Genomic DNA, 144,179 nt, shown 5'->3' on the forward strand with positions numbered 1-144,179 from the left:
TTCTTCTTTCTCTCTGACTCTGCCAGTCCCAAGACCTGCAAGCTCCTCACTCACTTCTGCCCTCTAGGTGAAGGCAACTGCCAATCTTCCTAGGTAGAAGGAGTGCTTGTAGATAAATGCATACCACTAGTTATAATTTTATGTATTTCCACTTGACAGAATAAATAAAATAGAGCAGGAAGGCTATGGCCCTGGTATTTTATTTTAGATTGACATTCTGGATAAATAAACAGGCTACTTTGACCAGACCCCACAAAAGTCTGGGTGACTGGTAGGCACTTACTACTAGGGGCTGCTGCACCATGGCTGCTCTCAGAATTTTCCGGCTGCCTGACAGGAGGGAACAGCAGCATACCTGTGTCTGTTGAGGTGTCTTAACATCTTTGCTCCTAATAACATGCAGACTGAATAGCACAGGCTTGAAAACATTTCTTAAAAAGAAAATGGCAGGGGGTGGCTGGGGAGCTCAGTTGGCTGGGGTGAGAGCTCTTGGCGACGGGGTTGCCAGTTCGATTCCCACGTGGGCTGGTGGGCTGCACCCTCCACAACTAGATTGAACACAACGAGCTGCCGTTGAGCTTCCAGAGGGGTGGCCGGGTGGCTCGGTTGGAGCCCGAGCTCTCAGCAACAAGGTTGCTGGTTTAATTCCCACGTGAGATGGTGGGCTGCACCCTCTGCAACTAAAGATTGAGGGTGGCGACTGGACTTGGAGTTGGGCTGCACCCTCCACAGCTAGATTTAAGGGACAATGACTTGGAGCTGATGGGCCCTGGAAAAACACACTGTTCCCCAATATTTCCCAATAAAAATAGAAGGGGAAAAAAAGAAAATGGTGGGATTGACAGCTACCAAGAATTTAAAAATGCTCATATCCCACAAGGCTTGAGCAAGAAAAAGAATCCAATCAGAGTTATTTTATTTTATTTTCCAAAAAGTAACAACCATCAATGCCTACAGGCAATGGGAAATTTTGAGGGATAGAACCCTCAGCTTTATGTGACAATAGAAGGGAGTAGAGAGGTCAGCTGTATTTAGAGAGACAGACTGGGCTTCACCACTCATCAGATATGTGAATTTGGATCATTATCAAATTCCTCCAAAATCTCAGTTTCCTCATTCATAAAATGAGAAGAATAACAATGCTAGACTCATAGGGTTGTTCTAACAAATATTAATATTTATTGAACATCTACGAAGTACTAGGGACCGTCCTTGTTTGGGAGAATGTACAGTGTGAATAAATCAGATGGTGTCCACTCTCATGGAGCCCACAGACTGAAAGAAGACATAAGAAGTGTCCAGCAGCTACAAAGCACTCAATAAGTTAAACTGGTATGGTCAAGTAAATATTACTCATCTCACCAAATCATTACATTAGACCTTCAGTATCTCGAGTCTTAAGGCTTCCGGCCCTCAAGACCTGTACACAAACTCAAAGCCAAACCAGGGTGAAAAAAGTGAGGCACTGATCCAAGGTGCAAAATTTTAAGGGGGCACCAAAGAACTCTAATACAAAAATTTGTGCAAAAGAATCCATGATAAACAAAAATATTAAAAGGTTAAATAAAGACGGAATCACCATGATTGAATTTTCCTTTTGCCTGAGAATCCAAGATGGCTTGGCACAGAGCTGCACAAACTCATATCCAGAAGTACAAGTCTACTTGCTCTGTTTTTGGGTGTACATTACATGGTCCTAAGGCACAGATACATTTTCTCTCTTTTCTCTGAAGCATAACTATTAGAGAAAACTTTAATTGCTAAGCATAAGTTCAGAAAATCCCTTTTCCTCTTCCCTCCTCAGATGCTTCAAAAATGTAATTTTTGCTGTGTTTTTTATTTATTTTATTTTTTGACTCTTGCCAGAACGTAATCCAGAGAGCTTCCAATTGTTATTGGCAGGGCCTAAGAAAGTAAAAACATATAAATAATTAAAATGGCACCCCATCCATCTAGACATGCAGCCTTGGAGGCCTGTGGCCAGGGCAGGGTAAACTCACAGAGCTCACCAGCCAAGTGAAATTAACCTAGAGTTCAGACCTAAAGCCGCAGACCCTCCTCCTTTCAGATCCATGGGCCTCAGTGGGTCTCTTCCTCACTCTTACACATACACACACATGTTGAGTATTTAATTATTCGTGTTTACCAAATAACTGAAATACACCCTTTTAGGCAGTTAAAATAACAAAAGTCAAAATTATGTGTGTCACATTGAGTATATATATATATATATATATATATATATATATATATATATATATATGAATATATATATAATATATATTCATGCAGAAGACTGAACAAATAAATTTGTGTGTGTGTGTGTGTGTGTATGTGTGTGTGTGTGTTACAGGGAGAGCGAGCGCGCCAGCCCTCGCAGGGCACTGCCGACCAGGGTGAAGCATCTGGCTGACGTTAACACAGTGCAGATGTGGCTGGTCGTCTGGCCCAGCGACGTGCTCAGCTCTCCGCTGCCCCAGACGCCCCGATGACAGTGAGCAGCCTCCATATTGTCGTTGGCATTGCTAACAGCAGCAGACGCCGGCTCGGCCTCATATTTAACTCAGTCTGCAGGCTCAATTCATTAGAAGGAGATTTATGAGTGTTACAGCATTTTGCTATAGGCTGTGTTTCCAGGAGAGGAGCCTTCTGGGTTGTGGGCGGGAGAAGGGAGGCCTTCAATTTATCAAGTCCAGGCGGAGTTACGTGATGATGAAGAGCATTCAGGCAGATGAGGGTGCAGGGAAGGTACACGTGGCCCGTCAGTTTTCCCAGGGATTGAAAAGTCCACCTTAGAAACCAATAGATGGACTGGGTGAATTATTTATTGTGGGAAATTGTATGTTCATTATGAACCAACAGCCCCTGGGGCTTTCCTATGCGGGAAGCTTTGAGAGAAAGGGATGAACAGCATGATTCCTGCCTTCAAGGGGCTAATAGTTGCCTGATTATGAAATAATGACACTGTTTTGAGGAATAGTTTGTGGAATCAATTTTATGGATCGGCGTCGTCCCTTCTGTACATATTTTCACCAGTTGGGAGACAGGACTTGGCGTGGAAGGAGCATGGGGCTTGGTTCGGCCACCTAATAACTCTGTGACCTTAGGGTAGTGCTTCTCAAAGTGTGACCCCTGGCCAGTAGCATCAGCACCATCATCACCTGGGAGCTTGTGAGAAATGCCAATGCTCAGGCCCCCCCATAGACCTATTGAGTCAGAAGCTCTAGGGGTCCAGCCAACTGTTTTAACAAGCCTTCCAGGTGATTCTGAAACGTGCTCAAATTGGAGAACCATGGCCATAGGTAAATCTCTTTATCTCTCTGGTAGTATTTTCCTTATGCCTCCTCCCCCAAATGGTAAAAATGGTATGTCACAGTACAGCCTATTGTGTTGCTGGGATCAAATAAGCTAATCAAGGCACTTGCTAGCTAGTAAAGGACATTAACAAATGATCAATGAACAATTAATTATCACCCATGCAAAGCATAAAACATCTCTGAAGGAGATCAGCAACTTTTGGCCCTGATTAGGTTGTTCTATTTCAGGAATGGTATTCATGAAAAATGGCCAAGAAGTATCTTCCATACAAGTCCATATTTTAAATACTCATATGATAAAACTCATCATTCCTCCTCAGCAGGGTTGATTCAGTCACTGAGCATCTGCAGCATCTGGAGTAGAAAGGAGTCCACATCTTCAGAGACACAGGCCCAGCAGGAATGGGCACCAGGCCAGATGACTTCAGGCCAGACAGTTGGGAACCTTTTCCTTCAGAGTTCCTAAGGAGGGAGTGGTAGTGAAGTGAACCCAGGAGAGAAACATTCAGGAGAGCTTAGGAAAGTTACTCTAATCGCTTTGGAGGACATTAAATATACAATGGCAAATAGAAGAAACTTTCTTTTTTTAGGACACTGAGAAAAAGATTACATAGGAGGTTTATAAGAGACTAACTCTATTATTTAAAAAAAAAACCTACAGACAGTGAGTACTGAAAAAGGAGTATTAGGACAGAAATTCTCAAACTCGTCAAATAAGAAATTCTCTTTGTAATATCAATTTCTCACATGACAGTATTTTTACTTATTATTGTGGCAAAATATACATAACACAATTTACCATTGCAACCATCGTAAGTGTACACTCAGTGGCACTAAGTACATTTACATGACTATGCAACCATCACCACCGTCCATCTCCAGAACTTTTTTATCTTTCCCAACTGAAATCTGTACCCATTAAACACTAACTCCCATTTCCCCTTCCCCTGACCCCTGGAAACCACCATTTTACTTTCTGTGTCGATGAATTTGATGACTTTAGGAACCTCATATAAAAGGAACCATACAACACTTGTCTTTTTGTGACTGGCTTACTTCACTTAGTATGAGATCTCCAGCTTTCATGTTTTAGGGGGTGTCAGAATGTCCTTCCTTTGCAAGGCCTATTAATATTCCATTGTAGGTATATACCACATCTTGTTTATCCACTCACCCAACAATGGACAGTGTTTTTACTTTCAGTCTTACCTCAAAAGGCAGAGAAGAAATGAGGTATCTGTAGAATACTCAGCACAGGGCCCAGAACTCAGTATGTGCTCAGTAAATAAACATTAGCATTATTTAGTAACTCTTGAGTGAGAAAGGCATGTCCATACATGGATGCACAGCCACCTGGCCTAATTGGTCAGCCGCTGGATGGAGAGTCATTACCCCAGGCTGGTAGTCAGCCGGTGAGCTGACCTGAGACATCACTGCTCATGCCCAGCTTGAGAAAGGGGTGGAAAACGTGGCCTAAATGTGCATTTATAGAAAAAACAAATGTGATCAGGGCAATGTGACTGTTGATGTTAACTCGTATGTTGGAAGGCTCCCAGCAAAGCATTTTAAAATAGCAGAAATAGTGACTCCGTGGTGCAGACCTATCTGACAAATGTTTATGAGCATACACTGAGCTTGTGTCCACTGAGAGGTAGTTGGTGTCAATGTCGATGATTCTATTCTCAAACTAGTGGTCTGTTTATTTAAGCAATAGCTACTCTTATATATAAGTGGTGCATAGATGCTTATAGGATATACATGTTCAGTGTGCTGAATTTGGGAAGGAATCAATGTGTTTTTGCTTCCTTCTTTGTTCCAAAGGCTGCCTTATTAGGACCCTAATAAGGAGTTAAATTTTTATTTGACTAAAAAGGGATATAGCAAGGAAGCAGGGGCTACTAATGAGCAGACCATCAGTGGGCATTAGCCAGAATGCATGTGTCAATCAATAAACAATGACCATTATTATCAATTGAGCTGCTACAAGAGTCTCTGTGAAACCTCCCCGTTGCCTCCCTTGATAGGAAAAAAGAGGAACAGAGACATTAGCCACCAGGGTTCAGCACCCGTCCCATCCCCCCGGGAAGACCAGCTTTACCCTTTGGCTCCAGTTGCAGAGTGAATAGGATGCAGGTGTTGCTGTTCAGGGTCTGCTTACTAAGCAGAATGAAAAGGGAGAGAAAAGTTCAACTCCACATGTGCCGGGGAAGCAGATGGTTCCCCAGGGCAGCGAGGAAGTCCTGGCCAGCATTGTGCAGGCAGAGCTGTGTGCCAGGTGGAATATTTCATTAATATGAGCTAGTGAGGCAGCAAGAGAGCAATTAACATAATATTCACATCAAAGTAGTAACCAAGGGAACTAAGGGAGGGAGAAGTGGGGAGAGAGAGAAAAAAAGGGGGGGGGAGAGAGAGAGAGAGACGAACCCTCTTCCATCCCTGAAAGGATCACCAAAGAACATGTCCTTTCATTTTCTATGCTTTATTAATAAATAAGTGTACCAATGCAGATGTCTCATGTGTCTTATTCAGTACATCTGGGCTGTGCAGGTGAAACTATTCAGGGTTATCCCCCATCTGGACAAGTTCAACCACACAACTCATAAAAGTCTACATGCCTCACAATCTGACCCTGTGTGTCTCCTCATGAGATGCAGTGGAAAGAACATCGCAGAGGTGATGTTCTTGCCAAAATGTTTAACCTGGTCTGACAATCAGAGCTCGTCAGACAAACGCAGAATGCAGACATGCCACGAAAACACTGGCCTGGGCTTTTCAAAGAAATGTCATGTTGTGACATCCAATGTCATGAGAGATCAAAACAAACAAACCGACAACAATAACAACAACAAAAGCAACAAAAAAGGCAAGAGTTTGCTCCATAATAAAGACTGAAAAAGCATTCAACCAAATGCAGTGTAGGAACTTTGATGAAACAGTTCTAAAGGATATTACTTAGGCGATTAGGGAACTTAGAATATGGTTTCCATGTTTGATAATATTGACATTAAATTTCTTGGGTGTAATCATGTTATTTTGAGTATGTAGAAGAAATCCTTGTTCTTAGGAGATACAGGCTGTAATACTTAGCGATAAAGAGTAGTGTCTCTGATTTTTTCAAATGGGAGAGAGAAAGAGGGAGGAAGGAGAAAATGAGAGAAAGGGAGGGAGAGGAGAGAGAAAGAGGGAGAGAGAAGATATATGCATAGTGTTAGCAATGGTGAAAGGGTACACTGACTGGTATTCATTATGCAATTATTTCGAATTTTCTATAAGATTGAAATTTTCCAAATGAAAAGTTGGAGGGTAGAAACGACACTGTTTTCTAAGACACTTTTTAGTTCTAAAAAAGCAGGAATCATGGCCAGATCAGGCCCAGGCCTGGGGCCCCCCAAAGAATGTCAATCGAACCAAGCAAGCAGCAGCAGAAGGGAGAGCACTGGCCAGGAAACCCACAGTGGGGAGATCACAGGGCTCCCACACCCCTGGGCATGAGTGCCAGCTACCAATCCACTCACTGCAACTGCCAGCAACTCCAGACCTGGATGCAAAATTATGAGTGGCCCCAGATACAACTGCAGGGTCACACCTCTACACCATAGCTGATTCCATATGAGCCAAGAGACTATCTGCCTAATATGACTAATTGGGTTTTCTCCCCATCCACACCTTTTTATCATCTAGCAATCAAATATAAAGAATTATTCTAATTCAGGTGTTTGAACTACCTCATATGAAATTGGTCATCACTCCCTCCTGGAGTTTCCTGATTTAATTACCATGGAAGTTAAGAAGTCCTTGAAACTTTAGTTCAACAATGATTCACCCCCTATTCTAATTCTAATGCTGGGCCAGAAATAAACTTTAACAGTTATTAATGATGTGACTTCTTTCTTTTTAGTCCCTAAAAGCAAGAATTGGAAGAATTCCTTTAGATAAGCCCCTAGTTGGGGATGCCAAGTGTCCTACCCTGCTTTGGGGGATGTGCAATTCCCACCAGACAATGAGTCAAAATATTCCAGGCAATGTGCTTCTGTGTCTATACTGTTCCCTCGTGGAGAAGGAGGGAACTTCTCCTTACTTGTCCCCCTAGAGTTCATTTGCTCACTGTTCAAAATGCTTCTCAATCTCTAGCTCTTTTGTGATGGCTTATTGGGTCTTTCTGAGAGTCAAGTCTTATTATCTTTCCTGATTCCAAATCCATTTATTTGTATATACCTTGACTCTGCTACTCTAGAACCTTGCTCACTGCAATGAAACTCTCTCTCTCTCTGTCTCTGTCTCTCTCTGTCTCTGTCTCTCTCTGTCTCTGTCTCTCTCTGTCTCTCTGTCTGTCTCTCTGTCTCTCTCTCTGTCTCTCTGTCTCTCTCTCTGTCTCTCTCTCTCTCTGTCTCTGTCTCTCTCTCTCTGTCTCTCTCTCTCTCTGTCTCTGTCTCTGTCTCTGTCTCTGTCTCTCTCTGTCTCTCTCTGTCTCTGTCTCTCTCTGTCTCTGTCTCTCTCTGTCTCTCTGTCTCTCTGTCTCTCTGTCTCTCTGTCTCTCTGTCTCTGTCTCTCTCTCTGTCTCTCTGTCTCTGTCTCTCTGTCTCTGTCTCTCTCTCTGTCTCTCTCTCTCTCTGTCTCTCTCTCTCTGTCTCTCTCTGTCTCTCTCTCTCTCTCTGTCTCTCTCTCTCTCTCTGTCTCTCTCTCTCTGTCTCTCTCTCTCTCTGTCTCTCTCTCTCTGTCTCTCTCTCTCTCTCTGTCTCTCTCTCTCTCTCTGTCTCTCTCTCTCTCTGTCTCTCTCTCTCTGTCTCTCTCTCTGTCTCTGTCTCTGTCTGTCTCTGTCTCTCTCTCTCTCTCTCTCTCTCCTCTGAAGGGAACTCTGGCCTGGGGAATAACAGCGTGTTTGGCACAGAGTTGGTACTCAGTAGGTATCTGTTGTGCAGGGTGCCAGGCGAGGTCTCAGCTTCCACTCCCCACGTAAGAACGCAGGACACGGTGAGGCCCAAAAGGAACACCCACGGAGCCATAGGTAGGGGAGTCATACCACTATATTCTCGCTGGCAGCTGGGTTGGAGACACAGGAAGCAGGAGCCACACTGTTCACAACCCTTACTGCGCTGCTTGCAGGCTCAGCCACCATCTCCTTGCTAGCCCCCATTTGCTGCTAGCGTAGCCACCGCAGTTATATTAGTGGCCAATGGCTCACTGGTTACAGCTGACGGCCAACTAGCCACAGCTGATGGCCATCCAATCACAGTTGATGGCCATTTACTACCTGAGCCAGCACCTTTCTATGTGAGGCTGAGAGCCTGGAAACTGCTTTCTGGGGCTCTGTCCCCACAGTATCTATTGAATGAATGAGTGAGAAATCATCATGCATATCCAGAAGGATCATGTGGAATTGTAGAAGTGGGCCATAAGAAAGGATAACTTATTAATCCACCAGCATCTACCACTCACTCATAAGGATTAATATATCAGGTTAGCTGCTGTCACCTGGCACAGAACAAAGGCCTGAAAAACTGAGGCTTAAACAGAAGGGAGGGGCTTTAGACCTGGCCTGAGTTAGATGGGTACAGAAGGCATGCCTTAGCAGAAACCCTGCATGGCCAGGGCCCAGAGCCAGCAAAGGCTGCCAAAGCACAGACAATCCCCAGCCTCATCTTCTCAGCTACTTTTTCAATAGACTTTCTTTACAGCAACACTGTCTAAGAGAAATACAATGAAACCCCATATGTGATTTAAAACTTTGTAGCATCTACATTAAAAAGTCAAAAAGAAATGGGTGAACTTTTTAAAAACTAGTTTTATTAGGGTGATATTGGTTAATAATATTATATAAGTTTCAAGTGTACAATTCTATCATATATCATCCCTATATTGCATTGTGTGCTCGCCATCCAGAGTCCAGTTATTTCCAAAATACTATTTTAACATGTAATCAATGTAAACATAACTCAGATTTTTACATTCTTTTTGCATACTAAATCTTCGAAACCCAGAGTGTATTTATACTGAGACCACATCTCAATTCGGACTAACCACATTTCAAGGGCTCAAGTGCCACATGTGGCCAGTGACGACTGAACTGAGTGCAGAGGAGCTTGAGAGCAGAATCTATAGCAACACTGATTAGCCCTCAATTCCTGGTTGGGCAAAAGCAAGCAAGCCACAGGGTGGAACACGTGATTGTCCGGGAGTAATCAGCAGTCAGTCTGAGGAGTTTTTGGCTATGACAGAGGTTCAAGCTGATGAAAGACAACACGCACCAGAAGGAAGGAATTCAGGGCTTCTTTCAGTTCCATTTAACAGGCGATCATCACACATCTGTACTTGAAGCATTTATTCCCTTTTTTTCTTAATTCCTTACACATGCTGTGTATTGTACCCCTGCCGATATGGAAGCATAAGAAAATGACAGAAAGTGAGGTGTCGGATAACTTTATAAGGAACTCAATAATGTAAAACTATTGGAAATAATGTTCCCTTTCCATATTTGTACATAATTTCCAATCATTATGGAAGCAGAGGATTTTAAATCACAGAAAAAAAGGGCCAAAACTCAAACTCGAAAGAAAAACTATTCCAATTAAAATATATGTCAGCGTATGAAAATTCTTGCTGTTTTGCTACTTGCCAGTCTTCTTTTCATGTGAAATTATATAAGACACAATAGTTCTTGGCCAATGTTTTCTCGTATTTTTCACACATCTGTCAATATTTTCTTCAGCGAGCTCCTGGGCTACCTTCGTGTGGCTGTCCTGACAAGTCTGAACATCTTGGCCGTCCATTCCAAAATGTATTTTGCTCCTATGATTTGTTCAATAAGTGGTCCCTCCCCTTAGAGCTGACAATCGACCAGGAACAACCAGACTTAAGGCTATAGTCATAATCAGGTCTTGCCTGGCACCTGGGTTCTTTCTGTGAGGCCACTACAGACTTGAAGAAATTCAGAGTGATTGAGAGTTGGCTACCGCTTTCGCCTGTCCACGAGGTGCTAACAACCGCAAGCATTAGCCCAAATTTTACCCCACACAGAGACTTTGATTAAACAAATGTTTATTCACATGCAGGCCCACAATAGTTTAGATAACTAACTTGAGAGCCTGATGAAGGCGCAGTTCGCTATCTGTTTAGATGTCAAAGTAAATGCCCGCTTGCATGACAAGTTTACTTCAGAAAAGAGCACATTCGATGGACAGAATCTGTTGGCATCAGGCAATAAAAATGTCCTTGAACAATCAATCAGAAACACGACCACTGTGGCCAAGTCCCAGGACCATCCCTAAGGTGAGGGCTACAGGGCTCCTTTTTACAAGAATGAGGAGTGTTTTTCAAATTTTTTCTCCTGTCCACCTATCTTCCGTTAATTTCACTAATGATGGCTTATTACTAACATTCAACACACTAGTCAACAATCCATTGTTTTCAACAACCCCATTTCTGGTGGTTGTACGTTAATTAAAAGAATGGAGAGTTGATCAAGAACAGATAACAAGTGCTTATAGTGGCCACTTTTGGACCTCGGCGGTTTTTTTTTCCTTCCCAGTTTTATGAGGTATAATTGACAAATATAATAAAAAATGTGTATATTAATGGTGTACAAAATGATGAGTTGATATATAATATATACATATATATATTATAAAAAGATTACCATAATCCAGTTAATTAACATAGCCATCAGTCACATAGTTACCATTTTGTGTGTGTGTGGAGAGAACATGTAAGAGCAACTTTCCTAGCAAATTTCAAGTATGCAATACAGTATTGTTATATAGTCACCATGCTGCATATTAGATCCTCAGCACTTACTCAGCAATAACTGAAAGTTTATACTCTGACCAACATCTCCCAATTTTCCTCACACACAGCTCCAGCCCCTGGCAACCACCATACTAGTCTCTGTTTCTATGAGTTTGACTTCTATAGATTCCCTACATAAATGAGTTCATGCAGTATTTATCGTTCTATGTCTGGTTTATTTCACTAAGTATAATCTCTCCTGTTTCATTCATGTTGTCTCGAATGGCAGGATTTCTCTTTTTATGGCTGAATAATATGCCATTGTGCGTATATATCACATCTCCCTCATCCATTCATCCATTGATGGACCTCTAGGTTGTTTCCATAGCTTAGCTATTGCGACTAATGTTTCAGTGAACGTGAGCGTCCAGCGATCTCTTTGAGATACTGATTCCTCATCCTTTGGATAAATATCCAGATGTGGGATTCATGGATCATACGGTAGTTCTAGTTTTAATTTTTAGAGGAACCTCCATACTGTTTTCCATAGTGGCTGCACCAATTTACATTCCCACCAACAGTGCACGAGGGGTCTGTCTCCTCCATGTCCTCACCAGCATTTGTCTCTTATCTTTTAGATAATAGTCATTCTAACAGGTGTGAGATGATGTCTCATTGTGGTTTGATTTGCATTTCCCTGATTATTAGTGATGTTGAGTACCTTTTCATGGACTTTTGGACATTCGTATGTCTTCTTTGGAAATAAAATATCTATTCGAGACTTTTGCCCATTTTTTAATTGGGTTATTTATTTCTGATATGTTAGATTGGCATACCTGCTCAGGGGGCAACATTCCAAGTAACTGACATAAATAATTTCACACTGTCTCTGCTGATGGATTTTGAAGTACATTAGTGACACTGCAATATGCTCTTCTTAGGAAAGGGGGACAGGGTACTGGGGAAGCCGAGCAAAGGAATAGAAACTGGTGTAGTAGTCAGAGTTCTATGAGGTGACATATAAACTGAAACTTGAAGGATGAGTAGGAATTAGCCTCTGGATGGAGGAAAGCATATTGGGGTGATGAGAGTTGGGGGACCCAGAGATAGACCAAGTGATTTAACGGCCATAGGGTGTGAGGCAGGTGGAGCCACAGGGGCTCCCTGGTTTCAGAGGAAATAGCCTGACCTCCAGGACCCAGAACATAGGCACAGATTTCTATCTGCAAAAGGAGGTCTTCACTATCCCTGAGGGCTGGGATTCACTTCAGAGGCCCTACACTGTCTCCCGATGACATATGATAATGAACTTGGACTGCACTACCAAGGTGAAAAGTAACTTTTGAAATACATTTACAATTGCATCTATGCTTTGAATCTTTGAACCCCTGCTTCGTTTTATGTAATTTAAGTACTGAGTCACTTTTTAAACCCTTTCATTTGCTTCTCATCTCTGACTTACAAAAACGATGCCTTTGGTCATTAGAAAGAAATACATTTTTTTGAAACTGAATTTTTTTGCACATAAAGATTGCTTCTGAACGTGATACTTCTTTTCTTTAAAATTTTCAGCTTGATGATCATTTTCCCACCCTATGAAGTGAGGGTTGTGTGGGGAGGAGGGTCTGTAATTATCTAAAGGACAGAATTGCCTCCTACTTAGGCAAAGGGAGCTGGGTTTGGACAATGGGCTGAAATTGCTCCTCAGCCTCTCAGATCGATAATCAGATGTCGAAGATGCCTTCCCTTGTATTTTAATACCAAAGGACCAACAGTCTATGTGAGATATTATGATCTGCAGGTTTAATAGTCAATCATAGATCTTTTAGTTTGTTTCCCAAATCAATAAATACACGGGTACAGATGGGAATCAATATAATGACTGTAATACTTTAAGAAACCTGGTGACTTCCTTCACCTGCAATGGCCTGCCTTGCTAAATGAAAGGAATCACATAAGAAGCTGCTCTTGAGGAGCAAGGAAAAAGAATTTGCTTGTTGATACACAGGCTGCTGGGTCCCACCCCCAGAGCTCCTGATTCAGTAGGACTGGGCTGGACCTGAGAATTTGGATTTCTAACAGGTTCCCAGGTGATGCTGATGCTGCCAGTTCAGAGAACACCCTTAGAGAAATACTGAAAAAGAAAAAAGAAGAGAGACAGAGAGAATTTAATAAGCCAGAAGCCTCAAATGGCAGACCTGTTCTCTCTTGTGATGGTTCTTGGCTTTTTTTCTTGTCCTGTAGCAACTTGCCAACCATGTGGGTCTCCACAGGCAGGTAATCAGAAAAACACTGATGGTGAAGGGTTTGGTGTCACAGAGATGGACGTCCAGAGGCCCAGGCCAAGCCTGGGAGATAGCAATGGCTTTCCAGGGCAGGAAGGGTGTGGGGACAGAGCCAGGAGTGCAGTTTCCAGGCTCTCGGCCTCACGTGGAAAGGTGCTGGCTCAGGTAGTAGGTGGCCATCAGCTGTAACCAGTTAGCCATTAGCCACTAATATAAGTGCCGCAGCTATGCTGGCAAGGGTTTGTTTGTTTGTAGGTTGGCAGAGAAGCAGATGGCAGATTGCAGCTCCTGCTTCCTGTATCTCCACCCCAACCATCAGAGAGACTCTAGTGAGATGAACCCCCTATCCATGGCTTCGTGGGTGTTCCTTTTTGGCCTCACCATATGCTGCGTTCTTATGTGGGGAGCGGAATCAGAGAGCCTGCATTACACCCAGGCACCTGTAACAAAAGAATTGGAAACAGTGTTTGCCAACCTCAGGCCAGAAACTTCATGTTCTCACAGCCCAACACAGAGCACTGTGGGTCCCAAGCCTGAGGAAGAAAAGGCTGGAGGCAGAAACTTGAGTGAGAAAAGAGGATGAACCCCATTGGCCATGAATTCACAGAGTGATTAGGTTAAGTTTTTTTATCTACTCAATTTTCTCATCTAAAAATTGGAGAAATCTACTTGAAATGGGAGAATGCTTGCAAGTGCTTTTAAAAGTCCAAAAGAAGAAATGGTAACTCATTCAGTGATTACTCTTGGAGCTGAATAGCAAAATCCAAGTATCATGAATCAGGGGCATCTTAAGAACCCCAAGAGTAGGAACTCCTACATTGGATGGTCATTTAATCATCTGGAATAATTTCATAAAAACATGGGTCCCATGACCCACTCCCAAGAGAATTTCAATCTACTAAAAGCTCACGAGATTATTCTTATATCCTTCTTCCATTTCAACCCCGCCAACTCGTTGCCAAGCACCAGCATATCCTGGTCTCCCTTGTCTCCAAGCTCTCTTGCTCTCCTCCACCCAATCTGATATATCATATATATATTCATTTTTAATGGGTCAATATTGATATATCATTCAAGTCCACAGTTTACATTACATTAGGATTCACTTTTTGTATTTTACATTCTATGGGTGTTGACAAATGTGTAATGACAGGTATCCACCATTACATTATCATACAGAATAGGTTTACTGCCTAAAAGTCCTCTGTGCTCCACCTCTTCATCCCTCCCTCCTCTTCACCCCTGGCAACCATTGGTCTTCCTGTTGTCTCCACAGTTTTGACTTTTCTAGAATGTCATGTTGTTGAAATCATACACTATATAACCTTTCAGATTGGCTTCTTTCACTTAGCAATATGCTTTTAAAGTTCTTCCATGTCTTTTTCTGGCTTTATAGCTTTTTAAATTATTATTACTGAATAATATTCATTGTATGAATGTACCACTGTTTGTTTGTCCATTCATCTACTGGAGGACATCTTGGTTGCTTCCAAGTATTGGCAATTATGAATTCCTGTGCAGGTTTTTGTGTAGACATAAGTTTTCAACTCATTTGGGTAAATACAAAGTGTGTTGAAAATACCAAAGAGTTCAAATACCAAGGAGCAAAATGACTGGATTCTATGGGAAGAATATGCTTAGTTTTGTAAGAAACTGCTAAACTATTTTTCAAAGTGGGTGTATGTACCATTTTGTATCCCACCAGCAATGAATCAGAGTTCCTGTTGCTGAACTAGTATGTTTTAAATGGTACTTTGATCTAGTCATTCATTTGTTCAAAATTCTCCTGTAGCTATTTGCTATTTCACTATAAAACGCTGATGTACTGGGAACAGATCGCAGCACAGCATCTAGCTCACAACATATTTTGGCAACATCCTCCTTCCATAACCTAGGCTCCAAAATCCCCCCCATTAATCCAATGGGCTATTCCATTGGACACGGACAGTAGAAACACAACCCATGGAGAGCAGCTGCCCACAGGCACTGAGCATTTCTTCTTTCCATCTTTCTTCACATTGCTTAACAGCTTTTTGTTTACCTAATGTTATTTATCTTTCAAGACAAAGCTAAGGTACCATTTTCTCCTGGATTTCCCTAATCGCTCTCTCTTCTGTCCATCTAAATGCCAGCATCTCCTGCCATATTCGTGGTACCCTATTTAAAGTTTTTATGAGCATCCAGCTTGTTAAGCTTCTTAACAACTTTCTCACAAGACAGCCTTGTACCAGTGACTCAAAACTCAAGTAAAGAATGTTCCCATAAGTATGTGCAAAAGATAAACGTTTAAGTGAAAATTATTTATCTCTAAGGGAGGTAGTTTGATGGTCCTCTTTGAAAAATGCCTTCAGTATTAGTTTACACTCTCCAATCCCCAAGACTTCCAGAAAATTCCAGCAGGATTGGAGTAAGTGCATGGTTCCTTTTCAGCATAACATTTGTTTGATTGTATTAGTTAAGAACTGATAATTTTATTTTTTAAATCAGTTCTGCTTCTTTATGATGCTCTCTCACAGCATTCAATAAATATTTTTTGATCAGAGGTAGAAAGAAGAAAGAAAAAGTAAGAGAAAAAGAATCATATGAGCAATAAATATTAAATGATTAAATAATTGTACATGAAAGGGAAAACACTGAAGAAATTAATACATTGAGATTTTTCCTTAAGAAGTTCAAAGTACTTTTTAAATAAAAATGTCATAAATTCCTATAATATATCCATATAAGTAAGAGTTATTATCATCCCCATTTTCTAGGGTCTAGAGTTAAAACCTCATTTCCAGATATCCCAGAGAGAATTGAGATAGAATCCAGGCCTCACTTCCAAATCCCATGACTTTCGGGCTTATGACCAGACACTTGATATAGTAACGTAAATATTGGAACAGGCTCTGGTCATTATAGAGCACACAGCTCTAGTGATGGAGGGAGAAATTAACCTATACATGGAAGCATGTTTTTCACCCTTTATGAGAAAGACTCACACTGTGACTCTCTGCTGATCTACAATTACAGAGTCTTTGTTTGGGGGTCATTAAGTCTTCTCTTTTATTCATGGAACAAGGTAAACACTCCTGGAGAACAAATGTGCAACTTGTCAATATATAGTTTTCATTATGAGTGAGTGTATTAAAAACTTTACTATGGGAGGTTTTCTAGAGGAAAAGGAAGGAAAGTTTCTTATAGAGGGCAATGAGACACAGAGAGAGACAGACTTCAGGAAGAGGAGGCTGGGCAGGGAGGAGGCCAAACTCAGCTTCATAATTGTGCTGGCCCTTCACTGTGTTTGGATGACTCTCTATGGATTGTCCTCTGTTTTTTTCTAATCACAGACCAGCTGGAGTTGGGGCTGCTGAACGTGGAGCTAGGGTGGAGTGTCTTCAGAAATGTGAGCGATACCCCATGGGTAAGGTAGACTGTATCCCAAAGCCAGGTAGACAGCCCTTGGAGCTATTCCTTTACTTTACACAGCATGAATAATTGAGAGAAAGGCCTTTTAAAATGCACCATTAAAAATAATTACATCAATAAAACATATATACATATATATGTTATATATATATATTTATATATTTATATATATAGTGAAATATTAAATAGCTCCCCTTTAAGTGTATCCACACATAATTATGGGGATACATATCATTTTCTATTGTCTTGATTTTCATAAATGGGATCATACTATATTTATAGCAACAGCTAACATTTTGAGGGTGTTTATTTGGCACCAGTACGGTTATAAATCTTTAACATGCAGTAACTCATTTTAGTCTCACAACAACCCTATGAAGCATTATTTGTATCCTCATACAGATAAGAAACTGAAGAACACAGAGGTTAAGTGGTTTGTCCAAAGTCACGTAGCTGGAAAATGGCAGAGACAGAGTTTGAGCCACAGCTGTTTGATTGTAAAATTCTTGCTTGTAACCAAGTCAGACCATCTTTCCCACTACAAAAGTAAGTTCTATAACTTACTTTTTTTTATTTTATAATTAAAAAATATCTTTTGTAGATATACATCTGTATTAGTTTATCTCATCCTTTTTAATGGCTGCATAATGCATACAATTTCATGGTGTATATGCTCTGTATTTTATTTAATCATTTCCTGTTAACATTTAGATTGTTGATTTCTTTCCTCTTATGATTTTTCATAAGCATCCTCCATCCTTGTAAAGGGCTTGTGTGCACACACATACAGACTCCTAGAACTGTAATTGCTGGCAGAAGTTATGCAACTTAAAAGCTGTAATCAATAACCACCAAGTTGTCCTTCAATTAATGCTCTCACCTGCTGTGCACGACAATATCAATTTTCCCTCAGAAATAACTCTGGATGTGGTCAATCGTAGAATTTTTGATTAGCAGAGCAATTCTGAGTCATCACCAGCCTTTTCTCCCTTCTCTCAAGGAGGGAGTAGAGGAGGAGGTTGTGTGCATGTTTAAAGAAGACCAGACACTTCGACTTCTAGCTCCATACTGTCAGCCCCCCACTTTTACACCCCTGCACCCACATGCCACTTGCAGAAGGAATAAATTAATGGAGCTTTTTTTTTAATCCCATGAATTTCCTAATAGATTAATTCTTAAAATTGAGGGACTACATGCTTATAGTCAAGTATGTAAAGTGCCCTATGCTTAAGAGCACAACTCCAAGTTTTTTATGTAATTGCTCTATAACCATCACCAGATCTAGACACAGGACAGTGCCAGCACCCCAGAAGCCTTCCACACTTACTAGCTCTCTCCCCAAAGTAGCCACCATTTTGATTTCTATCACTGTGGATTAACTGCCTGTTTTTGAAGTTTATGTAAATGGAATTGTAAAATATGTCCTCTTTGTGTCTGGCTTTTATCACATAATATTGTTTGTGAGATTCATTTACTCGTATTTGTCACAGGATGTAGATGCTTATTCTTTTTTATTGTTATGTATATTTCATTGCATGGATATACCATAATTTAGCTATTCATTTGTGTTGGTTTCAGTTTGGGGCTATTCTTGCACATGTCTTTTATTGAATATATTGAGTAAAGACTGAAGATCGGAATTACTGGATCATAGGATTCAAGTATGTTCAGTTTTAATAGATACTTCAGCTAGTTTTTCAAAGTGATTGCACCAATTTCCACTACCACAGGCAATGGAGGTTGTTCCACTGCTCCCCGTCTCACCCATGTTTCATATTGTCAGTTTTTTAAAAAATTTGAATCATTCTGGTATGTGTGTACATTATGGTTTTAATTTGCATTTCCTTAATGACGAATGAAATTGAACACTTTTTCATATGCTAATGGCCATTTGGATATTTTCTTCTACTACGGTTTCAAGATTTTTTTGTAGTATTTCTTTTGGGTTATCTGCTTTTGCTCTTATTGATTTGTAAAAATTCTTTATATATTTTAGATCTGGATCTTTTGGGGGGATTTATATTGCAAATATCTTCTATCACATGTGGCTTGCCTTTTCATTTTCTTAGTGGTAACTTTTGATCAACAGAATTCTCAATTTTAATGTGGGCCAATTTATTTTTAAGTGAGTTTTTTGTGTAGGCATAAGAATAATTGGCCTCCCCAAAGTCATGAAGATATTCTACTATATTAGCTCATAGAACTTTATAATTTTCCATTGTAATTAAACCTAAAATCCAACTGGAATTAATTTTGTTAATAGTACAAAGGAGGGATAAAAGTTCACCTCTCACTCACATGCATTTCCAATACCCTCAGGCACCACTGATTGTAAAGAACATCTTTTCCCACTGCACCATCATAAATCAAGTGACAATTTATGCAGTGATCTGTTTCTGAATTTCCCATTCTTTTCCTCTGGCCTATATTTTGTCCTTGGGCCAATACCACATTTTCTTAATTACCTAGCATAGGTACCTAAAAACCTTGATATTTTGTGGTGTATACCTACCAGCTTTGTTATTCTCCAGGACTGTCTTTACTATTCTTGGCCCTTTGCACTTCCATATAAAATTTACAATCAGCTAATTTCCACAAAAATGCCTGATGGTTTTTAAGGAATTCCATTGAATCTACAGATTCAATTTCGGGAGAATTTGTGGGAGAATTGAAATGTTTATGATATTTAATCTTCCAAAACATGAGCAGGAGCTATACCTCCATATATTTAATTTTTCTTGAATTTAGCTTAATATTTTGTAGTTGTCAAGGTAGAGATACTGAGCACTTTTAATTCTTAGATATGTGACTGCTTAATGCTATTCTAAATGGCATTTTAAATTTAATCTTCTAATTGTTTGTTTAAATAAAACGAAGTTTTTAAAAAATTGACCTTTGAAACCTTGAGCAATTCACTTATTTATTCTAATAGTTTAATCTCTAGGTTCAACATCATAGCACCTGACAATAATAACAGCATCACTTCTTATCAATTTTATTATTTATTTATCAACTTATTTTTCTTCTGTTATTGCACAGGTTAGGACCACTAGTACCAAAATAAATACAAGTTTATTTTTTCCTCATTTCAGAGGGAAAGGCTTCAATATTTGATCATTGACTGGGATGTTTTCTGGAGGATTTTTTAGAGTTAATCCTTTAACATATTAAAAAAGTAAGCTCCTATTCCTAATTTTTATTTATCACAGATAGATGTTGAATAAAAGTACTATATATTTCACTTATTTGGTTTGTCTATTTTCTTCACTAGATCACAGCCTCTCTGAGAGCAGGAACATTTGTCTGTTTTGTTCTCCATAGTTTCTCCAGTGCCTAGAATAGATACCTGGAGAAAGGCTCTTGAGGTTGTAGGGTTAAGTGAGATAACGTATGTAAAGCAGCAGGCACAGTAACCCAAGCACAAGAGAACTTCAGGAATGGTAGCTTTTTTATCATCATTGTCCTGACTGTGTGATGGTGTCAGGTGACTTGTCTGTGGCTCACATTCCATCCAGAGGCCTGCCTGGGTTTGTCCACCATCAAGGCACCCACAGAATTGTGAAATGAAGTATCGATGTGTGCTCTCAGACACTAAAGCTTTCTGAAATCTTCCTTCTTGCCCCTATACCATCTGCTGCCCCAACACAGGGCCAGGAAGACGCCCCCAGACAAACCAGGTGCTGTCCATTTACATCTGGTTCCCAGGATGGTACAGGCTCACTAGAGAACTATAGCTGACACGCTGGTTTACAAGGTGAGGCTGGAGGGAAGATCATAAGGAGCAGAAGTTGTCTCCAAGAGAGTAACTATTTAATGTGGTGTGATACTGCGTGAGGTGGGTGTTTCTGGAAACACTCCAGGATAAAACTAAGAGAGACGCTTCGGGACTGGTTGTTGGAGGGTATCCCTGGCAAAAGCAGCAGGTCAGCACATCTTTTTTTCAAAATGAGAGTAGGCGCCTATATCACTTAGAAAGCAAAAAACTTAGGCAAGATAAAACACTGTTAACTGTTATTGATGAAACTTCCTGAACCAGCCTGGGATTGACCCAAATAGGACATCTTTTGTCTCTATGACACTGGGATATAAAGGAATTTCCAAGGATCTTGCTGTCTGGCTCCAAGAAGAAGAAAGAGCAGTATATCTAACTTAAGCTAATATGAAAATAAATGTATGCAAGTCAGCGAAGGAGCTGGGGAGAGTTCTGGAAGGTACATGTACAACAATTTGCCCTGCCATTCCTCTCAATAAGCCTATTCCTTAGAGCACAGTTTTTCAACCTCAGAACTAGTCACATTTTGGGCTGGATGATTCTATTGTGCGGACAGTTTTGTGTACTGTAGGAAGTTTAGTAGCTTTTCTGCCTCTACCCATCAGATGCTAGTAGCCCCCTTTCTCAGTTTCAGCCACCACACAAGTCTCCATATATTGCCAATGTCCCCCTGGGGGGCACAGTCACCTCTGGTTGAGAACCAGAGCCCTAGAGTGAGCTGAACATGAGAATCTGCTCTTTGCTCTGTCCAGCTCAGAACCCAAGCCCTTCTCATGTTGTGAGCATCTTACCACACTGAACACGATTCTAAGGTATGTCTCCTATTAATACTTTGTGGCTTGTGATTGCAACCTAACCATTTTACCTGGGGTGGATGAAAAGCTGGCCATGTTGATTTATTGAGAGATGTTCTTACCATGGAGACATCCTAGAGGACTTCTCAAAGATCACTTTGACTCTGTAGGATTTTTACCTTTTAGACCCAAACCTCTAGGTAAAATGTTACTCCATTGTAATAAGCCTTTCCTGCTCCTGGGATTAGAAGAAAGGCTGGTGGAAGTCAAAGTATTTTGAAAATAGAGTCATGCAAGTTGCCCATCTTGAGAAGATAGGAGTTAATGGTCTGAGCTGAAACCATGATGTACAGGAGGAACTTATACTGTGAGTGAATGTATTTGGGTAAAGGCTAAGCTGCTGTAACAAATAGACCCAAAATTGGTGCCTTCAGAAAATTAGACATCTATTTCCCATGCACGTAACAGTCCCCACGTTAGGGACCAGCTCTGCTAAATCAGAGCTTGGACCCTGACTGGCCAGGACCAAGACTCCGGTCTTGTGACCCTGCCATCTCCTAGGGTGTTGCCCTTGGCTGCAAGGCTGAGGCTAGATCTGGAGACATCACTGAAAAGGAAAAAGAGAGAGAGCCCAGGGCAGCAAATTCCTTCTTATGCAAGTGAGGCAGGAGGGGCACATGCCTTTCCTTTTCACATTCCATCAGCGAGAACTAGTTGTGTGGCCACACCCAGACACAAGGAAGGCTATGAGGAAGACTTTAGCTACATGGTCTTTTACCCAGGAAGAGGGGCGGGCAGGTGGGTGGTGGGGGTAAGGAGCGGGACCTAGCGTCAAGTTCAAGTCCTGACGTGACTCTCCCTGCATAAAAGGACTAATGTGTTTTCTGTAATCTCTCTAGTTTCTTCTCCTCAAATTTTCCACATGTTACTTGAATTTTCACCATAGGCTATTTAAAGACAGGTATCTACCTTTCCCAAAACACATTCTGGAGGGAAGAGACAGTAAGCCACTAGAGGGAATGAGTTGCTTGAGAGGAGTTGGGAGCGTTTGTCCTTGTTGGTAGGCTTAAGGAACCCTGGGGACATTGCTGAAGTCACCATGGAGCTAGGGTGGCGGGAATGCTGACAATGGGCACACTGACATGTGTTCTACTTCCCTGGAGAATTTTTCTGCTGAGGGAATGGTCTTCCCAACCTATCTTCCATCTCTGACAGTTAGTCAGAGCTAACTGTGTGTAACTGAAAGGCCCATTGAAAATAATTTAAGAAAACAAAAGGACCTTCCCTTGCCTTGGGTTTTTGCCCAGCTGGGCCAGAAAAGGGGACAGAAACAAGCCCTCCCATTACTCACATGTTGGGCCACTGTAGGAAGGGGACTGTGAGGGGACAGAGAACAGATCAGAAGTGACGCAAACAGAGGGAGTAGAGCCTAGAAACCCAGAGTAACCGAAGCTACATGCCCCAGCCCTGAATCTTGTATTCCTATGGGGAGAGCTGGTCCCAGTTTAACCCACAGCCAAGACTCCCTAGCCCAGGGTAAGGTCAACCTGTGCATCATATCACAAAGATGTCCCTTAGCCCCATCGCTTGCTGTTGGCAGTGCCCAAGGACAGTAGAACAAAACGTATGTTCTTCATGGGACAGACACAAGCCTGGCAGAGCCAGCGCATCCCTGGGTCTGGAGGTTTCGGTCTTTTGCTGTTTTTATCTGCAGAGAACCCAGTTCACATGTGCAAATGACACTCAGAATTTCTCATCCCAACAGAGTTTGCCCTGTTCTAGGACGGACTTTCCTGTGTAGCAGCTCTGGCCACTCAGCAAAATCACCTGGGAGAGTTTGGGTAAAAAATGTAATCACTAATCCAAACACCGAGAAAGTTTGGTGTAATGGATCTGGATGGGGATGCAGGCAGCAGTGTTTCTAAATGTGCAACCAGGACTGAGAACCACGGACATACAGGGTCACAAGCAACCTTCTAAGTCATCCCATTGAGGAAAGTGGGACATGTTGTGGATTAAAAAAAAGTCTTGAAAGTGAGACAATTTGCTTAAGATCACCAGCAGATTAGTCATTGGATTCTTATCCAGAAACCACAATTTAATTGCCCCTTGGAGGAAAAGGAGAATGTTTTATAGAGTAGAGTCATAGATTGTTCCTGTGTGTGTGGTTTCTAGAGGTAATGTGATTTAAATTCACTGTTACAAAAGTGAATGAAGGAAAGTCATCTGAGTGCCGGGGCCCCACCTGCATTGTCCATGTTTCATACTCAGGTGAGCCTGCATGCTGGAGAGTAAGGCCATTCAGTCACTGCTTTGCACGTGTTTCCAAGGTGTGAACGTTTGTACCACATGTTTGGGGGTTCTGCAGGAAGCTCAACCATTAGGCATTCACATCACATTTTTTTCTTGTCTGGCACAAGATAAGGGCCCCCCTCCACCATGGAAAGTCCATCTCTCTCCCGGTGCCTTCAACCCTTTACTGCCTCCTTCTCCAAGAAATATCACCCCAAAGCCTGAAAACAAATATTTAGAACAAAGAAGAGAGAACATCTGAACCACAAAATAGGCTTAAACTAGAATTTCCTACTTGAGATTTCGTGTGGCCCTCAGAATACACTCTGTGTTATTATGGAAATAATTTTGTGTTGAAGAAAGAAGACCCAACACTGCAACAAGACCCCAATTTGTATAAAATGGACTCTTCCCACAATTGACTGAAGCTGTTTAGACACGACAACTGCTGCTACAGGGATGGGGAGAAAAGTAAGCTAAGAGCTAAAGGACACTCAGCTGTTGAATGTTAAAGCAAGAGCAAGTGTGGTGCACACGTGTCATCCCCCACAACACACAAGCAAGACACTCGCTCACAACACACACAGTGCACACATGTAATGCACAGTGCATGCACCGGCAACACACACTCATGTAACAGGCAGTACACACACACGTGACACACGCACATGTAACACACTCATGCAACACACACACAACATGCACCCAAGTAGCTTCTGGGGGGCCTCACGGAGCACTTCCAATAAGCAGCCAGCAGACGACAGCGCTGCAGAGACTTTGGAGGACGTGGCTTTCGCTTCCAGAGGCAACAAGCATGAAGGATGCGCTAACTTTACAACTTGCATCACGTGCCTGCTGTGTGCCAGGTGTTGTGCTGGGTGCTTCCGGGGCCAGCAACAAAGAAAACAGGAATGTCTCCTTGAAGACTCAGCTTCCTCCCAAACCTCTGACGTGTGGGCTTCATCCAGAGCCAGGTGTGTTCTCCGACTCAGCAAGGCGTGGGGAGGGCAGTTGCCAACCCTGCCACTAACTAGGCCTGTGATGTTACACTAGCCACTTAATCTCTGTCCCTTTTCTGGAACATGCAAGGGCTGAGAGAGCGGCATCGTGCAATAGAAATATACTGTGAGCCGCAAATGGAAGCCACATTGGTGACTAGATTCTCTAGTAGCACTCTTTTAAAAAAGTAAAAGAAACAGGTGAAGTTAATTTAATAAAGTGTTTTATTTAACCCAGTATATTAAAATACTATTTCAATGTGTAATGTAAAATACTGAGCTATTGTACATTCATTTTTTTTCTATGAAATCTTCAAATCTGGGGCATAGTTTACAGCATTTCTCAGTTTGGACCGGACACATTCCAGCGGTTCAGTTGCCATATGGACCGGTGGTCATAGAATGAGACCTTGAGTATATCAGTGTCAGCCGGGAGCTGTTAAAGCATCACTGTGCCTGAAACAAAAGACAAGCAACAAATACGGTGCCCTGGCCCCACACTATTAATTCAAGTCTGTCGAAAGCCTAAGGTTTTCACCGTAATACCAAATGCCAGCTAGTCATTGCTTTGGCCTTTTCAGGCACCTCTATCCTTCTCCCCCCCACCCCCACACACACACAAAATATACACATGTACAGAAGTACACACAACTACACACACACATACACAAATACATACACAACCACACACACACAAATGCTTGGAACCTGAAGTTAGAGTTTCCTCAGAGGTCCCTTCTACTAAAAAACACAAAACACACAGGGATGAAAGGGAGATCAGACTCACCTGCATCTCTTCATTGCTGGACTCTCACTCACCCATGCTCGGTGGGTCCCCTGACTTTGCTAACGTCCCTCGGAAGCAGCTCCATCACGCTGTCCTCTCTGCTCCAGCAGAGGCCAAGGCCAGGGAGGGCCCCTCTGCTCCGACTCTGGCTGCCACTTGGCCCTGCATCCCCGCCTGTGACGAGCCGGCTGCACACCTGAGCAGCCGCAGCCCTGCGCTCTTGAGTAGCAGGGAGAGCTTGGCCTCCGCTCTCCCTTCCTGCACCCACAGGACCCAGGCCCTGCCATGTGAGGTGTGATGAAGACTTCAGCGCTCCTTGCCTGCAGGTGTTTCTGTCGTGGGGAGTGTCCTGCTGATGGGCGCCAAGTAGAACTTTCCTGAGGGGACCTCTGGAGGCCACTGTTACCTCCTGGCACAGGTATCCAGCTACTTGGTGACTCGCCATGTCTAACACTGAGAAATCTAGACTCCAGGCTACTGGCAAGAGGATCTCCAACGTCACTCAAGCTTCATTCATCCCCAGTATAATCACAAACGGAAACACCCAGGAACACTCAGCAATCACTGCCTCTACAAACTTCTGAAGGTTCTAAGGCTGAGCACATTTGCACACAGGTGATATGGGCGCTAAATAATTAGGCTTTGTTCCAGGTTGTCTTAATGCTCTCAGGGGCTGCTCCGACCCACCAACTTGGGTGTCAGCGGATGACCAGGGAGCTCACAGATGCCCAGGGGCAGTCAGGACCCTCAGAACGTCTGCTGTTGGGAGCTTCCTGAGCAGGAGAATCCGGAGCTGCCTGGGAGGAGAGGAGAAGCAGGACTCCCTCACATGGGATCTGCCTGTTTCTGCTCTGTCCTCCACAGGATCCATACCTCAGGGCTTCTTTCTATGCAACGAAGGTGCCCGGGCTCAAGAGGCCGTGTGGCCTGGGGACTGAGGTCTCTCTTGGGCTTTGGCAAATGTCAATGAGGGTGTCTTGCCCTGGAGGGGCTCTTGCTGCACCCCTTCGGGGAGGGGGACGTTGTTCAGGAGCCACAGGGCCTGCACTGTCTCCACATAGGGCTCGTGCCCAGTGTAGGCCTGTTTTCCGCTCCACCAGTATGGCTGTGGTTAACATTGATGTGAACGGGCATTTTGCTAAGCTCTTCATAGGCATTACCTTATTTTTAAACAAAATCCTCAGAAGAACCATTTCTATAGTGACAGGCTTACGTTCACAGAAGTGACAAAACTCCAATTCATCAAAGCCCCAACTTGCTCTAAGGTCCGTGTATGCTTGCTTGTGAGTGATAGGCACACGTTCACAAATAGAGGTCCATGAGCAGAATCCCTTAAAAGCCTTTCTTTCATGCCAACCCGTTGCAGCAAAATACCTCAACCTAGAACTTCAGCTCAGCAGGCCTGTGGGTTCTGTCTGCAGGAAAAACGGCGAGCCTTGCTGCCACCAGGCAGGACCGGGTGCATTCTGGTCAACACTTTCCTTGGCATGAGCGTACACTGCCCTCTAATGTTCAAACACCAGCAGGACGCTCTTTTTCTCAGGATGCCACCTCTTCTCTTCCAGCACCGACAGAACAGAGCCACATTTTCCCACTCCTAGAAGAATGGGCCACTTCCCAGCACTCTGGGCTACTCTCCCATACAGACCTCAAGGGCCCTGCATGAAAATCTCCATGTGGGGCTGCCGGCAACCTTTGGCAGGCTCCACCTTGTGAGAGGGTTTTTTTTTCTCTGACAGGGACGTTTGTACATTATCAGCTGTAGTTGTCATCCTGGAGCCATTTATCCCAATGGCTAATGGCAAGTGTTGATATTTGACTGGATTTTCCACTTGGATTTCACAAACCTCAAATATATTTCCTAGCCTCTCCCATGTCACCATCCGTTTTAGAAAACGGGTACATTTCCAAAGAAATGAATCTGTATACTAAGGAACAAAACCGATCCTCAAGTCAGGATTTTAGAAAAATGTTGGAATGTGCAAAAAACTGGAGCCCTCCAATGATTCTTAGCCCTTGAAGAAGAAATGTAGAATAAAAAAATCTGAGTTCAACTTGACCCTCAGGTATAAAGAGGGGGCTGAGTGGGGAGACTCCCAGGGCACCTACCAGGATAAAACTGGCACCCATGTTTTCTGGACAGAATCAGGGGCAGAGGGCAGAGAGACACTCTCCTGAGCACATACCCTTTCCAGGGGAATCTTGACATTCCTGAACGCTCTGACCTGAGTCATTTGCAAGGCATACCATTCACGGATACCGTAAGAGTGCACAGTTCTCCCCCTAAGTACAATAGCAGGTAAATTTTAAAAATGTAATTAGCCCATGTCCTAGTCAACAGCTGCTACCAATGGGATGCTCTGTAAGAAGCAACCACAAACATTTCAAGGACATAGAATGATAGCATTTTTTTTTTCCCTCACGTCTGTGGGTCACCCTACGTGTTAAGCTACAGTGCTTCAGGTTGACAGAGGTGGCTCGCCTCTTAGGGTCTCCCACTTTTCCAGAATGAGGGGCTCCCCGGAGCATATTCTTTTGGTAATAGGAGAAGCACAAGAGGGAAAGCCCATCCACGTGAGCACATTTCAAGCCTTTGGTCAGATCACATCTACTAACATATCATTGGCCAACGCGAGCCACATGGCCAAGCTCCAAAAAGAAAAGCAGGGTGTGTGCACTGGGGAGGAAAGAGTGGGGGGTCAGAGAATAAACATTTGTTCAACAGTAATGCAATCCCATCCCTCCAGACCCCAATGTGCCTTTGACTACTCAATGGATGGGACACACAGCCATGCGGAGACAGATGCTGTGCTTACCCTTTGGTGAGCGACTTCTTACTACACCCCAGCTTCAAACTGAAGGAGTTATGTGCATGCCTCAGAAAAAGGACCATTGCCACTTTTCTTAAACATGACTCAAGAACAGACAAAACTATGCAGGTCAAATTAGCAAAGGTTCCAGGATGGTCCAGTTTCCTGGAGCTGAGAATTCTCCCAGCAGGGGCTTCCAGTATTGTCACTGGGGGGCTGCCTGTGGGGATGGCAACTCTACTATCCTCCTGGTGATCCCAGAGCTTGTGATCTTTGAAATGGGGGACCCAGCAGAGCTTTTGCGATATGCCACAATCATGACACACTGAAGCCCTGAGCAACCACCTTTTATTTTCATAAGGTGGTTTCTCTTTATTATGTGTAGTACCAGGATCTATGCAAAGATTCTGTGACTTGAAACTTCTCTGGATTAAGAAAAAAGCAATACCCTTCACATCATCCATTGGAGGTACCCAAACTTAATAAAGATGAAATATTGTAAACAAAATAACAAATTCTACAAGCTTTAGCTTATTTTTCTTCATGGCACAGTCTTATGTATGTGGAATGGATCTAACCAGATATAATATATGTGTACAATTACAGCTCTAACAGGAAATCCTCTGAGAGTAATAGACCTTTATAATAAAGATAGTCATTTAAAAATAGTGGTATAAATTGCAGTATTGGCATGACTCAGACACCGTGTTCTGTCCAAGTTCATGCATGTAGGGCTCCCCAAATGTAGAAATAACTCCCCTGGCACCTTCTGCTTGTTCTTCCAGAGTTGAAGACAAAAAGGGCAGACCCTGTGGCAAAATGATGAGGCTGTCAAAACGAATCCTCCCTCCCAGCCCCCAGTCTTACATTTCTTCCTCTTCTCCCAGTAGCAATCACAGATTCCTTTTGCTTTCTAACTTCCTTTCTTAGGGTCAAGGTCAAACATTCATTATAAGTTTTCTATTTCTGCAAAACAAATCACACCTTTAAAAGTAAAACAAATATTTATCATTTCACATCATTTCTGTCAGCATGAAGGAGCAGCTTAGCTGGGGCTACAAGGTTCACTTCCAAGGTGGCTCACTCCCACAGCAGGCAAGCTGGTGCTGGCTGTTGGTGAGAGACCTCAGCTCCCCACCACGTGGACCTCTCCACAGGGCTGCTTGAGAATCCTCCTGACATGGCTGTTGGCTTCCCTCAAAGGGAGGTATCCTAGTGAGCAAGTTGGAAGCCACAGTGTTTTTTATGACCTAGCTTCAGAATTTACATGCTATAATTGTTGCAGTATGCTAGTTTGTTACAGAGTTTAGGCTTATTTAATATGGGAGGAGATTTCCCAGATATGAATATATTAGCAAGCATTATTGGTCCATTTTGGAGCCTGGCCATCACACCTCCAGCTCACTTTCAGAGGACTTTTTAAAAAGAAACTCCTCTCTCCTATTAAAAAGGAAATGCAGGTTCATTGAGTGGTTAGATTGCAGAGTGAATTTCAGTCAAGAGTCACATCGGATTTTATCTCTAGTTGTTATAAAAGGCATTGTCCCATACTGAAAGAATGGTAGGCATGAGCCAAGAGGAATGCAGACCCCTGAATTCACTTCCTGCTGACTTACATAAGGTCAGATTTAAGGGTGAAACTGGACTGGACCTTATGAGAACGAATAGGTTAGAAGAGGCTGTGTGTGCTTTGCTGGCTTCCTCCAGTGGTGGGGTCCTTCCTAGGACCAGTCCACACGGCCCACATGTCAAGACCATGAGGGCTCAGCCCAGGCCGTGTGAGGGAGGAGAGCCCCTGCAGGCCCGTGATGCCAGAGGGTGTGGACCGCCCTCCTCCTGCCCTTGCTCGCTCAAGCCCTCTGACCACCTTCCCTCAACACCGGATACTGGATTCTGTCTGCTTTGCTAAGACAACCCTGAGTCTCCCTCCCCACAGACCCCTTTCCCAGGTAGAACCTCAACTACTTCAGCTTAACCCATGCAACTCCCATCCCACCTACCACCTCAGTTCAATTCACCGCCCATTTTTTCTCTCTTTTAATCTTTCCTTCTCCTTTTTTCTTTTCTTCGTGCGATAGCTGTTTCTTATAGACAGATAAACAGTACATACATGCCCATAATCCTAATTCCAGAGATAACGATTGTTAACAATTTGGTATAAACAGTTCCAGACTTGGACATTTTTGTTGTACTATGGTGTTGATTTCCTGCTCTACCAAAGTAAAATAGAGGACCTGGTGGCCACTGCTTCCTCCTTTTGTTTAACATCTGAACAGCTGTGCTCTTACTTCAGAAAAACATGTTTATTGATAACCTATAATGTCAGTATGTACCAGGTACTGTGTTAGGCCCAATGGATTCATAAGATAGACACAACCCTCAAGATGCTTGTTGCTTAGGAGGAGGGGACAGTGATAATCAACACAAAATATGCTTCATTAGTCATTGCAGTGGCACGGAGAAGCACATCTCAGAGCTTCTTGATGTGTCTTAGTACATTGGGGCTGCTATAACAAAATACCACAGACTGAGTGGTTTATAAACCACAGAAATCGATTGCTCATAGTTCTGGAGACTGGAAGTCTGAGGTCAGAGTGCCAACATGGTGGGGTGAGGGCCCTCTTCTGGTTTGTGGACTTCTCGTTGTGTCCTCCCCTGGTGGAAGGGGCAAGGGAGCTCCCTGGGGTGTCTTTTATAAGGGCACTAATCTCATTCACGAGGGCTCCACCTTCCTGATCTAACCACCTCCCAAAGGTGTCATCTCTTAGTATCATCACCTTGAGCATTAAGTTTCAACACATGAATTTCTGGGGATCACATTCAGACCTTAGCTCCAGGCTCACCTGGGCAGGTGAGGGAAGCTGCTACAGAACCTAAGGCTTAAACTGAGATATGAAGGGTGAACGGACGTTGTCAAGAGAAGAGAAAGCTAAGGCCGGCCAGTGACAGACATAAGCATGGGCAGGCACTCCGAGCCAGGAAGGACCGAGAGAAACTCTGGTGTCTGGTCTATTGAACCACTTCTGAAGACTCCAGAGAGTTTCTCCAAATGTCTATGGGACTCAGTGCATTAAAATCACATGATGTACTAGTTTAAGAAGATGTGTCTTAGTTCCCATGCCAGACATGCTAAATCAGCCTCCTTTTCTCTTTTAACAAGTTCCAGGCATTGGGGTACACACCCAAATATGGAAGCCATCACGCCAAAATCCCACTGCCTGTGCACATGGCTGGGAACTCCTGGATCACAGGTCCTCCAGTGTCATCCCAGAGCCAGCCAAGCAGGGGCCCCACTGGGTATTAGTGAGCTGTAGAACCTGACAGACTGAGGAATAGAGGTTGGTTGCAATATGGGTGCATCTCTCTTCCATATTTTAGCATCTCTGATATTGGGATGCTCTTGTAATCCAAAGCAAGAAATAATTCAATCGACAGCATTTTCTATTATTTTTAGGATGAAATAATGGTGTGTCTTCTAGGTTTGTTGAAATACGGTAGTTGTCTTTCCCCACTTTCCCTGGCCTCTCCTCCCTTACTTAGCACAGTACGACCACCCAATCATGACAGAACTCTTCTGCTTCCTCTCAGAGAGAGACCTGCCAGGGGGCATAGTCTATACCCTTCAGAATATCTGATGCCAAGCTAATTTATATTGCATGAACATTGCCGCCCATCACAACATTTTTTCCTGGCATCTTGAAATGTTTTCTTGTGATTTCTGTTTCATTTTTGCCTTTAGTCATGAAGTCTGACAAAAAAAAAAAAAAAAAAAGAAAAGAAAAAGTGTCTCTAGGCTCCATCTTCTGTATTAGAGAAACAAATAAAAATCTCAATAACCAGAGAAGAGGGTTCAGAAATTTTACTCTGCAACTATATGAACTGAAACAATTAGAAAAGCAGAATACGGTACTCATTCAGTGGTAAAACCTGCTGTCTGAACTGCTCAGAGTTAGTTCTGCTTCCCTTGGTAAACTGCAGGGTTTCCAAGGCTGAGGGGTCCGTCTCAGACAAGAAGGCACTGCCATAGCCCTTCTTGGGGACTTTTCCAGCAAGGATGCTGCTCCATCCATCTTCAGGTCCACTGGCTCTACCCTCCCTCTGCCCCAGTCTCACCCACCAGTGGCCCTTTCCCCTTCCACCCTGGGGGCTCCTGAAGACTGTGGACCTTCACTGTACACAGCCCAGAATCCACAGCCTCTGCCTCTGTAGGTGTGATGAGTGTCCACAGGGGAGTGAAGGCTGAACAAAGTCTGTTGTCCCCAAGATCCAGAAACTTGGCATCTAGACTCCCGCGTTTGCCATCACCTCCCACTTTCCTGTTGTAAGTATCATGGGCACCGATGTAGTAACATCATTTCCTTCCCCTGAAGGTGCATCTCCCAGGAAAGCAAGGGTTTGCATTTGACAGACCCTAAGATTGGTGTGCAAAGGTGGTGGCTTAGAGCTGGCCATTTTGGCCTCATAGTTGCTCCCTCATTGGATGGAAGGGACTATTAAAAACTCTAAACATTTGGGACAACATGCTTAGACTTTGGTGACAAACTCTTCAGTGCTGCCTACAAGGTTCCCATCACAAAGCCTTCCACAGAGACGTGAGAGGCACAATAATTTTTCTGTATTGCTGGCTAGTAAGCATCTATCCACCCTGGGGCTAATGCCTTGAGGTAGTTTAAGTGTGACAGAGACTGCTGGTTGCTAGTCAGTAACTATCGTCACCCTCTTTATTAGTAACTGAATATTTATTTTATTCAGACCCACAATGGTGCCCAGTTAAAAAAAGACTGCATTTCCCAGCCTCCCTTGCACTTAGTTTGACCATGTGATTAAGTTCCAGCAAATGGAATATAAGCAGAAGAGTGTAGGGCTTCGTGGAAGTTTCTTTAAAGGAAACTAACTCATCTGAGTGAAGAATTCTTCCTCCTGTCAGCTACCTGGAAAGTGTCCAAGATGGCTGGCACTCTAGCAGCCATTTGGGACCATGAGGTTACCTTGAGGAGGGAAGCCACCATGTGAAGATGCTGGAACAGAAAGATACAAGGCGCCTAGGCCCCCAATTGCCATAGAGCTAACATGCTAGCCCTAGACTTCCTGCCTCTAGATTCCTTTGAAGTGAGAGAGAAATAAGCTTTCATCTCTTTCGTCTTATTTAAGCCATGATTGTTTACAATTTTCTGACATAAGAAGCTGAACCTAATCCTAACAAACACATTTAGTATTGTAATCTGTTACCTTTGATTTTCCTGATTCGCCAGAGTATCATTCTCTTGTCCTTCTGGGGTACAGCAAGCTAAGATGAACGGCATGGACTTCGGGGGTGTAGAAATAAGTTTGAATCCCTGCTCTGTTGCCAGCTTCATCTGCAAGCAATTAGTTATCTTTTCTATACCTATTTGTCTTTTGTAAAATGGTGTTCACTAGATTAATCGATGCATATCACACACCTGGCACATAGCAGGGACCCAACAACATTAGTTTCCTTATCGTCACTTCACCATCGTGTTGAGCATTTGTTTTAAATACTCCAAAGAAATTCTAGGTAAATGCACATTTGAGTTTATTTCTCCACAAACGGACCCTGCTATTATAACCTTCTAAATACACCAGTGGGGTGAGGGGAGGTAACACCCCTCCCCCAAGTTAACACAGCAGGAAGCACAGGACAGAGGGAGGTAGCCAAGAGAAAAAGAAACAAACAAACAAACAAACAAACAAAACTGTAAAGGGAGCTTCTATGTGATCCGGAACAAATCTCCTATAGCTCAAAGATTTGTGTTCTCCAGTTGAATCCAAACCAGGGGCCCATTGGGCCTGGGAGGGCTGGCGCTGTTTTCCATGGAGGTGTTGTCTCCAAAATGCTGAGCAATGGGGTGACCGACAGCACTCCCAGCCTATGAAATACAAGCTGACCACCTGGGTGAAGATTTATGTGTGGGGTAGAAGCTCAGCTGGCAAGACCCAAACATCTCCGAACCTAAGTGCGTTTAAAAGGACCCCAAGCAGCCAAACTGTGAGAAAAACAGTGAGTATAGACCGTGTCGATGAATGCCCTGGGCTGCCTGCCAGGCTCACGAACACCCATGCCCTACTCTAACCTAAGGAAAATATGTTTGGGAGAATTCAATACTGTCAGTCTCTTGGCTGGTCCACAACGATCACGAGGGGGAGAGAAGCATGATAAATTACTGGAATGGGGAAGTGGACCACCCTGGTGAAAGAAATAATGGTAGGGCTCCCTACCCTTGCGATAACCCAGTACTCAGCCACATACAGCCAGTGTTTTCAAATCATTTTTCTCTTGGACCCTTCTGGCAGGGCAAAAGATGCTATGGACTTCCAATTTTGCCAAAAAAGATAGAATCTTACAGTTGGAAGAAACCAGCTAGTTTATTTCAATCTTTCTTCTCTACTTATGCAGTGTCTAGAGAGAGCAGGGGAGGAGGCCAAGGTCACAGCTCATTAATGCAGAGACAGGCCCAGGACTGGATCCCCTAATTCCTAGGTGGCATGTTTCATCTTATAATGTTAATTTGGTCAAGGGACTTCTTTTCCAGTTATATTTTAATATGTGGATTCAATTATCAACCAACCAGGCATAGCTGTTACTGTAAAACCCACATCTCAACATGATCTGAAATTCTAGACTACTGAGAGGGCCCTGGAACTCTGGAGCTTTGAGACCTACACAGGTGGAACCAAGGAAGGAACAAGGACAACAGTCTGCAAAAGCTAATGGGAAAGAGAAGGCGCTTAAGTTGGAAAGAAGGAGCAAACATTTTAAAACTCAGGAACCACAGCTTACATGTTTATTGGACCGCCAGAAACAAACTGAGAGCATGACGACTACCGAATGTGCCTCTGCTTAGAGAACTGTGACACTAGAAACAAGAGATAAATCTTTAAATGAACACCAAGGCTTGGAAGTAAAACCTACAAGTTGCCTGTTCCCTGAAAGACAGAGGTGTACGTTCACTTTCCAGTGTGTCAGGGGCTTTTCTATGTATTTGATTCTTATATTCAAGGAGTAAGAGAAGGAGATGGGGAAACAGAAGCTGGAGAAGAGACATGTGGAAGACCACGTGGTTAGTGATGGAGCCCAAACTCAAGCCTACTCCCCAAATTGACCCAGGCCTCTTTCCATGTCAGCAGGGCTTTGTGGGAGATGCAGAGAGGAGCTTTAACGCTCAGGAAACACTTGCTGGAGACCAAAGGTGCTGGAATTCCTTGGGCCACCAGTCCCTGTATTACCGACACCATCTGAGCTGCATCCCGTGGACTCTGCTGCCCTCCGGGCACAAGCCTTAAGGCTTACAGGGCAGCTCTTGCACCCACAGCCAAAGACATTTGACACAGACTTTCATGCAAAATCTTTATTTGGAACATGTGTGTTACTGAGCAGGTCAGCCATCCTGAAATTGCAAGAGTCTTTACATTGTGCAGAGAAATACAAGAGCTCCTTGACGACATTCATCTTTGCTTTGCTGGTGTTATTTGACTTCACCCACCTTCACCTCTCATCACCTTAAGGTCTCTGGTACTGCCTGTTCTGGGGGCGATGACCACAGCTGGCTACCAGCCATTACCAGTTGTCTTTTCCTGGGACCCTCTCTGCCTGCCTTAACTATTAATGGTGCCCAGAGAAATGCCGAGCAGAAAGTTTCTGTGGGGTTACAGGGCTTTGTCTTCACCAGATTTTAAAAGTTCTTGTGTTTGTTGTTGTTGTTGTTGTTGTTTTGAGTTGCTTGACCTTAGCTTTCCTGTCAGGCCTGAGTGTGAGGGACCACATTTCAGCTGCCTCAGGTGGAAAGTAAGTACCTCATTGATTTTAAAATCTGTAGGTTACTGCTTTTCTCCCTGGCCAGGACATACGGTTTTCGCTTCTACTTCCTGCCATATACTTCTCAACCTGAACTTGCCTTTGTCTTCCTCCCTCTTGCTCCATGACAGTGAGAGGCACATCTCGGCCCTGCCATGGGGCGGCGTGAAGGGAAGCAGGAGAGAGACTGCTGACCCTCGGGCACAGCTGTTAGCCCCAGCGGGCCTGACTTCCACTCGGGGAAGGAGCTCATCTTCTAGGGAGACTCCTCCGCACCCCCAATCAAGGCATCGGGAGGAACGGCAGGACTTGCCTTTGGGTTCAAGCTTCAGTGAGAGGCCACAGCACAAGGACCTCCCTGTCCTCTGTAGTGAATACGGCTGTGACAGGGGCTCTCAAAAGTCAAAGCAGGAATCTGCAGGCACTCTGTCTGCCTCACCACACTGCTGATGAACCCAAGGACTGTTTCCACGGGCAGCTTGCTCAGCTACACCGACCGTTCCAAGAGGCCTCAATCTGAATTACAGTCTTAACCACCCCTTAACGTGCAGGTTTGGGACCATTCTGTTTTTAATGTTATTTTATCATCTCCCCCTTCTTCCCTTGTGGGTCCCAGAGTACACCAATCCACACTCGGGGGGCGGGGGGGGGAGGACCTCCCACCATGCTGACTCTTAAAGGTCACTTGAAATGTGTCTCTTAAATCCTGTCCTGAGTAGAACTCTCCTCCCCCACACAGATGTACAGAATCTGAAGTGAAGAACAAAACAGAATGAAAATGCAAAAATCCCGCAGGCCTGCTATAATAGCTTTTCAGATGAAGAGGCACACTCCCATCCCTCACTCTATCCCGTAAGCTTCATCCCCCTGCACAGATGGATCTGGCAGAACAATGGCCCAAACACTATAAAGTAACTGCTTACAAGAATTTAGAAAATTGGAAGTGTTCCTCTAAGCTCACATATTTAGACAGAGAATTCTGCTACATTGGTCACTTTCTAAGAGATGCTAACCTGACATTTAATTGTGTGTTACTTCACCGTTGTAAACAAAATAACAACAAAAACAGTCCAAGTGCACAAACACAACCTTTGGGGGCGTCACACGTGCAATGGCAGGTTAATCTTAGCTTCAATCAGTCCTTTATGTTCAGAACTGGGAAGGAGCTGTGTCAACAGCAGATGAGCTCATCACTTCTCCTCAGAAGCCCTAGACCAAGCTGCTGTCAGAGTAAGTCATTTTGCTGCTGCAAAAAGTGGTCAGAGTCTAGATTCAGAGTGATTGGCATTTAAGCACTTGAACTTCCATTAACAACAACACTTCACTAACCGTCAAGTGGAATCAGAAAAGTTCCACTTAGAATTTCCACATGATTCAGAACCTCAACCTGTAATTCTAGGATGGACACTGGGATCTCAGAGAGTAGATACAGTTTTAAGGGACTTTTCAGAAAGAAATCCAAATTGTTACAAACAACAAGACAAAAAAATTCTGAAGATGCAGTCAGGGGCTGTGCATCTTAGGGAGGAGTTTTCTGTCGTTTGTAGAAATGTAAGGCTTAAAATCATAATAAAGATATTTGGTTTTCAATCATTCAGAAATTTTCTTCAAAGAGGTCATTAGAGCTATATTACCAACATTTCCCCCTTCTTTTGCAAGTTAAGAAATACAAATACATTTAATATATAATTGCTCATATAATTTTCGGTCCAAATAGTCAAAATTAGAACTTTTAATTTTATAAGTCCCAAATGATTAAACACCAAAAGTAAGTCATACACATGAGAAAAACAATGACAACCACAAAATATGAAAAGTTTTTTCCAGCCACAAAATAATAACGAAGAGCTTTGTATGTATGGGAAATAGAAATAACAAAAGAGTAATTAGTATTAAGTTCAAAATCTCTGGGAAAGCTAATTTTGATTAGAGGCTGTTATTTACCTCAGAATATGCAAGTTTAAAAGTCCAATTTTCAAAGTTCCCCCTCCCCCAAACACTTTCTATACAGGCTGAAATCTAGAAATTAAGGTTAAAATATTGATAATTTAAACTAAATTCAGAATCATTTCAGAAAGCTATGATGCAACAATTTAGAATAAAACAAAATAGAAGACTATCATATTTTGTTTTGTGATATACACAAGGTATAATACAATATGTTTTTCCCTTTAGGATCTTTCTATTTCTCTTGAAGAATAAACTAAAATTTGATTCTTTTGATGAAAAGAGTCTTTAGATGGGATCAATAAAATTTCAAAGAAAGTCAGAAGAGTTAAAATATATCTATGTATATATGTGTGTCTACCTTATATGTGTATATATATGTATCTGCATATGTATATATACACATGTACACCTTCTTTCATTTGCAGTTAAATAGGGAAGCAGGACCCCCACAACGCCTCCAGGTAACCACCCTCATTTAGTTCTACCAAACGACTTAAGTGATTCACCAACTATATAACAGAGTAATTGACCTCTTTCCCACTAAATTTTTCCTGGGAAAAACAGTTTCAGCCATTCCTAACAGAAACTTGGCCCATTTCATTGTGTTGTGAAAGCAAGCGCCTATTATAACTTTTCATGAGCCAAAATCTGGAAAGAAGTGACTATGAGTTATAGGTAAGAAACAAGACTGTAGATAAGTGTATCTGAAAAGATTTTTCAGAATTACTTAGATTCTGTGTTGTTTATTACAGTCCAAATACATTAAGTTCTTATGAAATAAAATCATATGGCACAGATAAAAATAGGCCATAAAAGCCCGGTCAGAGTCGTTTTGGGGCCAAATTGTAGACCACCCAACAGTTCACATTTTAGGAATTTGAAATGTTTAAAAATAGCTAAGGTGGTTTCTCAAAAAAATTTTAAACAAAGAAAAGAAAAAGAAAAAAAGAGGAAGATAATGAAAGAAATAGGGAAGGAAGGAAAGGAAAGAAAGGGAGGGAAGAAGGGATGGTGGAAGGAGACAAGAACCACTCAGGAAATATGTTAGCTAATAAGAATACCTTACTTAGAAAGGAGGGACAAATGCATAAAAAATGCATAAACTTTGTGCAGGTTAATGCAATAGTAAACACAGTAGAATACATAGGCCTCATAATGCTTTTGTACTGGCATATATATAATGTCTCTAGCATTTTTAAAAATATGCAGAGACCAATTAAGGATCATTCTAGATAAAAATACATATTTCTTAAAGGGGCAGGGGGTGGGGGTGGGAGGAAAGTATGATCTCAGGGCAGATCCCCACAGATATACAAAGATGAAACTATACTTTTTGGTAAATCTTATGGATATGGCAGTAAAAATTGCTATAAAGACGTTGGCTGGTTTTGACAGGGTTATTTTCACAAATAACCTTACAGTTACATTTGTAAAAAAATTATTTCTGACAGTTTGATTAACCCTGTAAAATGCCTACATTGACATCTCTTTCTAAGATAAAATAGAAGGAGCAGAGGTGTGAATGGGTAAGGGAGAGATGCTTTAAAGCAGACGTGAACTCTATCTGGGTCCCTCTCATACAAAGGGATACAGACTCTTAAATAAAATAATACTTCCTTAAAAATCTGCCGCCTAACAACTGTTTACATCATAGAAAAATAGCATTTTTGTAAAAAGAAATATAGTTACTTTGTTAAAATGGTCTATTTTAAACCAGTAATTATTTTTCATATAAAGAATTTCTAAACATCCATACAGGAAATAAAAATAGATAGATAATACTGAGTGCAAAGCAGACAATGGTATGTTTGCAAACGATCAAAGCATTTCATTACCAGATAAATAATACTCTTAGTACATCATAGTACAAGTTTTAATCTTTTCGGAACTTAAAAGATATTGCTTTTATTCTCTGATAGCAAGTTACTTGTAAGTAAAGTTACTTCCAGCTGCAGAAGGCCAAATTGATTAGAAATCGATCAGATATAGTCATTCACATTTCCCTAAACTCAAAGTGCAGAAACACTAGGCAACTGCCTCTGTCCCAAGATCCTTAACATGAGCACGGACAGCAGGCCCTGGAAATGCAAAGGGGAATTTATGACATTCACAGTACTTTCAAAATCATTCACTGTATTGTCCATGTCCAAATTGTCAACTGAACCATGATGGCTAACGCCATCATTCAGGAGAGTCTAAGTGACTCTTTTCTAAATACAGGTATTAACTCTTCATGCTATAAAAACAGATGGTTTCAATGAACTGCTGCTTTATTTCCACAAAGCTATTCTGTAGGGATGAGGAGTTTCCTGGTGGTAGTGGTAATGGATGTCATAGTGCACCGAAAGCTGGCCGTTTCCAGCTGATACCCCGGCAAGCTGGCTGACAGATAAAATCAGAGAACACTCAATTAGCAAATACTTCAATTAGCCCACACTTCACTGGCAGCTCATCACACCCTCTCCACTCTGCTAGGGTCATAAGAATCTGTAACAAAGAAAAGACAGAAAAGAAAATTAGTGGGATATTCAACTGGTCTTTCTGTTTAATTCTTAGACCATAAATAAATATGTTTAGGGAGCAAAACCCACAAGTGTATGAAAGCTACATAATTTTTAGACATTTCAGCAATCTTGTTTTCACTAAGGAGTGAAAAAAACTATCATCAAAAGACTGTTTTAAAGTGACAGATGGAAAAATGTGAGTTGCTTAATATGTTGATGGTCCCTTCCTGCTGTTCATAGTGAAACATAATTAACTTTAAATGCAGTGCTTGTTAACCAGCAGTGGCTGATGCTAAGGACTATTTAATTATTTTTTTATAAATTTCAACTCTAATGAAAGCTGCTTTACAATGTGCATCTTTGTGATCAAACGCTGTCCCTGGAAGGCTTGTGGACACTGAAATCCTGACTGCTTGGCCTTAATAAGAGGCCCCCTGTATCCCACCTTCACCAGGCAGCAGGCAGGGCTGCCACACAGATCCATTCTATAGCCCACACTGGGAAATCCCAAACTGGGCCCAGATGTCCTGCATTTCCCAAATGGGACACCATACAAAGAACAACAGTCCCAAACTGCCATTAATGCTGCAGCCTGGTGATGCTAAGTCTGGGATTCACAGATCTCTGGGTCCAGGCCAACCTGAAGCTCACACGTGTGCCACCTGTGGTCAGAATTGCCTGCCACAGCAGCTCCGGACTTTTTAAACAAAACACGTAAGAAATCTGGAACAGTACAATCTGATAGTTATAAAAACTATCACAAACAATCTTTTCTCAAGTCATCTGGGCACGTGCATGAAGGCCACACAGATTCCAATTTCTCTAGCAGCGTGTCCTCCTCACACCTTCTCAACTTAGGCACGATATATTTACGATCCAAAACTACCAAGACAGGATTTACACACAGCGCTGAGTCATTCATTACAAACCAGACAGGACAGTCTCCGCATTTGGGAAAATGAGCCTGCTGCTCCTAAAACGTGATTTGCTACCCAAGTGCCCATCTGGCTACAAAGCAAGTGGAGTTCACGTGAGTTGGCGCCTTCTGAAATCTTACAAGCAACACCACCCAATGGGACAACGCAGGATGTTAACAGCTGAGCGCCACATTTTTATGCTCAATCAGCCTCACCATGAGCTGATTCTGAGAGGGACTGCCTGTGAGCAAAGATGTCTTTTTCTCCACTGAGAATGAGATGGGTGTCGCTAATGGATGACACTGCGGAAAGGACACATTTTGGCCTAGAAAAGGTCTATCTTCTATTAAGCTTCAAGTTACACAGACACTGGGCATTGACCAGCTCCCTCAGGGCCAAGGACATGGGGACACCTCCACAGAACATGTCTGCACCCAGAGCCCACTGATGAAGCTGAAGGCCCAGAGACAGAGCGGGAAACGAATCCCGTAGAACAATGGGTCTTCTTCAGATCACAGGGGCGGGGTCTAGGTCCAATAAAAATATAATTTGAGCCACATAATGTTATTTTAAGCTTTCTAGTAGCCATGTTAAAGCAAATAAAAGGAAACAGGTGAAATTAATTTTAATGATGTATTTTATTTCACCAAATATATGCAAAGTATTATCATTTCAACAGGTAATCAATATCAAAATTACTGAGAAATATTGGATTTTATTTTTTTGTACTAAGCCTTTGAACTCCGGTGTGTAGTTTACACTTACAGCTATCTCGATTTGGATGAGCCACATTTCAAGTGCTGCTCAGGAGCCATAAAGTGAAGTGACAGGGGGCGACTACACTGACCAGCCCGGGTCTAGGGAACAGAGAAGTTACCCGAGTATTTGGAATCCTGGCTCCTGTGGGCAACATTTCAGGTGAAGACAAACCACTAAGGCCTGCTCCGGTGGACAGTTCGTGTATGAATACCCCCGAAAGCTACTGCCCTGGAAGACGTGCTAATGTCTAGCCTCCTAATGGCATCATGTGGCATCGTGAAGCCTTCCCAGAATCCCCCACTGCGGGCCTGAGGCTGTGGTCGCTCCGGATTCTCCTCCTGCACTCACATTGGGAGAGCGGACAATGGAAGTTGATGGCACCCGCAGATTCTGAACACTACCTGCCTGGGATGACATTCTGAACTGGAGCATACTCCACCCAGTGGAGATGGGAGTCTGTCACCTGAATGACTTTTGAGCTGCTGATTTCCTAGCCAGAACCTGAAAAGATGTTAGCTTGAATGCCCATCTTTAAGCTGAAATAAAGACACTTTATGATATGATGCTACCAAACAGCAAAGATAATAAAGTTATAGAAGGGGAGGGGGGAATGGTTATAGATAAACATGGTATATTCTTGTCTTACAATTCCAGCACAAAATCTGGATTTAAGTGGGCTGTGCATTCAGGAGCAGTGAAGTGGTTCTGGCACTTTGGGGAGACAAAGGCAGGAGTGATCATGGTGGGGATGGAGATGAAGATTTTTGTTTAAAATGATAAAATATATCAAAAGAAAACTAAAGCCCAAAAGTGTGTCAGCAACAAAGCTACAAGGCTTTATTCTAATTTGTGAAGCAGCAGTGAGTACAAAATTTAACATATGTTAGAAGTTTTACTACCTCAGGCATATGACCTCTCTAAAGGACTCGTTTGAATATTAAGGGCTGGTGGGTCACATGAAAGGCCAGTGGAAGTTCCTCTGGGCCACTGCATGTGTAAGAAATCTTCCCTCATGGAGGCGCCCTACCAGGCATTTACTTAAGAATGCCCGGGGGAGCCGTCTGTCTTCAAGACTAGCTCTCTGCCTTCAGCTTTTTGATCATTGTATTATGTATTAACAAACGCAGCAGAAGGAAAGGAGAAAAAAATGTCTCCCTGTAAGTATGGTCTTAAAAAATAAAAATAATAAGGTCATGGAGGAGGTGTTTTTAGTGGCTAAAATTAATTATGTAAGTGTTTTCAGATACCTATCCCACCCCATTCACATGCCAAATGTCAGACTAATAATTGAGGGACTGTTTTATTGAACTAGAAATTCTATCCTATAAAATACTGCATAAAATATGTGGCCATGGAGAGAGACACAGAACTCTTTACAAACTGGTGTTTTATTTTAACAGGATTTGTCTTATTTTAAAGTCCTTATAATTCTCAGGATGAGGTAGGACTGATAAAATCATCTTGATTTTATAGATAAAGAAGCTCACTTTAAAAGCCTATGATGTCTTTTTAACTAGCAGAGCGTATTTGGGGGAGGGGGTAGACAGCGGAAGAGGAATCACGCTAAGGATAATATATCTTCTCCACAGCTCCAAAAATGGGCACTGTAACACTCTTTCACCATAATGGCAAAGGTTCCATACTCTTAGTATGTTCATCGTCAGCAAAACCACATTTGTCAAATGAGATGATCCCCAAGAGGGCCCTGACAAATTGGTTATTTCAATAATGTAGTATTTTGCATAAGGAACAGAGCAACATTGGCTAACACTCCTAAGAATCATACTGCATTTCCGGGAAAATTTTAAAAGTGCTAAGTATATTTTTTTGTTTAACAAAAATTTCTGAATTCCTCTAGCTGAAACAAGCAATGTTTTCCATCTACTTTTAAATCCTTGGATTTCCTCCTCACTTATACGGTCAATTAATCTACAATAAAGGAGACAGGAATATACAATGGGGTAAAGGCAGTTTCTTCCAGTGGTGTTAGGGAAACTGGACAGACAACATGCAAAAAATGAAACCGGGTCACCTTCTTACACCATGTACAAAAATAAACTCAAAATGAATTAAAGACTTAAATGTAAAACTTGAAACCATAAAACTCCTAGAAGAAAACATATGCAGTAAACTCTTTGACATTATGGGTTTTAGAAATATCTTTTTGGATATGGCTCCTCGAGCAAGGGCAATAAAAGAAAAGAGGATTTTCAGTTTGATGGGGCTACATCAAACTAAAACTTTTGTTGCACAGCCAAGGAAACTATCAACAAGAGGAAAAGACAACCTAATGAATGGGAGCAGATAGTCACAAATGATACATTCAATAAGGGGTTAATATCAAAATATATAAGAAACTCATATATTTAACTTAAATATAAACTTAACACCAAAAAAAATATATCAAACAATCTAATTAAAAAATGGGCAGAGGACCTGAATAGACATTTCTCGAAAGACAAGATACAAATGGCCAACAGACATATGAAAAGATGCTCAATGTCACTAATTATCAGAGAAATGCAAATTAAAACCACAATGAGCTATCACCTCACACCTGTCAGGATGGTTATAACAAATAAATCAACAAACAACAAGTGTGGGTGAGGATGTGGAGAAAAGCGAACGCTTTGCACTGTTGGTGGGATTGCAAATTGGTGCAGGCACTGTGGAAAACAGTATGGAGATTCCTCAAAAAATTAAAAACAGAACTACCTTATGACCCAGCAATTCCACTTCTGGGTATTTATCTAAATAAAACAAAAACACTAATTCAAAAAGATACATGCACCCCTATCTTCAGGAGAGCATTATTTACAATAGCCAATACAGGTGCAACGTAGGTGTCCATTGATAGATGAATAAAGAACACGTGAGATATATATATATGTGTGTGTGTGTGTGTGTATACCTCACAGAATATTATTCAGCAATAAAAAAGAATGAAATCTTGTCACTTGTGACAATATGGATGAACCACGAGGGTATTATGCGAAGTGAAATGAGTCTGACAGAGAAAAACAAATATCATATGATCTCACTTATATGTGGAAGCTGAAAAAACAACAACAACAAAGGAATAAACAGAACAAAACAGAAACAGAGCCATCGATATAAAGAATAAACAGAAGGTGGCCAAAGGGGAGGGGTATGGGAATGGGTGAAATAAATAAATCAACAAGAATAACCACAAAGTTCAAAACTTATTTGGAAACAAGTTAGAGGAAGCTCAAAGAAATATTGACATTCTGAACTCTGAAAATGGAGATGTTTAGATGACTTCTGTCCTCATGGAAAAAGTAAATAGATAAATAAATAAACCCATCCTTGGATTTCAAAATAGGAGACAGAGCAGCAGGGCGGGGGGACCACCCTGTTGGGATGGCGCAGGAAGATGGAAGAGAGGCCTGGCTCAGATCAGACTGGGGTCTGAGGGCAGCGCTCTAACACCTCGGGGGGCACAGTTTGCCCCTCACTGTAAAAAGGTCTGAATTAATGATTTAAGGTCTCTTCTAGTCTGTGATTTATTATGTGTACCTTTTGGTAACTACTTCAACTCTCCTTTTAACCATTTCTATGATATATATAACTGATAATCCCCAGTCCCTGAAGAAAGTGGCTAAAACAGAAATGGCAAGAGTTCTCCTGGCCGGTTTGTATCAGAGCCAAGATAGAGAAATTGCATTTGGGGAAACTCACTGTCACTGTCATTGGGAACCTGTCTTATAGCTTTATGACTCAGAAAAGGCTCTTGAAGATGTTAAGGTGGGAGGATGGAGTGGGTTCAGAGGCCTGCAGGATGCGGTTGGCAAAACCATCTCATCTGGGATTTTGAAGTCCGAACTTTAAGAGAACTTTAAGAAACAGAATCAATAAGTGACCTTTTTAGAGGTGGGGTGTCAGAAAAGTTAATTTTGTATACTAAAGTTTCATAAATGGTATGGTAGTGAAAACAGATAAAAATGGGGTGGGGAACAAAGGATTTTGGAAGGTGAAAAGGTAAGACATAGCATCATGGGGCAGGTGGTTTATTTAATCAACCCAGTATATCTTTTCTTACTAGGTTAATAAGAAGCAATGAGGGTTATTTGGGTGAATGCCTGTAGGTTTAGGAGAGAGCATAGAGCACAAGTGCTAGGGTCTCCTACAAGATTTATCAAGGTGCCTGCACCAAAGATGGAATGCTTTACTGATTCACCTCTTCACAGTAAGGGAGCCAACAAGTTGCTTACATGGGTATTTTTACTTAGTTGTTTACATAGATTATTTCTATAAAGATATAATCATTTAAAATACATTACAAGATCTTGATTTTTAAGGAAAGCTTCTAGAAAATTCCTTGTAAAATGATGAATCATCTGGTACAATAATTCACAAGGTGAACCTGATCTATTCTGAATATGCAGATTTTTATTATCCATCAACCTGGTATTTTTTATGTCCCAAGGACACCAAATTAATAGTGAACGTCTGCCCGCTTGCCTGACTCCTCACCTGGGCACCAGAAGTCCTGATCAATGGTCCTCTTCTCCCTGCCTGCTGCCAGGTCCCGGTTTTCTTCCCAGGAGAGGGCGCCCTTGGAGACAGAGAGCCCACTTTCCTCCTTGCAGGCCAGGTCTTCCAGGGTCAGAGACCCCAGGCCTCCGGGGGCCACGCCGGGGCCCCGCTCCGCCTTGGCTTCCTCCATGGACTCGGCGCTCCGAGAGCTCAGGAGCCTCATCCGAGACACAGAGCTCACCTCTTTCATCCTCATCAAGCGGTCAGCGTCGGCTCTCCGTGGCGGGGAAGCCAGTTTCTCCTGTAAACTTTCAATCACTTTGGAAGTGCTTCTCAGCTTCTGTGAGCCTGCCACACTTGGAGTCCTTTCTATAAAATGGAACAGAGTGGACCTGAAGGGTGGTTTTGTCCCCACATCCTTGTGATTGAAAGGCGTGGACTCCGGGGGACTCGCGGGAGGCTCGGGGTTGGGGGCCTTGCTGGGGATGGCGCCATCCACACCTGCGCGCTCAGAAGTCCAGGGAGCCCGTCGGGCACTGTCCCTTTCCCCTACAAAGAGAGGGCTTTCAGTCCAGCCACACTTCCTCCTGCCATAAAAGGCATCAGTGCACACTGTGGGGTTATCTGGCTGTGTTGGATTGGACACTGGCTCCTCCCTGGGGGACGCCGGCCTGCGGGCACTACCCTCAGGCTCGGGGTGATGGCTCTGTCCTTTTCTCCTGGTGCCTGGCAGCAAGGACTCCACGGCCACATCGATGCCCAGGATCCTCACAGCCCTCGCTTGAAGGGACTCGTTTGCAGGGATTTCTATTGCACTCGCGTCACCTGAAGACCCACCTAACTTATTGGCACTCTGCTCTTGTGCCAGGGTCAGCCCCACAGACCTCAAGTCGGGTGCCGAGAGTCCTCGGGGTTTGCTGGCAAGAGAGAGACAGACCACCATGCCCCTCTCCTGCCCACCACTGGCCTTCAGAGGGGTTCCCGCTTTGCTCAGCTCCATAGAACTTGAAACACTGGGGAGTTCCTGCCTTTGCTGGGGGTCCCTCAGTTCAGCGGGATCAGACAATGGTTTTGTGTCACGTGACCTAGAAGACGTCATTCTTTTCACAGGACCTGGGCTGACCGCGAGCTCCTTTATTCTTTTCTTGATCTCCTGGTTTCTCTTCTCTGTAATCCAGCTTCCATGTGCTGACAGCAACGCTTCACCTCTGCTGTCTTCTGCCTGTGGAGGGCCCGGGGATTGAGGACGGGCACCCAGGTGCTGGATGGCAGGCTTCTGCTCCTCACTCCAACTCTCAGACTTACTCTGAACTCTTCTCGACCTCCGCACGAGCTCTTCCTGCACTGGCCACCTTGGCGGTTCCTCCGTTCTCCTTTCACGGCTGGAGTCACTGCAGCCCATATTATTGGCTGTGGAGTCAGCAGGGCCTGGCAGCTGCCATTCTGTCTCACTGTCCTCACTGCGAGTGCTGCTATGGCTGCTCTCTTCCTCTTCCTGAAGCTCCTTGTTAAAACTTTCTAACTGACTTATCAAATCCCAGGGACGTCGGCTAACTGGTTTTAAAAGAAACTGACCAAACAGCTGTTGACTGTTGCATGGGCCTGTGGTCGCCCCCTTCACCACCTCGCCCCTGGGCACGGGGCTGCCTCCCTGCCCGTGGCCATCCACACAGACCTGACTCTGGCCCGCCTTTGGCACAGGGGCCTGGTTCACAGAAGAGGAAGTCCTTGAAAAAGCACTGTAGCTGGAAGGGGTGAGGGACAGTTGACCTTTTAGGTGATGAGCATTTGGCCTCTGGTTTTGGTCACCGGCAGCTAACGCTGTGGGCATCTGAGCTTCTGAGGAAGTAGGGTCTAGAAACTGTGAAGTCAGCACCGCATTAGGTGACTGTCCCGACGTCTCATCAAGGAGGGGCTGCAGGCTTTTGGATTCTTCGGTGAAAGTGGTTTGTGTTTGCTGGTCTCTGTAGTGGTGCCCTGGCCACGAGCCAGAATACTTGAGTTCTCTGTGTTTCATAGGGTGAATGAATCGAAGGTCATCTGTTTGTTTCCCTTCTTCTGGTTCCCCCAGACCTTGTTTTTGGAACTCTGTTCTCCCAGCCATGCTTCCTGTGAGAGCTTGCAGCTCCAGGTCGGTGGAAGACATGCTCAGCAGACTCTGCTCCTGCAGCGCGGCACTCTTATCAACCCCGTGCTTTTTATCAGCACTCTGTTTTAAATCATTGTTGTTGGTATCTATATCTGGCAGATGTGATTCTGACTTAACTGGGATGGAAACCAAACAAAATATTGTCTCGTTCATTTTTTTCTTTGAACTTTTCTTGGTCTGAATCCCAGTTTCAAACTTTTTGAGCTTGGTTCGGGTTTCGCAGGTACTCTCGCCCTGGGGGTTTGGGGAGGAGACTTGGCTTTCTGCTTGTCCCTGCTGGCTGCTGCTCACCTCAGGCCACTGTCCTCTCATAACACAGTGGTCTCTTTGGTCAGAAAAGCCACGATTTTCTCCATCCCTGGGGAGCTGGCCCCATGGCCACAGGGGGCTGGGATCGGCAAGGACAGGGCCTTTCTCACTCCCCGATGGGGGCATCATACTCTGTGGGTTCAAAACGGCACCATCATGGTACATGTATCCATGAGCTGGCTCTGGGGCACAGACCGAACCAGCGCTGTACAATTTCTCATCCATCTTTATTTCTTCACAGAAACCATGGGGTTGGGCCAGTTTAATATGTCGTATCCGTGGGTCATCAAAGGGAATATACAGAATGGAGCCGTCGTAAGCAGTGGTGGGACGGGGCTGTTGAGGGAAACTTCGGGGAGAGCGTGGGCTCGCACCATACTCACTCCCACTCCCCAGGGAGCCAGAAGGAAGCTGACAGCTGGTTGTGGCCTCCTCCCCCGGATGATGACGGTCGCCACACACAGGCCTGGGCTCCAAATCCTCCAAGTAGGGGTTTGGGATGTGCTGGGGTGGCGACCTGTACGATGGCGGAGGCACGTACACTGGAGGCTCCAAGCCAGAGTCAGGCAGGCAGAGCTCCTGCCTGGGGTCGTTCGCTTTGGTCAAGCAGGCGATACTCAGGTCTGCCTGCTGGCTGTCCAGATAGCCGCTGTTTTCCACTCCTCCCCTGGGATGTTGGTGGGAGTCATAGGAGGGAGGCTTGAGAGGTCTCCCAAACTTTGGCCGGGAAAAAGGGACCGAGGAGCCACCCTTCCCAGGGTTTCTTGTGGATTCCAAATTTGGTGCACCATTTGAAGGGTAAAATGGCATTTTAGGGACACCTGGTAAATGCCCATCACTTAATGGAATTTCCATGCAACTCAGACTCTCGGGAGAGAGCACTCTAGGCAACGACCGGGATTTCCCTCTGCTCTGGGAATTCAGCACATGTTCTCCTCGCATGAGTGGGTACAGATCTTGAAACAATTTTTCCCTGTCACCATCAGACATCTGTCTCCCTAATTTCTTTGGCTGGTTCCAGTTTTCCAGGCTCACATTGTGCCACTTGGCAGGACCCTCCATTCTTAGCTCTTCTTCCCAAACTGCCTTCTTCATCACATTCTCTGTCCTTCCTCCAACTTCCCATGGACCCTCCCTTGTGTAGACTGGCAGACTGTGGGCTTGGGCCATTCCTCTGACCTCCAGGTCTTCTCGGTCCCTGGGACCCAGCAAGCCACTGACCTCCTGTCCTCTTCTCCAATAGGCGTGATTGTGACCGCTCTGGGGCTGAGAGGACCACGCTAGCATGGGTTGATGATAAAACCTACAAAACAAAGAGGCACGGAAATTACACCGATGGAGGAAGCATACAGAAGAAACATGCAGTTCTCTGCTTCTGTGACTGGTGCTCCAAGTCAAACGTAGGTCAGTACTTTTGAAAATTAGATTCTCAACCAGAGTACTTGTCGACCTTACAGAAAGCACATCCCACTAATTATGGCTGGAAGGCAGCCACTGTTTTGCCATCCAAGGGCCTAGGAGTGGCAGCAACAGGCTGCCCACAGAAACATTAGGACACAGTTATACTTGAGAAATGCCAAGGCCCTTAAAACTCTGAATGCCCCAGGGAGCAAGGGTAAACCCGAGAGCAATGCTTCTCAAGTGTGGTCCTGGGACACTGGGCATCCATTCCCAGCTTAGTCCAGACCACTGAGCTCTCAAGGAGTGAGTGTGGGAACCTGCTCTTCACGACCCCGCCCTATAGCAGCGATTCCTTAGCTTTAGTGCATGAAGGAATCACGAGAGGGGACCCATCCCCAGTTCTGATTCAGCAGGACTGGGTGGGGCTCCATAATGTGCATTTTCCATTATTATATATAAGTTTCAGGTTTACAACATTATAACTTGGCATCTATATATACTACAAAGTGATCACCCCCAAAAGTCTCATTATTATCTATCACCGAACAATTCATTTCTTTCCCCGCGTTGTCTCTTCCCCACCCCTCTTCCTCTCTGGTAATCATCAATCTGCTCCCTATATCTATGAGTTTGTTTTTGTTTTGTTTGTACGTTTAAACAGTGGACTACGACTCAGCCATTAAAAAGAATGAAATCTTGCCATTTGTGACAACATGGATGCAACTTGAGGGTGTTGTGCTGAGTGACATAAGTCAGACAGAGAAAGACAAATACCATATGATTTCGCTCACGGGTGGAATAAATGTGCATTTCTAACAGGTCCCCAGGTGATGCTGATGCTATTGGCTCCCGCACTCCCCTTTGAGAACCATCACGTGACTGCACATTAGCATCCAGAGGGACTTCACAGCTCCCGATGCCCAGCCAGTATCCTAGCTCCGCCATGTTAGAATTGTGGAGGCAGGGGTGGGCCAGGACCCAGAGCTTTTCCAGGTCCCCAGGAATTCCCAGTGTGTGGCTGAGACAGAACCACAGCCTCGCAGAGTTCCCACACTTCCCTGATGGTAAGAATCACCAGAGGGTCACTAAAGACACCTATTAGCAAGTCTCTCCCCCGGGAAGTCAGCTTCAGTAGGTGTGGGTTAGGGTCCAGGTGGCTGTATTTTTAACAAGCACTCCAGGGGAATCTTATCTACAGCCGATGTGGAACATACTTCCAGGGCTGAATGCAACTGACCAGAGGACTGGGGAGCGCTGTCCATGGGCAGCACACCCTGCCGGGCAGGAAACAGCAGGATAAACGCTGACCTCGTTCCAGCTTGCTGCTCCCCACCTGCTGCATCTTAGAAGTTCCTGGGGAGCCTTTACAAAATACCAATGCCCAGGGGCACCCCCGCCCCAAACATTTGGATCTAATCCATCTAGCGAGGAGCCCAACACCAGTGGAATTCAATCTCCTCAAATGAGTCTAGCTGCACCCAGAGTTTAGAAACACTGTTCTAATGCCGCTAAAGAAAGCATCTAATCCACACTTATACTGTGCAGAAATGTTAAGCGACTGCCTACAAATGACCAAAGAGGAGGACTTTATCACAGAAAAACCATTAACTGGAAGGAGGCTTGGAGCACTCAACTATTCTGCTTAACCATGTGCCAAGCAGAAAAAGTTTCAACTCTAAAACAATTGTTTGTTTTTTAAATTATAAAAGTATTATGTATTTGGCATTGAAAATTTAGAAAAATATAGGAAAGTACAGAAATAAAAAATCACTTACAATTTTTCTAACCAGAGATAGTTATTTTGATATACATCTTCTAGTCTCTGTGAGTGTGTGTGTGTGTGTATTTTCAAATAGCCTTAGTATTCTGCTAGGAGTGTGGATTTATATGAACATTTCCCAACACTTGTAGTACGAGAGCTGACACTTACATAGTGGTTACCATGTGCTAGGTCCATACTAAGTGCTTTTAATACAGGAACTCGTTTAAGCTTCACTAGCACCTCTCTGAGGTACGAACTACTGTCATTCCCATTTTACAAAGCAGAAAACTGAGGCACAGAAGTTAAGTAACTTGCTTAAAAGTAACTTGCTTAACACTAACATTTACTGGGCGCTATGCTGTGTCAGGCACTGTGCAAAGCATGCTAAATAAATTCTTTCATTGACTTTACAACCACCATTATTTCTCACTTTTACAGATAAGGAAAACAGAGGCACAGAGAGGTTAAACAACTCTCTCAAGTCACACAGCTTGCAAGGAGTGGTGGGGAAAGAATTCAAACCCAAGTAGTGTGACCATAAAGCCCATTTAGTTAGCCACTCTGTTTTACTTCCTCCAGTGTAATGAAAATTTCCTCAAGTGCATAATTTTAATGGATGAATAGTATTCTGTCATATGTACATAATTTATTTAACCATTTATACCACTGTTGGACATCTATGTAGATTATATTCTAAAACACTTTGAGGAACACTATTGTTCACAAACATTAAGCACATCTCAGACTGTTTAGAATAAATCCTTAAAACAGGAATTAGTAGATCGGGGCATTATGTTATCCATATTATCAAACCTGACTTTAGATCAGCCATTCCAATTTATACTCCCAGCTGCAGTGCAGAAGAGAGCTGGTCTTGCTAAACCTTTCCCATCTCTGGTTATTACCATCAGTTGTTTTTTTCTTATTTGCATTTCTTTGATCACTCGTAAGGTAAATTTTTTTCATGTGCCTACATGTCATTTGTGGTTTCAAACAATTTCTACAATACAGTCCACGTTTCAGCTGATAGCACGGTAGAGTGAAGACAACAGGGAACGGAGAGGGGCTCCTAGGCACCTATTTCTGTGCAACCCCGGCATGTAAAGGCCTGGGAATGGAGCAACTGCTGGGATTGGGCTAGAGGAACACCATTCCCCACACACTGGCAGAAGGCTGCTGTTCTGCAGGGGCCTAGATGGTAAATAAATAGTAAAAATCTATTACTATATTATTATTATTATTATGATTTTGGAATTATTTCTTTGCCTTAGAAAAAGTGCCTCCACCCCCACCTCCAAGAACTTAAAACAGCCACTTAAAACAAAGCTGAGTTATGGGTTGAAAAAGTAGAAAATATTTAAAATCAATTTGAGGTAAACCATTTGCCACTGAGCAGCCTAATTTCTTCTGCATTGACTACTCAACACACAGTGCCAGAGGGCTTAACGCAGGGCATGATGGAAGGTCAATTTCTTTGTTGCTTTTGTTGTCATCAAAATCAGGTTTCCAATATTTAGGTTCTGAATGCTTAGCAGAGCACTTCTTGCGTCAGGTTCTATTAGGTTGGTGCAAAAGTAATCGCGGTTTAAAATGTTAAAAATAATTGCAAAAACCGCAATTACTTTTGCACCAACCTAATACCGTGTTGCCCCGAAAATAAGACCGGGTCTTATATTAATTTTTGCTCCAAAAAAACGCATTAGGGCTTATGTTGAGGGGATGTCTCCCTGAAAAATCATGCTAGGGCTTATTTTCCGGTTAGGTCTTATTTTCGGGGAAACGCGGTTTAAGGATTAGTCATTATGGAAGCCACCTCCACCCCCACACTACCCGCCCAGGTGAGCCAGCCAATCACAGTCCAGAGTTCTGGAAGCCTCAGTCCCTTCCCTTAGGAAATCCTCTGTGACTCCCCACCCATAGCCTGAAAAACACTGGAGACGTCCTCAGCACCTTCTGGCTACAGGATCCTAGACTCTACGCAAAGTCTAAGGGCGAGACTGAAAAAACGCAACTTAATAAGAAGTTTCAATGGTCATAGATCCAATTATGAGAAAGTAAAATAAATCATTAGGAAATTTGTGGCTGATGCCCTGCATCAAAGTCTACTTCCCTGCCTGCTCTCGAGCTCACAGCGAGTGGGCCTTATGAACCACACGGCTTTAACAAGGGCCGTTCTTAGTCCTTATAAATATGCTCCTGGGCTGCCCGACTTTATGGAAGAAACCACACTGTGTGGCTTCTGCTCGTTTTCTCAATGCATATTCTGGTTTCTCGGTGAGCATGTGGTGTGCTTAAATGCCAAGAGTAACTGAAATTCCAAGGTGATATTTGGATTCCAAGGTGATGTGTGTGCCACAAGCATAATCGGAAGACAAATAAAAAAATGACATAAATAGGATAAGAATATAAGCAGACTGCAACTACCTGCAAGTAATGTGGTCAGTTTTCTTCCCACCCAAAAATGTTACATTATTATCTTACCCTCTTTGTCAAACCTGTGGTATGTAACTAATCAAAATGGCTAAGCATTCTGGATTAAACTTTTTTCTATTTGCCCAATGCACCACAATCCCAATTTAAGGAAAACACAGATCATCTGGGAGATTTTAAATAGTCTATTTAAAAATCAGTCCACATGACACAGAAAACTAAAGCATTTATTTAACAAACATCTATTTTGTGCCTAGTATGAGCCTGGCTCTGACAAACACAAGTGGACCCCACATGATGATAGTTCTGGCAAATTTCTCCTTCAGACAAGTTATCAAGTGTGGACAGTTACTGGCTTTGATACATGACATCCATTACCAGCTAAAATATGTGCTACCTCAGATGGCTTCAAAGCCAAGAATATATTTTTGAACACCACTGAGAAATAAGGTGAAATCATTGCTTCTTTTTAAAAAAAATGAGACTAATAATTTACATTTTAAAAAAGTTAACAATGAGACATTTTACAAAACATGCTGAACACATTAATACAGGGTGGGAAAAAGATAAGGAAAGCAAAGTGGAATGCGATAGCCGAAATAAATTGTGGTGACAAGTTCAATGAGACAAGCAGAGTCTTTATACAGAATTCCTGGGAGAACAGAACAGAGATGAGACAGAAGTTACACTTGCTAACAGCTCCATGCCTTATCACAGAATAGGGACATGATGCCAACAAAACAACTGATAAAAGCTGTTTGGAAAATATTTGAAATACGAACATGTGAAAAACAACATGTCTAAAGGAAAACAGGCAGAACTAGTCACCGAACATACAAAAGCTAATGATGAAAAAATTAGGAAACATTTCTGTTAGTAGTTCACATGGCTCATTTTCAACCACAACACTGCCCTTCTTTTAAAAAGTAAAAGCCTACTTAGAATGGCAGTACTTGAATGACTTTTAACCACGGTTTCACACGCTCCAGGATTACCCTCTCAGTGGACTCCCAGGTCTTTAGTTGCTGAACCAACTTGCTATCATCTGGGCATGCTACATGCCTGATATCAGCTCTGTGCCTGATACCCAGTGGGCATGGGAGAGATGCCTTCCCTCCTCCATGAACAAAATCCTGAACCTGGTCCCTGTGAGCAGCCCCCAAAGTCTAGTTAGCTGTGCTTCCCTGTGAGGGTGGGATGGAGAGTGGGAGGCCCCACTAAAGCGATCCCTGGCCCAGTGATTTCCTCCGGTTGCAGGTCTGCCAGCCTAGCACCTACCAGAGCTACCCACTGCCTTTAAACCTTGATGTGAGTCACATTTTGGAACGGGGACAGCTGCAGCACTTTCCATTCTTTCAGGAGCCACTCCCTCTTCCAGATGGGTCAGTCTTACCCAGATGACAGTCTGAGCACAAAGGTAGCACATGTCCCTTAAAGAACCTCACACTCTTCGAAGGAGAAGCTCTCTTCCTGTTGATGGGCAGAGACGTTGAGGCATCTCTCGAGTGACTCCTATTCACCAGCCCCAGTGTTAGATGTTTGACATGTTTCTGTGATGGGGTCAGCCACCTGTTGTTACAGGACTTGCTCTTAAGGCTCTTTGAGCCTAGACACCTGTAATTTTATTTCTCAGCATGTCTTGGTATATTCAACATATGACACTATGTAAATAACCTCTGATACAGTGTAACACAGAGACTACTTTCAGAAAGGGGAAATGTGAGGTCAAGAGAAGATTAAGACTAAGGTATAGAGGTCAGCATCAAGTAAAGATCGGTCGGAAAAGATAAAGCTGCTAGATCCATAATGGATGGAAACCACTCTTCAGCCAAGTTCAACCTGAACAAGAATTGCAAGTGCCTTGGCACAGTTGTAACTAGAAAATACATAAATGCCTGGTCATATTGTTAACGTACTATTATGCCTGCTTTTCAGAATGGCACAATAAATGAGTATAAATGATAAATAATATAGATTCAGTTAAAATAAAGTTCCAGGTAGACTGTTTCGGGAGTAACTTTTGTGTTAGCTTTTTAAAAATACACACACTTTATAATGGGTCTGTCGTGCGGGGTGGCCTGCGGGGTCTCTGCTCCCACTCCCCACACAAGAACGCAGGATATGGTGAGGCCAAAAAGGAACACCCACGGAGCCATAGGTAGGGGAGTCATACCGCTATATTCTCTCTGGCGGCACTATACTCTCACTGGAGGCTGGATCCACACTGTCCGCAAACCGCCATCCACACTTGCCAGCCCAGCCGCCATCTTCTTGCTAGCCCCCATTCTCCTCTCCTCTCTCTCCTCTGTAGCCGCAGCAGTTATATTAGCGGCTAATTGGCTAACTGGCTACAGTTGACGGCCAATCAGCCACAGCTGACGGCCATCTACTACCCAAGCCAGCACTCCTCCACGTGAGGCCGAGAGCCTGTAAACTACTTTCTGGGGCTCTGTCCCCACACTCCACACCTACAGGCTCTCGCCTCACAATCTACGCGACAAGCGTCTTCCGCGAGGGGACCTGTGCAAGGAGCCTGGGGGTGAATGCAATATCCTGGACACAGCCAGGCTCTCTGGGCACAGCCAGGGTTTCTCAGGGCACCACCAGTGCTTCTGGGCACGGCCAGACTTCCTGGACTTCTTAGGGTACCACTAGTTTCCCTGGGCACAGCTAGGGTTTCTCAGGGCACTGCCACTCTCTGTGGGCACAGCCACACTTCCTGGACACAGCCAGGGCTCTCAGGGCACTGCCACTCTCTCTGGGAACAGCCCGACTTCCTGGGCACAGCCAGGGTATCTTCAGGGCTCAGCCAGACTTCCTGGACTCAGCCAGGGCTCTCAGGGCACTGCCACTCTCTGTGCCTCTCAGGGTACCCTGCTGGAACAACAGCGACTCACAATCAAGGTGCTTACATATTCTCAATGGCGGCCAGTCAAGAGACAAAAGCAAATATCCCCCAGTTCCACTAACAACAGTTCCCAAACAAACAGTCAAGCGGTCCATTAAATTAGGGATGGAAGGCAATTCCCCATAGTCCATAGTCATTCACCAGGGCTGTCCTGGGGGTGAGGGATGACCTTGACCTCACCCTTATCTCCCACGGAGGACTCAGCAAGCGTTACCTCCTGGGACTATAAGTCCTGCATCCGGGCTGCCTGAGCAGGAACTTCCCCGGCCCACAGGGCTGCAACGACCTTCGCTTTCTCCGGCCTGTGCTGGTTGGGGAACCGTCCACATCTTTCCACCTCTCCACGGGGCTCCATCTCTCCAGCAGCTGCATGGCTTTTCCTGTGCTGGTGGGAGAACCGTCCACGTCCTCCCACCCCTCCACGGGGGTCCAGCTCTCCGGCAGCTGCTCCTCCTGGTCTTCCTGAGACTGAGTGTTCATACACACAAACTGCTCCACCGTCCTTTGGAGAGCTTTGGCCGGCACCGTACCCTGCTCGCTGCGCCATTTGTCATGCGGGAGACCCTGCTCGCTGCGCCATTTGTCATGCGGGGAGGCCTGCGGGGTCTCTGCTCCCGCTCCCCATACAAGAACGCAGGATATGGTGAGGCCAAAAAGGAACACCCACGGAGCCATAGGTAGGGGAGTCATACCACTATATTCTCTCTGGCGGCACTATACTCTCACTGGAGGCTGGATTCACACTGTCCGCAAACCGCCATCCACGCTTGCCAGCCCAGCCGCCATCTTCGTGCTAGCCCCCATTCTTTCTCTCTCTCCCCTCCCTCTCCTCCGTAGCCGCAGCAGTTATATTAGCGGCTAATTGGCTAACTGGCTACAGCTGACGGCCAATCAGCCACAGCTGACGGCCATCTACTACCCGAGCCAGCACTCCTCCACGTGAGGCCGAGAGCCTGTAAACTACTTTCTGGGGCTCTGTCCCCCCAGTCTGGAAGAGGAGGCATAATAAATTGTTGGACATATAAATGATGCTTAATTTAGCCATGAACAAGGGAAGACAGGAAAAACCTTCAAAGCACTCAGGGTATGGCTGTGCTGCGGTAACTAAGTAGGTTCACCTGGAAAACCACCTGCTGACATAGCAGATGGAAGCCCCTGAGTCTCCTGACGTTGAATGCCTGACCTTGGGTCTGGGTTCCACAAAGATGAACTCAGCATGGAAAAAGTCACTTTGGAAGCCATCCCTGCTGCCGTGCCAATTGCTCTGCCATAGGACCATGACAACATGTTTCCCTGAAAATAAGACCTAACCGGAAAATGAGCCCTAGCATGATTTTTCAGGAGGACATCCCCTGAACATATAAGCCCTAATGCATCTTTTGGACCCAAAATTAATATAAGACCTGGTCTTATTTTCGGAGAAACACAGTCTTTAAAGAATTAGATGGCTAGAAATGGATGTCTAATTTGTGGCTGCCAGCAATTTCCTGAATTCTCTTTGGGGTAGGACTTCAATGGACTTTGGTTCTGCAAATCTAGTAAAGACCTTTATACATGCCATGTAAGTCAGAGACCCCCTCCCCCAAGAGGCCCTGCCTCCGGGAGTGGTGCTTGCTTTTTACAAGTTAGTAAGTGCACAGGGGGTGCCGGTGTGAAAGACTGAGCCATCTTAGAAAGTCTGGTGAGAATTCTCATCTGTAATAAATTCAGGGACTAGGAAAACCACTCAATGAAGGGGATCTTTCTGAGGTTCCCTCTCCATGTGGACCACTGACAAATGCACACACAGAGAAGGAAAAGATGAGCGAAGTAGGAGAGAGTAAAGGAATACAACTGAAGGAAGAAAGGCATGCGGCCTGCATGGAAGGAGAAAAAGAATGTGGACGCCAGGGGGGTGGGAACTGCTGGCAGACCCCCCAGGCAGGGCGGCCCTGCTGTGCGCGCTGAGTTACCCTCAGTGGAGAGAGCTAGAATCGCAGTGAATGTCATCTTCGAACCACAGCCTTCCTACAACTGAGCTTACAAGAGAAGAAAGCCTGGTTGACAAATTCCCATCTCTGACTTCCATTAGTTTCCCATTTAAACGAGATCACCTGCCTTCCTGATTAAAATGGCAAGAGGACACGGGTGACTCTGAATGGAAAGGCAGGAAGACACTTGGGAGTCCTCTTCGTTCCAGCAGCAGCCTCCCTCGCAGGGCGTGCATCAACACTCCTCGGCACACGAGGATCCCCGTGATGGACGACCGCTCCCTCTACAGCAGACATCGTCTTGTGTACCATCGCGAACGTAGGCGCCTACTCGAGCCTACAGAGAAGCTGACCCTCAGGGAGGGTCGTGTCAAGGGGCAGGAAGCAGTGGAGACTACGCGGATGTACAGTTCGCTGCAGGTAAAGCCCAGGTAAATAAAGTCGGGGCAGATGGCTGACCTCCCTCCCTCCAAGATGTGGGCTTCCCCATCTGACTGCTTGGTGGCTGCACCTGCATTTACTACAGGTCACTAATCACCTTCTGACGAGTCTCCTAGCTTTGGGGAGGAAAGGCTCAAATGGATAAGAGTGGAATGAAAAGACCGTCCCTGTGGTCAGGCCCAGGAAAGCCCTGTGAACCTGCAGACAGCCCCCAAAGAGGGCTACTAGCGGTCAACACAGTGGTCAGAGCTTGTGGCACCTGTACAGGGCTAAAGAGACCTTGGGTGGCTTCGGGTGTCTCACTGCACCAACAGGGAGCAGTGTGGCAACGCTGCCAGGAGAGTGCGGGCATCTGCCCTGGGCACCCGTCAGATGGTGTGGTTTGAATGCCAACACCACGACTTTCTCACTGTTTGCCTTTGCAACATACTTCATCCCTCTGTGCCTCTGATTCACCATTTATACTGAAGGGATGGTGGTAATTCCTTTCTTTTTAAGTTTTTTTGGAGGGACTAATGAGATACTACATTTAAAGTGTTTAGCAGCGTGTCTAACACATAATAACCCTTGTTTGTAGCTATTATTACTATTATGAACCCAATTAACATACATTCTCAGTGGAGTACATGATTTTGAAACTCTTTTTCTCACATCATCCGAGGAAGGTGGTGAGGGCACAGAGGACAAAGAAGAACTGAGTGTCTGCCTCAGCTTGATGATTACTTTAGATCTATTGTCTGTTTCTGAGTCGTACTCTATAGGTCTTCACAATCACCGGAAACGGTGATGGAGCTGATTGTCATAACAAGACTCTGCCCCGCGGCGCTGGCTGGTCTCTAAGGAAGAAGCTACGCCCGTTTCCATAATGATGATGTAGAACAAACCAGTATTTGGTTTATGAAAACGAAGCAGGAAGAGCAAGCTGCCATCCATCTGCTCTGACTAAACCCAATAGGTGAGGCAGATGAGTTCATAAGGACATATTACTTTGTTACCAAGTTAAAATAGCTTCACTGGTGTAGTCCATACATTGCCTCCATCATGGACAATGGGGAAAAAAACCAACCCTAGCTTTCACATTTCTATCACCACCCTCACTTTTATGCAGCCATTCACTGATTCAGCGAACATTTATGGAGTGCTCTCTGTGCCTCAAACCTCTGCTCTTTGGAAGGGAAGCTCAGAGCAGTGAGGAGAAGGGCAGGCAGCCCCCAGGGACGAGCAAACGACAGAGCCCGGGGAGGTGTAAAGAACCAGTCCACTCTCTCCATCGACAGATAAGGGCTCTGCACCCTCGGAAAGCTAACTAAGGCCCTCAGGTTCCACAGCTGGTACCTGGTGGTACCTCAGCTAGGGTCTGTCTAGGCTCTTTGTACTTTATCAAGAATTCAAAGTTGACCTTGAACAACACAGAGGTTGGGGTGCCAACCTCTGTGTAGTCAAAAATCTGAGTATCACTTTTGACTCCCCAGTTACCCCTTGGGATCCGCAGGGCACTGGTGCTAGGACCCCCCGCAGATACCAAAATCCACAGATACACAGTCCCCTATGTAAAATGGCAGAACAATGCATACAGTCAGCCCTCTGCATCTGCATGTTCCCAGCCGCAGATCGAATATACTGCTTTCCATCCACGTTTGGCAGAACCCGCAGATTCAAACCCATGTTGCTCAAGGGGCAACTGTAGTCACCCTTGAAATAAAGTGCCTGAAACTGAGGACCCACTCAGGTCTTTATTAGACCTCTGTTTCATAGTCTTACTATCCAGTGTCTCTCACCTGGGTATTTCCCAGCTTACTAACGAATCCAATTCTCTAGCTAAAGAAGAAACTCAACACTAGCAATTCTCCTCTTGGTGATGACCAGCCCGTGCTGCTGAAGTCTTCCCATGGATTCTACAAGTAATTCCTTATCACTGTTCTTCCAGAAGACTCACGTTCAAAGGGTCCAACCTGGTTCTTGTTGGGAGAAATTAGTGAAAGTAAAACAACATGAGAGCGTGTACAGGAGAGAAGACCGGGATCCAGGCACTTCTGGAAGGTTACACTACTTCTGAACAAGAACAAAGCACCTCAGAAGAAGGGTTTATAGAAAGACAACGGGAAATATAAGAGGTCTGAATCTTCATGTGTGTGCATGAGCACACCAACTCAAACAATTCAGACTTTTCTCTGTGAAGAGGTCAAAATAACAACACCTACCACTTAGGATATGAAGCAAGCAGCGAATAGACAAATGTTGTTTGTGGAAGTATGGTTTTGTAAAGAGAAAGAGCTACACAGAAACAGATGTTAAACTTGAAGCATTCCTTTTTTGGAAAACCATTATAAGCAGGATATGATTTGAGAGAAGCTTAAAAAGCCTCTGAAAATTAACTGTTTATCATATCCAGTAGCACCATCTAGAATGGATGCTTGCTGATCAAATATAAGCCTCCCAGGACGAGTTCCCAGATCACTGCCACATCAGAGACTTGCTTAGATTGTTAAGTCTTTAATTAGTTACAACTGCCGCTGATGACAAGAGATAATTACAAGTTATTCTCATGGTTTAACTAACAAAAATTTTTACCAGAATTCCTGGGGCTAAGCAGAGAAGAACCTATTATGTTGTGCCTTTCAGATTCAAAGCCCTGCTATGTTACTTTATTTTACAGTTTCCTCTGATTATAATATTTCAAAGGAAACACATGAAGGAAACCGTGAATGCCTGATAACAGTCTCTTACATAGTTTAATGGTAGCTAAGTATTATTTAGTTATGGCTACTTGCATTTTAAGCAGCAGTTTCCTCCACGTATAGATAACAGCTCACTTTTCTCCTTTGTCTCCTGGGTTCCCCCTTTAATCTTTGTGTGTGTGTGTGTGTGTGTGTGTGTGTGTGTGTGTTGGCAAGGAAGCTTCGGAACAAGACGGTATATGCATAAACAGTTAAACGTAGTGCAAACTGATGAACTGATAAAAGAATACTTCCCATTATAATCTTTCAACGTGGATGTAAATAGAAGCTTTCAGAAACATCCTTTTCGTATTATCAGAGAGAGGACAGAAATGCCACATAGAAGACACACTCAGTAAGTATCTGTTTTGGTTATATGGCAACAATTAGGACAAAATAAAAATTTAGCATTAAATTATTTGACATGTAGAATGCTGTGTGCCGTTTCATAGACAGTCGTGTTTTCCAGCTATGAACTTACGATTCCTGTAGTGACATCTGACATGGCCTGTGAAGTTTCTGCTGTACCATGTGAGGGACTTTTATGTAAAGCCTGCAGCCAGTTTTCCCCATCACAATCTGTTAACACGTTGCGTATGGATCACGAGAATCTTCACGAGGGATTTAAACCCCGCCGTACGCAACGTGTTAACTGAGACCACTTAAGAGTGGGTTAGCATCTAGATAAGCTCTCTGTGGAGTCAATGACTTCAGGGGGAAATGCCACGTCTCTGGAGTTACCAAGTGAATGGTCCATGAAGAGAACATGTTTGAGAGTGTGTGGCCAACACCCCTCCGGCCTAGCAGCACCCTCGTGCACAGCCCCTTTCCCCACACTGGGTACAGCACGGCCTCCCTGTGTGGTCCTTCCCTCCAGTCCAACCTCCCTCCCACCCCCCACCCATTTCCCGTTCCCACTGATTGGAAGAGGGTCGGCCTCAGCACCCACTGGCTGCCCAACACTATCCGTTCTTTCTCTCAAAAATCTAACTAAGAGACACAGGCCGTGGTCATTGGGGGCTCTGGAGTTAAAGCATCATGCAGAGGCAAGAGGAGAACAAAAGTCACTGTGAGCCCAAGTTCCTGGGAAGAGTAACTGTCCGTGAAGGGAAGAGGCTGGTAGGCAGAGGAGGGAACAGAAGTGCAGGGAGAGGCAGAGACAATGACAACATGGGACAGAGACCCAAAGAGTCCCCCAGGAGACCCCCAACCCAGAGAGACATCAACTGACGGGGCCAATCCTGACTCCCAGCTCGCTCATCCCCTTTCGAGTGAGGCCCACGAGTCTTCTTTTCCTCCCTGTGGAGCGTCCTCACAACAACCTCCCCCGCTCACTTAGGTGGGCTCAGTTTCCTGTCCTCACAGAAGCCACAGAGGAGGGACTAGATGGCCTGCTGGGAGTGTTTCTCAGTCTCCGACTGTTATTTCCTCCGCCCTCCCCCCCTGCTAGCCCCCCACGAGGTAGCGTGCACGGAGAAAGCTATCAGCACTGCTACCGTAAGTGCCTCACGCGAAAGCCAACACCCCTCCTTTTCACAATGGAACCTCCCCAAACTAGCCTCACACAGGTCCTCTCACTGGCGAACCCTTCTGCACCTCTTATCCCACATAAGCTCAGTGATCCGAAACACTCAACACTTACACAGCTGCCTTGCCATATAAGTACTAGGTTTGATCCAATGAATTTACTTAAAAAAAAAAAAAGTTTGCGTGTTTAATAAATGCAAAATTCTTTAATAGGAATTAGCAAAACCCGAGAGGAATGAGAAATGGTGTCAGCCTTCAGGAAGCTGACAATCCTGGGGACTAGGAGAAAGTGCTGGAAAAACACATGCGAGAGACTAACGGGAGGAAGCTGAAGAAGTTGAACAGATAAGGTGGGTTTCCAGCGGGAGGTGGGGGGAGAGGGTTCTGGGGCTTCCAGGGAGGGCTAGGGAGTGGGGAGCACACAGGGGAGCCCTGCGTGGCTGGCAGCCTGGAAACAGGAGAGGGCACAGGAAAGGCAGATCGGGCTTGGAGAAGGCCTGCAGGGCCCACAAAAGAGCTGGAGGTTGACAATACCGGCAGTGGGGGTCCAGGAAGGCCCCTGAGCAGGGAGCCACAAGGTCAGGGTTCAGAGACCATCATCTGTGCTTTAAGTTACCAGCCCTGAGACAGACACTGCAACACACTGAATGTAGCTCTGGAAAACAAGTGCTCGCTAATCAATTTGGATAAACTGTGTAAAGTTAGAATTGACTCTTGGGCCTGGGTCTGTGGCTTGAGTATAAGAGCGTTTCAGCAAATTCGGCCTCTCACCTCTCCTCACATCAGAGCTGTCATTCTCGTCCCATTGTGGGTGCTCAGTACCTCTTGGTCTAACGATAGTAAACGCTCAACACACAACCTCTTCAGCAAGTTATGAAGCACTATCCTGAATGCCTGGACGTCTAGTCAAAACTCCACGTGTGTATCCTTTTCTTTTTAAGTTTTACTGGCTATGACCAGCCCTTACATAAGAAACTTGATTCTCGGACAATGCTAACTATCAGAAGGAGACAGTCCTGACCACTCTCCCCACGCCCCACGCAGCACCACCTTCATTCACGGAGCCTCAGCCATGTACACAGAGAAGCAGCATGACGGACACGTCCCTAATGTAAGTATGACAGGATGCATTCCTTTTGCAGCTCCCAGACAGGAAAGGGACGCAGCTGCGCTTGGAGAGCAGTTCCACATCCACACGGGCCATTGGGAGGGCAGAGGACGAGGAAGTGAGACAGGACAGCCCAGCACGGAGCAACCATAAATGGCGCTCTGAGGCTTGAACGCCCCTTTCAAACTGGGCCATGGGAGAGCTCCGCCAGGCCCAGCACTGCTATAGAGCAGTGGCCACCAGTCCGCCTGGCAGCCCAGGGCCTGTAGCCAAGCCAGGCTTCCAGCAGCCCTCGCCAAGCCGCCGACTTTCTCCTCAGTGATAAAAGAATGGCATTGCCAATGTGCCTCCAGCTCTGCCATTCCGCAAGAATAAAACAGCCTGTTTGGCCCCTGTGGCCTTCCAAGTGACTGATGGCCATCATCCCCAGAAACTAAGTGGCCCCATGGCAGAGGGACACACTCTAGGGCAGACCTCACCCCACCCAAGAAACTGCAGGAAGAGGGGGCTCTCGTGAGGCTTCCCAGTCACCGGGTGGCTTGGAGCTGCACAGAATCGTTCTGGGCCTTGCCCTCCCCTGGACCCAGAGGCCAGCCCAGCAAGGTCACTGTTGACCAGGCCAGGCTGCAGGACCAGGCTGCACTCAGGGACAGACTGAAGGCTGAGACCTGGCACAGAACCGCATATTCACCCAGATTTAGAAGTTACGTAAGCTGAAGCATTCTTGGTTTTCCTTTTCCTTTTTAAAAAAATTTTAAGCTGTTAACTATTAGCACCTATTTATTTCCCCCCACAGCACTTGTTTTTCCCTAATGAGGAAAAATAATCCTCCTCCTGCCCACCTTTCTGTTCACCTCCTGTTTTCAGTTCACTATTAGCTACTGAAGAAAGATGTCATTTCATTACATCCCAGGAAGCCCTGCAGCGGGTCTCTGAGGCGTTGGGCACTGGCATAGATTTTTGCAAACATGTATGCATTTTCTCTTTCCACCTGACAAGGCAACGTTCAATCCAAAAGCTACTATACACCTCCCAAGTCATCAGCCAACCTCAGAAACGGGGAAAGTGGCCAGATCTTTTGAGATCTCTGTCATCTAATACGGAGTCATCCAGTGCAGCACAAAGCCGCTTATCTGAGTGCTTTACTCGCGGTGGAAAGAACAACTGCTGGCAGACCAGATTATGCCCACCCACCTAGAGGCCAGGCTGATGGGCTGTGAGGTCCACAGGAACCTATTATCACGCAGGGGCGAGAATGTCCTCAGCAAGTTGTGGAAGAGGTTGGGAGACACAATGCCCATACGGAATTCTAAAGGGGATTCTATGGACCCAACTCTCATCTCTGATCCAGACCATCCACATTGAGGGAGACCCCACACAGCCTACATGGTACGTTCGCATGAATTCTACAGCCACTGCTTAGAAACAGCCTCCTGCTTCTCAACAGCTGCAACAAGGGTGGGAAGAATGAACTGACAGTAAACACCCTCTGTGCCCAGCACAGTAACACTCTCCAGGAAATACAAAAGGAGGAGGAACCCAGGTACAGCCTCAGGACCCTGAAATCCAAGATGGAAAGTACAGATATATTTGGCATAAAACTAGAAGCAACAGAAGTCAGGATAAAATCAAGCACAAGTTTGTGTAGTAGTAACTAAGGTGTCCTAAATATTAGCCAACTTGTCCATAAGCACCTTCTTTCAAAGTTTACGGTGGGCATTTCTCAGGAAACATGGCTGAAAAGACATGCAGGCCCAAGACAGCAATGGACACAAGTGCGAGTTGTGAAGGCCAAGGTCAAAGAAAAGCAGCTTCAAGTTCTTTTCTATTCTGTGTCCTCCCCTGAACCTGGCTCCGTCAATGAATGACTCTTGCCCCTCTCCAAAGAAGTGGTTCTCACTTGGCAACACAAACCTGCTTTTACTACACTGGGCATGAAGAGGGGCGATCACCTCTGCTTTTACTCAATAACCAAGGTATTGGATACACTGAATTACATGAACAAAATCCCTCCCACTGTTTGCCTGAAAGCTGTCAACCAAACAAGGAAGACCCTTCCTGTGAAAAGGTGACTTCTAACTAGGAAAGGCTAGTTCATTCTCTTTAGACTTAATTCACTCCCATTTTTGTTTGCTTGTTTGTTTCCTTTAAAGACCGGTCCATTTCTTCCAGGTTACACACAGTTTCATCACATGCTCGATAGAAGCAGAGCCTTCCTTCCCCAGTCTGAGCCTGGTCCCAACACAGCATTAAAGACAAACACAATTTTATGAAGTGATGACAAAGGTTTCCTCTAGGTCAAAACTGCTTGGATGAGAGTTACAGGGCTCCTCTCCCATGCTGGCTCAATGGCAAGCTGCCGAAATTCTCTCTTTTTTAACCCTCCTGTTCCCCCACTCAACCCACCCTGTTGTAAGAAAACACCCACAGATGCAGCTGTATGCAGATGGGGACCCCCATTAGGGCCAGTGTGTGTACAAGGGAAACACGAGTTGAGAGCCAGTGGAATTATATGAATATACAAGAAGAAAGGTGTCGTTCACAAATGGAGGGAAATACAGACCTCTTTCAACTCTGTAATGTACCAAATATCGACATAAATTAAGAAAGCCAAATGTACTAGGAATGTGTGCCTGACATAAACTAGCTTTCGCAGAGTTTTTAAATGATTCCTAGCTGAGGCAGTATCAAGACATTACAAGGGAACACCAAAGCCAAGTACTGAAACGCCATGTTTAGCATGAGAATTTGTTTACTCACCACGATTTACTAAAGGCCTACTAAGGCCTGTGCTCAGCGCTCTTGGAACATGCTAATAGCTCCATGGAAAGCAGTGCTCTTGGCCCTCACCCCCCTCTCTCTCCCTGGCCCTTGCCAATTATAAGGCACTGAAGGATTTTCCTTACAGACCCACTGCCAAGCCCCCAAGTCTGAAGAAAATGGTGGGTTCCCATGGAAGCTTACCCCGCCTCAGACGTTCTGGCAGCAGAGGTTCTCTGGGGCTCTCCGTGGCCTCTCAGTGTGCGGCGGTCATTTTCGGAGTCATTCCCGTGTCCTGTCCCCAGGGATGCCTTACTGTGTGGGAAGGCGGCAGGGCCATCCTCACACCCGTTCAGCAGGCCCGCTCTGGCTCTCGTCCGCACGGGCTGGCGCCCCTCGCAGTGATCCTCGTGTGGTGCCGGGAGAGCTCTTGACGGTTTGTATCCATGAGAAATCAGGAGGTCTTCTACACTGTACATAATGCACTGGCCTCATCAAAGCTCCGCCGCTGGGACCGTCGTGGTGGCAAGACCCACACTGAGGGGACAACAGAGAGGTTCATGAGGACTCACCTGTGCTCCCTACAACTTTACCTGATACTGCCTCGTCCCTTCACCCTGACCCAGCCAGACCCTGCTTACGAGCACAGCGCGGTGCCTGCACAGGAAGGGAAGAAATGGTGACTGCTCTGCCTGAAATTACTCTGTCTTATGCAAGTCGAGAGCATGCACGCAGCAGGAACTCTGCAGGAGGTGGTGGTAATTCTGGGGACCCCACCTTCTGGTGGCTGCCTCTTGGAGAAGAGTCCAGAACAGAGTTTAAGCAATGAAATGATTGACAGTTCCACCATCCCCTTGCCCCAGTCATCTGAAAATAAAACGTATAAGGAGACGGGAGAAAATAAATACAGGCTCAAAACTTGCAATTACTACCTCATGTTTCTAAAAAGAGAAAGTAACAGCGTCTGGCTTCATCTTCTTATACTTCCTTGCTTTCATCTTGTAGACATACCTTTTGCTCTAAAAGGCCAGAGCGAGAGCTTTAATCAACACCTAGCCATGATGTGCTTCACCACGACATACCGTAGCAAGGGCAGCTAGAGCAGAAAAGAATCTTCTTTCCTCCACCAGGGAGGTTAACTAGCTGCTGAAAATAGCTCTTAAGTTTTTAGGCTCATAATGAGAAAGCACATGACACACTGATCAAGCATACGTGTCCAACCCACTGCAAATCCCAAACTTCTCTTTTCCATATGAAACTTTTAAGAATCACATTTCTTCCCAATAAATCTTGGGGAAAAGTTTTACTTCTTTGGGCCAAGGGTGTCCACATCCAAATCCTGCCACGGTACATTAATTTACCGGCAGCTACTTCCCCGAGTAAACTGTCCTATGGCCATTGTACCAGCAAAAAAAGAATTAAAACGGACAGGAACCTATTGGACAGCACATGTGTGAAAATAGGTGGGGCTGCCATGTTTATTTTTACACAAGAGAATCTTCTTTCCTCTGTCTTCCCATTGTTAATAGAGGGGAAGGCAGTTTGGTCGGATGGATCTGGCTCCCCAGAGGTTATGACACTCGGCTGGGCAAGAAGCACACCAAAGCCAGGCCTGTAAGAGCTCAGCCAGCTCCAGCCCCACTTCACTGGTGAACGGAAATTGCGTTGTGGCAGCCCCGTCGAACAATGGCCAGGAAATGCCTGCGGGCCCGTGTGCAGGTGACAGGGAGACGCATGTGCTTCCTGCCGGTGGGAATTCTTCCTGGGGCCCATCACACAATTCTGCTGACTGCGCATGTCCTCCCTCTGTCACATGCTAGGTTACGGCGGCAGCAAAGTCTCAGTGGTCAGCATGGAGATCACCAAACTTTGCAAGGCTATAATTTCCCATGAGGTACCTACATTTTATGGGAGGTTGACAAGCTCTGGTAGTTACTGCACTAGTAGAAAACTCTCCACAGCAGTTCCGCCATTCCTGACACTCCTGCTGTGTATCTTTGAGGGACCTGTACAACCGGGTCATTCGCTTAGACAGAAATGGAAGGATCAGAGAGGCAAGCATTTGTCCTTTGATTCAATTGAGCAAGTCACTGGACTGGAGACTGCAGAGGAAAGCAGTTCCATTACAAACACAGGGCCAAGGGCACATAGAGGCAAGAAGAGGAAGGCAGGGTCTTTGTTTTATTTGACACTCTACCCCCAGCACTAGCACATAGTGTGCTCTCAATAAATAGCCATTGTGTGAATGAACCAATGAGAGAAAGGGGCATTTGAGCTAAGTTTTGAAGCATGATTAGGAGTTCACTAGAAAAACTGCATGTGCATGTGTATGAGAGAGGGAATTAACATTTAAAATAGATTTGGGATATAATTATCCCAGAAGTAAAGAAATCAAATAACAACAGAATCCTGGTGGCCTAGACCAGGGTCCCCAGACTCACTGGCTCAATTTCACATATCCAGTCAGTACCCCACTTAAAGCTAGAGTTAAGGGCTTGTGATACTCAGTTTCTCTCTCTGACTATGTCAGGCTCTGTAAGAGAAAAGTGCACTGCACTCCAACTGTCCATGCATACACAGCGGGACAGGTCAGTGCTGTAGTCCCTTGGTGGCATGGTAAGAAATGACACTCACAAACATGTATGTGGCTCATGTCTCTCCTGGGGTTCGGTAAGCTGGTCCATGATGGCTATGTCTGTATGGTCATTATATTTAGCAAACCCTTAAGTGGCAACACAACCCAGGCCAAGCTATTAACATCTTCCTAGAAAGATTCAGACCTCTACGAGCCATAACTTGACTTGTAGGTCTGAGGTCAAAAGCGTATTGATCACTGGAAATTCCTAACCTTTTGAGGCCAGAGCTTGTGGCAGCAGGAGTATGAAATCTGCCAGCTTCAGCACACAGGACCTGGGGCCAGGTGGGAGAGGCGGAGTGGAGAGGGGATGACCCACCGGCCCCGTAAGCCAAGCGAGTGTTCCCAGACACTGTTCAATCCATGCAGGCCCTTTCTCCCTTAGGCTCACACTCGTCACCTTCTCAATCCCAACTCAGACTCTGGCCTCTACCTCATCTCCACACCCACACTGACCACCACCTCTTCCCTCATACACACGATTAAACAGTCACATGGTTTCTCTAATCCCTGGCATATTCAGCTTACTTTCTTCAGCATCCTTATCTACTTAAGATGGAAAGGGCTGTCTCACTAACACATCAATTATAGAGGCCACCAGGAAGGGACCCTGAGGGGACCAGGAGGAGCCAGGCATCTAATGAGTTGCTGGATTAAAAGCTGTCCCTTCTAAAGTTTCTTTCCAATCCTGACATGTCAGCATTCTACGTCAACAGCATTTAATTAAACTCAAAGCGTTGTTGGAAAGACAAACACACACCAAAACTGATAAATGTCAGTTATAACAGTAGATTTCACAACTTGGCAGATATGTGTACAGTTCAAATAGTTCAAATAGTATTAGGTGTGATCCTTTTAATCCCGGTGTTCGTGCTGACATCCAGTCCCAGCTCTGGTCCTAGAGCAAGTCATTAACTGCATCAAACCTCAGTTTTCTGATCTGCAAAATGGCCATGCCACTATCTTTCTGTCTCACCAGACTGTTCTGAGGGCCAAATAAGAATATGCAAAAGTGGAAACCACCACACAAATATAAGATGGTAGATTGTTTATGCTACAGTGTCTCTAGTTTGTCAGTGAAGGCAGAGTTATTTGCCTTATGGAAATAGTTCAATTAGTTATTAATTTTCATCCTGCAGTTTAGACCATTTCCTAATTCCTTTGGTATCATTTGGGATGTCACTCTTGATTTCCAAAGTCGTGCCACTTTATAGCACCCACATCTCTTGTGCTTTGTGAATGGCTGCTCCAATCTCCATCCAACTCACTCTTGTAGAACAGTCAATGTTATTTTACAAACATTATAAACATTAACACAATTTATGACCGCCTATAATGCACCAGGCACTAAAACTATAGTAATGAATAAGACACGTTCTTTGCCCTTGAGAATCTGACTGTCTTGCTGTACAGACAACTGGAAAACAAGCCATCAAAACATGACATATGCATGCATTAGTGACAGGAGCTAGCCACCTCTCCATAGTGCCATAGCACTGTGACAGGGAAAAGGACATGGTGACACGGAATGGACCCTTACCCCACCTCAAAGGGCCAGGAAGGCTTCTGGAAAGATTGCCTCTAAGCCAAACAAATCCTCTACTTCAGGGTAGATCTGCACGGTAAGATCCCCCTATGAGGATGATTTTCCAGCCAGGTCATTTAAGAAGTTTTTTCCTTTACTACTTTTGTTTGTTGCCTTGTCTCAAATACTCATTGTGGACCCTGTAGGAGTGGTCAAGGCAGTGCGTGTGCCTAGATACAGTCTTGGGTAAGGAAGGGCCTTCTGGCATTGGCTGAGCCAGGACACAATAACGAGACAAATGAGCCCACTAGAAATACTGTATTCATTCTATGAATGTCTGAATACCATTCACACAGAGGGAACATTTAACATAAGAACAAACATGTTAACCTAACAGTCCATCAAGGCACCGCTGCCTCTGAAAGTTGGGAGTTCCTAGTGGGGAGCTTCTTTTTTTTTTTTTTTTCTTTTCTTTTTTTTTGTGGGGAGGTTCTTAAGCACAACTTACTTGGAAACTTTTTTCTTTTTATAGCCAGCTACCGAAGGTGTGCGCACACACATCAATCAAGTTTTTAAAGGAAAAATATGCACCCTCACATCCTGACATGAACTGTAATCACGCTATTCTATTTCACTTTTTTAAAAGGCAGGTCACACCGCCCACTAAATTTCATGGCGTCTTAGTAGGTCACAACCTACAATTTGAAATCATTCCTGCCCTGATCAGGGAGCTGGACTAAATGACCTCTGAGATTTCGGCAAGTTCAAAGACCCTACCAATCTATGAGAAATCCCTCGGTGTAACAAGTTCATTGCTCTGTTCTCAACAGCAAATATAACTCTTCTCTCTTATCAAAAGTGTTCTTTCCAAGAAAAGGCATACCATGTTTCCCCCAAAATAAGACCGGGTCTTATATTAAGGTTTGCCCCAAAAGACGCATTAGGGCTTACATTCAGAGGATGTCATACTGAAAAATCAGGCTAAGGCTTATTTTCCGGTTAGGTCTTCTTTTCAGAAGACCTAACAGCTACTAAGTGAAACTACTTTCCTATTCTGAAGGTCAGTAAATGAAAAAGAAATACATCTCCTTAAGGGAAAGTACTGTCTTCTGCTTCCTTCCTCATTCTGCCTATGACCTATGAGGGGCTTGGCACCTGAGGTCTGCGTACACTGTCACTGGGGACAGAGAAACCAGCACTGCAGGGGCAAAGAGGGAAGCCGCAGGTCCCTGGAAATGACGCAGCTCTGCACTGCTGCCACTTTCATTCTCTCTCTTTGGTATGAGAAAGCCAAGACACAGCTTCTTGTTTCTTTTGATTTCACTATTGTTCTTCTCACTTTTTCCTACTATTTTCTGGCCCATGTATTCCTAGAGTTAGTCCATCACTTCAAAAATAAAATCTACAAATCCGTTTAAAAATTCTACCACTACAGTAAAACAGCTTTATCAAAGGGACACATGTCCTAATGGATCTAGTTTTCTGGGTAGCACGGGTTCAGCTATTTCTTCTCATCTCGGGTAGGAGGTGCTTGCAGACTTTCTCCTGCACAAGTGTAGAGAGGGTGGCAGAGCATACTAAGAACATGCACACGCTTTGACATCAGAATGACTTAAGTTTCCATCCTGGCTTCCCTTGGTAGGCGGCCTTTCTCGGCTTATGTAACTTCTGAGCCTCAGTTTTCTCATGTGTAAAATAGATGGGTCTGTGACTTTATCCCAAGGTTATGGGGTTCCTCGGAGCTTTAGGATATTAGGATAGTCATTTCTATGGACTTTGTGGCATTGCTCGATTTAACTAAAGAGAAATCAGAGCTAGGCCCAGCCACCCTCTCAGAGAATTTCTCACCCAGTTGTACAACTAGGGTTGAGTGAATGAAGCCATTTGATTAACACAAACTTAGTAGGACAGTACAGTTGACCCATGAACAACATGGATTAGAACTTCACAGCCCCCCTTATACACATATTGTTTTCAATCAATACTGTATTTTCTCTTCCTTATGATTTTCTTAATCACATTTTCTTTTTTTATAGCTTACTTTACCATAAGAATATAGCGTATAATACCTATAACATACAACCCATATCTTCATTCGCTGTTTATGTTATCAGTAAGGCTTCCAGTCAACAGTAGGCTATTAGTCGTTAAGTTTTGGGAGAGAAAAAAGTTATATGTGGGTTTTCAACTGCATGAGGGGTTGACACCTGTAACCTCCATGCTGTTCAAGGGTCAATTATATATAGAAAGAAAAAAAATGGATTTATAAAAATTCTCTTTTTATAGAAGAAAGATTTTGTGCTGCGTGTATAACACGAAAAAGGATAAGATAAATATAAACTTATGCTTCTTATCTGTTACTAAAATGCTACTTACAAGCTTTGAATCATAATTGAAGAAACAGTGAAGGAAATACAAATCTAGTAACACTGAGCCGGGTCGGAAGACACTCAATCCACAGTTCTCTTGTTCACCTCGATGAGACTGGTTTAAATTAAATTAAATTCATGAGATGAGACCCTAAAAGAAATGCTTATTGCATGCAGTCTCTAATTTAGGCGGTTTAGAGGGGATGGGATGCGGGGATAACAGTGCTGAACAGCCACGCTTGCCTGCACTGAGTTTTTTGATTGATTCATGGAACCAATAGGTTTATATTCTATTACTTTCCCCCCTTGAGGATGCTTGTGACAGGCGGTGAAATGCTCAAGATACTCTCCAGTAGATGCATAACAAATTCATCAAGAATACTCTCCAATTTGTGGTTAATTTATTCCCCTCTGCCCCAATAGTCTCTCTATATACAAAGTAGAAGGAAGAGCCTGCTCTGTAAGCTCAAGAGAGCAAGCAGCACATCAACCATCCATTGAGGATCTACAACCTGCCAGATACTCTGTTAGTTGCTTGGCACACTTTGTTTTATATAACATCGACAGCACACTTCCTGCTGCAGACATTGATGTCTCCATTTCACAGACAAGAAAATTGAGACTGAGTCCAAGGTTACACAGCTGGTAAGTCCAGACACAAGGTTCAAGCCAACATAGGCTAGCTTCAAAGTCTGTGCTACTGTTTTAGGCTCATCCATCTATAGTTCCTTTTTGAATAGCAACAAAAGTTTGCTAATTTACAAAATAATGCATAAACAAGAAAAGATAGAAGGCATGGTGACATTAAAATTAAAAACTATATATTTAAAAGGAAAAAAATTCTCTTTATTCTCTGAGATTAGGATGGCTCTTCTAAATGCTTCTTTCCTTATACACACCACACACACACACACACACACACATTATTCACACATGCATGTGTGTGTGTGTGCACACATGCCCACACACACAGGGTTGATGCCTCATTTGCCTATAATGTCTTGATGGCAATACTAATGTGAATTTCTAAACACTCAGTGATATGAGTCATTCACAAGTACACCATGCAATCACTTCGTGATCTTCAGCAGACCTCTTCAATCATTTTGGGTTTCAGGCTCTTTGTCAGTAACACAGAGCTATCATAAAACCCGTTGTGTGAAACTGAAAAGCAGACAAACTATGTCTATGAAAAATGTGAAAGGAGTAACTTTCAGAAAAAAGTAAATTCTAAAAAAAAGTTATCTACATAGATATACTCACTCTTATCTGCAACATGAATAGAATGTGGACTTTATTTCAGCAGACAACGGGAAACCACAGAGTTTCAGAAAGCAAGGGAAAGAACTAAAGTGGCCAGAGCAAGAACAAATGTGGGGACACATAGTTATAAGTCCCTCCTATTGTAATGTGCAGGGAGATGAGCAGAGGAGATGAGACAAAAAGGCATAATAAGAGTAATTTTCAAGGGAAGAAATACAATGGATTTCAGTCTCAGTGACTAAGATAATTTCTCTTAGTCACTAAGAGAAATACAGAAATTGGAAACAACTATTGGTTGGAGAAGATGACAGGCAATTTGACTTTGGTTTAACCAGCCTATTTGCACAAAATTTTATTTTTGCAAAAATCATTTTCAAATAGATTTTCATCAGATTACTTGTCCCTTCCAAAGAACCTGAATGAGGCCACTTAATCTTGTTGTGTGGTAGATTTCTAAGTTCTTTAAATATTAGCCATATCGCTTATATTCACACAGAAGGGACGATACAATTAGGAAAGTGTTGTCAACAACCCATCAGCATTTAAGCACGGAGTCGAATTGTCCACATGCTCGCTGTAGGGATGAATTTCTATCTTTCTCTGTTGCTGTTGTGTTGAACTGACCCTGAAACACTGAGCAAGAGAAAAGGAGAGAACCTCTTCAGGTTTCAGTCTTCTCCTAAAGAAGTGAAATAAGAAGGTTGAACTAAAGGTTCTTCGGGGTCCTTCTGGCTCTAGAAACCTGCCCCTCTCTCCAGCATGTTCTCCCTTGACATGAACTGCATGCATTTCTAAGTCAGCTGCCACAGGGAAAAGAACATGGCTTGTGGCCGGGACACAGAAGATATGAAGATAGAGCCTCTGACCTTGGCCTCATAGCACCCATACAGATGCCAACCAGGAGAGCAGAGCTAATGGCCACACACCGAGCAGAGGAGCAGCTGAGGGGAGGCCAGGGAGTACACCATCTGCAAATTCTCTATCCCGGGAGCTGCACACTTATTCCAAGTTAAATTGGTGAAGACATTTATTCTGCACTGAATGTGCAAGGCCTGGGCTCTGTGCCAGAGAACGTAAAGACACATAAGACCCATCAGCACCCTCCATGTGGGTGGCATAGTCTAAATGGTGCTACTTCAATTATGGGTATTCTCATCATTAGAGGCTGAGACTCGCAAATGAATGTTACTGAACAGGTACCATTGCATCCTCCCCAAATGTGATATATAGATGATGTATTACAGAATTGTACACTTGAAACCTATGCAACTTCACTAACCATTGTCACCCCAATAAACTTTAATTAAAAAAAGAATTTTATTCTCCTATTTATAGTTATAAGGCTCCCAAGACAGTTGAATGAAAGCAAGTATTAAGCTCATTAAATCAACCAGAACGTGTCTTCCTTTTCAAAATTTGCCTAGAATATGAACTGAAAATTAATAAAGGAAAGACACAAATACCCCATTTAAAAATATGAAACAAATGTTCACTCACCTATAATTAAAGATATGTAAATTAAACCAAAATGCTATTATTCACTTATCAAATTAGTGAAGCTTTTACAAAGCACTATTTGTTGTTGGTTAGGGCATGATGAGCTATGGAAGCTCTCCTATTTGTGGGTGTATGAATGTGTGTTGGGGGCCAGTCTGTGTGTAAATGGGTATTTCCTTTCCTAAAAGTAATCAATATGTTATAAAATCTTTAAAAATATAAAACCTTATTATGGACTAATCATCTCACGTCTTAGGAGTCATCCTAATGAAATAATCAGAGATACACACAAAATTTTATACAAGGATATTTGTCCAAGTTTTAATCACGAAAATGAAAAATCAGACTAAATGTCAATTTAAGGGATGGTTAGAAAACTTCTGGTGCATCCACATGGTAGACTATAACATGTATAACATGCATAGCATGATGTTTTCAAATATACAAGGGCACAGGGAAATGCTCATGGTACCACGTTAAATAATCAAGACAGGGTACCAAACCATAGGTTCAGTGTAATACCAGTTTCGTTTATATGCACATGCCGGGATTGGGGGGAGGGGAGGACGGTTTGGGAGGACACCAAAAAGAAACACCAAAATAGTATCGGAGTCTCAGGTTTGTTTTGTTTTTAATGTCCTTATTTATTCTTTACTGTATTTTATGAGGTTCTGTCATGAAATGTATTAGGTGGAACCATATAAAGTTGCCATTTTACAGGTGAAAAAAAAAGGTCTAATGTTGGCACTTTCATATACTTTAACTTAATATTATTTCATCATCATAAAAAAACACTTTTAAAAACAAGGAGTTGCATAGGTAGGATTAGGAAAATGCATCTTTGAAAATATATTACACATTTGCAAGACTCAAAGAGAATAAAAGAAACACTTAAGAATAAATGAATAATAAATCACAAAAGGTTCTAAGGGTCTAGTATTTGGTGCATGTGTCTTATCTGATACAGAGATTCTTAACTTATTTGCAGTAAGCCTAAAATTACATGTTCTGCTGATAGAATCTAATACAAGATTACAAATGGCATTCTAAAGGTCTTGATTAGACATTCTTACTCCTCTAGAAAACCTAAAACTTAGCTGTATTCACAAACATTCCATACTTAAGATGTAATTAGTCCCTCAAATTGTTGGCAGTTCTCTGTAAATATTTCTTCAACTGACAATTTTTCTGTCTAATGTTATGACTAATATATAACAAAATACTTTCTTTAAACAAGAGGTAAACAGTTAAGACATAAAACAAACCAGAATGGAGCATGTTGCTAATTGATACATGGACTTCTAATGCATTCTATAGCTTTTCTTTTTTTGTAGAGAGCTATGTATTTTATTATGAGCAATAGGATTATCATTTCCCTTCTCAGCCTTAATAATTAAATAAAGAACGCCAACAGTTCCAGTTTAAGTTCTGGAACAGTAAGTTCTCACACAACGTCATGACCATACCACGTAGTACGATGGCCAGCTCTGCCAGGACCCTCAACTTGTTAAAATCTCCTAAATCATAAAAAGTATATTTAATCTGTGAAGCAATAATTTTAGTAGGGTAACCATCACTGAGTTGTTTTTATAAGGTGACCAAACAGAGAGAGAGATAGACAGAGAGAGAGAACAAACTTGAGTCTAACATCAAAAGGATCCTGGAACTCTAATCTTGCTGGGTTGGGTCGGTGTTAAGGCATTGATCCAAAAGGAGAGAGAAAAGAGAAGAAAATATTATGCACTGTATTTTTTTCTTAACTATGTCTCTTCTAACTTCTCTTTTTTGTCTTTTCCCCCTCAACTTGAGTGAACATTCCTCTCTCTCTCTCTCTCTCTCTCTCCTCTCCCAAGCTTTCTCTCATCTTCTCTTTCACCTTTAAATTACGTCACACCATTATGCTTTGGAGACCTCACTTCATTTTCATGAGACCATAAGTATCTCATCAACATTTCTGAAAGATTAGCAGTCATTAAGAAAAGGACTAAAATTAGATAAGATTTTTTTAATCTTCTGGAAATTTTTTGGCTATTTGCAAAAATAATTGTGTAACTTATAATAGGTTAGAATTTAATTCCACTATCATCATGTATGTTAAACTCCACATATAAAGATTCTGAAAATAGTCTATTAGGTTTATGACATGGTAGTTTTGTTTTTAAATGTCTTTAGAATAAAAGAGCTAAGGTTTTATAAAAATGTTAAATTATTTCATAATTTCATATAACTCTTACATTTTTACTTATTTTCTAATTACAAAAGTCATAGAAAGTTATTCTAGAAGTAAACACTACAAAATTCAGTGTTTAAGCAAAAAGTAAAAGTTCCCAATAACCCCACTGAGAGATAACCAGCAGTAACTCTTCTTCCTATACATACGAGTACAGTTACTTACTCTCTCTGTCTCTTCTCTCTCCTTGAAATATATCTTGGTTTCTCTTCATAATATCTAACTTCTTTCATTTACGTATAGAAGAAACAAGCTTAATAAGTAAGCTATAGAGAGATAAACAATAAGCAGTAAACCACAAGGATATTTAGTGGTCTGATCGTCTTTGCCAGTTTGGTCAGGCTTTTCGCAACTATATTATCTATAGAAAGTTTTTGGAAAACATATTTAATTAAAGAAAGTAAAGGTGATAATCCAAATTTTAAACAAGGGACCACAAATTCAAATCAAGATAATTGACAAAGTCTGAGTATTGGGGTAGTTCCTGTACTTTTAAAATGACATTCAGTGTTTAAAGCAGATATCAAAGTACTGGAGACTGACCTCGCCCTCCTTGGGCTGCTGGCCTTGGCAAGTGAGTGGCCCTCAGCATTCCTTAAGTCGGCAGGCCCTTGAAACAAAGCACAATAACAAGGTTTTAATGAGTGAGATAACTCTTCCCATTCAAAAGGTAAAAAACAACATCTGTTAAAAAAAAAAAGCAAAAAAACTGCAGGAATGGGTTCAGCAATAGGCCCAGAGGATTTCAGAGATACCGTCCTTGCTTATCAAAATAAAAACCACAACAGAACAATTGTTTCAATCCTACCTCTGTGTTCTACACTCTCTCCAGAATAATTGGCGTGGAGTCTCGCCAAGCTCATTAAGAGAGAAACTTCTGGACTCCTAAGCACGGTTGGTGTTTGCTGTCCTCCCAAACTAGCAGGCTCTCCCAGCGAGGACACTGAACACTTGGCGGAACCACAGGCTCCTGGGCTTTCTTTCCTGATAGTATTTCTCAGATTTATGTTCAAATTGCATTTTAAAAATCAGACTCCAAGGATCTTTTCATATTTCCTTCCTTTTAACTGAAAAATGGTCCTTATTTATTCTCCTTGTGGTACCTCCCATGTCCAGTTATATTTTATAGCTACTGAACCATATACCATCAACCCCTGGAATCTGTGACTACTCAGATGGGTTATTAGATAACTCTGATTAGCTTGTCAAGTTCTCCAGAGCATGTGGACACTCAGGCATTTTAGGTTACGTTCCAAAGAGGGGGAAAGACAATTTCTTTTTTTTTTTTTTTTTGCCTAGGCTTCCCTCCACCCACCCAATCCCCCTAAATCTCTCAGGCCTGCCAAGGGCCTGATCTTCCAGTCTCTGCAGCAGAGGGTGAAGTTTGGCGGGAGAAAGACCCAGCAGATTAAGGCCTGTTCAACAAATATTTGCTCACCCACTCCAGTAGGAGTGAAACAGTTCACTACATGCTGCCTGCCCCAGTAACATGTAGGGATCTTCAGGAAGCTTGTTCAGTGGGTGGCTAAAAATTAGACACTTCATATCAAGGTAAATAAATATAAAGTCCAAACCCACAGAATATCATGGAAAACCACATGAATTTACCAAACTCCCAATTTCACATGAAAACCAACACAAGTCCCATAAAATAGAATCTGAATGTGATTTCCAAAAAAACTACACACTTGTGTTGTTGGATGATCATAATCTGGTCATGGTAAATTAAACAACTACCTGACATAAGGCACCATTTTCCCGAAGTTTTAACTTCACAGCCTGTGACCACTCAGTTTAGACTATTGAGTCTGCCTTTTTTTGTCAAGAAAATTTCTGGATTAAAATATACAAATTGGTAGTTATAAAATAATCACGGGGATGTAGGGTACAGCATAAAGAATATAGTCAATAATGTTGCAACAATTATGTATAGTGCCAGGTGGGTACTAGACTAATCAGGGGATCACTGCATAAATTATATAAATGTCTAACCGCTATGCTGTACACCTGAAATTAATATAAAATAATATTGAATGTCAATTGTAACTAAAATAAATAAGCAAATAAATGTTTAAAAAAAGAACATTTCTGGCTGCCCAAATCCCATGTCCCGCTCCACTCCCTCCCACGAACCCCCTCCCACCTTCCAACCCTCACCTCAAATCATTGGGATATCTGCAAAGCAGAAGAGACAAAAAGCCAGAGAAAGGAAGCTGTGGGAAAAAAACATCTGAGTTGTGTGGTCAGAACTCTTTCACTCTCCTCCCCAAAACTGGCCAGGCAACCAGACCAGGGAAGGAAGAATCAGGCACAGGGGTTAGGGGAGGGGATGTATGGGATGAGAGATGCAAGAGTGGGTGACAGGATGTGTGTGTGTGAGGGTGGGGGGTAGTGGTGATCTAAGCTAATTCCCCAAAGTCCTCTGCTCCTAGAAAGGGTGGATGAGCAGGACTAGGGCATCACCAGGCTGCGCGGGCATGAAGTCCCGTTTTTATTTTTTTCTTTAGTAGTGAAATCTTAGCTTCGTTTTCAAACCCCCAGAAGAATCCGAGGAGCCTGGCTGCTACGGTATTGCCAGTGACAAGGAGCAAGAGCGGCGCCTTCAGCTGTAGGTGCCGAGCCTCCTTGCGGTCCGGGCATCTAGGAAAACCATGGCATTCTGGGGTGACGACCGCAATCTGGGCTGGGGGGACGGAGGGTGCTCGCAGAGACCTGAGAGCGAGGACCCCAGCGAGAAGGCAGCGCAAGATCCCATAAACCAGCGAATTGACGAGATTTACAGCACTCTCAGGCGGGGCTCTTTCCTTTCTCTCACCCCCACCCCCCTTTTCTTTTCTTTTTCGCTTGACCACCAGCAGCCGGGGCCAGGCTACCGGGGCACTTTCTGGGAGCAGCGGCGATTAGCCTTCTAATCCCCAGTTCTGACCCGTGGAGCGGGGGCGCCAGGCAGGGCGGGGACCTGAGCAGGGATCGGGGGCGCGGCCGCCAGCTCCCCACGTCCCGCGGGCAGGTCCAGCCGCCGGGGACACCGTGGGAAACCGGGACCTCGGAGGACTCGGAGCAGCGGCTGTCAGCTCCCGGGGTGGAGACGTCCAAGTTGGGGCGAATGGGCGAGGGAGGTGGATGGCTGGACTCGGACGGTGGCGGGGACGACGCCAAGAGGGGCACAGCGACCCCTGTCCTCCCCGGCTCTCCCCCGCGCCGAGGGGCTCCGCGAACGCTAACGCCAGCCGCGGCCTTGGGCGACACCAGGGAGCCCCGTGCCCCGCTCCGGGGCAGGGCACCTAAGGGGTGGGGACTCGCCCTCCTGGAAAAGCGGGCCGCCCCTCCCCCCAGACGCTGCGAGGATGGTCGCCGCCGGGGTGCTCCGCGCCGGGTGCGGACGTCCCCCAGGCTGGGTGAGGCTCGGACCCGAGCAACGTCCGGCTGGAGAAGTTGGGGTTAGAGCGCGGGAGGCTGGGGGAGAGGCCCGCGAAGCGCCGTGGGAGCGGGCCAAATGCACAGTGGAAGTGAGGAGTGGGGAGAGTAGCCGAGACTTACCTATCGGCTCCCTCATGCTACCCGGCGCCGCCACCGCCGCCGCTCCGGCCGGCCGGGGACCAGCGACACCAACCCGCTTGCCGCCGCGGCGGAGCATGCCCGGAGCCGTCGCCGCCGCCGCCGCCGCTCGCCCCGCCCACCGCCTGCCCTCGCCCCGCCCACCGCCCGGCCTCGCCCCGCCCACCGCCCGGCCTCGCCCCGCCCACCGCCCGGCCTCGCCCCGCCCGCCTGGACGCCTCCAGGCTCTGGCTTCTCTCAGAGGGGGCTGCATCCAGGCCAAGGCACCGCAGCCTGAGTGGCTCGTGCGAAAGGCACAGGTGGGCTGACCACACTTCCCTGTCACTTGGCTTTGGGCAGCTTCACCCTGTGCGAATGTACACATACATACGAGTAGAGATACACAAAACTCAGACATACTCATGTAGTCACACATCGATGCACACAAACACACTCATATACAGACACACATATACACACACACAAAAAGACAGAAAACACACACACACACTTACACAGAAACACACACAAACACACATTGAAAGCATGAACAGAAAACAGCAATGGTGACAACACCTTAGAGCTTGGGATTTCCTTCTTTTAAAAGAAGACATATAAGAGTCTTAGCTATAGATTGGAGGAGACCTCAGAAGTCAGCTAGTTTGTCTTCTTTTGTGACAGATGAGGAAACTGAAGCCAGGAGTAGGATTTACCTGAAGCCAAGAGTAGGAGACCAGTGGGGAGTTCAGACCAGAATGAGCATTTGCTGTCTCCCATCCCCCTCCAATTTCCTCCTGCCGCAGAGATTAGATTGCCAGGTCTTCTGATGTGCAAAAGTCCTTGTCTTTGGAGGGCAGAGCATAGACATAAAACGTCCACCTTTGTTGATGGGTTGGGGAGGGAGAGGATGTTGTCTAAGTCAAGTCCACAGAGGCAAAAATGGATAAAAGAGTACTCCGGAGTCCTTAGAGAACAAATTTTGAGAAAACCACTTAGCAATACATGGATATAGAGTGTGCTCACTGCCATAACACCAATAATGCATAAGGTTGTCTGCACTGTCACCATGCGTGGCCCCAGTCTGAGTACTTTTTATGCATTATTTTCTTTTGACCCTCACCACAGTCCAATGAGGTGGGTGCCGCTGGAAACTGGAGCTCTGAGAGGCACACAGTTAGCAAGTTGCAGAATCTGGCCCCAGACTCTTGTTCTGAACCCTAATCATAGGAATGTACAATCTAAGAGGACAAAAAAGCCAAACACACTAGAGCTGCGAAAGGATAACTAGAATCAGGTGCTGTGTTGTGCATTATCTATAGTGCATTTGAGGACACCAGGCGAGGAGATGGGATTGGGGGGGCCTGATCAGGTGCTCAAAAGGCAAACGGCTTGGGTCCGATCTTGGGGGCTTCTGCCGCTTTCTAGATGTATTACTTCACTTCTGTTAGCCTCCATTTCCTCTCTAACAAAATGGGAATAATGACGATGCTCACCTTGTAGGAAAGCCATGAGAATTAGGTGACGTAATGCCTTTCTGTCACACAGCACAGTGCTGGCACACTGTGAGAATGAAGAAAACGTTAGCTCCTGGCACTGATACTCTTGCTATTAGGGCTCTGTGGGCAGGAGTCACCGGGGAAGGCTTGGTGAGGAGCACCTTGACAGACGGGCGGGTTGCGGCCAGGCAAATACAAAGGGTGTCATCTCCAAGCTGGAGGAATAGGATGAAGACAAAGAAACGGAGCCGCTTTTCTGGAAAATGCAGTTATTAACAGTAGTGACATTATTCTTGTCATAAAAGCATCGTTTGGAGATAGATTGCTTCAATGACATACAATTCCTGTTTATCCTCAATTTGTCAACTCAATGAAATAACTTCTTGTTGTTGTGGAATACTTAGTGCCCAGCATGATGCAGACGCACGTGGAACCAAATGTTTCCGCAAGATCATTAATCAGCCAGGGAACTGAGATTAAGATGCACATTGTTATATTGTTGGGTTTCTGGGTCAACCTCACAGAAGTTTCGTAATGTAACTGAAATGCTATATAATCGCAGTAGAAAACAACACTGAAGCAATGCTAGGAACAAGCTAAACCAACCCCAAAACGCTTAATAAATTGTTCTAGCCTTAAGGCTGGTAAGGGTAGATTTAATTAAGACGAAGATAACAAGATTGAGATACCAGATTCTGACAAGAACAACTTCACAATTTTAAACCTATTTTGTGGTTTCTTGACACTGGCTCTTTATCATGACAACCTGATTTCAAAATGTTTGGCTTCTTTCTTTCTTTGGCACTCATACATCACTAGCCCTGCTCTAGTGCTTTCCAGCTATGGCTAAGGCCATTTCAAGAGAACAAGCAGAATGCAAACTGAGGATAGAAGAAGGTGGTAGGGCTGGTGAGCAAGAAGAAAGGTGGGAGATTTTCTGAAGATTTGGAAATAAAATTATGAAGAGGAAGGAGGGCAGAATTAAAAAGCTACATGAGTATGAGTGGGTGATTGTCTGAATTATAATGTAAGAAGACAGAGGCAAGGGGCAGTGCGGTGCTTCCCCAAATGAAGATAAAAGTTGATGAGGAAATCCACGGGGCCAATTTCCCACATGATTCACCAGTACATAGACATGGGTTGGTGGACATGAGGTCTGAGAAACCAGCTATGTATAATCTTATGTATTTTTTTTCTATATACACACATATACAAATATACATATATTCTTATTATGTTTTCAGATGAAAAGACATTATTTCCTAAGTCAGGTCTTTGTAACTCAGAAAGCACATGCGTAAGTTTTATTGGGACCTTTAGAAGAATCACATTTCCTGTCCTAATCACCACCGACTCCCACTTTTGTGCAGCTTCAGTCCCTTTCTCCCACCTTCTTGATTTGGGGAGATTTAAACACAGGAAAAAATATCTACTGCTTATGTGATATAAAATATAAAATGTGCTTTAAAACAACTTTTAGCGTGATGCTGTTAGAAATCTAGTGCTGTCTGGGAGCATGTGCCAGGATCCAGCCCCGGATACCCAAATGTCCCTTCCTTTCTCTGAGTCCTGGAAAAGGGATTTCACAGACTCAGGAAGGAACTTGGACTATTGAGTCATCAGGGCAGATGTACAATGACCAGAGAAAGAATGCTCAACAGCCTTCTTAAAAAAATAAAAGACAAAACCCTTGTTTCTTCAACTTGCTGCCTTTTCAAGGACCTGGCATTAGCCAACTCCCTCCCTGCTATAGGGCCCCTCTGTGATGACCTACTAGAAGGTTTCCTTTAGCTGACATAGTCTTTGATGTTTTTCTCAGTCTGAAAAACACTACCAGTTCTCATTTTTTAAAAAAGATTAATGTTCTTGATAAAACCTTGAGGTCCTTCTTATTGGCTTGTTCTAGAAAGTCAGACAATAATGATTATATTTGTATATAATACAGAGAGTTTTATGTCAACGGGCACTAACAAAATTTGTTGTTAGATGTCAACATGCTGTATATTAATTCAGAGGTGATGCCACATGATTTTTAACCATGAACTCTGTTTCTCAAAATGTGCTCCATGGACCACTTACCTCAGGACCAGCTGGAGGTGGGGGGAGGGGAGTTGACTGAAAGCCAGATCCCTGGGCCTCAGCAAAAATGGGCACCATCAGAATTTAATTTCTAATTCCTACAGTTGAGACCCTGGACTGTGTGAACTTGAAGTAAATGCTCAAATGATTCTTACACATGGGAAAGTTTGAGAAACAAGGATACAACATTAGAACTAGAAATACGGTGTCAAGACCTTAACAGAAGGATTGGTACATAACAAACATTAAAAAACAAAACAAAACAAAAAAACTAGTAGCCATGAACATCACTATGTGAAGATGAAGGCTAGCATAGCCATGTCTCTAGGGAATAAAGTGCGTGAGGTGTTTCTTAACTGTTGCTTGGAGGATCTGACACTTATCAAACAGAAAAATTTACACCCCTGGGGATTAAAGAAAGAATAACAAACATCTTTCAGTCATATACCTTCACTCTAAGGAGAATGAATCTGCATGTTTTTTGCATGAGAAAAATCATTTGTAATTATTTGCTATCTCTTTGTCAGCTTTTTCCTCCATAAAGCTACACATTAATGGAAAACAGCCTCTCTGCCTGTCTCCCAAGCCCTGTCACCACTCACCCGAGAAAAGGGTTGCTGTTTACTAGTGGTTGACAGAACATTCCAAACATCCCCCTGCCTGCAATCTACAATTCTTTGCCAAATTCATAAGGAAAACCCTGTTTTCCTGTCCCCCAGGGAATGACAGTGGCTGGCTGGTATCCCACTGGTACGAAGGTGATGTAAATGCGGCTTCAGGAAGACAGTGATGTGGCCAGACATGGGCATCCCTGGGCTGCCTCTCCCACCATCACACACCAGCTAATCAAGAAAATAGCAAAATTAACGTATTTTCTTTAACCCTGTGTGACTTTTTGTTCAAATAATGGGGAATATGTGAACAACTATGAAACAAATCAGTTGCCAGCATAAATTGTGTAAAAAAAAAAAAAAAAAAAAAAAAGTTTTCATTTTGGGAGAGAATGACGTATCAGAGTTTTATTACGTCAGTGATGGCTAGCAACACAAAAATGATACCAGGTTGGGAGGGAGAGGTGAAAACTATCTTTCATTTACATTTAACGTTTCTTATGTGCCAACGTTTCTTATGTGTAATGTTTCTTGGCTAGGCCTTGACTTATGTTCTTCCATGTACAAAAGGGCAGCATTTAGTACCAGGGCTGCATGATTTTGAAGTAGCGCTTTTGGTTGAATATTGATGAGAATGTAAAATCGCCTATATGAGAAAGCTTTCCATATCTTCGCTTGTTTACCTGTGTAAAAGTCCGATAACATTTTGTTTAAGATGCTAGCACAGCATTGATCATGGTATGCCTTGGATCCGCTTTATCAGCCTACATATGAGGTGTGATCAGAAAATACAGTGAATGTCTAAATAAATAAAAAATTATCATAGTAAAAGACACATTGCCAGAAATCCCCCTCAAAATAATCCGTCTATCTTCGAACACACTTATCCCATTGTTCTTGACACTTTCTGAAGCAGTTCTCGAAATCATCTTTCGTGAGTGTCTTTAGTTGCACTGTCATGATACCTCTATGTCCTGAATCATTTTGACTTTGGGGAAGAGACAGAAGTCACCCAGTGCCAGATCTGGTGAATAAGATGAATGAGGACACACCATGATATTTTTATTTGACAGAATTGCCATATACCAGAAGCAATGTGTGACACGGAGCATTGTCATGATGGAAGATTATTTACCGCACACTTTAAAACACACCTTCTCTCAATCGTAGCTCACACCCGACTGACTGCACCGAACAAGGTTAAATTTGTCACACACTAATACTAAAGTTCAACGCGCCATTTCCTGTATTGAAAATCCCTGCCTTTTTGTTGGGTGACACTCGACAGCAGGATTCAACATATTTTGTGATCACAACGAAAGGCTCCATGTCATACATCGCTTCTGGTATATGGCAATTTCTGTCAAATAAAAATATTACAGTGTGTCCTCATCCACCTTATTCCCTGGATCTGGCACTGTGTGACTTCTGGCTCTTCTCCAAAGTCAAAATGAACATGAAAGGTAAACGTTTTGAATCGATTCAGGATATCAAGGCAGCCATGACAGCGCAACTAAAGACACTCACGAAAGAGGACTTCCAGAACTGCTTCAGAAAGTGGCAAAAAAATGGGGTAAATGTGTTTGAAGTGAGGGGGAGTATTTTAAGGGGGATTACTGGCAATGCATCTTTTAGTATAATAACTTTTTATTATTTAAACATTCACTATATTGTTTGATCACACCTTGTGTTTAGTTCAGCTACTAGATTCTGAGTTCCTCATGGAAGGGACTGCTCATCCTGCCCTAACTGTGTTTTCTTAGGTTCTATATTTGTTTACTTGACACCCATTAATTACAGGGCCCAACTATGGGCCACAGCTGTTTGCAACTCTACTGTGATCTAGAGCCTATAACTTGGAACCAGCTTTTTATCTAACTGCCACACCCAGCCAATATTTTCTCTACCCTAAGATCCAGACAACTAGGAACAGCCCCTATGCCCCAAGCCCACTAGAGTTAGTCAAACCAGCCAGTCCTAAGCTGTTTTCCCAGCCCTGCCCTGCCTTTTTCACAGAGACCCCAATAAAGGTTGTGGTCTATGCTTTCCCCGTATTCCTTTCTACCCCCTGATGGACACTGGTGCTTCCCTGTGGCCCTGTGTATGGCATGCCATGCCTCGTGTTTCTAGGGAAACTGTAACTTCAAAGTTTTCTTTCAATGACATTGACCTCTCCATGTTGTTACTCAGTCACCTTTATAAATTAAGACCCAGGTACAAATCAATCCCTCTGCTTACCACAACCTAGCACCATACCTGTGGACAGATAGATGAAAAGCTGTCTGTTGAATTGGTGAATATCTCAAAAGTAAAAAAATGTTCATTTAAATTCACATTGTAGAAATCCTGAGTTGTAAATCCTTATTATATATGAACAGGGACAAAATGTTAGCTGAGGGCTGAGGGTTACCAAAGGAAAAATGGCCTGCGTTTTTAGAACATGTTTAGGTTTTCTTGAATTTTTAATCTCTTTGTTTTAAATTGTTTTGAGTTTTACTTTTGCTTTTTCCATATTCTGACTTAAATCTAGATTACTGTCCTCAAACTCTGTTTATTAGCATCTTAAGTAGCTGGGTGATTACATATATATATATATATATATATATACACACACACACACACACACACACACACACACATATATACACATATATACTACATATATACATATATACATATATATATATATATATGTATATATATATATCAAACAGATTGGGTGCTATTTATTTGTTTGGTTGAATCTAACAAAAACTAAACTTTCTAAAAGCAAGTAATATTTTTAAAAATACATATAAGAGAGGCCAAAGAAAATTATTAGTGGTTTGTAATAAGGCAACTAACAGACATGAAACAGAAGTCTGCACAAAGAAATGATTAGTGAAAGTTAGCTTTTCACTAGCAGTAGTTAAAAAATAACCATAAAAGTCCAAATCCGGTGTCTCATTCAGCTGGAACAATTGGTTAGTAAGTTCCTGGATAACTGCTGCTATGCTTGTCATTCCCCCACCCACCCACCATAAGTTAGTCTAGTTTTCCCAGTCATAGCTGACAAGGCCCAGCAGGACTCCCCATTTCCGCACGTGCCATCACTACCACCTCTGTCTGTGCATGGGGACACTTCCGTCCTAAAAGGATGAATTGAGAGCAGTTTTCAAGTCAGCAGGAAACTTCATGTACTTTGTAGTTTTCTCAAACCAGTGAATGTATTAATTCTTTGTCTAAATATTTTTACAGTCTTCTCTATGGTTCTTGATGCCTGGAATGTGTAGTAGAACTTTTGCTGAAACCACCAAATACCTGAAAGTTACCATACCTAACGAGTCACAGATGTAGTATTAAATCCACCCCGATTTTTTTCTCTCCCTATACAGCATACACTGGAGCCATAATATTACACATTCTTGGAACAGATGCTATTCATAAACAAAACGAATATCTTTTCCAGAGAACACTGCTTTATTCGTGGTCAGGGGCCACCAGTTTATTTTATCAGGGGCCACATGTTTACCGGTAGGCAAATGTACATATGAGGTTAGGATGCATTTTGTATGTTAAAGGATTGACTTAAAATGTAAAAGAACGTTCCCTAGTTATTAATTCTTGACTGCTATCTCACAATAGATTGTTCTAATATTATTATTGTTGTTGCTGTTTTTACTTTTCTCAGCTTCCCTGGGAACAGGGCACTAGCACAGGGGAAACAGAGATGGTGACAGACCGAGGAATGTGAGGATAAAATATCCTAATGTTGAAGAAATTGCAAGATGGTAAATCTCATTTTCAGCCATTTGATATAAAATGTTAGGGTCTTGATACGTTTGTTTAAGGGAATATATTTAAAAGTTAAAAGACAGGCAAATTTTCTTAGATGTAGATTTGAAACACTGACATAAAAATAATAGAAGGAACCCCACAGACATTGATATATCATTGCTTTGGGAAAACAAAATATTCTCCTCTTCCTCATAAAGATGGGTAACCAGAGATTAGTATCACAAAAACTTTGAAATTAGAAGTTTAAATTAAATTAAAGGCCAATCAAATTAAAGTCAAGGCCATGGAATGTCTTTAATTCAGTTAACTCCCACTGCTACTCAGTAAAGTATATTTATTTAACATGCCCATGTTTTAGGTTCTGTGCTACGTTTTGTGTTCCACGCTACAGTAGACACTATTTCTACTAACATCAAAGCAAGTGCAGCCCTTCCTGTTGCATTCCCACATGCACAGAGTCCTTAGTCATCACATCAGACTGTAAGTTTCTCAATGGCAAGCTACCCGATGACAACTGCCATTCACATCATCAACCATTAAGACCAGAAATGTCATCATCTGAATCTGTTAAAGTAGAAATGGTAAATTTTATGGACCATTTGAAAAAAATTAGTGGTTTGCTGTCATTAGCTAGGAACCCAGAGGAGGGCTCAGAAATCTGCATATTTATTAAGTTCCCTAATTCTAATGAGCACCAAAGTTTAAGAGCCATAGCTCCTGACCTATCCTAATATCAGCTTGCTGCTGACAGGCTCTCAGTAATACTTCCTTGCTGGCTCCGTAGATCTTGTTAACCACAAAGCAATTGGCTGCCCTGTTTGGGGAGCTGATGCATTCATAGCAGAGTGCTTCCCAATCCCCCAGCTTGTCAGGAAGTAACATAACCTAAAGGAAGAAACACTTAGGTTCTGGAGTCAGGCAGATTTAGGTTGGATCTCCATGCTGTCATTGATTAATTGAGTGTCGTTAGGCAAATACTTCAGTTCTCTGAGCCTCAGTTTCCTTATTGATAACAAGCCACAGTCTGGTTATGAGGATTAAATGAGATATCTTATGAAAGCATTCAGTACAGAGTCAACATTCCATAGAGGTTAGCTGTTCTCACACTGCACCCTCCACAGGGTTCATGTGAGAATGCACAAGAGAAATGCAAAGCACTTGGCACATCACAGCACTCTGCAAACCACAGCGATTAGTATCTTCAATTTCTGGGGTCTAAATATAACTTATGAGCACAGTTCCCTCATTTGTTGAGAACCAAGGGAGGAAACTATTTCTATATTCATTTGCTTTTTGTAGGAAAAAATGTTACAGAGATATTAGATACTACTTAAATTTTAAGAAGGACTGTTCGACTTAGCTTTTTAATTGGAAAGTAAGATTGTAGTTTCCTTCGTCCCTTCATTCTTTTCCCCCTTTCTCACCCCTCTCCTTCCTTCTTTCCTTCCTTTCTTTTTTGCTTCCTTCTTTCCAGACAAGAGAATGGTATTGTAAAGAGCATGTGTGTTTTCAGATTAAAATATAGTGTTAGAGTTCCTTAAAGCTATTGAAATATCATAAAGGATTTAGTTAAGATACTGTGTAAGGCAGGCTATGTAAAGATACCCTCATTTTTCTATGGAGTCCAGATATCACAAGATTCCAAGAGAACAATTTAATGAGAGGACTCTTATTTAATGTGAGACGTGAAGTCTCAGAACTTAATCTGAGCACATGGCTGGGTATGCGTGTGTGGTGTGTGGTGTGTGGTGCATGTGGTGTGTGTGTGTGTGTGTGTGTGTGTGTGTGTGTGTGTATGTGTGAAGAGGGTAGTAAAAGAACTGGCTTTCAGGATTTAGAAGAGTAGTTTTGGCCCAGTAACAAGAGGATAAAAAATGTGTTAGAACTCCTGACAAAAATACTGTGGACCAAATAGCCATCTGATATTAAATCAAGGATATTCTTTGAAGCATACATGAGCAGGATAAATTTGCATGACTCTTCCTTTGCATAGTAACACATATTGTACCTGTGGTTAGGACATTACTTCACTGCCTTTTATTTACCCTTTTCTTCCAAAGTTAGTGGGAGGGCGCCAAGCAGGGAACTGGCCAAGGTAAAAGAAATGTGACCATATTAAAACTCACTGCAAGTTTCAGTGATTTCACATTTAAATATTCTTTACATATCTTGAGCCAAATGCTCTGGCCTGAACACTCAGAAGAGCTCGCCTGTCTGTCAGGGCCTGGCTTCTATACGTTCCCAGGTAGACAATATCTCACCTCATGTATGGGTAGGTCAGAGCCGGGGTAGTGCTGATGTACACAGCTCTGCATCTACCCAAACACACTACGGCAATGATTTGCAGGGAGCGACAACAGGACCTGCAACTGGGCTCACCTCCAGCTGCCAGGGATCCCCCCATGGAAGAGGAACCCCAAAGGGTGGAGACGTCATGGTGACACAATCCTCAGAGCCGAGGGTGGTGGAGGAGATCACAGAGCAGAAATCACCCATGGCGCACCCACCGTTCCCTTTCCTGTATCCTCTACATCCCAACACGATGCTTTCTCCTGTAAGCGGCCATACTGCTTAGTCTTAGTCTTACACAGCAGTGCCCCTCCTTCCCAATTCAAACAAGAGTTTAAAGGCTTTCATTATTTTATTTAAATTCTGATTTCACAGATAGAAAATCTATCTCAACTTCAAGGAAACATCTTATTCTTCCGTGGGGAACAACGGCCTTAGAAGCCAAAATGGAGGGGGCCAGGTTATCCTAATCTCTGAAGGGAATAAATGTGCTTTGGTAACGGAGGATCCAATGCAATCCTAGCTCCCTCCGATACTACAAAAAAGCTTACGTAGCAAGACCCTGATACACATTGCTTTCAGTATGTTTTTAGTAGGATTCTTTAGGAACATGCTCTTTTCATTAAACCTGTTAGTCTGGTGACATTTCCCATTGCCTTAGCCCAACTCCACGGAAGGGCCTAATTGATTTAACATTCCTGTCAGTGTGGATGGCACTGGGTAATGGTATCTAGTAAATGAACCAATGGCCAGCGAAGGAGATAGACTGGCCAAGGCTTCCTCGGATTTAGTTGCATTTTGAAGTGAAGCTATACTCTTAACCCACTCTAAAAAGTTAGGTTCATTCCAGCTAAAATTTCTTGCATGAAATGAAGCTGATGTCACATCAGAAATGCCAAACACCAAACAACAGCAGATGCCAACCTGTCAGAATCATGCCATCAGATTATGGAGCAGCATAGTGGAAACATCTGAAGTGAGTAGCAAGGGGGAAATGCACTCAAAATTAGGGCAGTTTGTTTGGTTTTACTAATATATCTGCTAAAGGGAGAAGTCCCTGGGAAGAATTAGCATAAGAAGCTGTCATGCCTCTGTGTCTGATGTTTTCCACCGCCTGCCACTACTGTATCCTCATTTTACTATAATACTATTTCCAAGCATTGTTGTCTGTTCTGAATCTTCTCATTTGAGGTGACAAATAGAGTTAGCCTGATGCTTCCTGAGGCATATGGGTTTTCACTTCTAATTCATAAATATGGTCCAAACAGGGACTTTTGGACCATTTGGCTCTGACCCAGAAATCTGACAGTTATTTCTTTCTAGAGTTAGGCTGCCAATGTTTTTATTTTATTAAAATAGTTACACTGTATAGGTGTTTGTGGATTGTAGAAACCACAGCTGGGGCTGGGCTTCAAAGTCCTTGCCCTCCAAGACTGTGGGTCTCGCTCAGCCAGATGTAGAAACAGGACTGCTTGTTTCAGCAAGGGACCGCATCCCAGGGCTAGCTGGTGAACTTTGGTCATTTTGTGGTGAAATGGTAAAGGGCCACCTATGTGCAGTTAGGACAACATAAGGACACGTGTGTAGTCCTGGATAGAGTCTAAATTAAACTCTGGTGTGATGGGACCACCAGATGGCCTGTCGTCCTCCACTTCACAGGAATAAGTCAGTATGAGAGCAAAGCCATCATGCTTGCCAAGGGTAGAGGAAAACAAAGACATACTATAAGCTGGTGAGAACCCACTGTGAAGGCTGAATTGCTCAGGCCCATGTTTTATTCATTTTAAAAGGGTTTCTTAGGGAGAAGAGAAGGCTCATTTCCCAGCAGAACTCGCTTGCCCAGAATGTCAGACAGAAAAATGGACATATATTTGATTGAACTTGGAAAAATATAAGACAACATTTGGAACTGAAGAGAATATTAACTATAGTGCTGCAAGCCAGCAGAGTGGGCCAGTGAAACCTGCCTCCCAGAGTCAGACCTCTTCTCTGTGGTAAGGTAACACACTGGTGTGCATTTCTTTCACAAACTCTGGGCAGAAGGTGGTATACGGAACTGAGTTGCCTACGCCCTTGGCAAGGAATTAAACAAAAGGAATTTACTTTTCCATACTTTTTTAAACCACTTGTAAGTGTACAGTTCAGTGGTGTTAAGTACGTTCACAATGTGGTACAACCACCACCACTATCCATTTCCAGAACTTTTTCACCATCCCTAACAGAAACTCTGTAGCCATCAAACAATAACTCCCCATTCCTCCCTCCCTTCAGCTGCTGGTCACCTCTATTCTATTGTCTGTCTACAAATTTACCGAGATACCTCCTAGAGGTAGAATCGTATGATATTTGTCCTTTTCTGACTGGCTTATTTCACTCAGCATAATGTCCTCAAGTTTCATCCATGTCCCAGCATGTGTCAGAATAGCCTTCCTCATTAAGGCTGAAGAATATTTCACTGTATGTATACACCACATTTTATTTGTCCATTTGTCTATCGATGGACACGTGGGTTGCTCCCACTTTCTGGCATTTGTGAATAATGCTGCAGAAATATCAGTTTGAATCTCTGCTTTCAATACTTTTGATTACACATACACCTATGAGTGGAAATGCAGATCATATGGTAATTCCATGTTTAATTTTATGAGACACTGTCAAACTGTTTTCCACATTGGCTGCACCATTTTACATTCCCACTAACAACAAAGGAGGCTTCTCATTTCTCCACACATTCACCCACATTTGTTATTTTCAATTTTCTTTCTCAAAACAGCCCTCCTAATGCGTGTGTAGTGGTATCTCATTGTGCTTTTCACTTACATTCCATTCTTTTAATAATTCAGTCACTAACAACAGGTACGGCTTTTTCTTTGAAATTGCAGCAGCTCCCCCTGGTCCACCAAACCATGTGAGTGAATGTGAAGCCTGTCTCCCGACAAATCTCAGAGCCACTCTGCAGGGGTTCCACCTTGTAACTGTCACAACCACATAGTGCAGAGGCAGAGAGACTGATAGGAACTGTGGGAAGGCAAGCATCTGGATCAAGAAGGGCACTTTGCTCTCCCAGCGGGCTATACGAAGGTTTTCTTTTCTTTTCTTTTACTTTTTCCTTTTCTTTTAATGTAGTAACATCAGAGAGCTGTCATTTGGTGCAAACTAAGCAATTCACCCACCTAACCTGGGAGGATGGTAGAAATAGATGCTCTAATAGCTGAAGCCTCGACAAAGGCGACCGTTGCAGGGCTTGCTGCTTTTGGTGGGAAAGCTGATTGCTCTGACCTGATAGCAAGACCAGTAAATTAAGCCCGTGATAATTGGAAAGAGCTGGATCTGGAATGATCAATCAGAGAAGTCGCTACTCCAGTGACTGGCCTATGACAACAAGCTCTTTATACTTACCACTAGATAAAAAGGCCACGGGACAATAGTGTGTTCCCCTTTAGAACCAGATATATGAGGGCTGCTGCAGGCCTTTCTCCTTGGTGACAGTGAGGAGGATGGTGCCCCTGATGTAGGAACAGATGCTGGCAACGTTCAGGACAGAAGGGGTGTGGCTGGAGTTCTTGTATAAATCTTGGTAATGGATGGTCCGATGTCATCGCTATCTTCTTTTGTGTGTCCTTGTAATGAGAAACTCTATTTGATGTTGTAAAGATGGAGGTAAAGGGCCCACAAATCTGGGCCTGGACTCTAGTTGTCAGACTCTTGTTAGGCTCTTCCAGTCAATGTCAGTGGAACTCACCTCTGTGGGAAATGATGGTGATCTGCCTTACTTTGTTAATGGGTCAAGAAGAGTTGTAATTATAGGAGTTTTCTGGCCAACTGGCAGCAGGGTACAGAAAGGTTCAATTGAACTTTGGAGTGATGAAGAGATTACTGTTTGAGATGAGTTCTTTGAGTTTCTAAGGAGCAAACTTTCCGAGAGAAAGAATCTGATTAGTCTACTTCATCACAATTATGTCTGGGCAAAGCTCTTTTGACAAGCCTCCTCTTGGACTTCTGGCCATGAATTGGCTGCCCTTGGGTCAGCTCACTGACCAGGAGCCAATCAGCTGTGGCTGGAGGGCTGGGTCACATAATACACAACATGGCCACTCCTATTCCAAGACTAGAGGTCAGTGGGCAAAAGAGGTTCTGGAGTCAGAGACTATGAGTCACACCTCTGGTTGATGAGTCTCATACATTCATACGTAACTCTGCACTTTAAAAAACCAGACACTAGAACTACACATTTATCTCCCTTGCTTAAAACTTAGAACAGTCTCTATAGATTCTAAGAATAAATTATAAAAAGAATTTAGCTCCGGTCTTACTTTCACAGTTATTTCTAATCATTATTCATCATTTATTTAATTTTTCAAACAAACCCTCCCTCCCAAAGAAAGAACAAGAATGAAAAAGAATATCCACATAAATCTCTTGGCAGAAAAAATATATATCTATAAGAGGGTTTCCTTAATGACTTACCTAAATAAGTAGTTTAGCTGTTTCCTAGAGTAAGTGCAGATGGAATTAATTCTCTTACTGTCCAGTGGTTTCTCCTAGTAGTCATTGAATAGAAAGAAATTCTTCCCTCTTTCTGGAATTCTCGTCTTAGAAAAACCACCAGGTTTCAAAGCATCACTTGCATCTTTCTCCTTGAAGATTCAGTGTTGTTCTCCCTTTCTCCTGCTTCCCTCCTTCCCACTTTCAAATAGTTGCAATAATGGCCCTCTTGTCTCAGTTCCTGGGGCTCACAGCTTTGAGTCAAATAAAGTAACAATCCTGATACTACACCCAGTATATTAGAATCTTGATTCTAGAATACTAGCAGGTATTCTACTATTCACTGGCATCCTTACTTCCAGCTGTATGACCTTTTTTGTTTTAATCTTTTGGTTTCTTTTTGAACTCAAGTTTGGTGTTTACATTTTCAATATTTCAGAGGAGTCATTTGATTGTCTTTTTTGTATAACATATATACTTGGGGTTAAAGAGTCAGTCCCTCAAATTGTGAAATCAGGGGGAAAGCAATGCTTAAATAAAATGATCTGCTATAAAATGAGCACATGTTGAGGCCCTTTTCTGTGTAGACCATCTGCTATATTTGCCAATATTTTTATGTGACCTGGTATTGGTCTTTACATTTCAATAGCACTTCCACATTTGTCCATTAGTCTTTACCATAAGACTCCTTCTAGCTCAAAAATTCTGCAATGAATAGAAGCCATGGTTCTTGCTTTCAATAAATTTACCATTAACTTCGAGAGAAGATGTGCTAGACTGTAATATAGGACACAGATTTTGCAGAAGCTCTGAGAAGACAGAGACCCACTGTGTGTGCAATCACAAAAGGCTACTTAAAGGGGATTAAATCCTTTACAGGATGGGGATAAGGAATAAGGAAGAGCTTCAAAGTGAGGTACAATATGAGTTATGAGCCACAGAAGCGAGAACTAGTTTTAGGAACCAAAGATCTACGAGGTCTGATAATTAAGTTCACGAATTTGTTGCAATGATGTTGCTAACTTTTTTTGATATCAGAGGGATTATTCATTATGAATTTGTACCAAATAGACAAACAGTTAACCAAGTTTACTATTTGGAAGTGCTGAAAAGACAGTGTGAAAAAGTTAGACGACCTGAACTTTTTGCCAACAATTCATGGCTCTTGCATCACTACAATGCACCAGCTCACAGGGCACTGTCTGTGAGGGAGTTTTAGTCAGTAAACAAATAACTGTATTAGAACACCCTCCCTACTCACCTGATCTGGTCCCCAATGACTTCTTTCTTTACCTGAAGATAAAGGAAAGATTGAAATGAAGACAGTTTGATGATATTCAGGACATCAAGGGTAATACAATGACAGCTCCGATGGCCATTCCAGAAAAAGAGTTCCAAAACTGCTTTGAAGGGTGGACTAGGCTCAGTGCATAGCTTCCCAAGGGGAGTATTTCGAAGGTCACTGTAGCGGTATTCAGCAATGAGGTGCGTAGCACTTTTTCTAGGATGAGTTCACAAACTTAATTGTCCTACCTCTATGTTCAAAATTGTGTGTCTGTGTGGGGAGTGATGGGTTGACCTTGAACATGCCCTCCAGTCATTTGGCAACTAGGACAAGAGCCCTCATCTCTAGCATCACTGATGACTCAGTTTACCTGTTCTAGTTAAGAGCGCCCATGGATTTAAGGTGATGTTGTCCCATCCATGAGGTTCTAACTGCATGGCCTACTCATCTGCAGAGCAGGAATCTATGACATCAGAGAGAATTTTGTTTAGCCAATTCTAACACCAACCTAGTTCTCTTTCTACAAAGTCTATTTGTTCAAATGAACTCCTTTGAAATGCTAAACATCGACATTACATGACAAATTGAGTGGGATTGTACAGAGAAAAATTATAAAACTCTGTATCTCTACTGATCTTTTGAAGAATGAGAAATTTGGAATTTTTTTTTAGCATTACACCAAACAACAAAACAGTACATTAAATTATTTTTTAAAAGATTTTTCTCAAGGAAAAATGAACATGTACCAAGTGTACCAAAGATTGACTACCTAGAAAAACAATTAGAAACAAAGCTTATGCCTTGTTTGCCTCTTTTGGGGCATTGACCTTCTCCCCTCCACAAAGGGTCACTTTGTCCTTTGGCAGACAAATCAGTGTAAACTGTGTCAGTTGTGTAGGGCATTAACCCAAATGGTGCATTTTACTGACAGGGTAGAAAATAGAATCCACTACTGAGTTTAAATGAGCTACCTTTGACAATTCAATCAAGAGTTCACTTCTTTTTGTTTGCCTGCAGGATGATGTCAGTAGACCCAAGGTAGGAAGTTCTGTGTTTGGACCTCACCAGTTATCTTAGCTTTGGACTTTCAACAGTGAATTCTGCATGCTAAGAGCCATGTTACAAATCCAAATCATTAACTGCTACCTTGCCTGCGTGGAAATCCAATCCCACTATGGAAAAGAGTTGTTCAATGCTTTACTCCAACTGACAAAAAGCATCTTCACTTTTATAGCCATCGTACTTTCCATAGCTCCCACACTGGGTGAAGAAATAGGGGATGTCCACCGAGCTGTTTCCAGCCAGTAGATATGAACTCTTTCCAATCTGGGGCACATGATTTGAAAATGTTCGTATACTTCTTATAAACAAAGAAATTAGATCACCTCGAGAAGTCCAAAATAATTTTTAAAAGGTATATTGATATATTGCTCTCATTTTAAAAAGTATACAGCAAATTTGTTAGTTTCAGTAGTTTTATTCCTTGCTAAAGAATTCCTTCTGGTACCTGTCAGAGGAAGAGCAGGATAGGGGCCCAGAGCTTTGAGTGGGAATCCTGACTCTTCCGAATTAGAAACACCTGTATGATGGAGGAAGCCCTATTCCACACTGATGATGCACCAATATACACGGTGGTATACACAGTCTACTCCAGGCTGGAGGTGAAGTGGTATCTCATTGTCAAGTTTGGGAAGAGCTGAACACACTCATCCCAGCACCTTCCTCTTTCCTCCCGCTGAAGCTACTACTCAGCACACACTCTCAGTCAGTCCTCAAGCGGGGTGACCTGTGTTTCTTCAGCAGTGACACTGTCCATAACTGGGAAAGTATATCTAATTTAGGGACATGATATGAAGCCCACTTGGCCAATAGACTAAAATCACATTCTCCAATATCGCATTATCGGTAATACCTGACTCAACTGATTCTGAATGTAGGAAGGAAAAAGGGGTGTATGTGTGTGTTATTTATTCATTGCTGTGCAAAAAGATTTGCAATGGTACCTGGAAACTTACTGGAGTCTAGTAAATTTTTGCTCAAAATTAATGAAGGTGGAGAGAGTGAATCTGGTATAAACCAGCAAAGTAGGCTGAGTGTGAAAATTATAAATAGGAAGACAGTTTGAAGCAGTTGATCCAGCTTCAAACTTCCAAATATAGATCATTAGTATTAGAATAGAAAATAGCAATATTTCTCCCCATGGAAAACTCAGGATAAATTGTCACTCTTGGAGTTCCAAAACACACCACTCTTCTCAGAGTCTGCTGGTCTCCGTCAAAGCTGGAGGGATCCTCCCTGCAGGCCTCCTGGTTCTTTTGCTTACTTAGAGCAAGTAGAGAAATCTGCCAACTTCAGTGTTCAGGTTTTAAATTGAATAGTTTGGGAGATAGCAAGATAAAGACTCTGATTCAATTTCAATTTCTTTCTTTTAAAAATAATAAGGTTCAGAAACACAATGACCCAAAAGGAGGAACTGGATAAAGTCCATTTGGTTACCAGGCCTTGATATGGGAAGAAAAGAAGACATAGCACAGACAATTGTCTCTATCCAAGGAGGTAGGCAATGTACAAAATATAATGCTCATTAACCAAGATGGAAAAGGCTTTGTTTTTTATTCCCCCCTTCAGGGGAAATTTTAGAAGCCATTGGTGACAGAAGAGGTTTTGTCCCTCAACTCCCTTTTAGGTTCCATGATGGAAACCATACATTAGGGTGTGATAGGCTGACCACTGGGCTGGGAGTCAAGAGACTACATTCCATGTCATGGATAAGTTACTTTCCCTCTCTGCATCAAGGTTTCCCCATTCATGAAATAAAGGGCTGGGTGGCTTTCTTCCATGGTGGTATAGGTGGGCCTCCTGGCTCCAGTTGCCTCTATCCGGCTAGAGCAACCAAACTGCGATGGCTACCTAGGAGAAAGCAGGGGCCCGGAGACAAGCATCGTCTCTCAGCATCTTGAATAGTACCTCTTCTCTCCCCGTTTCGCCTGGCTGCCCTATTTGGCAGCCACTTACAGAACTACTGCTGAGCTTCCATCTGTTGAATATCAGTGGAACATCAGCAATGAGGGGTGTGAAATGTGAATGCTTCTTCCATATTTTTGTAGTTGCTGCTAATGGCTGTTTAGAAACAGAAAATATTAGAAGCCTTTTTGAAAGTGTCTTCTGAAATATTAAAAATACCTAGAGTTCATTAGATAATTGCTTCATAGTGTATAGGATGGCCACCCCCATCCTTGCAGCCAGTGACACTGTCTGATTTATCCAAAGGGGTGAGAAGTCATTGTAGATGAATTAATCACTTGGAATAGGGCAGCAGATGCCAGCTGTCTAGTGAACAGCGAGGCTTTTCTGTATTTTGAGGCTTTTACAGTACACACACACACACACACATCAATTCTGCTGTGTAAAAGTTATTTACAATACATGAAAACACAGTTGTTTCAAATTAAATTCAAAATGGCTTGTTTTGTTCCCAGTTATGTTTATGAACATGGTCAAAAGAATGCCTGTGCCCCAGTAGTCAACATCCATGATCTATAACCTGGTGAACTTTCACCAACAGCTAGAGGCTTATGTTGACATTTTTTTTCTCAACCTAATGGGTGCTAATTTAACTAGGTATTATCATCTTTAATTTAGGGTTTATCACTCACAGAGCTGCTGAGCCCAGCAGTGTGACTCATGGCGTTCTGTATATTCCTTTGTTTCCAAAGCTAGTGACACTAAAAATACCGTAAGAGTACACTAAGGTCCAACACTCACTTAACTTGCTGATTGCTTGAGGAACTTTGTAGGACAAATATTTGCACAAGGGATAGGTAGCCACAGGGGTGGGTGCGTAGAAGAGGTAGCGAAGAGCAGACAAATGTGAACATGCTAGATCTTATCCTTATCTAGCCTAAATCCCTTTCCATATTCAAGCAAAGGTCCTGTCAGACGTGAGAAGCAGGACCTTAGAACATGATAATATAATTGAGTCACTGTAGGGGATGTGGTGCATCCAGGCCTTGGGGACACGGTGGTCCTCACGAGGCGCAAGGCAAAACGATGGGCCACGATCAGCTCATTGTCTGTTAGCTTCCGCTCTGATTCACATGCTATTGATAAATAAGATGGGGGGTTGGCGAGGGAGGGAACTGAAGCCAACCCGCACGGCAAGATTAGAAATGGCAGCTGGATGCAGACACCGCCTTCGACGACGCAGAGCACCGGCCGTTGCTCGCACAGCAAGCCCAGGCCACACTCATTAGTCTCCTTTCCGGCCTACTGCCTGATGCAGACCACAGGTGCAGAGGCCTGGCTCCATCTTCATGGCTAAATAAGACCATGAAAACTCTGGAGGAGTAACAATATGGTGGCTTACAGACGACTGATGGGTACATCTGTGAGAAACTCTACAATATGATTTCTGACAGTTGTTTGGCATAATTAAAAGATCACTAAGCTGAACTAAGAAAAGATTTTTCAAAAATAGAGATGATTCCGGATGAGATGTTAATACCGTAATGGAATTTCTCTTTAAATTTATCTTTAAAGGAAGTCTCTGTCAAAAGCAGGGCTGAGACATAAAGAAGTCGGTACTAACACATGGTAACTGACGTCAGATTTTCTCAGAGATGTAGGAGTTAAGAAGGTAGAAAGATGTGAAAAGATGACTTTACCAACTATTTGAATTTCCTCATGACAATAGCTGTATTTCAAACTTTATTCAAGTTCTTTAACATCAATCTACTTTAGGTCTAAAATCAAAAAGTACATTTTCTACAACACATAGGGTACTTTTGAAAGGAGAAAGAAGAGTGGAGAATGGAAACAGAGGGCTGGAGAGCATCATATGGGGGGATCCAAGTAGGACCATAGTGGCAGGGAGGGCCAAAGACACATTTGCGTGGAAGTGCTAAGCCACAGATCCTGGCATATGGTGGCAGGCGAAACAGAGCAGCTGGTAGCTTCTACAGTTGTCAAAGCCATCACAACCACCGTCATTCCCCCATCTACCCCCAGGCCCCGCAAACGGGAGCCAGCAGGTCCAAGTGTCCTCAGCTTAGCAAACCTGGGCTCTTGTGGACAACACATGCTGAGCAACAGCACACAGACCAGTGCCACGTGTCCTAAGGCCCCCCACAGGGAGTGGCTTCAAAGCTTCAGGAAAGAAGCATTTTTCTTGTGGAGGACAGGATTAACAGCAGGGCCCAGGCCCGCACGTCGGACGCTGGGCATTGGCAGCTTGAATGTTCCTGGTTCTGACTACTTATGAACAAGCCCCCAAGGCTGTGACATGTTCTTCTGCTGAGGCACAGACTAGAATGGTGACAGCAGTGTCGGGGGTGAGAGCGAACCATATAGCTAGTGAATGAGCTTGGCTTACTGCTTAGCAGCTATGTTTCAACTCAGGTTTTGCCATTTTCTGCTCAGCAACTCTTGCAAGGTGCTATTGAAAAATAAAATGTCCCATTGTGGAAAAGGTCCATAAAGAAAGCCAACCATGCATGCTGATTTTGAACGTGAAGAGAATGCAAAATGCTCTGAGTAAGCCATGAGTTTTAGCCAGAAAAGAGAAATTTTTGATAAATTAAAAAATATAATGCTACATATGGTGTCAGGTGTGTACCGGACTTACTGGGGGCATCACTTCATAAATTATGTAAATGTCTAACCACTATGCTGTTCACCTGAAATCACTGTAATATTGAAAGTCAACTGTAATTGAAAAAAATAAAAAAAATAAATTTAAAAAACCAGTAATAATAATGAAAAGGATATACTATAGAAGGATCAAAGTCTGCAGATATGCCAAAGTTGTGGGTGTTGAGTCTACTACCTGTCCTTGCCGATTTGACATGTGACAGAACTGTGTTCTCCATGTAGACACTGAGACCAAATACTAAAAGGGATCTACCTTCAGCCAGAAATAAGGCATGACTCACGCTGGGCATGGTTTACATGTTGATAACACCCACTAATAATATTCCAGTTTTTCCACATAGATCCCAATGACATGCTCATGGTATGACAACTTTTTGGTGTCCACATATTAGTATTACTTATAGTCCCATTGTTTTCCATATTTGGCCACGCATGTCAGTTTGGATAATTTGGAAATGACATTTCAGTGAAATTGTTGGTGCATGCAAGCTGCCTGTGGAGAAGTGTGAGACAGACATAAGGCCGCAGCTGGCCCCGTCAGGGCTGTGGAACAGAGAAAGAGGCTGGGCGGTTTGCTGAGCCAGTGATGAATGTCTGCCTATGTGATTGCTCGGTGCCTTTGCCACCCTGAGTTCCTGCAAAGTCCTCTTGAACTCTGGCCCCTTGTGCACAGCCCTCTTGTATTATCAGGGCAGCACTCTGATGTTCAAGCCTTAACTCTAGTGGGCAACAGCAAAGCCAAGGGCAGCCCAGGGAGAGAGTAGAGTTTAGAGATTCAGCAGGTATTTGGAGGTCAAGGTTCTTTAATAAGCATCTCCAAAGTCAACTCTAAACTCTTTGCTTGTATGGAATATTGGTTTCTTGAGTATTGCTTTCAATAATCAGGTCCTCACCTGGGAGCTTGTGCATCTTGTTCTAGAGTGGGTACTTTGTAAGATTTCGTCTTGCTTGCATGACACTTTGCCAAGTCCATAAGGAGTTACTGAGTGGGAAGTCACTTGGTCCTTGCTTTCCTGCTTTGTCATGACTCGTAATGAAGCCAAGATGAAAATTCCTGGCCTGTGAACTGGAAGGCAACTGTGAAATACGGGAGATCCAAAGGAACAAGTCAGCCTCCCAGGTGCTGTGGGGTCACCGTCACTGCCAGAGGGGCTGTGGAGAAGGGTCGACTTTTTGTCGAAGGCAGAGGAGCTTCCCCACTGCTTGCGTTCTCCAGGACACAGTCGTGGGGAGGTGGGTGGGGTTGTTATGAAAAGAAATCGGTTCTCTTACTGCTCTAAACTGAAGCACCATTCTTGCCTTTGGAAAGGCCAGCCGCCCACTCCTGCCTTGCTTTCTTCTTGCCCACACACATCACAGATTTAGCCTCTGTCATTCTCATTACCGTACCTGCTGCCTGAATGTCTCTCTCCCCGAACTCCCTGAGGTGTGGGGAAGTTCCCCATCTTTTCTTCCTCCCACACTCTCTGAGACAAGCATACAAAGTGCTCCATCCTGGAGTGCAAAGGAGAACATCTAGTTCTCGCCAGAGGTTACTTCCCCTCAGATTGTCTGAGGAGGATGTTGGACCCAGTGATGTAGGTTTCCGTCCAGATGGGTTCGGGCTGATGCACCATAAACCACAGTGTGGCTCTGGGCCCCTTTGATCATTTCATCCTTTTCCCTCATATTCCCCGGGCCCTGGAACAAACTTCACGGCCATTCTCTGTGCCCTAGGACTCTGGGTCCTTCTGTGGTCCATGGCCCCAATTTTCCTCTCCTGCCTTGAACCTGAAGTTCCCGATTTTGCCCCTGAAGAATTAGTCCATAGCTCTCATCTCTTGAGCTATTTTCTGATCCCAGACCCATTTCTTCACTTCTAGTTCAGTATTGCTGATAGCTATTACCTAGTCAATTATTAAGGCGGATTCTACCCCTGGGTGAATCATGGCTTTTAAAACTTTTGTTCTAAATTAAGTCCTGGGACAGCCTTACCAGTGGTCCTGTGGCCTCAATGATGGGTGCCAGTGTCCCAGGCACCTTATCTGTTTTGCCTCAGTTCTATCCATAGCCAATAGCCAGCTCCCCATTTTGTCCCATGTCAAGTTTGCATGCCCATCCAACCTGCCATAATTTGGAATTTTTGGATGGAAGTAAACATTTAGTTATCTACTCATTTGTACTTCATACATCCTCGTATTATAGCATTAATCCTGCTGTTTTAATATTTGGTTACCCGTTGGTCTCCCAGGACAGACTACAAACTTCTCTTGGGCAAGGACCAGCTCACTCATCTCTGGATTATTAGTACCTGACACACAACAGAAGCTCAGAAAATATTTATGAACCACTCAGGTTAATAGGTGAAGTTCTCCAGGGGAGAGACCTTACAAAATCCTAAATCCCGAGCCTCACCACGGACAGTCCTTTATCCCGGTTAATAACAAAACAACCAAATTAGCAAGAGATGGTCTGTTCCCATTCATCCAAGAGAAATTTTTGCAGTTTTGTTTGTTTGTTTCTATTTGCTTATTTGTTAGTTTTTAAATAAAGTGGAACTTCTCACTGAAACTCATGTCATGTTGAATCAGCTGACCATAATAGTCAGAACAAAAATGCTGTGTTCCACTTTTTTTTTTCACATTGACAGTAGAAGCCAAGGTTCAGTGCACACAAGCCACACTATCACCACAGGAGCTACAGTGCAGAGAAGCTTCCAGAAATATGTGATCAGCCTGGACCACAAAGCCCTCCTCTCTGTCACTGCCTTATTGCGTCTTCCTAATCTACCTCCCCGGCCTTTCCATCACTAGAGGTGCCAGGAAACAGGGGAGTGTGCATGTGGGAGCAGAGTGGTGAGAGGCTGAGCCTGGGGACACACAAACACATCAGCCTAGAGCTGGGCTCCTGCTCTGCCACTAACCCCATCTCCCTCGGCCTCATTTTCTTCACCTGTGAGATGTGAAAAATGCTACCTACCTTACAGACTTGTTACAGGGGTTAGTGATAATGGATAATTTATTATTGTGATTGTTTTGGAAACCTCTAGGCACAGACCACATTCTCAAGCTGGCACATAATGAAAATCAGGGAATATCTTATGCATTATTCATCACACCTTGACATGACTTTTATATAACATTCAGCTGGAATATATTCGATCTGATCCTTCTTCATTTGCTATTCTGAGCTCAGAACATAAGATAACTAGCTCATCAGTTCAATGAGCTGATTTTTTTCTTTTAAGAACATCTGTTTGTGCTAATGTCTCAGGTGCCTGAATGTACCTGGTTTCCTGAAGTTGAGGTAGGACCTGATGAAGCTCAGGTGATGTCACGGAATTTCTCATGCACATTATTGAGGCTGCATGACACGTGTGCGACGTGTATCTATTTGGAGACACTGTGGGAAGGTGAATCACGCAAGAGCTCAGATTTTCCAGTGAGCAACTGTGGAATTTTAATTAGCTTTGAGTCCATGTCTCTGCTAGAAATAGCAGATCTCTAAGCATTTCTTTAATAGCATTGCATTAATTATAACAATTCTGAAAGGCATAACTCACAGGATATATTTATGTTAGCTTAGAGGAACAAGAAAGGCAACATACACTTCTGCATTGGGTACATGCCTAGAGCTACTGTCAGATAGATGTTTAAAAATATTAATAACAATGAGGTAGATGAACTGGTTCACACTCTCCATTAATCCTCTAAGATAGTACCGTCCAACTGAACTTTCTGTTATAACAGAAGTGTTCGGACTTGTGTTATGTCACATGGTGGCAACTAGCCACATGCGGTCACCAGGCACTTGATATGCAGCTAGTGAGACTAAGGACTGAATGTTTAACTTTATTTAATGTTTCTAATTAAATTTAAATAGCTGCATGTGGCCAGTGGCATGGTATTGGACTGTGCAGCTCTAAGGCATCAGCTGGAACCCACTCCAGCTGCCCTGCTATTGGCACACCAACACCCAAAAGGCACCCAGAGAGCCGCAAACCCAAGTACTCAAGCTCAACTGAAACCTCCTGATTCGGTTCTTTGATTTTTTTATTCCACAACAGAGTGGGAACATCCAGTTGGAGAGAGAGGCAGACAGAATGGCAGCGACTGGAAATGAAAAAAACATTGAAAACAGACCAGGACTCAAAAGAGAAACACAGTCTAGGATTACTGAGCACAAGGACACACAGCCTTTATACCTCAAAAATATAGCATTTGATACCTTGGACCATAGAGAAAATGTTGAGTTCAGGGACATAAGCTTAGAAGGATAGAGAGAAAATGAGCCAGACTCTTCCAGCCCTCTGTCCATCAGAAGTGGTACAAATATTGACAATTTTGGCACACAGATGGGTGGGTCTGGGTTATCTGGAGAGTTTAGCTACTGGGCACATCTCATTCCTCACATAAGCAAGAAATTATACTTCCCTATGATGTTCTACTGCCCTTGGGCTGAAATCTCAAATAATTACCATGACCCTTGGGGTTGCCTGATGTAGCTTTGCCCACAACTCATGCCTCAGTTCATCCACTTCTTTGTTATCCAGTTACGTAGACTTGCTTCTGTTTCCTGAAGGTACCATGATGCTTCCTCCATAGGCTTTGCACGTGCTGGTCCCTCTATCTAGAAGGATTCTTCCACCCAACGCTCATCCCTCTCCAGCTCCAGATCCCAGGTCAAAGGTTACTCCTGGGAATGTCTGCTTCTACCTGCACCGCTCCCTACCCCATCCAGGCCTCGCTCCTTCATTATTCACTCCTTCGTCTGAACTCCCTCACCCAGAACACCGACTTGAACATAGATATTCATAAATGAGATTATCTGATGTATTCATTTGTAAACTATAAAAAAGCAGGGATTATGTTTGGCCTGACTCATTCACCTTTATATCCCCAGTAGCTGGTTGATGCTAAATAAATGCTAAGTGAGAGAATGAATGGTTTTTTTTCTAAGATTTTCATAAAGTCTTGTTAGTCTCAGGGATGATTCATCTTCTCTTTAAGTGCCATTCCAAAGTTCTACTGTCCAATAACTCTTTGTCCTGAAATCTTCAACCTTAAAATTCCACCCACTTCTCCCTTATTTGCTCTACTTACTATATTTGCCCCCAAAACTTCCTGCTTCCTTTAAACCGTTGGCTCTCATGTTGGCAAGCTGAACTGCATCTGTGGTTCTTTCCTTAACGATGCAATTTTCTTGATATTTTTTTTTTAGTTTATCCTCCACCCAGTCTTCTTCTATTATCTCTTATATAGACTTCCTCTAAATTTTCAATCTATTTATTATTCTTTCCATTAAAACAAGTGTTTAAAAGTGTGGGAAATTAAACCTACGCTTATTCCTAATTCTTCTTACCCCCTACCTTTGAAACATAACAACTTTACAAAAGAAAGTTCTCAGTTAATTCTTTCCAAACCTTCAGGGGATTCCCAACTTCCCATTTTCCATCTCATTCCATTTTTTTCTAAACAAATCAGGGGTAAAAAACTCCCATTAGTCCAATCCCCTCTTCTCTAAGCCAAATCAAGTTTTTATGCCTGAGGCTTCACTCTCTTTTCTAAAATGAGCTTTCTTCACTCCTTTATTTTCCCTTTCTAATAGACCTTATTTAGTTTGGGTCTAATAGACTTAAATTCTTGAATATACATTACAAGTCTCTTTAGCAAGTATTTATTGAGCACCTACTATGTGCCAGATACAGGGAAACAGCAATGAATAAGATGAAAAAAATTCCTGCCCCCATGGAGATTACATTTTACGGGAAGAGGTATAATAAACATATTAACACATGTAATTTTAGATAGTGCTAAGCTCTACAAATAATGTTATAGGATATGTTCTGCTAAATACAATGGAAATAATGTGAATTTATAGCTCTTAACTCACAGGAATGTTGTGACAATTAATGAGCTAATGTATGCATAATGTATAGAGGAGGGTTCATTATCCTTGACGGAAATTGTGACTGTTTTTAAAGCAGAGTCCTGTCATAAATATATTAAGAATTATTATTATTATTTATTTAATGAAAGGGAAGATCCCCAATCATTCATTCAAGAGATGTTTATGGGATGTGTACTGTGGATAAGTACTAACACATAAGCAAAGTGTTACAAAGAAGAACAGTAAACCAGTGACATCCTGACTTCAAAAGCAGGGCTGAAATAATGAGCCACCTCATTATATGTGGCCTTTGCCTAGGAAAAGGTCAATCAGGACACAGGGTTATTTGGTCATTACCCTCAGACCACTCTTGGTGACTCACTTCCAACCCAGTCAACTTCCCATGGTTCTAGATGGCAGAGCCCTGGTTGTTCTTTTACCATAACATTTAAAAGTATATAATAGAATAGGAAGGCCCAGAACCCAGATTCGTAGACTTAGAGTTGAAAGTAACTTCATATGTCATATGTCTATTTCACAGATGAGTGAAATATATACAGTTATGCGCCGCATAACGACTTTTGGGTCAGCAACGTACCGCATATATGACAGTGGTCCCATATGGTTATAATAAAGCTGGGAAACACTATGGCCTAGTGACATTGTAGCCATCATAATGTCATAACACAATGTGTGACTCACGTGTTTGTGGTGGTGCTGGGTAAACAAATCTACTGTGCCGCCAGTCATATAAAACTATAGCACATACAATTATATACAGCACATAATAGTTGATAATGTAACAAACATCTATGTTACTGGTTTATGTATTTATTATACTACACTTTGTATTGCTATTTTAGAGTGGACTCTTCCTACTTATAAAGAAAGTTTGCTGTAAAACAGTATGCCACAGTACACCTCTACCAGCTGCATGGTCTTGTGTTTACTGTGTGTCTTGATTGTGTCATTTTCTCTTGTGCTTGATTTAATCTCGTGTCATTTGGTACCGTAACATGCTGTACAGACTATAGGAGCAGTCGGCTGTACCCTAGAGCCTGGGTGGTGGTCAGCTACACCATCGAGGTGTGTGTGAGTGCACTCTGTGATGTTCGCACAACAACAGAATCACCTGACAAGGCATTTCTTAGACTGTATCCTCATTGGCAAACGGCACATGATGGTACATACATATTACGCACTCATATACATATGCACACATGTACATATACATATGCACACATATATTTAGGTAAATATCCTGTCCTGTTGATCCTAAACAAGCCCTTTCTCTATTGTTACTGTAATGACCTATTGAAAATAAACAGAGTCAACTTTTCAATTCAATTCAACCAACCTTTTCTTTTGTTTGGTTATGTGCAAAACAGCTTGCAAGGTACTAGAGGAGGGATAAAAATGAACAAAATCTTGTTCCAACTTTCAATGAGTTTGCTATATAACACAAGAGATAGAATATAAAGTGAGGGTGGTAAGTGCTATGTAAAGGCACAAATATGGAAATGTCCCCAAAGAAATTTACCCCGGCTTGATTAGTTCTGATGGGAACTGGCCTGCAGCCAGAGATGGGAGGAAGGGCATTAGGCACGAGGGAATCAGAGGCTCATGCACAGAGGCCGTGGGGCATGGGGCTCACTCGGGAAAAGGGAAATGGTTTTCCTGTCCGGAGCCTCACAAGGGCTGGAGGTGGACATGCCCCTTTCTGAGGGGCTTCACACACCATGCCGCAGGACTTTGGACTTGATTTGTCCCCAGCACTCTGTTCCACACACATGAGCTCCTACTTGGTGTTCTCAGCCAGAGGGAAGGACGTCAGCAAGAATCCCCTCACCGGACTTTTCATTCGAACTCTGCTTTATGCCTAAACTCACAGGAGGAAGAAGAGAGGCAGGTTGGTGGTTGTCTGAAAATGGCAGCTCAGTTCTGTTATTCACAGGTTACCTGGGATAATAAGAGTTAACATTGAATGTGTGTGGGGACAGAGCCAGGAGTGTAGTTTCCAGGCTCTCGGCCTCACGTGGAAAGGTGCTGGCTCAGGTAGTAAATAGACATCAACTGTGATTGCATGGCCGTCAGCTGTAACCAGTGAGCCACTGGCCACTAATATAACTGCTGTGGCTACGCTAGCCGCAAATGGGGGCTAGCAAGAAGATGGTGGCTGAGCCAGCAAGCGAGGATTGCAGTTAACACGGCGGGTTGCGGATTGCAGAGAAGTGGACGGCAGGTTGCAGATAGTGTGGCTCCTGCTTCCTGTGTCTCCAACCTAGCCACTGGCGAGACTATAGGGGTATGACTCCCCTACTTATGGCTCCGTGGGAGTTCCTTTTTGGCCTCACCATGTCCTGAGTTCTTGTGTGGAGAGCGGGAGCAGAGACCCCGCAGGCTGCCCCGCACAACAAATGGCGCAGCAAGCAGGGTCTCCCGCAAGACAATTTGCTAAAAGTTTTGCACACATTAGCTCACTTAATTGTCATAACATTTCTGTGGGCTAGGAGCTTTTAATATTTTGAGTTCACAAATCAGGCAACTGAAGCTTAGAGAAGTTATGTGCTAGAAAGAATTCAGATTGGATAACCAACCAGGTTAATTTTATTCCTAAACCCACCCTCTTACCGGTAGTGCTATATTGCCCTGGATTGCTAACTCTGGTTGGCAATGATTTTGTTACAAAAGTACACCGGGGAGAGGTGAAAATAATTTTTAGACAACTCTATTGTGGCTGGTATTTAAAAGGATAATAAGAAGACAAAAGCTGAGCTTGGCTGTGCTTGTCACCAGCCCTGCATTATGAGTGAAATTAGGCCCTTGATGGGCTCCTTCTGCCACTCTGGCCCAATTCATTCCTCACCTTCCCTTCGTTTGTGCTGAAATCATGCAGTACAACTTCAACATTGATTTAAGAAAATTAAGAATCAGAAGGGTAAGGCTATTGTAAAATAATCTATGTAATACTTCTCAAAGCCTAAAGCCAGTGGGGTCGTTCTATTTTATTATCTGTCATTGTAAATTACTTTGGCATTAATTAACATTACTGCTTTGGCTAAATACAAAAGATCGAAGGGTGATTTGACAATTTATATGCAAGAAATCAGAGTGGTTATTTTACATCCTATATCCTGAAATGTTCAGATCCAGCATCAACCTAACAATGCTAACACTTCTAATCACTTGTTTCCTAGTGGCAACACCTAGGAAGGGACTCACCACTCCCTTCAGGACAAAACGTCTTATGGCACTAAGACCCCAATCAGTACCTCAGCTCCAACACAATTCCGGATCATTGTTGTAGAAGATGCTTTAAACATTATCTATCATTTTGAAGAGATGTTTTACAATAGGGACGAGTGCATCATGAAAAAGCAAATGCACCCTTAGGATTTTGTCACCGTGAAGCCTACGGTAGCAGGAAAGGTGTATGTGAATGAACCCAGTGGGCTGTAGACCTTTGAGCCTGAATGCTTGTAAGGGGCCCCTGCTGATGCCTCTGCTATTATCCTCCTGGCTGGCCATGCTACGGAGGTGGCCACCAGCTCAAATGTAGGGAGGCCACAGCCGTGTACAGGAGCCCCACGTACCTGTCCTCACAGCATCTGGTTGCTGTGCACTTCTCTTCTGTGATCACGTTTCATCCCCATGGCAGTCCTCATTCTTTATTAAGACTAGAAAATAGAGACAGGGTGTTGTGACTCTTTCCCAGTGGGACTCTCACTGAGCTTACAATGAGTGTACACAAATATTTGTTAGATGAATACATATATACATTAATTGAATGAAATTAGAAAACACATCATCCAGTGAACTCAGTCCTGAAACTTCATAATTTCAGAATGAAGACAAAACTCTTACTTGCTTTTTAATTGCGTAAGGGACAACTGCTTGAAAACTTGAAAACAATTTTGGCCATAACATTTAATAAAACACGTCCCCTATCCTGGTATGTCATTCTGCCTAGGACACCTTAGTCAGTGGGTCATGTTCCAGAAAAATGTCAAGAGCTGTACCTTGAGATAAGAGTGGCCCTGCAGGGGTAAGTGTCAGGGAGTGTCAGTACAGTGTACTTGGCTCTCATTAGTTTTCTCTTCCTTCAGGCTCAGGGCTGGACAAGTACAGGCTTCCAGCCTTATGATTGGCGAGCACTACTTTGCAATAAAGCGGTGAAAATGCTATCAGAGACAAATACTCCAAGCATGAAAAAATATTATACACTCAAAGTGAGAGGTTCACTGGGAGAAGGTTCCCAATCGTCCCCAGCACTCTGTTCTGCACACATGAGCACCTATTTGGTGTTTCCAGCCAGAGGGAAGGACAGCAGCAAGAATCCCCTCACCAGACTTTTCTTGGAGGCAGTGGGAGGAAGTCTCTGCCACTACATGCTCTGCTGCAAGTCAGAGATTTTCACCCTAGGTAATAAGCGCCTTTTTCACAAACACATTTCAGTCTACATTTCGATAAAAGAGAAAATTCCCTGTGAAATATAAGGGCTTCATGCACTCAACATTAAAAAAGAAAAAAAGTATCTTTCACCACACATTTGGCAAGTTCCCATAAGTATGTTCCACACTGAACATTTTGGAAATAGAGTAGTCCCCCCTTCTTCAAGAGGATTCATTCCAAGATCCCCTAATGGATCCCTGAAAACATGAATAGTACCGAACTCTATAAATACTATGTTTTTTCCTAAATATATACATACCTACGATAAACTTTAATTTATAAATTAGGCACAGTAAGAGATAACAACAACTAATTAAAAATTGATCATTTATAACAATATACTGTAATAAAAGTTATGTGAATGTGGTCTCTCTCAAAATCTCTTATTGTACTGTATTCACCCTTCTTGTGATGATGTGAGATGTTACAATGCCTATATGAATGAAATGAAGTGAGGTACTTAGAATGGCATGCAATTTAAAACACGAATAGTTTATTTCTGGAATGTTCCATTTAATATTTTCAGACTATGGTTGACCACGGGTTACTGAAACTATGGAAAACAAAACCATGGATAAGATGGGAACTACTGTAGATGTTTTTCCATCCTGAATCGTGGTGTGGCAGAGCTTGGAATCCTTGGCCCAATTTGCCTGGTAGAAATACGTGCGCTACAGCTATAGACAGAGCCGTGGGGCTGTCTACAATGCATCTTGATTTATTGACTCTCTCTGGGGCTGAGCATCTGCACTCTTCCTAAGGCTGCCTCTCTCACAGGTCCAGTACTCAGCTATTGTTATGCACTTCCCATCTGTGTTCATGGAGGTCATTCTCCAACATGGCTCCACAAAGTGGGGAGAGTACCGATGGGCGGAACCAAACTTCACTCAATGGGAAAAAGGAGCCATGTTAGTTTTCAAAAGCTCCCCGTATTAGGAGCAATCGTTATAGACTCTCTGGAATGAAAATCTGAACTTCATTCATTAAGGGTCTTTTTCTTGGAAAGTCCCTGGGTGGTAGGTAGTCAGAGTAAAGCTAGTTTTATGGTGTTTCAGGGGGCAGAGCAGGCAGAGAGAGAAGGTAAGTCAGCAAGTCAATTGCCAAATCTCTCTCGCGCTCACTTGTTCTCTGTTCCCTTCCTCTCTCTCATGCTTGCTACTGAACAGGTGGAAATTATTCTGTGACAACAACCTCTTCCTGCTTTACTCTCTTTCTATGCCCCTCTCTCCCTCTTCTCACTCTCTTCTCTTTTCCTTCTTTGTTCTCTCTCTTGTTTGTGTCATACCTCACCTCCTTTCCTCGCTTGTGCTCCAACATCTCCTTATTTTAGTTGTGTATACTCAGATCTCGTTTTCTCAAACTCAGTATAAAATAGGCCTCCCCTTTTCTTTGCTCCCACATAGACTCTTTCTCCCAACTTCATTTTATAGTTAATTATGCCACCACTTTCCCAACCTTCCAAATTTCACGTTTGAAATCACCTTGATTGACACCTCAGTCAGTCACCTAGTCTTGTTGATTTTTCCCTAAATATCTCCCTCATATCTATCCCTCCTACTCTGCTCTCCTTGCTGCTGCCTTAGCCAGCTCGCATTACCACCTTTCTCCCTACAATCCAAGGGGTGGAAGGATGGCAGCGGGCACTACAATCCAGTGGCCTTAGCAAAATGGGCTAGGGGTAGGGAGAGTGGGAAATGTGGTCCGGACTATTGTAAGGACCAGCTGAGGCTTTCCCCTCACAAAACAGTCCCTCTGTTCATCCACCTTAGGCTGGAGGGATAACAATAATGTGATTTTCACTTATTCTGCAAATATATATTGAGTCCCTGACATAACAAATCCTGTCCTAGGTATTGAGATACAAAAATGAACAAAGCAGACAGAGTCCGTACCCTCACGGAACTCACTAGGTCACAAGAGAGGTTGCCGATAAGTAAAGATGCAATGTGACAGGAAGTAATAAATCGTAAAACTTATATGTAAAGAAAAATAGAACCAAATAAAGGGAATAAAGGGTGAATGGGACCAATGGCCAACAAACACAGGAAGAAATGCTCCATGTCATTAGGGAAATGCAAATCAAAATCACAATGACATACCACTTCACACCCACTAGGATGGCTATAATTTTAGAAAAAGAAAATAAATGTTGGCGAGGATGTGGAGAAACTGAAACTCTCATACATTGCTAAAGGGAATGTGAAATGGTGCAGCTGCTCTGGAAAACAGTTTGGCAGTTCTTCAAAAAGTTAAACATAGAGTTACATGTGACCCAGCAATTCCCCTCCTACATATTCACCCAAGAGAATTGTGTTCACACGAAATCTTGTACATAAATGTTCAAAACAGCATTATTCACAATAGGCAAAAGGTCGGAACAGCTCAAATGTCCATCAAGTGATGAACAGATAAACAAACTGTAGAGTAAATACAATGACATATCATTCAGCCGTGAAAAAGGAATGGAGTACTGATTCATGCTACATCATGGATGAATCTTAAAAACATTACGCTAAGTAAAAGAAGCCAGATACGAAAGGCCATATATTGTATGATTCCATTTATATGAAATGTCCCGAATAGGCCAACCCATAGAGACAGAAAGCCTACCGATGGAAGTCAGGGCTCGGGGGATGAGGGAATGGGGAATGACTCCTTAATGGGTAAAGGGTTTCCTTTTGGAATGATGAAAATATTCTGGAACCTACATGGTAGTGATAGTTGCACAGCATTGTAAGTACACTAAATACCACTTAATTGTGTGCACTTTAAAAATGGTTCAAAAGGTAAATTTTATGTTATGTGTATTTTACAATGAAAATAGTGACAGCGTGGGGGGCAGGGGATTTCAGGGGTTGCTCCTTGAATAGGAGGGTCAAGGAAGCTTCTGAGATGAGGTGAGATTTGGGCAGAGACCTGAGGCAGGAGGGTCTGAGCCTTGTAATTAGCCACGCAGAAAGCCTTCCAGGTGGGGGAAACAAAGCACACAGCTCGCTCTGAGCAGTATTCAGCATGATCTGACTCCACTTTCCTCATTTCACTCCTCAGTCCAGAAACACAAATGGCACCTCTGCATCCAACTCCTGTGCCTCTCTCAGCCAGCCCTTCCCTTCCTGCTTCTCATCGGGGCATGCATTGCTGCACTGTCCCTTTCCACCCTGTCCATCACCCACACAACTGTTCTTCTGGCCATTTGGATGCCAAACAATGCTTCAGGTCCCAGCCCAGAGACTACTTCTTCTGGGATGCATTTTCTAACGCCTGCCAGAGCATGCGCACTGGCCCCAGGCGGGAGGTTTGAGCATTGAGTCTACCACTCATCAGCCGCGTGACGCTGGACACTTAGCCCCTTTCTAAGCTGCTATTTCCCCAGATGCAAAATGAGTTTGTTGAGGGAATAAAATAAGATGATTGCAAAGTGCTTAGCTTAGTACCTGATGTAGAATGAACTCTCAGGAATGGTAGTCGTATTATTTCAACCTGTCCTACAATCCAAAGTTTAAAATTCAGCACTTCGTTTTGTACTATCTGATAAGATTTGGTAATTATTTCATGAATATAGCTAGGAGTCAAAATGCACAATAAACACCAATGAAGATATTTATATTCTTTCAGACAGCCTTTCCCCACCTCTAGTGGGGGAATGCAAATCAAAATCTAGACTATTCTAATACAGAGCATCTAGAATGCACTTGAATAAATGTTTGTTTGACCAATGATTGATTTATTCATTGATTTGGCTCTATCATCAAACAAGAATGAAATTTTCTTTAAATTGAAACTTTAAAGGAAAATAATGATCTTTTGGGGCATGAGAGAGAGAGACAGACAGACAGAAAGAATTGGTAAATAAATACCTGGTCCCACCAGTGTCACATGTATTGAAGATTTCATAGGTATGAATGTTTGCCCCTCCCCCTCCCCAAAAAACTGCCCTGTCAAAGAAAGTCCTGGAGCAATGGTGGTGTTTCAGGAAAAAAAAAAAAAAAAAAAAAATATGGCTCAGTCTGCAAATAAACTGCTGCTTTATTTTAAGAGGCTATAGTTAATGGTGTTCAAAGAAAATGTGAATACATTTTACAAACAGATGTAAGACCAATCTTTAATGTTCTATTACTGGAGAAAAGCATGCCTTTAAAAATATGAGATATACTTAAAAAATATTTAGAAGTGGGATATAGATGATGATGATGGATAGATAGATGACAGAGAGAGAGAGACAGACAGAGAGAGAGAGAGAGAGAGAGAGAGAGAGAGAGAGATACCCAATTACTTAAAGAGAAAGGAGCAAGGAAAAGAGAACCAGTTTAGCTTTATTGGCATTAGATATGATGCCAAGATAGGACTGGGAACCGCTCCTGTGTGAGCTGGTCATGTGACCACCCTCCAAGCAGCTGCTCCAGAGAGTAAAGATTATGAGATCAACCAGACAGCCTTTTCCAACCTTTATGACCTGTACACACCCAAATGCAGTTGGGTTGATCTACCGTGGCACATCTACTCCTCAGACACCCAGAGAATTACCACTGCAGTTTTCTCTCCATGCAACTCATGTTTCATCACTTTATTCCTCTTTCAGAGAAACAGATACAAGCCCTGTTCAATAGGGAAAAGCTAGAAAGCAGCTGGCTTCTTCCAGTGCTGACTGACATGATAGTCTTAATCATCTTTTCAAACAAAACCATGAAAAAGGAAAGAAAACGTTTACCTGATAAGAGCCCTGATTTCTTCGTGAGAGTCTAAAAGGGAGTATTTAAGAAGCAACTCGAATGCATCTTCTAATAGTTCCTTAAATCCAAAGTCTGCCTCCGAATGCAGCTCTGAGTTTGAGCTCTGAATGGAGGCTGTGTGTTATTTTAAACACAAGGTTTCTAGTCAGTAGGGAGGAGAGATGGAAATGAGGTACGCTGGCAAGCAGAGGCACCCATCCACCTCAAGTGCAACGCGCTCGCAGATCTGCTGTGCAAGCTCAGGGACATTTGAAGAACCCTCAAACCAACTTTTCCTAAACTAGAGGTTCAAGAACTGTGGAAAATTCCAAAGGAGTAAGATAAGACACTTATGGTCTTTTCTAAAAAAAGACATGTTGGTATGCCCTGTCAGATACCGTCTGAAGGAAAGTTCAGCACGGAGCTGGCCTGTGGCGTCCTGGGCCTCAGACAGGAGAAAGTGACACCTGTTTGATAGCTTTGCTCCACAAAGAAAGAAGCTGTTTGGGGCTTCAAAGCAGAGAATGACAGAGGAGTGTGACCAAGTCAAATCTTTTGCGTAAAGACAAAACCAGTGTCATGAGAATCCATAGGAAGTTACACAGTAAGAGAACAGCAATTCTGGAATGTGCTATTATGGAAGATTAACATGTGTGTGAGTGTGTGAGAGAATTTGAGTGTGGGGAGGGCATGAGTGTGTGTGTGTGTGTGTGTGTGTGTGTGTGTGTGTGTGTTCTCCTCACTTCCCAAACAATGCAAAAATGCAAAGATCCAGCCTCGGTTTGGACCAGTGGGAGATCCTCCTCCCTCGTGCTTTGGCAAATACAAAAGCTGCCTTTGGACTTGAAGGAGAATGATTTACGGCACACAGGATCAACAGCAAAAACGAGAGCCGCTGAAATGGCCAACAGTCCTTTACAACCAGCACTTCACAGATGCCAAAGGGGTTTAACTCCACTTTTGGAAAACCTCAGCAGTGCTCCCGTTAAGCAGGGTCATAACTCAGTTTTATTTAGAGTCTTTCATCTCAAAGGAGCTTGAGGTGCATTTACACCAAAATATAAATTATCCCGTGCACAGCCACCTCGGGGACGAAACACAGCGCCTGCCTTAGCAGCAGCTGGCCAGGCCACCACCAGTCAGTTCGGAGCCCCAGACAGACAGCAGAACTGTGGCAGGAGGCACTCTGCAAGGAAGACTGAATGGCATCTGCCCTTCTAACATCTGTCCTTTCCTCCCCAGACCTACAACGGACCTCTCGGATCCACACCTCGCTTTCCTTTCTGAGTCCCCCTAGGCCTTCCCTCAGTGATTTCTACCCCACCCAGTCCTCCCTACATACACAATCTCACAACGGACCTCAAAATTGCAAACTAGGGGTAAACAGTGACTGCATTTCCAAATTTGATCCTGGAGACCAGGGGAAACGATGGCAAAGCATGGCTCTCAGGCCAAATCCAGACTGCTGCTTATTTTTGTAAATAAAGTTTTATTGGTACACAGCCACACTCCCTCATCTGTGGATCCTCTATGACTTCATTGGTACTGCAACAATGGAATGGAATAGACGTGGCAAAGACTGTATGCAAGGTGTTTTGATGTGTTTGTTTTGCATTGTTTTATTTTTTAGAGGTAGAAGAAAGGAGCAAGGAGGCTCTTTCAATAATCTCTAAAGATCCGTGTCTAAGAAAGAAACACCATATTCTCACCCTGAGTCTCCAATTTTATTATTCCTTCATCAGAGAAACTCTTTCATCCAGGTCCCCTCTGTCCCTGCCTAGCCACACTGGTCCAGTGTACCTAACTTCATCCCCAGGAAATTACCAGTGTCTGTCTCCAACTGGTCTCTCAAATAGAAGACTTGGAAGTACCCGCAAGGCCCCCTCCATGTCACCCTCAAATGCACCCTGTCTTTGAAATCATCTCTGGTTCTCCCTAGACAGAGTTAGTTGCTCCCTCCTCCAGGCACTCACAATAGTTTGTTCATTCTTCGCTTGTAGTTATCTTCCAATTATCTCTATGTTTGCCTTTCTTACTAGACTATGGGTTTCCTGAGAGTAAGAACAATATCTCATTCAACTTTTTATCCCCAAAACCTAATACAGTGAAAGACATACAAGGGGCCCTTCCATTAATGGTTATTACAAAAATAACTCAGTCAGTCTTGCTCCACTGGAACATAATCTCAAAGGAAATGAATGAAGGGATTGTCTGATATTCTCTGAAGACGAGGCGTGTTTAAAATAATCTTCCCAACAGATGACCCTGACTCTGTCCTTTTAACTCTTGCCCCTGCGTGGGGCTGACTTTTACACATTCTTTGTTAGTTGGTCACGTAATTTTGAATTTACAGAAGAAGAGCCTCATTACAGAAATATATACCAACAGCAGTTAGAAAAAGACAATCTTTGTAACAACTAGAGCTGTCAGAAGAGTTGGAAGGGTTGGCACTGGGTAGAAAGTAGGCTGAGTGTTCTCTAAGTTCCCTTCTTACTCTAAGGTTTGGTAATAGTCTCATTTCTCTGGTGTGGCCTCATCAGAAGACAAAACTATCACACGGTCACGGGACAAAGATTTGCCCTCATTAGGATCAGAGCATAAAAGAAACCAGTCCCCTCACATGGCAAGTGGCATCGGCATTGTAGCATTTTGGCAGCAGTGCCACCACACCCTCATTTGTATCCTTTCTAATGGTCACAATTGTGGCAAGACCTGATAATATTTTGTAGTGAACAAAATTGACAATATGGTGTTCTGGGCATTCACCACCGTCATGGCCACTCACCATCTTGTCAATAGTCTTCTTTTGGTAAACTTGGACTTTCCACATTGGGTTCTTGTCTTAGTCTGCTCAGGTGGCCATGCATGCAAAATACCATAGATTGGGTAGCTAAACAGAAAAATGTATTTTCTCAAGGTTTTGGAGACTAGAAGTCAAGATCAGATTCTGGTGAGAGTGCTCTGTCTGGCCTGCAGACTGCCCAGCCGTCTTCTCACTCTGTGCTCATATGGCCTTTACTCGGTGCCCGGGTAGGAAGATCTCTCTCTCTCTCTCTCTCTCTCTCTCTCTCTCTCTCTCTCTCTCTCTCTCTCTCTCTCCTTGTCCTCCTCATCTTCTTATAAGGCTACCAATCCTATCAATCAGATTAGGACCTCACACTTCTGACCTCATTTAACCTTAATTACTTCCTAAAAGGCCTACTTTCAAATACAGTCACATTGAGGATTAGGGCTTCAACATATAAATTGGGGCGGAGGAGGTCACAATTCAGTCCATAGAATTCCCCCTCTCCCAAAGTAGAAGCCAGACTCTCTTTCAGCCTTCTTTGCAGCTGGGGTGCAGACATACATCAGAGTCTGGACAATCAGTTGCCTTTAACTCAGTAAAATACAGGAGGAGGCAGGAAAGGGGTTGAATCCACTCTACAGGAAATGAGTGCCACTTGGCAGGGAGACATCAGCTCTCAGAGGCAGCCCGAGGGAGGGCCAGCTGTGGTGTCTGGTTCAGATTGTCTGCTAGGTGAGTTCAGGGGCCTGGGCCTGCCTCTGTGGTGACAGCAGCCCCCACCCTCACCCCCAGCCCCCCCCACATGTAGCTGATACTCCTGGTTGTGCAGCTTCCACATCCGACCCTGGCCTCCCAGAGAGTCTGTGGTCCACTGATAGTGCTCAGTAATCATCTTTTGGCTCACACTAGATAGAGGCACCATTTTCAAATAATGCCAATGTTTATAGCTGATACAGGTGCTTAAAACTAAACCATGTAGTTCCTTTTTGCTTTCTTCACAAGCACTTCCGGATGACTTTTCTTTCTTACCTCGGTGTTATTTTGAATGAATATTTGGCAATGTGATGTTGTACCAATACTTGGCCTGTTTGCTGTGGGCTCATTCTTTATCCTTTCCCCACTTCCCTTTGTGTCATAGGAGGTGGGGCAGGGGGAGGGCTCACCCTTGGAACTTGTATGTCACAGGCTCTCATACACCTGGTTTCCAGCTGGGTTCAACCAAGAAGAGGCACGGTTGAAGCCAGGAAGGTAGGAGCGGGGAGAAGCCAGGGCATTTCTCCTCCTCTCTCCACTCCAGGTAGCTCTGCAGCAGGTTCATCGCCTTCTCTGTGACTTCAGCTCTGCTGACAGGGCCCTGGGTCCAGCTTCTGCCAGGTGACTCTGCCTTGTGTTTCAGCCGAGGGATAGCAGTGGCTTCCCGCTACTGCTCGTCTCTCAATTGCCTCAGCACCCCCACTTGGCTTCTTGGCTTTTCCATCATCTGTGTCACCTCCTCACTGTAGTAAATGTCTTCCTTTTTAAATGCTCAGAGCTGCTCTCATTTTCCTGGTTGGATCACGATTGACAAAGCATGGAGATACCATTTTTGCTTCCGGTCAAAGAACTACCCAATGCCCGTGGGCTTCAGTGGGACTCAGCAGTGCCTTCGCTCTGTTGGGTGGAATTCCTCTTACTATGAATCCTTTGGACAAGATCACTTCTCCAAATTTGACCACCATGAGGCAAGTGTTATCAGGCCATCTCTGTAACTCTTCCGGTCTTGCCAGAGAACAAGAAACAGTACTCAAAGAGACTTGTTGATGGAAAACATCACGATTAGAAACAGCAGCTAAATCCTGCCACATTGACCAGAAGATCCCATGAGGATAAAGCAAGATAAAGCAGAGTTGGGTAAGGGAAGGCTGACAAATAAGTAGGGAATTTAGAAAAATTTGCCAGCCTTTTAGAAAAAAAAAAAGATAAACACTTTTCAGTTCATTAGGTGAAAAAAAAGGCTATATATACATATAAGTGTTCATTATGGCATTATTTATTAAAATAAATCTAAATGTCCAACATAAGACGTTTTACCCCATGGAATAGTTAATAACCAGTAGCAAAAATAACAACGAAGGCACTGTTTATAGCAGCGTTAAATAAATAGAATTAGCAGAACCAGATAATGTATCTACTCTGTGATCACAGCCATGTGAAAATCACAGATGCATAGAGACAGACTAGAAGTGGTGTGGGAGAATGCTGAGTTGACATGTTAAGGTGATACGATAATACCGTGTTTCCCTGAAAATAAGACCTAGCCAGACAATCAACTCTAATGTGTCTTTTGGAGCAAAAATTAGTATAAGACCCGGTACTTTATTTTATTATATTATATTATATTATATTATATTATATTATATTATATTATAGACCCGGTCATATTAAAGACCCGGTCTTACAATAAAATAAGACCGGGTCTTATATTAATTTTTGCTCCAAAAGATGAATTAGAGCTGATTGTCCTGCTAGGTCTTATTTTCGGGGAAACACGGTAGGTGGATTATTTTTTATAAAATTGCCTTTTAAAAAAATAAGGATGCTTGTACAGTAATAAATATTTTCCCTTCCCTTTTCCTTCCCTTTCTAGTCACGTAATACTAAGTGATGACAAGGAGAGGACGGGCAAGGCTGAGTGGCAGCCAGCTAGCAGGACTGACTTGGGGCACACTGAAGGGACATAGAGGTAGGAAAGAGTATTAAGAGAATAAAATGAGAACTACTGAAGAGCGAGGTAATGAAATTTGAGTGATTTGTAGGACCTATATAGAAACAAACGCAAGCAGGATTTTAAATTTGGGCTGAATAATGTGTGGCCGGTTTCATTTGTAATACTCCACACACTGTCACATCCATTCCCATGGACTCAGCACAGGAGATGGTGAAGCTCCTTTCCTGCCCCTGTTAACAGCTGGAGAGACTGAAGCTAAGATACGTGAAGTGACTCTCACATTACACAGCTGCAAGGGTCTTCTTTGGCCCCGAGTCCAGCCCATTGGCCTCCACACCATCGTTGCTTCTCAACAATTAAGATTGTGGTTATCAAAATCAGTGTCCTTAAGGACCAGAGACCGGTCTCCCCTTGTTCAGTCTTGAGACCTCTCCTTGAGCTGCTTTGCCAGAACTTAGCCCTGGGTGCCGGATTCTCTAGATCAAAGTTTTCCTGGAGTGAGATCCTCTTATCTGTTATCTGGCAGGCTTCCTGTCAGCCTCTGTTGACTGCCATGCTGGAGGAGACCGGCTCATGGAGAGCATTCAGCTGCTAGTAGGAAGGGCTGCACAGAATAAAGCCTGCCTACAAGAGGGGGAGGGGTATCGGACCTACTCACAGAGCAGTTGCAGGATTACATTTTTAAAATGTGTACATGGGATTTAGCACTGTGCCTAGCACATAAAAAGTTGGCTAGCCGGCTGGTAGTAAGAGCCTCATTAGTAGTAAAAATAGCAATCACATCAATTAACTAAGAGGTTGGGATTAGAAATAGCCCCATGGAAAATTTTCCTTCAGAAATTCAGCGAAAGGAGAAAAGTTTCTTCTTTCTTCTCCCATAAACTTACTTAATCCCTGGCTCTATGTAACTCATGTGCTTTCTTTTTAGCCCAAGCTGCAAATAGACTCCATTAGTCCAGATTCATTTAGTTTTTTTTCTGCTTCATTCTTCACCCTCTTTATATCTTGCTGCCTCTCTTGGGTCTTATAAATGGTTTTATTAATATTGATATGTTGTTCTGGAATTCAAAATAAAATAAGTAGATATTACATGGGAAGTATAATTTGATGCCTCTGATTCAGAAAAAATTGTCATGTCAGCATATTGAAGCATGCCTAAGGCCAAGATTAGAGGCTTATTGGACAGTCTAAACCACAGATTAGTAGGGCGGTAGGCAAGCATAGGAGCAAAACTGGCTGTGTGAATCTACAGGTTGGCACCGCTGTTTAGACTACGCATGAATAAATGAATGGACACCCAGCCCAACACCACATTTAAATAGACACAGCCTAGAAAAGTATGATGGATGTGGTAATGGTAGCAGTTGGGGTCGTGTCTTCTGAGAATGGACAAGCATGTCAGGAACAAAACCATTACTAAGCTAAGCTAAATAGCACGAAGCTAAATACAATTTTTCTGTGTGTTGGCCAAGGAAGAGCCATCTTTCAAAATAGGAGGAATGGGAAATGACAGTTGCCAAGTAAAACCTTGTTTATCTTGATGCAAAATTGATTAACTGGAAAGAGCAGTGGTATTTAGTTTAGAGCTGGATGTGATGCGGGATATAACAATAAGTAAATACAGAAATATCCCCAGGGAACGAAAAGCCAATATTTGACTTATCATCAGACATAGCTCCAGCGACTTTTATTATTATTATTTTTAAGCTGATTCTTTGTCCCCACCTCCAGAGATTTTGATGCAGTAGATCTTTTTTAAAAGTTCCCAGGTGATTCTGGGAATTGGTTGGGTTTGGGGTACATGGTCCAGATCTTATTTTTCTGCACCACTAGGGGTTGGACTAGGGGTTTGGGACTAAGAGTTGGAAAAGAAGTGGTTCACCTTCAATGATAAGTTATTAGGAAGACAAAACTTGCACATACTGATATGAACAAGGAGAGAATAATGACGATGAGGAAGGAAGGTTAGGATGGATTTAAATGCTGCATAGATGTCCCTAGACTGGAGAGGGGCAGGACGTCCCTAGCAAGAAAATAGCATGAGCAGAGCCATAGAAATGAAACTAGGCAGGCGGCAGGGAGCAGGGCCAGCAGACTGGGGTGGAGGGTACACACACTGGAGTAGATGGAAATAAGTCTGACTTACGGACGCTTAACGAGGGGCGGTGTAATTCTCGGTAAAGAATGCTACTCACAGACAGTGGCCCAGTGGAAAGTATGACTTGAACCAAAAGTTCCCAACCAAATTGGAGTTATAAGACACTGTAATTGTTAGTTTGATTTCACAATGTCCCGCTTTTTCCCTCCATATCTCTCCAAAGAGCTCATTAACACGGCATCCAGGCCCTAAGCACTTCAAGTTTTCCCTTTGTGAGGCTTTGCAAATGCTTCTCAAGAATTTCCAACTCTAAGACAAAATAACAGGAGTTGAAACTCTAAGAACATTTCCGTATGAGCACACACTACTGGAAAACAATCCCATTTATCTGCACACTTCTCAACCAGGTCTCGGTGGGAATATGGGAGACAAAGCCTATCACAGAATGTTACCCTAACAAGACCAATCCCCTCATATTGTTAGCAATGGCGTAGGAAATTTATCTAACATGTATCCTGAAGACCTACTGTGAGCCAGGGGTCATGAGTACTGGGATATAGAGTTAAATATTCTTCCTCAAGCAGCTCACGTTGCTCATTAAATTTAAGACTGAGCCCCAAATTGGATGTGAGTCTAGCCCCTTGAACAAGCTCGAAAAGATCACAACATCTGAAAATGGTGAATAGGTAGAAGAAAGTGATGAGACACTGAAGACGGTCAGGAAGGGTCCCCTCAGTTGAAGCGTGGGAGTCATTCATTCATATCTTTGATTGTGGCCATGAAAACAAATATGGCACCAAGAATGAATAGGAATAGAATGAGCAAGGGCTATGAAGTAGTAATCTCTCACTCGCCTGTGGCAGCAGCAAGAATGGTCATAATTTGCTCATTTCATTTGTGGCTTTGGTTTTTAAGTGATATACAAAAAACAAGACGGCAAAAAGAACAATTGAAGTTGGTAACAGAAGTAAGCCCTAGAGAAAAGTTCAATGATTCTAATTCCTTCCAGAAAAAGAAAAGCCAGAAAAGGGATTTAACAGAGCATTTAAATGGAGGAGAGTTATTTTAAAGAGAAAAGCACTTCTCTGTCTCAACGTGGCTTAAGTGAGAGGAAATGGCTGTAATTTCAAGAAGAGAGGTTAATTTACTTATAAGGAAAACTTTCTGACTAGACAGATTGTGTTTGATATAGATCAAATAACTGAAGAATCGGGGGAGACCTTTCTTAGAGACCTTTAAGAGGAGGAGAAACAGACTTTTGTCTGGCATGGTAGGATTCTGGCAGGAAAAGAAGAGTTGGGGAAGACTGCACCCTTAAAAGTCCAGCAATTCAGACTCTGACATCCTATAGAATGAAGAAGGTGATTTTTATAACAGCAGCAGCAATCATAGCTAACCTTTCCTTTACCTAATGCTTACCACAAGTCAATTACGACCTTAGCCAGTACATACAGTATATTAACTCCTTTAATCCTCACTACAACCCCACAAAGCGAGTCACTACCTGCACATTACAGATAAGGGAACTGTGGCACACAGAGGTTAAGTTACTTTTTCAAGGTCACATGTTGGCAAGGAGCAGACCAGGTGCAGGGCCCCGCGGTCAGTGTCTGAATGTCCCATGTTACGCACCGTGAGGACCTTGTGGCTCCAAGTAAGCAGGGACCTTCCCCACCTCTGAGTCACAGTTCTTCTAGAAGGCAAGAAAAAGAAGGGCTTTATTTGAACTCTATTCTTTATAAGTTTGAAAGCTCGCAGTTGAGGGGAGGAATTCTTTTAAGCCCAGGCCTTTTCCCAGGAGCCTTCTCTTCTGTCCAAACAGTAAACAAGCAACGGTGTGTTCCCCAAGGCACTTGGCTCACCTCCTGGCCCCCGATCACGACCCACTTCTGGGTATAAAGCAGGGTCCAAATCCTTTATTAATTTACCTCCACATGCCTTATTCCAAAAATGACTTAAGGCAGCTTAAAGCTTAAACCAATTCTTAGTTTCAAGCAAACTAATACCCCTGCTTCTCTAGTCCACCAAAGAATTTTCAGATATATTTGCCCATCTTTAACCAGATGTGGCAGAAAACTCACTTCTCATCCAGGTTTAGGTGTAATCAGAGAAGTTAATCAAAAGAACAAAATAGCCTTATTTGGGTAATATTTAAGAAGTGTGAGAGGTGGTCTTAACCCACCAAAGGAAGGCTATTTTCAAATTGGAAATGAGACAGCAAAGAAGAAAGAAATTATGTTTTGAAATCTGTTGCCCAACTATGAAGGCCAATTATCCTCAACCAAAGATAAAGGGAAAAATTGATATAGTAGGTTTCATGGATAGTTGGGAAAAAGAGATCTTGGGAAGTGAACGTCCAGGCTTTCATCAAGGCTTCTTTAAACTTGCACTACAATTACTTGCGTCCAGTGTGCCTGTGACCGTCTATAACTCAGAGGGTTTATTTCTGACGTGACCCCCATTCAGATGAAAACTATCACTTAGGGAACAGTCAGTGTTTGGGGTTCTCATCTCTACACCCCTCCCCTTGCCTAAAGTGACAGCTCATACTTCAAGAAAATGGGTCAGAAAGACCAGGGCGCAATCTTTCTCCAACCTCTGCCACGTTCTGTCTGCTCAACAGGGAAATAATAGTCTTGTCACTGGTGGGGCCCTCAAGTTCAAAACCCTGCCTAAAGGGTGGGCAAGACCAACTGTGATTCCACATAAAGCTTCTGGTGACAGTTCAGCACAGGGAGGCAGGGACCTCAGCTCAGCAGACATGTGGGCCCACGATCCTTCACACCACTAAAACTAGACTCTCACACTCTATTGTTAATCACCTTGAATCGGGCCAGCAGGGAGCCTCCTCGGTTCTGTGCCCAGTGTCTCCACTCAGAAATGGTCCGAAATCCACCGAGTTTGGGTCACACATCAGAAGGAACACGGCAGTTGGGCAGGTCTGCTCACACTGCAAGAGTTGGGTGAGTGTCTTGGTGGTCCTTTTACCTCATGTTACCATCAAACAAGCCTTGGGTTGAATTCCTAATTATTTAAGAAAACGGGGTGGACAGCAGAGATGAGGAGGAGCAAAAGAAAGCCTAGAAGAGGGGCAGACGATGTAGTACAGTGATGTGACCCTTAATATTCTTAATATTTTGAGGGGCTCCAACCCTCTATGAATCACTGAAATCACGCATCCTTTCTTCAGACAATAACATGTCACATGTCCCCACAAGATCTTACGGACAGCTGTAGCAGGGTTCATGGGCACCCTGAAGCCAAGCTATGGATGTGGACAAGAGCCCCAGCAAAGAATCTGTGCTCATTATGATCAGACAGACCATCCCCTCAAAGGCAGGCAGAGGGCTGGGGCTGGACTTATCAGCTCTCCTTCCCCAAATGCCTACTTTCAGGTCTTTCAATCCCAGTGGGAAATAGAATACTCTGGTTTTAGTGACAGAACCTAAGTTGGGTTCCAGTTCACAATTAACTAGCTGTGTGACTTTAGCCAAGCTACTCAACCTCTCTGAGCCTCGACTCCCTCATCTAAAAATGGGGACAACAGCAGTGCCTACACTGTGAGATTGCTTGAAGATTAAGTGACCAAACACACACAAACTGCTTGGCTCAGTGCTTTAGCGTACCAGGCACTCAGAATATATTAGCCAGGAGCAGGACCTACCAAAAGTCATGCCATCACCACAGTGATCATTAAACGGTCAGGGCTTGAGAGTAAGAAACAGTCATTGGCAGCCCGGAGGGGACAGGAGCCATTGTTCTCACTCTCAGGGCAGGCTTCCCATCGATCAAGACATCTGTGCTCCATTTTGTGAGGCAGCAGCAGTGACAGAAAATGAGCGCTCGCCTTCTGGTGAGATGGGGACGGGGGTGTGTAGGGAAACCTCAAATCCAAGGGCAAGTTTATATCCCTGACAGACGTACGCTGCACAATACTCAGCTATATATCAAGAATATCCACAGATGCAGTAGAAACACCTGAGAACTTCACTGTAGCCCCACGTTGCAATTTGCCAGGAGATCAAATGAAAAGGGAAAATGTGTAACGAGATTCGTCTCAGCATTTTGGCAGCTGCACCCCCTGAGCCCCACACTGTCGCAGCTCCAAAAAGACCATCATGAAACCTCAGGCACCAAGGAAATTTCAGTTCAAGCAATTGAGGCCTTTTCCATGACCCATCATGTTCCATTTTAAAATGTTTCCTTGACAGCATCCATCAAAACAAGCCACGCTTCTCCCAGTCTCTCTTTGTTTTTAAGACAGTCACATGTCAGGATGTTAGGGAGCAGGGAGGAGGGGAGGAAGAAGGCAAAATGCCCCCTCCCTTCTAGGTTTAGGGGTCATTATGATTTTGTACCTGTGGTGTTCTGGGTACACATTCAGCAGTGACACCCTCAGATTCTGAGTGCCTATAAAACAATTCCAGGCTGGAACCAAGTTAATCTCCCTTACAGTGAGCAAACTCAGTCCTCCCTGCTGCCAGCAGGAACGGGATAACGCTCCGCCCTGGCTGGTGCCAAAGCCTGGGCCTGGGAGGGCGCCTCCAGCTGGCGGCACCCACGCAGGTCACTCATAGGGAGAGCCCAAAGCATGTGGCTTGGAACTTATGGAGGAGCAAGGCAATAATTCATCAAGCACATGCATTCGGTTCTGGAGTCTTCACTTAAGTCTGCTTTATACAATCTGTTTTTCTATCTTCAAAATAACTGTGGGACAGATCTGCTCAGGAGAGAGAACAGAGGCAGCTCACTGCCCGAATCTAACCACAGACCCTGTCCTCGTGTTGACAGTTCATTTGGAGTATTGGCATGCTGGATCCCCGACTGGAGAAAATTTCACTCTGAATATTCCAGCCGTGGATCTGCAGGGCCCTCCCATTCTGGGGATAAACCATTTGCAAAAGTCTCGACAGACGTGGGGAAGGTTAATCTGGAAACCCTGTGGGGCAGCGGGCGAGAAACAGGGCCACGTCCACCTGCAGACCCCACCTCATTCTGCAAAGTGGATCCACCCGGTGTTCAGGGTGCAGGGGAGGCCAGGGACCCACAGGCTGTGATGCTACTTTGAACCAGGCTGCTGTAAAGAGGTGGAAATGGCGACGGCTCAGCTGCGGTCCCTGGACACTTGAGAGAAGGGAGTAAACACTCAGGCCAGGAAAAAGGTGGGGCTTCTCATTGTGGAGCTCAGGAAAGGCTGGTTTGCTTTGAAGCGAGGAAGGCAGCTGGCATCCTCCCATCTTGGGGCAAAGTCTTACTTCTCTCCAAGATGCTGGTCTACATCCAAAAGGCACAGGTGCCAGGGGCTAAAGCACTTAAGGGAGGCTGGCTGGAGGCCTGCGTGAGGTGACTGCTGCATATAGGCACGAGCAGGAAACTCGGAAGTGCCCCGTCTTCCAACGTCAAGGACATCACACACACATGCACACACACGTGCATAAACATGCACATCACATGCATGCCGTATCACAGACACACACCACACAGAGACACACACACACCTCACATTTATGCCACTCCACAGGCATGCACACACAACACCCAGACATACACACACCGTACAAATACACCAGAGACACACACCACACACAGACACACATCTACCACACATGCATATACATACAACACACCAATCACATCACATATCACATGCACCACACACATATGTGATACCACATACATCCAGTCCAAGGCCTATGTTGTAAAAGCCAGGTTCCCCAGGTGCGAGGTCCTCAGGGGAGCCCGACTCCTGCCCCCCTTCGCCTGGCTTGTCCCCTGCAGGGCCTCGCCTGGTGAGCAGCAACACGGACTCCTCAGCGAAGGCGTGTCTCACAGGAGAACGGCTCCTGTGGTACCGGTCTCCTGTCTGCTCCAAAGATGTGCTCTGACAAACCTCCTTCTGCAGCTCCAGGCATGGGTCACCCTAAGAAGCTGCCAGAAGGAGGCCCCTGAGACATGGAAGGAAAGCAGAGGGTGGGGGCAGGGGAAGCAGGCAGTGACCACAGCTCCTGAACTCACATTCTGTCATCTGGTCTGATGAGGGAACAGAACATTTTAAAGTGGAAGTACTAGAGGAGATTGAAAGAATGTACCAATGACATCAATGGCTAATAATTTATTTTCAAAAGTAGTTTCTATTATTTGTGGAAGCCCTGTTATAGATCAGGCACTTCACTCGGCGCGTGACATAGATTATCACCACTAGTCCTCATGACTGCTTGATGAGTGAGTACTGCCATCCTCACTTTGCAGATGGACAAATGAGGGCAGAGGGTGCCTAAGATATGGCACATGGACTGAAAGCAGGACTTGAACAGGTCAGTCCAATTCCAGAGCCCAAGTTCTTTACCTCTGAACTATGCTTCTGTTGTACGGGGAGATTTTGATTGCCCTTGAGAAAAAAAAAATCTATGACAAAATGTACCAGGGGATTCTAGGGGGTGAGACAACGCAGATGAATGTGGTATAAACTTCGTTTCTAATTAAATCGGATACAAAAATTTTAAATATGTCATCATATACTAAGTTGCCAAACAGAAAGTGTTCCCAAATGCCAGCCACAGCCATTGACTTTTCAGAGCATTATAGCATTAAGCTGCCTGTGTAGATCTCTAACTGTAGAAACCTGACTGCAGACGGAATTAGCCCTGGAGCTCCTCACTGCTGCGTCAGTCAGGAGGTAGGGAGCTTGCCCTCCCCTTGTGGAGGGCACTTGTCTGAAAAAATGTATTTGTTAGAAGAGCAACTAAATGATTTTTTAAGCCAACTTGAAATCAGTGGGTGTCAGAAAGCTGCCCACAAAACTGCCTTGCCCTTAAGTGCTACTCCGTGTAATGATATTGAAGTCAACAACGCTTCCAAAGTGATTGCAGACATCAGCTCCTGTCACTTGGGTGGCTCCGTCTCCCCTCCCCCCAACCTGAGGCCGGTGATCTAGTGGGGACAATCCTGTGGCTTTATTACCACAACCAGTGGTTAGAGGGAGTCTCAGGTTAATGCCATGTGCATATTTTCTAGACACTGCCTCCGACAGGTCCTCCTAAGCTGTAGGAAGTAACAGGCGCAAGTTGGTCAAAGATAGCACGGCAAGGCACAATGTTGAGTTTTATAAAAATTGCATCAATAAATGAAGACTCTCCAAGGAGAGACAGCTGGGTCCTTGTAATCCTGATGCCTGTCTCCCTGGAAACCATCTCCCTTCTAGGATTATTTTAGGCCAGCCCACAAGGAACTGCTCTTCTTTAAAGCCTTGACCCAAATGTGGACATAAACTCCTTCCATTTATTCCCTATAACACAGTTATGATAGCATTGGAATATTAAACTAAAGGTTTATGGATAGCAAAAGAGAAATAAACAAAGAAACTAACATACAACCAGACCATCTGGCATCAAAATACTGTCATCTCAGCCTTCCTGGGACACCTGCTGCTTCGTGCCTGCCCTCCAGGGGGCCAAGGCTATGTTCATTGCCTGGAAGCATCATCGATCCTATTTAGACAGCTCAAAATCCTAACTCATGGGAGGAAGATGTAGAGAGACAGGAGTGCCCTCTCCTTCATGTCCAAGGTCAACCTTGCTCTTGTTCAGACGCTTTAGTCATTCATTCCTTTACACATCAGATCTCTATTGCGTACTGACTATGAGCTAGACATTTGAGTGGGCTCTAAAGATGAAGTGATGGAGAAACAATGTCTCTGCTACCACACAGCTGCATCTGGTGACCCTCTGGGTTTCCTTCACAAGTCCCTGGAGGGTTGTGCTTCTGTCATGAATGATGTTGATGTTTCTACAAAACTTTCCCTTGGCTATTGACTTACTTGCTTCTGCTCAGTTCATTCTTTGCCTGAGGGGTCAAACTCTGAGTTTAATTCCCAGAAAGAAGCCTCATGGCCACTTCTGTTTTGATTGGGGGAGGGAGGTGATGGGCAGCTGGATGGCCTGAGTTTCCTTGGTTCTAGGTATCAACAGCACAGATGGTGCCAACACACTCTCTGAGAGGGGACTTTTTAAAAAAGTATGTTTTGTGATTCCTCATTGCAATGCATTAAGCATCCCAGGCATACCTCCACCACAAACTTGCTCTCTGGGTATCTAAAGGAATCCCTTTGGCCCTGGAAATGTGTTGTTGGATTTACTCTACTCTGTGAGGTTAACAGGACATCTGTACCAAAACCCCACACAGTCTCCGGAGTCTGGTCAGGGCTAAGACCAAGGAAGCACTGGATCCCAATTCAAGTCTGAGACCAGGAATTAGGCTTATGCAGGGAGAGGGGTGAGAAAGGAGTTCTAGAGGCCAGAAGAGCCAAGCCAAGCCGACTGAATGCTTAATATAGAGCACGTCGGAGGTCTACCAGACAAACAGCCAAGACGAAGGAGTCCAAGCGTCGGGTCAGGGGAAGACAAAAGTCTAGGATGATGTAGGACGTGGAGCCAAAGTGGTTGCGACCTCGCAGTTGCAGGATAAGTGTGACTGAAAGACTAGATTCTGCTGCTCTCTGATCTCTCAGGAGCCTCGTTGCCAGACCCAGTTCAGCAGGGAGTAGGTGGGCTCAAGTCAGAGCTTCTTCCATTTAAACCATCTTCACACCCACCATTTCCCTAGAGTTCCTCCTCAGACGCCTGGCTCTGTATTCGCCGCCCCACCCCCCTACTCAGCTCCCAGCACCACCAGGTTCTCAGAGGTCCCAGTCATGCCTATTACCCCCACCAAACAGAAACAAGAACAGAATCATGGACACCACTGCATTCCATCTTTTAAAATGTTTCTCATAATAGTACCTATAAATTTACAGCAAGTTCAAACCTATATTTTCCTATGTATTCTAGAGGGTCCTGTATTTCATTATCCGACTGCCAGGAGGGTAACTCCCTATTGGGTTACTAATTATCATTTTTATTACATTCAAGAAACTGGTTTTGTGGGGTTTTTTTGGTAAATTTTTTTCTTTTCTTTTTTTTGGGCCCTGTAATTTGATGTTGTGAATAAATTAGAAGGTTTTTTTGTTTTGTTTTTTTTCTTTTTTTTTAGATTTTTTAATTTTATTTTATTGGGGAAGGGGAACAGGATTTTATTGGAGAACAGTGTGTACTTCCAGGACTTTTTTCCAAGTCAAGTTGTTGTCCTTTCAATCTTAGTTGTGGAGGGCGCTGTTGCCGTTGCTAGTTGCAGGGGGCATAGCCCACCATCCCTTGTGGGAGTCGAACCAGCAACCTTGTAGTTGAGTGGACGTGCTCCAACCAACTGAGCCTTCTGGGAGCTCAGCGGCAGCTCAGCTCAAGGTGCCGTGTTCAATCTTAGTTGCAGGGAGCACTGCCCACCATCCCTTGTGGGACTCGAGGAATTGAACTGTCAACCTTGTGGTTGAGAGCCCACTGGCCCATGTGGGAATCGAACTGGCAGCCTTTGGAGTTAGGAGCATGGAGCTCCAACCACCTGAGCCACTGGGCCGGCCCTAGAAGAGTTTAAATGTGATCTTTGTATTTTCTTTAACAGTCACATTGAGAGATGAAGGATCAGAGAGCCAACAAGATAAAAATGGAGGCCGTAGTTGTCACCTCACTCTCCTAGCATAGTGGTTCTCAAGTTATGGTCCATGAACTTCTGGGAGTCACTGAGAACTTTCCGGAAAAAGCTACAGAGCCAACTTTATTTTCCTAATGATACTGACATGTTATTTATGTTTTCCACTCTCTTGACATTCACACAGAAGCAATGGTGAGTAACACTGCTGATGTCTTATCACAAACCAGGGCAATGGCACCAAATTCTGCTAGTACTCATTCTGTTCCTTATCACCACAAACTCAGAGGGAAAAAAGTCTCAATTAAGATTACATGGATTGAAGCAGAAATAGTATTAATTTTATTATATCTCCAACATTAAGTATGAAAAAAAGATATTCAAAGTGCATGGAAGACCAATGGACTTTAATGTAACAGAGTATGAATAGTTCATTGATACGGTTTGGGATGCTACATTCCAGCTGACTTTTAAAAAAACTACCACTTGTAGGGATTTTATATAGTAACAAAGAAAAATATGCACAATTACCTAAAAAGGCTGGTAAAATGCTCCTCCCCTTTCAAGTTATCCTAATAGATATGAGAATCTAGTTGTCTCCTATTAAACCAGACATTGAAAAGGTTGCAGAAATGTAAAACTATGCCGCTATTCTCCTAATTTTTTTGTTTTGAAAAAATATAGTTTTTAATACAAAACATTTAAAAAGTAACGTATTGTTATTGTAGTTATTTTTAAATAAATTAATAAATAAATGTTTTTAAAATTTCTCAGTTTTAATTGCTAATATGATAAATATTACTGGGTCTAACTTACATAAACTAAAGTTCTTTGCAATAGTCAATAATTTTTAAGACTGTAAAGGGGTCCTTAGGAAAGAGGAGTTGAAAACTGATGTTCTGAAATGCGCACACATACGCATTCCTCCATTCTTGCCCCGCCAAAACATCTTGCCTGACTCATTACGAAGCAGAAGTCCTTGAACTGTTTATAACAAGAAGAATCCATCTAAACTAATGAGAGCCAGAATAACACCCACGTCCCCACAGCAGCCACCAGCAGTCTGCCAGGGCAGCCTGAAGTTGCCTGCCAAAGAGCAGGAATTTGAGACTTAAAGGATGGATGTTGCCAGCACCTTGACAATATCAAGATTGCTCTGAATTAACTGTTCTACTGTCTCTGTTCTTAGAGTCACATTTCCTCATTTTTTACATAATGCCAAGGACAATTGGGCCTGGTCTTTCTCCTGATATGTTACTCATTAGCCTCCAGGAGAATAGTTTTACTAACATCTTCTATGTGTGGACATATTGTCTGAGTCAGGAAATAAGTTCTAGAGCATTCTAAAGAGCCAAGCTACTTGACTTTCTTCCAAGATTTACTCCCTGAGACTTTAACTAGTGCCCATAAAATGCGGGCCCAAGTGCAGACGTAAGCAGGTGTGCAGACCACATACTAAGAGCGCTGTGGGTATTAGCAAACCATACGTATCTTCAGGCTCCCTACCCTGCTTCATACTCGCTGTAACCAACACAGGGCTCTCATCAGTGGTTCTCCAAGTGTAGTCTCTAGACCAACAGCATCAGCTTCTCACCTGGGAATTTGTTAGAAATGCAAATTCCCAGGCCCCAGTCCAGACGCTACTAAAGAAGAAACTGAGGGTGAAGCCCAGCAGTCTGTGTGGGAACAAGGCCCCAGGTTACTCATGCACATGAAATTGGAGGAGCACTGCTCTAGAACAACAAGTGAAGGAGGTTAGGCATCTCAGACACCTCCCTCCCACCACTTCCCCAGTTGACTTCCTCAACTACGTGCCATCGTTCTTACTTCACACTGTGACAGGACCTCATTTTCATCTCCCTGCCAACTCTTCCCAAATTGAAGTGTGAGCAAATAAGCCTTAAGGTATCAACTTCCATTTCAAAAAAAAAAACTCCCTAAATGTGGAACTCAGATGTGCTGCCCAGAGACTGACTACTTTAGCCCTGCTCTTTGTCTGTGGTAAGGCTTACCAGTAACTTCCAGTTTTCTTATGTATTTATCTCTTTCTGGAAGTGTTCGTCTTTAGTCTCTCTTTAGGTTATGCATAATGCATAGAAACATTCATGACTGGGTCAGTGAACTTTGTACCTTTGCCCCAAATTCTCCTGATGATTTTAGAGCAAGTTACTGGAAAGATCCCTTAATATTTGTTTCTTCTAATGCTGAGGAAAAGGGGGGGAGCTTAGTGGCCCGCATGTTGGACTCTCTTGGCCAGTACCACGTTGTCAACACCTGCAGAGTGCTTCTGAGGCTAATTCAGCCATCCAAACCAGAAATGCTCAGCCTGGCCAGCTGCATGAAAAATATGCCCAGCCGGTCCCATGTATTACCTCGATTGGAAGAATAATTCAGTTTGGATTGTCCTGTTGGGGATTCAGAAATCTAATTCCCATGGGAAACACCGTACTGACTTTGAGAGCCAAATGGATTGGGACTCAAGGAACCATGGCAACAGGCCCCCACCCCATCCTGCAGCGCCTCAGAGAAGAATAAGGGCAATACAGCTGAGCACCTCCAAACCACCTTTGGATATGGGCAATTCTGAATCTTCCTACATTGGTAGTCATTATTGGTATAGTTCACCAAGGGCACCAAGCAAGACTCAACTTTGGAGACGGCCATGTCCCAATCTTTCTTCTGAGAGGTGCCACTGATTGCCAACTTCTGTTTTGTAATTTTCCTTAAATATGCAATGAAATGTCCAGGATAATTTTATCAACAAAATAATTATTTCTGAATGCCACATAAATGCATCCACATTCTCTACCATCTTCTCCCAGGACGCATGTCCAAAACCGCCTCCAAAAAAAATATTGATATCTACGATTTTGTTGGGGGTGGTGGTCCTTGGTCTGGCAAGGCAAAGATATGTACAGAACCTTGAAAAGATGTTTCGTTTTAAAATATTAAACAAATCTGGCTTTCTATCCTTTGGTACCTTAGGGAGGAAAAGACAGAATGGAGGTTGTTGGGTACAGAAACTTCCATGTCCTTGGTCTAGACTCTCCTGCTGAACTTCTGCAGCACACACGCTGTCCACCTAATCTTGGGGAGAGAGAACCACAGAAGGTCACATCTGTTATCCTTTTGACAGGACCACCCTACGTTAGAGGCAACATCATCATGTTCTTAAAGATCTCCAGAGGAAGACTCCATTCCTTCATCTCTTCCCTCTAATGATGGGGAAAGTCTGCAGGCTCTCCTCTCCTTTGAGGTGCCACTTATCCTACATGAGATGCTATTGAATTGGCCGGGCTTCTTGGTAGCAAGTAATCGAAACTCGCTCTGCCTCTTGGAAGCAATGTACGACTAAGGGAATATAATTGCGGGCTCTCAGAATTGGTGAAAAACTGAAAGAACAGTGTTGGGACAGCAAGAACCATGAAACAGCTGGAGAGAAGGGTCATAGAGTATAAACCAGGGAACAGTCTGTTGCAGGTACAATGTGATCACGACATCACTTTGACAATGGTTGGCACCACTGTGATACATCTAACCTCTGAAACTCCTCTCCTTCCTCTTGTCACATGCACAGAATACAAAGTCCCTAAGAGCAAGCGTCTGATTGGCCAAGCTTAGGTCCCTGGCCCAACCTAGCTGTAGCAAGAGGCAGATGAAGGACGTATTGGCGCCCTTGGCCTCCATACTGGGGAGAGTCAGAGAGAGAGAGGGCGGAACCAGGATGGCCTTCTGGTCAAGAAAATGCTCCACAGGAGGGTATAATTCTCAATAAAGAAACTGGGTGGCTGTTGGGAAGGAAAATGCTGTATGTCATAGCCCATAACAATAAGATATCAGTCTTTCCCCCAAAGAGATGTAGATATTGGCTCTTGTGGTTCAAATCAAATCTTGGCATAAGCACTGTTCACTCATGAAGGATAGCTGTGGTCCCACTAAGTTTGATTGCAACGTTTCCTCATCACACTTTCCTTACATTTCTCAAGGCTGCTGGCCCAGCAAACGAACTGCCTGTCAGCCTCCTCTGCATTGCGAATGTTGGCAGATGTTTTGTACTTTCACATAGTTTTCCCTATTCCATCTCTGAGCTTGGCTCCTTACGAGGCACAGTGATTTTAAAAGCACTTATCAACTTCGATCTTGATGTAGGTGGATACTGTGTCTCAAAACGGAGAAGTAAGGAAAGTTCTGTGGCCATAGCTGAATCAGTCCACCAGAGCAGAAGGAAACTGCTGAATTCTACCAACTCAGAATCCATTTCATGCCGAAAGGAGAGCCAGTGGGCCACACTAGAGGACAAAGGGTCCCCTATTTCTCAGTGACCAAATGGACACCTATTCCATGATCTGAGAGCCACCCTCTAAAGGGGCATCATTTCTAAGAAAGAAGAAATACTACCAAAATATGAGACAATGTTTTCTTATCATGCAGAATTTCTGTCTTATGCTATTAAAAAAGCTGTTTTAGTACTTAGACACGGGTTTTATAATCTATATGCCTTTATAAAAAGGATAACACAAGAAAAATAAATTAGAAACATCTTCACATTCATACCTTAACTCTTCCAAATTATTTTTTGACTCAGAGTCACTGAAAACTGTGTTGTTCTACATGAACTGCCCTCTGTGCCATGAAGAGTTGTAATGCTATAGTGCTTCTTTAAAAAGAAATCCATCAAATAGCTGAAAGCCGATGGGGCTGAGCTCCTAAGCTGGCTCTGCAATTATTTAGAGTTCACCTTCTTTGGCTTCCTCTTTAAGAATTTCCAAACCCATCTGATTCACTGTCTTTGCCGCCCCTCCCTCCCCACCAAAGAATTTGTTCCCTAGAACTTGCAAGATGATTGTCCCTGGGACGTTTCCAGGCAGCTGCCATCCTTGCTGCGGACTTTGATGCTGGCATTTTTAAATCTTAGGCAATGACAGCGAGATGATAACTGATACCTGGCCTACAGTGATTGTAAGACATTGGCTGTAAGATGCATATAGATTTCAGAAATGCTAAAATATATATTAAAAAATGTACCCTAAAATTTTAGAGTCTATTAAGTATGAGATGTAAAGGTACTCTTTAAATTCGGAAGTGCTACGAAACGAGAGCTACTCATGTTTCCTTGTGACAGTTATTGTCTTGTAAGACTTGGGCAGCAGGAGGGCATATTGTTATGGTGCCATTTTGATCCCATCATTTTGACATCCGTATTTATTTCATAGCCCTAATCATACCATTAATCGTTCAGCTTTGTATGTACCAGGAAATGTAGTCACCAGATATTCATATCCTTTATCCCACTACTTCCCTAAGCTGGAGCTTTCATCCTGCGGGAAGGTGGAGTGAAGTCAAGAATGAGGTCAGGGTGCCTTGATGTGAAAACCTGACATCAGTGATCAAGTGGGCACTGAAACTAGGAGAGAACCAGGGTCTGGACTCTAAAAGGGAGAGTTTAGGGTTAGGAAACGAGTGAAAACCAAAAATCAAAAACCAGGCTAGAGAATACAGGTGGTTGAACCAAAATCAAATGTGAGGTGATGGGCCTGGGCCAGAAACATATGGGGAGTGCAGAGAGTTCAGCAAATTAAGCCACAGACATCACCAATTACCTGAGAACAATGAATCAGTCAGCCCTGGTTTAAGACTTCATATATACTTCCTGCCAGAGCAGGTGCTGGGTAGGGCATAGGCCGCCCCGGTCTAGAGAAATGAATAGTTGATGAACCACAGTTGGATGAAGTAAGGAGAACTGGGCCCGTGGTAGAGTCTGATTACTCCCTGGGCACATATGGGGTTGACATAGGGTCTAACATTCTTTGAGCATCTTGGTACAATGGAAAGTTCTTTCTCTGGCTCTCCAAATGATTTCCTGATTGTTTTCCATAGTTATTCCCTGGAGTCGCCCTGACTATCCTCAGCAGGATAGCTAAGTTCCAGATGTAGAAACACCCCTGGATGTGTTTTCATCTAATGTTGTTGAACCCAATAAAAGATTATGACAACTTGAAACAAAAATGAAACTTTCTTTAAGGCACGGCTACCCCACCTCCACACACGCAGCTGGAGTTTCCTGCTCATATGATCCTTGAGTATCTGGAGGTCCTGGCCAACTGACAAAACAATTTGCTCATAATGGTGGCTTAATGACAAAGAGGAAATCTCTTATGAACTGCTGGGGCAGCAAAAAGTGTCCAAAGAACACAGCTTTGTGTTATCATAGCCACAGGGAACAACGGGGCTGGGGGTGACTTTCATTTCCACAGAGACTGTTCCAAAGATGACAAGCTCTGCAGGAAATCCCAGGTCCTATATGCATATTTCTACTGCTGGTCCTACTCAGTCCTAATTAAGTCCTACATCATCAATGGAAAAGAAGCTTATCCACAACAGAAACAAAGAAAAACAAAATCTAGGTTGCACAACCCTGCACACAACTTGCTTCTGACAGCATTTCCCAGTGCTCGCCAGGAGATAGGAAGCTATGGAAATATTTGTACACGCAGCCGCAGGGCAGAGAGCTAGCGGGAAGCTTAGGGTTTCGGGGATTGTTTTTTTCGTAGCATAGTTTAGTTCATTTGGTTACCCCCTTGGTCTGATCAAAAAGTAAAGTTTGAGGTCAGTAAGCAAATCAGTTTTACAAGTTGAAGATAAAGGACAGAGAATACTGATACTGCACAATTGAATTTTTCTTTTTCTTTTTTTTTGAAATAAAGTTTATTGGGGTGACAATGTTTAGTAAAGTTACATAGATTTCAGGTGTACAATTCTGTAATACATTATCTATATCTCACATTGTGTGTTCACCACCCAGTCAGTTCTCTTTCCATCACCATAAATTAGACACTGTTTACCCTCTTCTAGAGCCCCACTACCCCTCTCCCTTTACCCTCTGGCAGTGGTAGCCCCTAAACTATTGTCTATGTCTTTGAGTTTTTGTTCCTTCAGTTGTTTGTCTTGTTTTTTAGTTGTTTTCAGTTTTATATACCACATATCAGTGAAATCATATGGCTCTCTACTTTTTCTGACTTATTTTGCTTAGCATTATAATCTCAAGATCCATCCATGTTGTCACAAGTGGTCCTATTTCATCTTTTCTTACCGCCAAATAGTATTCCATTGTGTATATATACCACAACTTCTTTATCCATTCATCTATTGAAGGACATTTTGGTGGTTTCCATGTCTTGGCCACCATAAATAAAGTTGCAAT

General features: G+C 43.5%; 1 protein-coding gene across 3 annotated transcripts; it reads right to left on the bottom strand.

Annotated features, from left to right (window-relative positions):
• Positions 1-34,977: 34,977 nt before the first annotated feature.
• JCAD (junctional cadherin 5 associated) lies at positions 34,978-119,980 on the bottom strand. 3 transcript variants are annotated; one of them, XM_074324742.1, is made up of 5 exons: positions 119,866-119,980; positions 80,173-80,239; positions 68,315-68,647; positions 46,626-50,389; positions 34,978-40,438 (listed from the first exon to the last, which is right to left on the bottom strand). In XM_074324742.1, the coding sequence occupies exons 3-5, from the start codon at positions 68,587-68,589 to the stop codon at positions 40,404-40,406; spliced, it is 4,074 nt and encodes a 1,357-aa protein (XP_074180843.1). In that variant the 5' UTR covers positions 68,590-68,647; positions 80,173-80,239; positions 119,866-119,980; the 3' UTR covers positions 34,978-40,403. The 3 variants fall into 3 exon arrangements, with proteins under 3 accessions (XP_074180843.1, XP_019587088.2, XP_019587089.2); XM_019731529.2 differs by lacking the exon at positions 119,866-119,980 and adding an exon at positions 83,170-83,306; XM_019731530.2 differs by lacking the exon at positions 119,866-119,980 and adding an exon at positions 81,787-81,892.
• Positions 119,981-144,179: the final 24,199 nt, after the last annotated feature.

This window comes from Rhinolophus sinicus, linkage group LG02, assembly GCF_036562045.2.
Source record: "Rhinolophus sinicus isolate RSC01 linkage group LG02, ASM3656204v1, whole genome shotgun sequence".
Taxonomy (NCBI): domain Eukaryota; kingdom Metazoa; phylum Chordata; class Mammalia; order Chiroptera; family Rhinolophidae; genus Rhinolophus; species Rhinolophus sinicus.

Excerpts from the sequence above, each read along its gene's own strand:
- JCAD (XM_074324742.1), bottom strand. The coding sequence starts at position 68,589 with ATGTACAGTGTAGAAGACCTCCTGATTTCTCATGGATACAAACCGTCA. Across the intron at positions 50,390-68,314 it reads GCCAGAACGTCTGAGGCGGG|GTTTTATCATCAACCCATGC; the intron begins GTAAGCTTCCAT and ends TTTGTTTTGTAG. Across the intron at positions 40,439-46,625 it reads TCAGGACTTCTGGTGCCCAG|ATTCTTATGACCCTAGCAGA; the intron begins GTGAGGAGTCAG and ends TCTTTGTTACAG.